Source organism: Numenius arquata, chromosome 16 (assembly GCF_964106895.1).
Source record: "Numenius arquata chromosome 16, bNumArq3.hap1.1, whole genome shotgun sequence".
Lineage (NCBI taxonomy): Eukaryota > Metazoa > Chordata > Aves > Charadriiformes > Scolopacidae > Numenius > Numenius arquata.
This window is the reverse complement of record NC_133591.1, coordinates 2,025,784-2,169,615: the sequence shown is the minus strand read 5'-3', so window position 1 is coordinate 2,169,615 and position 143,832 is coordinate 2,025,784. Positions and strand designations below refer to the sequence as shown.

At 50.1% G+C, this 143,832-nt stretch overlaps 2 protein-coding genes across 3 annotated transcripts; both read right to left on the bottom strand.

Annotated features, from left to right (window-relative positions):
* Positions 1–62,971: 62,971 nt before the first annotated feature.
* MN1 (MN1 proto-oncogene, transcriptional regulator) lies at positions 62,972–104,053 on the bottom strand. The gene is made up of 2 exons (XM_074159474.1): positions 100,609–104,053; positions 62,972–68,206 (listed from the first exon to the last, which is right to left on the bottom strand). Exons 1-2 carry the CDS (start codon positions 104,051–104,053, stop codon positions 68,022–68,024), a joined length of 3,630 nt encoding a protein of 1,209 aa, XP_074015575.1. The 3' UTR covers positions 62,972–68,021.
* A 14,701-nt stretch (positions 104,054–118,754) lies between these two features.
* PITPNB (phosphatidylinositol transfer protein beta) lies at positions 118,755–142,919 on the bottom strand. 2 transcript variants are annotated; one of them, XM_074159399.1, is made up of 11 exons: positions 142,900–142,919; positions 140,638–140,668; positions 139,888–140,033; positions 136,260–136,351; positions 135,657–135,664; positions 134,510–134,584; positions 133,272–133,355; positions 126,856–126,933; positions 126,144–126,254; positions 125,073–125,195; positions 118,755–120,647 (listed from the first exon to the last, which is right to left on the bottom strand). In XM_074159399.1, exons 1-11 carry the CDS (start codon positions 142,917–142,919, stop codon positions 120,597–120,599), a joined length of 819 nt encoding a protein of 272 aa, XP_074015500.1. In that variant the 3' UTR covers positions 118,755–120,596. The 2 variants fall into 2 exon arrangements, with proteins under 2 accessions (XP_074015500.1, XP_074015501.1); XM_074159400.1 differs by lacking the exon at positions 118,755–120,647 and adding an exon at positions 121,897–121,981.
* Positions 142,920–143,832: the final 913 nt, after the last annotated feature.

Below are 143,832 nucleotides of genomic sequence, written 5' to 3'. Positions count from 1 at the left end.
CTGGCCAAGGGGTTGATGCAGGGCTGGGGAGAAGCCTCTGCCCGGCCTTTCTTGGGGATGGATTTGCAGGACCTACACACTGGACCTTGGCAGGTCTCTGTCTTTCAGACCCCAGCCCACTATTACCCTGGAAGCTGAGCAGGAGAGGGAATGGAACCCAGGGAGACCATTGCTGCTGCTGCTGTCCCAGCTGCATCCCCTCTGTGGGTGAGAAGAAGGACTGGTCAGGATCTCCAGCCAGAGCTGAGTCCTGCCCTTCACACCCTCACTCCAGAAAACACCTTTGGGAGGTGGTCTCTGTGAAAGCAGCTGGCTGGTGACATTCATGCATTGAAGTTTGCCCTCCCAAAGTGCTATCAGCCCCCAGAAAAATACTCCCACACACCTATATACACCCCACCTCGCTCTCTCCACCAGTGTGACCATGGTGCACCTCCCTGTGGGCAAAGGCCATTTGAAACTCTTGTCCATCCTGCCTCCCGCTGGGAGCCTACCAGATCTACCGGGCATCGGGCACGGTGCTTGCTTAGGTGCAGGTCAGCGCCGCTGCCAGGGAGCCTGCCCAGTGCAGCAGCTCCGAGGGGTGGGAAGATGCCCAGCCATGCACTGAAAGGTGGTCCTTGGGGTCCAGGAGACAGTCGGCAACAAGGCTGGCATGGTGCTGCGAGGGGTCACTGTCCAAGCGGGTGTCCGTGTGGCTCTGGGACGAATCACCACCTGCAAGGGATGGAGAGCAAACGGGATTAGCAAAACTCGGCCATGGCTAGAGAAGTCCAGCTCCCAGCAGCTCCGTTGGGCTTCAGACCCAGTCCCTGCTCGGTCAGGAGAGGCTGACGTTATGGGGTGCTGGATCAGGGACGGCTGCAGCATCTTCCATGGGAAAAATATCATTTCTAGGGGCCCATGAAGGACCTTCAGGCTGTGCTGGGATCCCAAGGTGTCCATACCAACACACCAGCAGTTCAGCACAGCTCTCCTGTGGCAATCTTGAGCGCAACAGCTCCGTGCCAGCTCTGCTCCGCTACAGCACTTGGATTGCACCATAAAAATGCAACGATGCACTTGAGTTACATAAAGATCTAACCCTTGGAGGAGAAAGGGCTCTTGCTGTTTCCCTGCACCAGGCTTTTAAGGGTACTATTATGAATGCTAAAACCATGGTGGGGAAGCGCACGGGAAGGTGAACAAGCCAGACATCAGGGGCCTCCAAAACAGTGAAACTCCAACTGCCGAAAAACAGACAAGGAAATGGAAATCTGCAGTACATGCCTGCAACAAAAAGAACTCTAGAACACGTTTATATACTGTAAATGTACACTATATAGCATCCGTAATTATAATTTCACTTTCCCGCTGACACGTGTGTGGGCACACACCAAGTATAACATGTACATAAAACACTACAGAGAGATATATTTAAGTCATCTTCATGTGCACATGCAGAAAGCATCCAGGCAACAAATTTCTCAGAGTGAATTCAAAGCACTGAACCAGGAGCCACCCTTGAAAACAGCGGAGCCCTCTTTAACTCATTGTCGCTCGCACGAGAACAAGAACATCCAAATGTTTATTCTTTTCCCCTCTAAATACCAAACTCTCTCCTACCCGAGTCGTTCGCATTTGCCTCTCTGCTGCCGGGGCCTTGCTGCACCCTGTTTACGCTGTGGCACATTAAACTGCCCACAAAAGATAAAGAAGCCGGGTTACAAAGCTGTATCTGCTCTGCTCCAGATGGATTCTCCGCAGATCCCCGCTCGCAGCGTTACTCAGGCCAAGTCAATTAGAAACGTCTGAAAGTCAAAGCATCGTTCCCGCATGCGATCTCGGGAAGTCTCCCAGCGTATTCTGTGATCAGGGCTCACAAACACCATCCTTCCCTCGTGCACGGTGGTTGCTGCCTGTAACAAAGACGTTTGGGATCAAAGGAAAGGGTTAACCCCCCATGCAGTCATCGCATTGAGTCTTGGAGGTCTGAGCGCTGCCAACTCCTGAAAAATGGCCACCAGGCAAGCTGCTGAGAATAATCAGAATAAGATTGGAAGGTGTCCACATCAATCAATCACTTGTTGACAGATGACTGGAAGCCCCCACTGTGACCGTGGACAGCTGACCAACTCTCGGCTTAAGCTGAAGTCTAACATTAGCCTGTTTGTTTCGTGTGGGTGGCTTCTGCTTTATGACCTTAATAGTCAATCAATCTTGCAATGAGTAGTCTGTCTGGCAGAAACATTAATTATCCATACTATTCATGCATTGAAAAGCTTTATCTTCAAAAACTCAGCGTCACTTAGGGAGGAATAACAGAACTCGGAGCAAGAAAATAAGCCCGGTCTCAGTTCCTAAAGGCGGGGGTAACGGGACAGCAGGGACGAGCTCCTGGGGCCACTGCAGCCCCGATGGCAGCCCAGGATCGGGGGCACTCGGAGAAGGGTTTGGCCTCGCTTTTAATCCTGGTACCTCCTCAGGCAGCGCAGCCGCTGCTGCTCTTTCACCAGCAACTGCTGGAATCGGTGCCAAGAGGAAGACGAGGAGGAGAGATATAAAAGGACAACAAACACACATCAATTAAACCTTGCAAGCTGTTAGTCACACTAGTTAATAAGTTCTTTCTATCTGTAAAGTGCTCTTAGTGACAAATCCTTTAACTGGCACTCAGAACGTTATTATGGCTTTCAAGATGCCTCTGTCTTTCATGTGCAGCTTCTTGTACACATGTGAGTGCTCCCCGTAGCGCAGTCTGTTTACACTAGTTGTGAGAAGACATCATCAAAGCAAACTGAAAGCAACACTAAATGCTTGAGAAAAACAGAATTCATTCATTGCTGCCTGCTCTGAAATGGCCTTTCAGCTTGTTGAAGAGGCAGCAGGTCACAGCAGGGAGGAGCTGGGCTGGCACAGCCAAGGTTTGGCCTCTCCGGGTCAAAGCACCCGGCTCCACCAGCACTGGGCAGAAACCGGAGACCCTTCCCAATGGCTGTGACACAGTGGTCACGTCTCCAGTGACAAGGAGTGGGGAGATGCCCATCCCTTCTGCGAACGGGGATCCAGAGTGTCTGTACCAGAGCTGCGCCCGGGTGGTGGGAGCTGGAGCGATGCCCTGGGGTCACCTCCCCAGGCATCACTCCAGAGGTACCAGGCACGACAGATCCCCACCTTCCTGCTGCCATCACCTTCCACAGCCTCTTTCGTTCCTGATCATCAGCCTCCTGTCCTCCCCCATCATCGCGCATGGGCGCATTCACCCTGGCCATCCCTGCGCCAGAGGATGGTGCGGGCTTTGTTTCAAAGAGCTAAAACCAGACGGAGCTCGGAGCAAGGTGAAAGAAGAAGGAGAGGCACCATGCTTGGGCGGGATGCTCCCACCTCACAGCAACTGGAGCAGCCAGACAGCCCTGCACTCCAGCAGGACATCAGGGCCAAGGTCTGCAGAGGCAGCACAGGATGGAGTCACCGAGCCACCAGAGGATGGCACGCCTGCACAAGGCTCTGCAAGGATGTTCTTCCCCCAAAATTTCAAAATCCTCCCACTTCAGAGGGGTCCTGCTGCTCTGGGCACAGAGGTGGCTCAAGTTTATTATGGTCTTCACCCACCACTGCAGCAGAAACAGAGCAGAGATGTCTAAGGGGTGTGGGCCAGGCTCACTCTCAAGTGGCCTGGCATCAGCACGGCTGTTCCAGAGCAAGATGTCCCTATGGGGCTCCACATCAGGAGCCAGCTGGGTGCCAGGACACATCACACCCCATGTCCCTCACAGCACAGTCACGCTGCCCTTCTCCCCAGGCTTTTCCAGCACTGGTCTAGCCCCCCTCCCCAGGGGCTGGTCTAACAGAGGTGCCCATGTGTACAACACTGTGCTGTGTGTGCAGGTAGAGGGATTCCTCGTTAACCCCTTGTAGAATCATAAAATGTGTTGGGTTGGAAGAGACCTTTAAAGGTCACCTAGTCCAACCCCCCTGCAGCAAGCAGGGACATCTTTAACTAGGAGGAGTCCAAGCACAACAAAATCAACACCGTAGGCTAAAGATCTGCCCAGATGTAGGGATATGGAGACGCTACTGCATGGGTGCTCTTGCACTCAACAGCAAAGATGGCCCAGGCTCTTTGCTCCTTGCCACCACTGGGTGGACGGTACTCAGCGAACATCAGCCCCACAGGGCAGGATACAGAAGCTCCTTCGATACCATCCAGTCCTTGTTCAGGCAAGGAGCCATGAGAAGTTGGGTCCACCAGCACCCTATGTAGCACAAAACCCAACCAACATCCCGGGAGAGCCATGTGGGATGTGCGACACCGAGTAACCGCACTGGCATGGTGAGAGGCTGGGAATCCAACCCCGACTGCTGTGCCCAGGGCCAGTGGCCACACTGAGCACAGGTCCATGGGACACCCTTAGGGAAACCGTCTTCTCTTTAGTCAAAGTCAAAGCAATTAGGGCCCTGCAATGTTAGATTAAAAAAGAGACAGCTAATCGGAGACCGTCCATAATCTTTCACACCCGGGCTGCCAGAGCAGGCCACAATTCAGCAGGCCTTGTCTGGACTGATTATATTTCCTGAAAAATGAACAGTAACTCTTGTGTAGAAGCAAGTTACGTTTCTGCAAACTCTCCTCCACCCGAATTAAAGTATTAATCACCTTAATAAACATTAACGTGGAATGGTCATTCATTAAATTCAGGAAAATACACGCCCTCAAAGCAATCATGTCACGATTTCAGTACCCAGCACACTCACAACTCAACACTTGTGCCGAGGCTTATTAAGCCCAGGGAAGTGGTTGAGGCACCATCCCTGAAGGTATTTAAAAGACAAGTAGACGTAGTATTCAGAGATATGGGTTAGTGACGGTTTTTGTCAGTGTTGGGTTGATGCCTGGGCTCAATGATCTGAAACATCCCTTCCAACCTAGACAATTCTATGATTCTATGATTTTTAGTGCCATAAGGCCCCCACACCTCTGAAAGCCAGGGTTGCCAATGGGTCTCCACCAAACGCCCTCCATGGGCATGTCACCAACTCCCATTCCTCATGTCACCAACCACCCACTGACTCGGGGCAAACCCCCTGCATACCCCATGGTGCAAGGCACACACACGGTGCCCATCTCTGCTCCGTATTGAGCGGAGTTCCACCACCATGGACATACAGCGAAGGTTTCTCCAGAGAGCTCTGCCCGAGGATGAGCCATCCACAACCTCGACCCGGAGCAGGACTCTACCACGGCAGCAGAGGCTGGAGCCTCCCAAGATGCCAGAGGCCGGACTCTCATCCCACGACTCAGTGCCTCACTCGACACGGCCTCTACCTGCATGGTTCCTGCGGCAGCGTGCCCTGGGGATGGAGCGGGGTGGCAGCCCAGAAGCAGGGTGGCAGCAGTGGCATTTGGGAGGTCTCCAGGCTATCAGTTGCACACTCCAGCGTTAGATCTCCTGCCCCAGAAGGACCTCGGTGCAACCTGGCCTCCTCCGGCTGGCTCAGGGCTTCACAGAGGGTGTCAAGTGGCAACTTTCTGGATTCTGACCTTGTCGGTATTTGCTCTTGGGAGGGATGGGGGGGCGAGATACGCCAGTCCATAAAGTTCCCATTAGTGTAAAAGCAGATGTAAGCACTTTGCTGGCAGAGTTCGGCAGCGGGGAAGCCTGCAGTTGATCAGTTCTGCCTCACTGGTCACTGCAGTCAACAGGAATTACTACAGAGGATTTCTGTGCCCCCCTCTCCCAAAGCCCACCCCTCTCCAAAAAAAAAAAAAGATTTAAAGAAATCAGCCAAGCTCAGGCACCGTTCCAATATAACGCAATAAATCTGCGTGATGCACGCCGAGGGGAGCTGGCCCCATCCAGGAACAGCCGGCAGGAGAACAGTGTGAATTTGTTTATTGTATGAAACAAATCCAGCCCTGGGGACTGAATGACGCTCAGCGCCAGGACTGAGGGGCTTTGGGGCAGGACCTGGTCTTGTTGCAGGACCGAGGCGTGGGTGGGTGGCAGCTGGGACCTTTGCCTCTGGCTCCCCACTGGGACCACAGACTCCGGGCACTCCAAGATCTTCCATAGCCAGGGAGCACCACCTTCCCCTTCCCATGGGCACGGGGGACACGAGGGGATGGCCAGGTCCCTGCCGGAATGATGGCCATGCTGTGGGGTCTGTGGGCCACAGTGCCAAGCAGGAGGGAGAGGAAAAGGTGGCAGCAGGGTATGGTAAAGATGGTGCCCTGTTGTTGCTGGCCATCTGGGGCCATGGTGCTTCCCAACGGAGGCAGGGCAGGACTAGGGGTACCACAGGGTGCCAGGGGTACCACAGGGTGCCAGGGGTCCCCATGCTCCCTCCTCATTCCCAGCGCTCCCTCTCCATCACAAGAACCAGCACCACTGACCCGGTTTCAGCAAGTTTTCCTCCATGATTAACACTCTCTGGGCTCCTGCTCACTCTGTTATTCTCACCAAATTAAAGAGCAGTCCTGGATCCTCGTTAGATTTGCTCACATTTGAGCAGTGTCATGTGGTCAGTAGCCCATGGCAATACACTAAATTAAAGGCCTAATGCAGAATCCACCTACAAGCCTGACAACTAATGAATCGAGGGCTTCAGGCCCCAGAGGACCCGTGCGGGGATGAAGCCACTTCACACCGAGCCAGAGCAGAAGCGCAGTCTCTGGGCTGTCATTCAGAAATAAAGAGTTGTTTAATTTTATTCACCGCAGGACACAGAAACAACAGCATCTCTGGAACTAGCAGCCAGTTTGCCGGAGAGCCAGGCAGCGACGACCCCTCTCGGTGCCCATCCCCGAGCACAGCGGCTCCCACAAACTCCCGCTTGGTTTCCATGAACTAGGTTTGGGTCCCCGGCATGGAAAAGCAGACTTTCTCACCGACAGTCAAAATTAACACCTCTGCTGATCCCTCCAAACCAAGACGGGCTGCTCCGGAGCACACAACTCGGCTCTGCATGGTCTTTCCCCCATGCTGGTACCCTCTACTTCCCAAACGAAGGGTGACGGAGAGCACATTTCCCCTTGGCGCAGCACCCAGCCCTCATCACTGCCCACCAGCATCAGTCCACACTGAGCTGGGCTACGCGTGAGAAAAGCAGAGCTCAGCTCCCAGCTTGGGGCTTTTAGACCCCTCTCCCCATCCTCCGATGTAAACACTGGGGCCGATGCAGCGGCCATCAATTTTTCTCTGAAGCATTTCAGGTCGGAGCCGGAGTCTGGAAAGGTTCAGCCTGTTGCATCAGACAGCTCAGCCCCGCAAAGGTCAGGGCTGTTTTGGTAAGGAAATGTTTGCTGAGACCTTCCCCTCCCCCAGATCCCTGCTCCTGGGCTCCAGGCTCACGCTCTGCCCCATCCCACGGCAATGGAGAACCTACACCAGGACCTTGCTCTTCCCAGAAAACACACGTCTCCCAAAGTCACCCACGTGGCAGCAGAGCAGCACTCCCGGGGCACAGAGCAGATGGTGACATTAGGGTTCGCAGTGTGTTTTCAGTCTCTCTCATACCAAAGAGAACAATTCCCTCTCCCAGTGACCAGCCGAGCAAGCCCAGTGCAAAACCAGTGGTGAAGGACCACTCCTTCTCTGACCTGACCCTCAACCATGGCCCATCCTCTGGGAGGGGGACACCAGTGAGCAATCGCTGTGGGAAGAAGCATCTTCCTAATTGCTGATGGCCAAGGATGCAAACAAGGATGCAATTTTACAACAGCCGGCTCCTACTGAAGGTTCCTCCCTGAAAAATGCGGCTATTTATATGATACTTATAAATGTGCGCACACAATGGACTCAGGAAAGCTTTGTGCCCGAATACTGTCAACACTCTGACAACATTTTTATTATGCTAGCAAATAATTTGTTTTGTTGCTGCTTAATTGGGAATCAATACAGTGCCTATGTTTAATTACATTCCCTATTTCAGAATGGTTGGGATCAGTCAGTTCTTTTCTTTTTTCTCTCCCTACAGTGATTAGGGACTTTATATTTCGGATTCAGAGAGCACGGAGGAGAGAACAGCCCCCTTAACGAGAGGGACATAGTTAGCAGGATCATTATTAACTATAAACAACCCACAGGAAGAAAGGTCAGAAGCGCACTTATCCTTTCCCATCTGTAAACAACCCAATTATTCAGCTCATCAAACAAAATAATGCACAAGTATTTACATACGGATGGTGTTGGTGCACACACACACGTGTCTGTGATCAGGTGCATCTGGCGTCACCGGAGGAAGCCCCGTGGTGGGAAACAAAAACACAAAATCTGGGCAGCGTGACCCAGCGCAGGAGGGGCAGGAGAACCCCCCCTCAGTGGCAGAGCCCCTGTCACCCAGGGGTGGCCAGGCACCGTGCCGAGGTGGTGCTGGCTGGGATGCGCGGTGGAGCAGCGTGGGGACAGTGGGGACATAAATAACAATCTCCTGCGCTGTCTCGGAGACAGCTGTGCGGTAACTCTTGCAATTACTTGCTTGTAAATGGCAACCTTTACATGTGCTTGACTCGTGACATCTTTACGCGCTCCATCTCCGGAGAGCTCGGCTCGGCGGAGCTGCCTCCCACCGTGGTGCCACTGCTCCTCCTGCCCTACCACGGCCACCTTGGCCACGAGGTGTGACACTCGGGGGGGTCCCACCTCCCTGCTCCACCGTGGGTCTGTGCTCAACCCTCATACCCCTGCTCTCAGGGAGCCCAGGCGAGCCCCGGGAGCGGTGATCTCTGGCCACTGCCACCACCCACTGCGTGTTTCAGATGGGTGTACTCATAGTCATGGACCTCAACCTCCCTCCTCGTTGCCAAAGCACAGGCAGACCCGCGGCACAAGGAGAAAGCAACGTACTCTCCGTCTGTGGCTGGTCCAAAATGCCTCAGCGCATCCTTACAAAGAAGCGGCCACTTGAAAACCCGCCCCAGAAAGCGCCTCGCTGCAGATGCGGGACACAAACCTACAGCCTTTGGGGGACAGACGAACGCTCCCCGGTGACCTTCCAAAATGCCATAACCAGGGTGGGGGGGAAAGCTCTCCCGATGCGTGGGTCGGTCGGTCGGAGCGGGTGTGCGGTGCTGGGAGCCGCCGGTAGGAACCGGGAAGGAAGAAGGCTGGAAAACCCGGTGATGGGCTGTGTCACGGCCACCCCTCCCAGCCAGGCCCGGGTGAAAGCCCCCCTCTCCTCTCTCTCTGCTGCTCCCCGGTACGTGAGGACGGCAGGGCAAGGAGGAGCACTTCGGGCTGAGACATGTTTATTTGATGCCAGTACACAGCCTACCCGCCCCGCGTTCCTGCACCTGGACAAAGCAGGACCACTTCTCCAAAGCAATTCTTTCATCCCTAATGTGAGCGCTGCGTTTTAGCATTAATTTCTTTTTTTTTTTTTTTTTCCTAGACAGGCTTCAATCTCATTAATTTTAAGACACTCTAAGCTCTCTTTAGCAGTCTCTAACATAATTCTCCTAACTTAAGGTACACTAGATAGAAGTAGCCAATCCTGTTCATAATTGTATATATGGCCAGCAATTCAAATTCACTTCCCTTGATTTAATGTCCTATTTGTATTCTATCAATAAATGAAGTTCTCAGGACCATACTTAAATGGAAGCAGCACTATGCTCTGATAGCCAAAGCCAGCAAAAAAAAAAAAAATTTCATCACTAAACCAAAACGTCTTGTAGTATATGATTCCTTGACTTATTGTTCTCTCCTCTTCACTGCGCTTGAATATTAAATGTTGTATTAATAGCTCACTCTTAATTATCCATGAGTAATGTACTACAACCAGAAAATTAATGGAGGGAAGCACCACAAAAATGGAAAAAAAATTCTGACTATCCCCGATACATTTTCAAGCAGCCTGTTAGGGAAGGGAGACGCACGCGCTGCCTTGAACAGAGTCAGACAAAAGACCAGCGCTGGGAAGGGGTCCCCTCTTGGACCCCTGTGAAGGCGACTCCTCACCCCCTGGACGCTGCTCACCGTGGGTAGGAGGTTACGAGCAGGGGGTTGATAACGATGATAATAAATCCAGGGGTTGCCTAGAGAGGGGAGGGAGGGGGGAACCGCTGCCTCTTTCCTGAAGCCCCAGATGGAAGAGATGATGAGTGAGACCAAAGTGAGAAATTCAAGACTGTTAAGGAAGATTTTTCCATAAACATGGAATTCAGCTCTGGACCTCACCGCTGCAGGAAGGTGTTGAGATCTGAACTTGAAAAGACCGACAAAGGACTGGGTGGTTTTATGGATAATGTGGATTCTTAGAATTAAATGTTAGAGCTGACAAGCGTGGGAGGAGACGCTACATCCCTCATCTCATCACCACGGTTTAACGCACTCTCCCAAAGCACACCCGAGAGGGAGGACTCCTCATCTCTGTTGGAATGTCTTCCCCTCCCGGGGCCACAGGCCCAGCTCAGATGCTGAGCTCCATGAGGGGCAGGACAGACCCACGGCCCTCATCAGTTCCCAGGTTTCACAGGGGTTCTCATCCCATGGACAGGGGCCCACGGGCTGGATGAGATGGTCATGTTTTGACCTGGTGATGCAGCTCAGCTCTCATCCACCAAAATCCCACCCTGGGTGCCTGGCTGCTCTCAGCTTCCAGTCAACTCATCCACACTTGGAAACTGAGCCCTGTGAGATGTCACCACTGGCATACACATATGGCACAGACCATATAGATGCTCACTCTCAAGGTATTGACCTACTCCGAGTGTCTCTGTCTCTATAAGTCGAATCTACTACATGCCATGCAGGAGACAACACACCTACCCCTCTCCCACCACCAGCACCATCTCCCTTCACTGGAGCATCTCAGGTCTGTGGAAGCAGAACCGAGTTTTCTAAATCATACTCTTCGCCATGCCGCTAGCAGTGATGGACACCGCGAGGACAGACGGACAGACCCACAAGCAAGAAGCCGGCTTTATGAGTAAAACCGAGAGCCTGCTTTCTGAGCAGCAGTCTCCAGCTGGGCTGCGACGCAGCCTCACGAGAGCAGATGACAACCGGCACTGAAGAGGAAACAGGCAATAATATTCCTTTAACTCCATCGCTAGAAATACTGCCGGGGGGAGGGAAGCGCCGCAGAAGGTGTCTGTACCCTAACGCGAAGCACAGGAATGGCAGCGCTGGTACCCTGACCAGCCCTGAACTTTGTAAAGCTGATTTATTGAACTGTTCAGCACAGGGAAGGGAATTAGTTACTTTGTCTCTTACTCAATACAGGCATTAAAAAATTAACAGGCCATTACTAAGTTTTCTTTGCGTTTTCTGCCTATTACAGTGTTATTTAACGACTCAGGGCTCTGCTCCCTTGGTGCAAGGACCCTGATGCCAACCAGCCCAGGCAGGGAGGAGGCAGCCCCAAGGAACCCCCCAATTTGATAGAATGGTTTGGGTGGGAAGGGAACTTAGAGCCCCCCCAGTGCCACCCCCTGCCCTGGGCAGGGACACCTCCCACCACACCAGGTTGCTCCAAGCCCCCTCCAACCTGGCCTTGAACCCCTCCAGGGATGGGGCAGCCACAGCTTCTCTGGGCAACCTGGGCCAGGCTCTCACCACCCTCACAGCAAGGAATTTCTTCCTGAGATCTCATCTCAATCTCCCCTCTTTCAGTTTAAAACCATTCTTCCTTGTCCTTGTCTCCACTCCCTGACCGAGAGTCCCTCCCCAGCTTTCCTGAAGCCCTTTTAGGTACTGGAAGGGGCTCTGTTATCTCCCCAGAGCCTTCTCTTCTGCAGACCCTTTTGCTCTGAAACTGTGCCCACACTTGGGAGCCCGGTTCAGTACACACCGCTCCAGGGCTACTCCCTCCCTGGCTACCTGTGTGTGGGACAACCCCCGGGACATGCCACCCTGCATCATCCTGCCGGGGGGCTGGTGGCAGACAGAGCAGCCACAGCAGCACATTTTGCTTTAGCTGATGGGCACGTCGAGTTTCCTCCTGCACAGAGAGGCCAGGCATCAGCTCCTGGTGCAACGCACAGGGAGGGCACCGGTGCATGAAAACGAAGTGCAGCCTGCCCCCACAAGGTCACCTCAAGGGCAGCAGAGCTTGGGGAGAGCTGTTCTTCCATGGCAGCCTCCGCAGATCATCGCCTGATGCTGAGGGTCCTCTGAGGACAGCATAGACTGAACTGCTCCTCAGAGGGCTGTCATCCTGCACCCTGACATGGACCGTGCCACCCAGAGGGCTGTCGGACGTCCCCGGAAAGTGAAGCCATGACACAGTGCCTTTGCCACCGAGCTGGGATGCTGGGGACAGGGCCAGCAGGGCTTCTGTGAGGCGGCCTGGGGCTGCAGCAGGCAGGGCTACCGCAGCATCCACCTCCGCGGGCACAATCCCAGGGCTGCTCCAGGAGAGTGAAACGGTGAAGTGTCTAATTAAATATGTGCCTCCCATTGCCGGAGCCCTGCAGCAGCCATGAATTATGCAGCGGCTCACTTACATGTCAGCAGGATCACAATATTGATGAGTTATCCCGCGTGTAATCTGATAAAAACCAAGATAAACTCAGCAAAAATTGAGTGCAATATGATCCTTTCCTTTCAATAAACAATTTCCAGCCCAGCGTCGGGAGCGTCTCCGTGCTCCCCTCTCTCCCTGGGCTCTCTCCTCACCTCGGGCAGCCCAACCCGAGCAGCTCCTCACTATGGCCCAACACCGGCACGAAGAAGCAGCCAGGCTGGCGGCATCCACCTACGAGCTGCGAGACAGCGCTGGGTGTCTGGGAAGCGCTACCTGGGGGGATATTTCCGTGCCGTATGGAATTAGAGGCTGGTGCTCTCCCCAGCGCCGGTGCATTCCACAAGGTCTGCGTTTTGGCATTTAGATTAATGCTGGAGACAGGGAGGAAGAAGGTGCCATGTCTCACTCTGACTCCCTCCTCTCCGTCTGAGCACAATGACGGATGGCAGAGTGCGACTCCCACTCGGAAATGCTTTCCAGGGCTCGCATGGACCCGGGTCCGACTCTGGCTCCCATGACAAGCCGACTGCTTTATAACCCTGGCCCAGATGCTTTCGGTGCCCTGGGAATAGCCAGAGACACAGGATCCCACCCTCAGCCAAAACGTATCCCACAAGAAACACCACAAGGAGAGGGGAGATACTTGGTGCTTCTGGCCACGTCGGGTCACCAGGCCCACAAAGAAGGCTGAGGGCTGTTAGACAAGAATGGAGGACACTGGTCCTTGTCCCAGCACTTCCCCAGTGTGGCAGGGACACCATGGTGCTGCTCATCCTGAATTTGACAAGACCTTCAGAGGAAACCTGAGGCCCCAAGGGAAGGCAGTACCCATCCAGGGACACCATGGTGCTGCTTTTCCTGAACTCAACAAGACCTTCAGAGGGACCCTGAGCCCCCAGGTGAAGGCAGCACCCATCCACATGGCTGCTCCCTAAGGTGGGGAGAGCCGAGCCCACCCCTCTTCTGGATAGAGCTGGTGAACAGCGAGCGAAGTGACTGTCCTCACCCTGGGGACAAGCACAAGACTCTCCTCCACAGAGTCTCGGTCACAGTGCCTTCACACCACCAGCTGCAGGAACACAATGAAGCCACCACTTCGTTATCAAGAAAAAAAACAAACAAACAATGAAGTATGGACACAGAAGTCACACCAACTGCCAGGCTTGCCACCTTCAGGAGGTGGCATGGGAATGCCGCATGGCAAGCAGGAGCCACCAGCAAAGGGGACTCCTGAGCCTGCCGAGCCCACCAGGAGCTGGAAGCCCTGCATCCACCCATAAACCCCACCACCAACCCCAGTGCTGGCGGGTACTCGCAGAAGAGGGGACCATGAGTAGGCTTGGTTAACCTTCTCCTGAGGCACGTTCACTGCAGACCACAAGAGCAAAGCTTCAAAAACAGGGCACTATTTTTCTTTTAAAATAATATTTCAAATCATAACTTAACGTTAAATAACAAGAAAGACAGGAAAACAGAAAGACAGAGAAAGAATCAAACTGGTCAGGCAAGGGAAAGACAGGAGGAAGGGGATCTGCCCAAGAGAACCAAGAAACTGCAGAAAAAGAGCAGCAAACCTTAATGACTTTGACGACTGCAAAAGCCCCAGCATCTCAGCGAGCGCTGCTCTTCTCTCCAGACCTCTCTCAGCACATGAGAGGGTATGAGCAGGGTGAACCCCAGCTGAAATAGCTGCTGACAGCATTGGGGGTGACAACACCACGTGTCCAGACAACCGCAGGCGGTCCCTGGGCTCTCCATGGCCAGAAGCTCCTCTAGTTTGGTCCCAGTCATTGCATGAGGGGTCTGGATCCAGCCAGGTCCTCCTTGTCCTGAAGGCTGCTCTATCCTTGTACCCAGGGGGTCTCGGAGGCGTCAGGCTGGCCCAGTGGCCATGGAGAACCCTCTCATGGGGGTCTTCAGCCCCGCTGATAAGGGGAGGGACAGGAATGGTGCTGCCTGGAGACACTTCGTTTCACAGATGTGTCTGGGGGAGAAACTTTCACAGTTTTACTGCTTTTCAAATATTTTAATGCAAGCCATTTGGTGTCAGATTTTTTAAAAATGGATACCAGCATGAGCTACATGCGCATTAGCAAATGTCTCTATATTAGTATAAATACAAGAAGCAGAAAAGCACAGTCTGACTCCTAATCCATATGGTTATTCCAAATAGATTGCATGGTCTTAAACTTTGGCTTATTAGACTGGCTCTTACATATGGAAAGAATTAAAATGCTGGATTTACAGTGCAGGCTAATCAGAACATGTTTAACTTACGATGCCCCAGCAGACCCACAAGGTCAGAGTCTCCCAGGCACCTGGCGCGGAATCTGATTCTCCTCGCACCAGCGTAAACCTCACAAATCCCCAGCGTCAGGCGGGCTTCACCGCGGCGTAAGCCAGGGCAGGATCCCACCTCCAGCACTCTAATACCAGCAAGCTGCGAAAAGGAAATACCTCATTTCCCACCGACTAGTCCATACAAGCTGGGAGACAATAGGGCCAAGTGTAGGCTGCCGGCAGCGCTCCCATGCAGGAGGGCTGGCCGGCATTGGGGCTGCTTTGCCGTGACTCCTCATATCTGAAAAAGCCATCAGCCCGCCTGCTCCTTCACTTAGAATAAAAGGTCACTTCAGGGCTTTTAGTAAGGGGTTTTAGGTTTTTGTTGGGTTTTTTTTTTCCAAACAAAAGAATTATCTTGATTTTTTTAAAAAAAATACCTTCCCCTGAGATCACAAAAGCTGTTAAAAGCGAGGCATGATATCGCTGTTAATGAAGGCAGAACTCATGGGAAGGTGGATATACGTTATTTACTTCTGCTAATTAATTTCTGGACAAGGCTAGACTCATCTCAGGTGCTTTAATACATGCATTTCCACCACCACAGGCATAAGCACACTCAACTCCCCACCAAAGACTCTCTCCTGCAGCAGCCCAAGCCTCACCCCCTTTGTTTTTGCAGGGATTTATTCCACTGATGTTGTTTCCATGTGAGTCAGTTGCCTTTTTATTACTCCTCTAACTACAACTTTCTCCAAAGTCGCTGAATTTCTGGACTTGGAGCGATGACAAAAGAATCCACTGATTCACCCACTTTCACACCGCTCCGTCTGCTCCCGCTGTCTGACATCTCCCTACAGGGATCATTTCTGATGTTGTCTCCAGTTTGCTTGGGTTTTTTTTTTCCAGTGTTGTGTTTTTGTTTTTTTTTGTTTTTTTTTTTTTCCCCTATGAAAAACTAAATTGTTTGATTATGAGCACATTTTTTTAACTAAAAGGCTTTGGGAGAAGCATTCTGCTTTAGCTTCAGGCTGGCTCTCTTCCAAAAGCTACCTTTGCTTCATCTTTTACATGTAAGGAAATTGTTTATTACCAGCTTGAACAAGCAGGCACGCTGCTAAAAGGCTTCAGCAAGGCTGTCCTGAAACCCCGCAGTCTTCATGATGAGGTATTAACAACTGAGGGGGGAGAAAAATAAATAAAAAAAATCCATTTTAACAACCTGTCTGAGCACACACACGCATCACACGGGGGCTGAGAAAAAGCAGGGAAACTTTCAGTCCAACGGGTCGGGGTTTTCAAAGTCGGTACAAAAGCACGAAGCAGCCGGGCTTCGGGAAGAACTGCTCTGCTCGGATCAGCGGCGTCTCCGCCGCAGCGCCACGAAACTCCGGAGAAATTAGAAAAGAGAAAGTTTTCACTAAGCAACCTCTTATCCTGGCGCTCTGGAATCTGCACAAAGCTGCCGGGTCTGGGAGCATTCGGCTCTGCCACACGGGGTTATTTTCATCATCCTACTTAAAAAAAAAAAAAAAGAATAAGCTGTGATTGCTAGTGCCTGGCGGGGCTTTGCTAAAGGAAAAAATGCAGACAGTATCACCGTGGAAGTCTTAAAGCTGTGTGTTTCTTTTCCTTACTTTGACCAAATTGATGCAAAACTGACCTGCCAGACCACCTGAAAAGGAGAATTTGTTGAGAAAACCACTTTTGGTGATGGCACCCGAGTTCACAGTTCACCTGCCCCGATGGCACAGCCCCAGTCTCTGTGCTTTCGGTGCCTAGTTTTAGTTGTCACACCTGACAGTTATGAAAAACACTTGGAAACTCCATGGGCAAGGGGAAGCTCCGAGGCAGAGCCACGGCCAGCAGAGCCAGGCTGACCTTGCCCTGCCTACGCTGCAGCCAGAAAACCCCACCAAAAACCCTGCCAAAGCAGCTCCTGCCCAAACGGCAGCAGAAACCACCTGGCTTCTCCCCACAGGTCTCTGGGTGCTCGAGCAGACCATGCCTCAAGCTACTGGAGATGCCTCCTCACATGGAGGGTGGCCAGTATGAACCAGTACGAATCCAGTGAAGGAGTCATGGACCAGCCCAGCCCCAAGGGTATGAATCCTCCCGCACCCCAGCGCATCTCCAGCCCTCCTGGGTTCTCCAATCCGCCCCTCTGCTGACCCAGATGATAAATCCCAGTCCCACTGCCAGCCCCAGGGCTTGTCCCATGTTGAGTCGCATTCCTGGAGCTCAGCTCCATGTGTCGGAGACAATGTCATCCACACAAGTCTGGCTTCCTCGGCTCCATCCTGCACCCGACATCGTTAATCAACAGCGCTCCCTTTCCTGGAGGGTCACTGGAGGCTGCGCAGAGGTGGGAGGGGAGAGGGTTTTAACAGCCCCGCAGACCCATTAATGATTACATCAAGTGGGGAGTCATTTATTAGTCTCCTTAACTGCCAGAAGACATCAGCTCTGAGAGACTGGAGTGCAGCGTTTAGTGTCTCCTCATCTCTCCAGACATTGGGGATGGCTCAGGAGCAGCAGCTCGTAGGTTCCCAGGCACAGGGCATCCTCCTGGGCAAGTCCCGAGAGCACAAATGAAACCCAGAATGGTTTCCCCACATGGTCCATACTGCCAACTATGATAGAGGAGCTCCCTACCTTTGCTGAAACCATCATCAAGATGCAGCGAACCTTGGAAAGGCCACAGAATGAGTAACCACACTCAAGCCATCCACTTCGGTACCACAAGCAGCTCGGCAAAAATACACATCAGGGAACCACCCTGCACTAACTACAGCCCAACAGGCTCTTCCTCTCCCTAACTCCTCATTACTGAAGATGAGAAGATGATGAGGAGCATGTTCTCCTTTTGGTTTTTAAGGAAATGATTAAATTGGGATCAACTTTTCATCCTTCCCACAAAAAAGTGCTCTGTCATCTCCTGCCCATTCACCTACTCAAAGACAAGATGACATCTCTGGCTAAAGGCCGACAGTTCTGCACCTCCTTGTCACTTTTAACAAGAAAATAATCCTGCAGAAACACTTGAAAAACAAATTGGTGTTGACACTCCTCATCTGCTAGGTACATTTTACGAAAGGAAAGAAATACTGCATTAGCGTTTGACCTCCTCACCTTCTTGACATTGGAAGAAAATAAAGAGAGAGAGAGAGAGACTCGGAAAAGCTGATGCTGGAGTAACAAAATAATGAGAGCCGGCGGCACTGTGAAGGCAGTAGCCCACCTGCGATGTGGGGTGGCCAGGCAGGGCTAGAGCCAGCCCAGGCAGAGGGAAGCCAAGAGTGTGGAGGAACCAGAAGGGCACCGAGGGAGCTGTGAGGGATGCGCAGGAGTTCCAGGGACCGGTGCAGACCCTCACGCTCCCTGTCACCCACCACCGCCACCAGTAGCACCCTGTAACTGGTGCTAGAGGCTGGACCTGACTCAGAAGAGCGCTGGAACCAGAGAGTGAGGAATGAGGGTGGGGAGGTACCCCTGCAGGCACCGCAGCTCTGCCTGCCCAGCAGCAAGACTGGCACCCGCTCAGCTCATCCCGAAGGAGCGGTCCATGACCAAATGAGCTCGCCCCACCAAGAGATGCTTCTGCAGATGGAGGAACGAGGACTGGAGTCCCCGCCACTTAGAGAAGGATCATACAGGGCATCGCCAAAAAGCTTCTCAGTCCTGCAAAGCAGGTGGGCTGCAGTCCCTCCGTATGAGTGAGCCCACGTCCTCCCACCATGTCTCATCTTTCCCCCACAGGAGCCCTCCCCTCCTGCTCCACCCTCACATCATTACATGGCCATGCAACACTAAGGGGCTACTTGCACCCCCAAGAGAAGACTGCTCTGTCCTGCTCTAAATGCTCGTGAACCACCCAGCACATTCCCAGCTTCTGACCTCCATAGCCTGTGGGCAGGAGCACAAGGGCTTCCTCGGCTCCCAGCGCTGCCAGCTGCTGCCTTCGCTCTGGGCATGGTGGATTTCACCGAATAAGTCACGGTAACCCCATATCTCCTCTCCCCCCCCAGCAGAGGTTACCAAGAAATAAAACTGAGCTTTGTCTTCTAAACAGCCAGACGCTTCCTCCATGACCGTGCCACCGGCACGAGCGGGCTCGCCCTTCGGACACAACACTGGGATGACATCCCACGTACGCAGGCACCAGATGGTCTCGCTTCTCCCCCAGTACGGGCTGGGGATGGTTCTGCTGCTGCCTCCACAGGCACAAGTCCTTGCCTGTAGGAGGTGGGGGCACTCCGAGGAACTCGCGGAAATATTTTCCCACCGGTAGCTGTCGGCCTGAGCTAATGCAACATGACACGTATCTCGCCACGAACAATGCGCTGACATTCAGAGCCTGCTCGCCATGTTCCGGACCGCGCCATTGTCACCGCGGCGTGATGGCAGGCAGGGGGATACATTTCCCCTCCGAGCTCATTTCCAGCACCCCTTTGAGGTGCTGGTGCTGTGGAAGACTGGGCATTCCCTCCGCGAGACAGCTCTGCAGCAGGTAGCGTGGTGGTAACGTCAACGAGAAACGAGACTGTCTTTAGAGACAGCCCCAGCCCCTACCACATCTACTGTTTGCCCTGGAAAAGCTGCTGCTAACCACGGGAGCAGGAATAAGCCCTTTGTGCCAACCACCCCCAGCTTAAAGACAACCCTTCCACCAACAACAGTGCGCTCTGAGAAACAGCTCTGGTAGCTACCACTGCAACACCGCCGGGAAAGCGGAGGAGAAGTCCCTGGGACGGATCCCCTCCGGGCTGCGGGTGGAGAAAGGCAGGGAGCACGACGGAGAGCAGGGCTGGGGTGCCGAAACCCCGCCACCCGCCCCTGCCCTGCTTACACAACGGGGTTATACAAGGCGGCACTTCAGCGGATTGCATAAGGACAGACGGACACACCTCGAAACCTCGGCGCCGGCAGCGTGCTGGGACGGCGAACCCACTGCTGGTGGCCCAAAAGCACCTTACCCACCACGGTGCCTCCCCACTGGCCCTCCCGGGCATCTCCTGGGGGGGAGGCAGCCCATCACGGCACAGCCCAGCTCGCCTGAATGCCAGCAGGCAAGAGAAGGAGCTGGGAAGAGGCTGATTTGACCCCAAATCACAGGACCCGGCAGACCACCTTCTTGTTGGACAAAAAAAATAAAAAAAGTTTTCTTTAACTTTCAGGTAACTTAAAGTCATTTTTGTCAGAGACCGGCTGGAGGGACGAGCAGCAGTTTGATGCAATCCACAAATTTCAGTGACAAATCTGCAAATTTGGGTGACAAAGGCAGCATTGTGGTCACCAGCAATTCTTAACCTCTACTGCAAGAAGGAAAAGCAGTGCAAGGTGCTGCCGTGCAGCAGGTGTGAAATTCTGGTCTGATTTTCCACAAAATCCACCCAGCACCTCTGTTGTGTGGTTTCAGCTGGGATAGAGTTAACTTTTTTACTAGCCGCTGGCATAGTGCTATGGTTTGGATTTGGGATGGGAATACTTTTGATGGCTGAAACACTGGAGGTTTTAGTTGTTGCTGGGCAGGTCAAGGCCTTTTCTGCTCCCCATATCGCCCCACCAGCGAGGGCTGGGGGGGGCACAAGACATTGGGAGGGGACACAGCGAGGACAGCTGACCCCAACTGACCAAAGGGATAGTCCATGCCATAGGACATCACACTCAGTATATAAAGCTGGGGAAAGAGAAGGAAGGGGAGATGTTCAGAGTGATGCTTTTGTCTTCCCAAGTCACTGTCACACATGGAGCCCAGCTTTCCTGGGCATGGCTGAACACTTGCTTTGCTTATGAAACTGCCTTTACCTCAATCCATGAGTTTTCTCACTTTTCCTTTTCCGATTCTCTTCCCAGTCCGGGGGGGTGAGTAAGCGGCTGCGTGGTTCTAGTTGCCGGCTTGGGTTAAACCACAACATCCCAATGTGCAAAAAAAAAAACCCCCAAGCATCCACCCCACCATGCGGCACACGAAGAAGGCTGCCAGGAAGGATGAGGTTTGAGTTTCTCCCTGACTGCTAAAGTTTCCATTTTCTGCACCCGAGCGAGATGCCTGCAGCCCGCGCAAGGATTTACGACAGGGTAGGCTTCGGAGTCCCTCTGCTTCTCAAGGAAGTACCAGGAAATAAAAGGGCAATTGCATTAGTCAGTCATCAGGAGTTGAGGGTTTCTGCTCGGTTTCAGATGACAGCAGGTAAAAGAAACGGCTGGGCTGCCTGACTCCAGCCAGCAGCATCCGCACAAGGCAGGATGGAGTCCCCTTTGTGCTCCACACACCACACGCTGCTTAATACCCGAGCGGCCACGCAGGAACACGAACAGGAACATGCCTTGTTTTCTGGGAACCACCAAGTTCAGGTAATTACAAGAGGATTCTTCCTCCCCCAGCAAGGCAGGGCAGGTCCTGGCACATACCAGCGCCTCACCCTGTGCTCTGCTCCGGCGACTGTTGTCTGCGCAGGGGGTGGATGGAGCGAAACGCAACACCTGAAGGACGCAAGTGTGCCCATGGAGGTCCTCCAAAAGATGTAGTCCTTTCAGCTACATCTCTACTGAAAACTCCCACTAAGGTGAGATGTGCCTCTTCCACAGCTGCATCCCACCAGCAGCTCCCAAGTCCTGACCCTCTCACCACCCAGTGAAACCAGCCCTTCTCTCCCTGGGCTCCTCAGTCCACGTTCTCCGCTGTGGCAGAAGCACCCACCAGCAAGGCCACCTACTTCTGAGTCCCCAACATACAGCCTGCTCGTCAGGATGGCCACCCACATCTGTCAAGAACGCCTTTCAAGGTTACATTATCATCAAATTTCATAATCGAATTCCAGTTTTTCCTGCCACACAATTAACCAAACACTAGCCAGACCCGAGACTAATCCTCGAAAACCTATCATCCTCTCTTTGTCTTCTCTGTGCCACCCTCCGTACGGCTCTCGGTTGGTGACCATACAGCCAGTTTCACCCACAGTGCCATCCATCCCCACTAATTTGTTTCTTATCTCAGGTAACAACTCCTAAAAGGCCCCTGCAAACTCTTTCAACAAAAGCTGAGGTAGCCAAATCCAGCTCCTACTAGCCTCTTTCTCTCTCCTCCCCCCCAGATATAAATTTTTATACTTGAAACTACTAAAGTTGGCTGAAAATAATGATAACTGACAGATGCTGGGTTAAATAGGCCACAGTCTTTCCCTCAGGCCTAATTTAGACCAGATATCAAAATGATATAAAATATCATTGCTTGCCTTCACTCCATCAGGACATCTGCAGACAGACCGATATTAACTCTTTCCTGGGAGCGTTTTGTTTGCACTGCCACCTTGGAAGAAAAAAAGCATGTTTTATTGTCTAACCTCCTCCTGCCCCTAAAACCCAAGCTCCAAGGGAGCAAAAGGCACTGAAGTTCAAGCTCAGCTCAGCGTCAGGTGTTGGGAAAGTCACACAGGCCTGAACCTTCAAACCTATCCCAGCACCTTGCCGTGACGCTGTCAAGATGAGATGTTAAGGGTACGTAGGGCTGTCTGCCAACAAATAGCCCACAGCAGGAATAACAGACCTTGAGAGGAGCTTCAAAACGATAAAATACGAGGAAGAGGAAAACAGGGTATTTTACATCCTTTCCCAGACAGATGTTTTATCATTACACTTTTTTCAAAGTATACATCTCCATCAGGGACTCCAGAGGTAACGTGTCACTGGACTTCAGCAGGAGTGGGCACCACTTCTGGGTCGCTACCACCTTGTGCTGCTCTAACTGTTAACACCAGTACTGCACCGTGCGCTGGTTTCTAAACCATACTGGATATAAGCTGGTGCTGGACTTGGGGCAAGCTGGTGGCCTGAAGACAGAACCCAGAGCTGCTCTCATCAGTGAAGAGCTGATGCTCATATGCCTGGTGGGTTCCTCTCAATTAACTGGAATTAGACATCTAAAAGCCATCCTCGGAAATGGGTAAGTCACCTACCTCTCTGGTTGGAGTCCATACAATTGGCTTTAACCAATACCTGGCTTGGAGTTAATCAGGAAGAGGCCCCACCTATAACATCAAAATGCCAACACCATTAACCCTCTCACTGCTGATCCCAGAGGGACTGGAGAAGCAAGAGAGCCATCACACAGCAACCCACACTCTGAGTAATGTCTCATCCAGGGACTCCTGCGAGGAAGACCACCAGCACCAGGTCACACATCGTAGATGTTCCTGCTATTATTTTCAGTGTTACTCCCCACAGAGCAGGGGATATTGTGACTTCTAAACTTAAGGAAAAGCCTCTTCATTGCACTGGTAAGTCCTCAGTCTGGTTGCATCTACCAGATTCAACCAGATACAACCTGCACAAGATGCTGACGGAGCTTTAATTTATCAGCCCTGTAAATTTACCAGCTGAGGGAGACACATCAGGATAAAACCCAGCCAATGCTGATCAACACAGCTCCACGGCTATGGGCAACTAACAGCCACTGTCCACTGGGTCACCAACTGCTTTGCATGGATTAAAACTCCCCTCGTGGGCAGCGGTGAAGAGGTGCAAGCCCTCACCATCCTCAGGTACCATCCACAGGATTTCTTTCGAAGCACCGTATGAATTGGGCATCAACAGAACTCACCCCCTGTCAGCTGCCTGGAGATGCTGGGCAGAGCTCTTAACAGAGGAGCGAAGGCACCACTGAGATACCATACCCTTTTTGGGATTAAATAGTATTTAAATAGGATTAAGCAGCATATAAATTCAGTGCAGGCACTATATATTAATAGGGATCACTGTTAGTGCAAAGATGCTGTGGTGGAGAGAACGGGTGGGAAACCAGAAGTGAAAAAGCCAATATAGTTCCAATGTTTCCAGGAGATCACCAAAGCTACTTCCTCCCATTTTTGTCTGACGCGCTGTTTCTAATCAGAGAGGGATATTTTGAACAACAGCAGCAAAATCTTTTTAAAAAATCCTCTAAATCCCTTTTCTGAGCCCAAGAAAGCCCACCTGAGAACACACTGCCACATCCTAATGGTGCTTCTTGGGTGGCTGAGCCTGGGAGATACACGTGGCAAGCAACGGGGGCTCAGCTCTGCATCATCCTTGCTCTGATGAGTCCATCACTCTGCGTTCGCCCCACACAAGGACACGGGCTGGAGTGCCCCCTTTTCACCAGAGCCCAGCTGAGGCTGTGCGAAGGTCTGTCTGCAGCCTGACACACACCCCCGGCCCACATTGAGGTGGGGGCAAAGTGCCCCCACCAGCTCAACAGCACGAAAATAGCCAGAATGAAAAAAAAAAAACCCAAATCTTAAAAGCGAACATCCGTGGGTTTGGATGGATGCAAGGAGCATCTCCATCAATACGTACCAGCACGGTGACAGCGGAGGAGTAGGATCTCATCTGTGGCCATGCAAAGGCAGAGCAGAACGTGGCCACACAGCGACCACTGGGACTCGGCAGAGCTCACAGCGCGGCAGCAGCAGCTTTAATCTTAGCAGCCTCGTGGCCTCAAACCGATAACCCACCCGCAGCATCACGGAGTTTTCACTTCTGGACTTAAGGACACATGCAGCTCAGACAACTTCCGACATGTAATTAGAGACTGTATTTTAATGAATATGCACAAGGGGGCAGAGTCAGAGTTGTGCACCTGAGGTTAAGTTTTGCATATTTTAACTTTTCGACACTTAGCCGTGCAGTCTTGCTTCATTAACTTGACCTTCTGCATCTTATTTCCTAGGAGGCTTTGTTGGGTTTGTTTCTCTTAAAAGGAAAAAGAAACGCTACAGGAGATTTTTCCTTTGTTTCCATCAGGGGCTCAGGATAAGACCCACCAGGCACCCCCGGAGCCCAAACCCAGCCTTTTCCAGTCCTCGCATCCTCACCAGACCCAGCCAGGTCCCTCAGAGCATCCCTGCACTCAGCATCCTCACCCGGCACCAGCCCCTGCCAGAGGCAACAGTCCCATTCGTTAGCAAAAATTGTCTGAAACATCTAACTAGAAAGCCTCATTTTCAGCTGCTTATAAATTTGCCAAGGGTTAACTGATCAGACCCCAATTTTTCACGGCAAATGCATCAGCCAGGGGTGAATATATTGATTGGAAGATTTAATTCAGAACTACTTGGTTATTTCTGAGAAATATTTCTGAGGTGAACTCTCCATCTCTCCCACTCTCTTCGCTTTCCAGGGCAAAAGCATATTCCTGCGTTTGGAAAAAATGTTCAGGATCCAAGAGGACTAAGGATCCCTGGCAGGTTTAATACCAGCAATGGCCTTTTTCTGTCATCCCATGAAAAACTGCACAAACTTGCCCACTTAGTCTTCCAAAAACTCTTTCCCCTTCCTTGCCAGCTCACAGATTTTCGCTGCTGAACTCCCTCGAGACCGAGCCCGCTTTGAGACGCCCGAAGCGGAGGAGAAGCAGGACTCACCCCGCACTCTTGTCCCGAGTTGATGGAAGCATCAGGAGCACCAGGTCCACATCCTGATGGGCAATGGCCAGGGAAACGTGGACCAGTGCTGGTACTCAGTGGCACATCCTGCTGCCGGTGAGGGACACCAGTCAGCCCAGAATCAGCCACCACCAGGCTGACTGTCACCATCTCGACCGCTTCCAAGCACACGTTGAGGACTTTCTCAATCAGTCCATCCTGGACTCAACTGAATCTGTGGTACTGGCAGAGGTTAAAAAAATTATTTCTTCTAACTTCGGGCACATTAAGCCCTAAACGATGTGCAGTAAAACGTAGCTCCAGTCAAAATAGCATCACTACAGCCACCCCCAGTGTGCCCCACCTGCAGCTGGCTGCGTGCTCCCCGTCCTCAGAGCTCTCCAAAGGCTCAGAGCTCCCGAGCTGGCCAAGACCGACGAGAACACAGGCAGTGCCTTAAAGCGAAACCCAATTCAAAGAAAATCAGTTCATCAGTTTTAAAGTTGTAAATGTTAAACTCAGCAAGGGGACCATTTGTGCTGCCGTAGACTCATAAAAGTGTATTACACGCTAAGTACCGCGTTAGAAGGACATTATTTCTCCATTTCAAATCCAGCATTCAGAAGTTAGGAAATGCCAGAACTGGGATTGCTTTCTGCAACCTGAGCTTGACCTTCTTGTTTGTTTGGATTGCGACAGACTCGGGTCACACTGGTTTTCCTCCGAGAGGCCGGGTGCAGCCGGCGCACGGGGTGCTGGAGCAGCTCCGTGAACCAGCTGCAGATGCCAAGCGGTGGACGCTGCTGCCGTTAAAGCCCAGCTTTACCTGCTGGAGCTGGAAAGTGCATGTACGGGAGGAAAAAAAGTACGTTTTTTTTGGTTAAGGGAAGCCTACGTGCCTTCCCAGAGCACTACTTGCTGTTCTCACCACTGGCGGATCTTGTGCATGGTGCTACCCAGGCGCTGCTGCCAGGGTTCAGAGAGCCCCGTGGGGCTGGAGAGCAAGGGGCACCCCGGGGGCAAGAAGGAGGGGGGGGGGAAATGCACCCCGGGGGCAAGAAGGCAAGAAGGGAGGGGGGGAAACGCACCCCAGGGGCAAGAAGGCAAGAAGGGAGGGGGGGAAACGCACCCCAGGGGCAAGAAGGCAAGAAGGGGGGGAACGCACCTCGGGAGCAAGAGGGGGGGGGGGAACACACCCCGGGGGCAAGAAGGGGGGCGGGGACGGAACGCACCCCGGGGGCAAGAAGGGGGGGGGGGACGGAACACACCCCGGGGGCAAGAAGGGGGGGGGGGGGGGACACACGGAACGCACCCCGGGGGCAAGAAGGCAAGGGGGGGGGGGGGGGGGACGGAACGCACCCCGGGGGCAAGAAGGCAAGGGGGGGGGGGGACGGAACGCACCCCGGGGGCAAGAAGGGGGGGGGGGGGGGGGGGACACGGAACGCACCCCGGGGGCAAGAAGGCAAGGGGGGGGGGGGGGGGGGGGACGGAACGCACCCCGGGGGCAAGAAGGCAAGGGGGGGGGGGGGGGAATGGAACGCACCCCGGGGGCAAGAAGGCAAGGGGGGGGGGGGGGACGGAACGCACCCCGGGGGCAAGAAGGGGGGATGCAACAGGCTGACACCACCCAGGGGGGGAAGCGTCTTGCAGCCTGGGGGGCTTCACTGGGAGGCAGAGCACGACCTTCTGCAGACCCAGCATCTCTCCCCAGCCCCACGGCAGCTCTGCCCCAGGCTGGTGAACCCCCCCCCAGCCGCACGCGTGACCCACTTTGTGGATCCGGAGCAGGACGTGGGGCTGGGGGCCGAGGCCGGCAGGAGCGACCACGCTCCCCCGCTGACAAATGGCACACACAACCGGACACCGAACAAGGCCGACCTGTCAGCGCGGGGACTCCTAATCCGAGCCCGTGTCAGGGACGGCCGACGGCCTAAATCTAATTGCAGGGAGGCACATGGCTCATGGTCTGGCAGGGGAGACGCTGCCGCTGATCTGACGTGACGGAGCAGGGGAAGGCGGCAGCCGCCACCGGGGCTGGGCACCATGTCCTCCGACCCACCGACCCGCCGCGGTGAGAGGAGCCCCACCGCCGGCGGAGCCACCCCGTCCAGCCCCACACCATCCCACAGCCCACCCCCCCCCAACCACGGGCAGCCGGGGGCCAGGTCACAGCCCGGCAGAGCCCAAGCCCTCGCTATAATTAAGCTCTCTCTCTTTCGGAGGGCAGGGAAAGCAGGGATGCCGCAGAAAAGGGATTGCCTCAGCCCGTGGGCAGCCAAGCAGTGTTTATACCTATTTTAAAGCAGCAGCGGGGTGTGCAGTACCCGCCGCTCTGCCAGACGGAGCTCAAGGCCGCCCATGCGGAGATGTCATGTTAAAGAGCCAAAGTGTGTCAGAGCCCCCAAGAGCAGCTACAGTGGTTTTACTTGCATCATTAATAATTACGCTTCGAGATTCGGAGAAGAAAACGGCACAGCTGTTTACTGGCACCGCCGAGCCATTGCACCTTGCCCCCATGAGCGTAAGACGTACGAGAGCAGGATCGCATCCACTCTCGCAGCGAAACGCAGCCTCCCCCGAGACATGGCGTGGGAAACACCACTCAGGACCATCCGCGACGGGAGGGAGAGGCAAGAGAGCAGAGAGCAGTGCCCCGGCTTGTCCCGACTCCTGCAGACGGTCACTGGGATTCCTAATGTCCACAAGCAGCAGCGTGGTTTGCCATCTCATCCTCCAAACGAGAAAAATCGGTTTTCTTGGAAGCATGATTAACCGCAGGCAATTATTACAACGGGAAGCGCAGGGAACGGGGCGCTTGCCCCGTTTGCCCAGCCTCGCGTGGCAGGGCTGAAGGGCAAACACCAAGCTGATGAGATAGCCCACAGCCCTAGAGGGCACAGCTACCGAGCACCTTCCCAGCAGGAGAGCTCGGGGCCGGGATTTGTGCCTCCTACCTGGCGAGGCAGGGGCTCAGGCTGCACTAAAGCGCGAGGAATAAATCTCTCCTGCAAAATGAAGCACTGCGCATTGCACAGCGGGACGTGCCACCGAGCTGACACATCACCACCAGCTCGCAGACAGCACGTCCATATGGCAGGCCGGCAGCGGGCATGTTCTCTCACTTACATTTCCCTAAAGTTTTGATATTATACCAGGAACTGCAGAAAAGCAGTTTAATGCCTGGGCTGATCACGTAGCAGGATCGTGGGGAGAGGGTTTTCCCCAACAGCAGTACAAGCAGCGATGAGAGACAGCGTTAGCTGTTACCCAGGTTCTGCCAGGCTCAATCCGGAGAGAGATACCTGAGCAAAACCTCTCACCTTGCTCCAGGCTGTGCAATGAGGGGGGCACCCACACAGACCCCCACCCTGCCCCATACACACCTTGCACGCTCCCAGCAAAAGCAAACACGAGCCCGTTAGCAAAGCCACAAGCAGGGGGGTGGCCGTGGGAATGGCTACTCCCCCCTCCCCACTACCAACACCCAGGGGGGGAACAGACCCCCCAGCGTCCAGAGGGGCAGACCCAGAGTCGAGAGGGGCGCAGAGGGCAGGCTCAGGGGGCAGCCCTTTCCCTGGAAAGCTGCCCACCGGCAGCCGGGTGCATCTCGCCGCTTGCTGCCCCCTTCCACCCAGCCCAAGCCAGGCAGCCCCATCCCTGGCTCCAGCCACGCTCCGATGAGACTGAAGGGCCATCTCTTCTCCCGGGCTGAGTGGTCTCTCCTCCGTGAGCAGACAGAAGGCTGCAACAAACTATTTCATTTTTACTATTTGTATTTGACCTTTTTATATTGTTTGCTTTTTCCAGCATAATCTCTTAAGAACATGACTCCAATGATTTATAACAAAAGAATATCTCTATAGTGGGTGCCTTGCAAGACCTCTCTCCTGCTGCTTTAGAGTGATTTACTTTTGGATTAGCCTCTGATAGAGAAGGGCTCGGCTGACGATTTGCCCTCGTATATCAAAAGGGAAATCCTTAAGACATCACTATAAAACAGCAGGAAAGAGCACCTGCCTGACTCATAAACTTATATGATGTGGTTTAGTCAGATAGGCCATCTGCTTCCCTTACATACCCATATGTCCTTCGCTGTTCCCTGCTACCTCCCTGTTAACTTCAGTGATTTTCCTCTTCACTTCTGCAGAGCTAAAATAAAGAGAAATGAATCGAATGATAAACTTTCATGCAGATGCAGATGGGAACAAGTGAAGTGGCCACTGTCTCTGCCTTCCAGTTAACACAATAAATAACGACAGTGAAGTTGAGGAAACACACGTCTTCTCTTAATTAGATTCACATTATAAACTTAATGTGCCAAATCCTGCCCGAGCTTACACCCACGTAGCTCAGCCAGCGCAGGTGAAGAGAGAAAAGACCCATTCTTTAAGTGCATCCCTGCCAAACCCCGGCTGTTCACAGCAGGAGCAGGGTACATCCCTGCTGTGCCCCTGCCCCGGAGCCTCTGCCCCGCGGCCGGTGAAAGGTTCTCCAGCCGGGGTTTGCCTCAACCATGGCCCATCCCAAAGCTTCGGGGAAAAAATACAAGAAACTGGGCCCAGAAGATTGTTCCTGCTCCTTTCCCCAGAACAGGATAACACCCTCCTGCCTCATGATTACCTACTGAGGGATTGACCGAGCCAAACCATGTATCAAACCATCACCACCAGTATCCACAAACGGACTTTCGCCCCATGAACCTCACCCGTTTCCCTTTGGAATCCATTTCTGCTTTGGCTTCTACGACAATCCGTAACCATTAACTTCAGTAATTTAGTTAAACACCGTGATATAAAACGTACTTCAGTTTCAAAACTGCTGGCTAACTTCATTACGTACCCCTGGCTCTTGCGTTATAAGGCGGCAATTAATTGTTTTCTACCCACCCTCTGCCTTCCACACAGGATCCTACACGGCTGGCAGCACCCCCAGGACCATCACAACTCTCCTTTCCCAGCCGGACAGGCCTGCTCTTACTTGCACACAAGCTATTTCGTGCCACCTTCATCCTCCTCTCACCCTCTTTAGAGATTTATTCTGCTTTTTTTTGCAAGCTAGGGCTTGACTAGAACAGCACTCACTGTATGTGAAGCGCACATGCAAGATTGCTGCAGTTTCTTAACAGTATAATTAATTTTGCCTGATCCCCTACCCTCTTTGGCCACGCATGGCCATCAAACACTACAGTCCCCTTACATGTCTCATGAGGGGACGACCAACAGATCCTGACCCTGGCCACCATCCCAAAGATGCCAGCATCCTCCCCCAGTCCCGGCTGGTCTCTTACCAGCTAGACCAGCCTGGGGCTGAGAAAGGCACTGATGGAGGAGGACAGGACATCCAAGTCTTCCCCGGGACCAGCACTGGGGTTTATCTCCACAGGGGAGAGGAAGCCTTGAAGAGCACACAAGGAATGTGGATAAACACCACGGGGGCACCGACAGCCAGCCCCACACGATGACGCAGAAGTTTAGAGAAGGGCTGGAAGGGGACGGTGCCGGGGCGTGCTGCTGGGCTGACTCACGCTGCACCCTCTGCAATAATTTCAAACGATAAATGCACTCGAAGCAATCACGGTCTGCTGACGGATAATGCCTGGCCAGCAAAAGAGACAGCGTTCCCCCAAGAAGGCTGCCTGCTCTGCCTGGCCCTTTGCCGAGGCAGGACATGAGCTTTTCAGCCTGTGTCTCTGGAGGGTCTGGTGGTGGAGCATCTGCAAACGGCTCCGGGAAGTTGAAAGCGTCCTCCACGGAGGCAGCGGGAGCCATCGGTGAGCCCGGGGCAAGGCGCTCATTCTGCAAGGGGAGCATGTCTGCGTCCCCCCCCGGTCTCGGCAGGGCTGCGGTGGCTCGGGGAGAAGGGGGCTCACACAGACTGCCTCTGGGGGCATGGAGGAATCAACCCCTCCACAGCCCAGTGGGGATGAAAAGCCTCCTGTTATTTACGTTCCTTTCTAATGTTCGTCTTGCTTTTTTAATTTCCCCAAACCAAGACTCCGGGAGTTCGTTTTTTCCCCCCTCTGCAATAGGGGAAAAGCGAGCAGAGGTTTTTTTTTTCCAGCTCTCTGGAGAGCTGCCTATAGCCTACCACAGAGTGGATAAAAACCTGCATAAAAAGACCACCCAAGGGACTGGGAAAAGTGGTCCCCACAGGAAAGAAAGAGGCATTTTGTTTAGAAAGGCTGAAGCGCAGACAATTACCCAAAGCAGAAAAACAACGGCATGAAGTTTCCTGCTCGGCTTTCCCCTCCGAGAGCCCGGACCAGGAGCGATGGCCAGCACCGCGCCGTGCCACGGGTGATAGAGCCACCGGCACCAGAACGGGGACCAGGAGTGTGTGTGTGTGTGTTCATGCACACGTGTGTGCCCACCAGCGTGTGTCCTTATGGAAAAACAGGGAGCGACTCGGGCATGGGCAACACTTCCCTGCCCAAACACTTTACACTGCTTTCCCCCTCAGAGACCCTAAATTATTGCTCATTAACACCGCTGAGCAAATGACCCCGGTCAAGCAGCTTCTCGCTAAAGACACCCAGCTATTGCAACACCCAGAGCAAGCTCAGCCCTAACACGTCCTCCCTGTCTGCTCTTACACACCCAGCAACAATGATCTTGCACAACCCTGAGGGCAACAGCCTCCCCGGACACCGTGTGTCTCCCGGCCCTGCTGCTGGCCTGTCCGGCCGGTGACACGGCTACTGAGAGCCCGGTGGTCCTGCCCAGGCAGGGCGAGCCTCGGGAATGGAGCTCTCCCGCCCTGCTTTCCCCACCAGCCTCCAAGGACATCCTGGAATTCAAAGAAATTAAAAGTGGAAAAGGCACCACATTAACCTCCTTAATTTTTCATTTCTGACACAGATTGTTTTCTCCTCATTTCAAAGAATTTCAAGTTAATGTCTGGAGGGCAGAAAAAAAATCCATTTCCCAATACGCCTGCTGCAGCTTTTTCACCAATCGACTGCCCTTCCTGGTACAATCACTGGGGCATTGATTTTTTTTTTTTTCTAGAGCATCATCCGAAAATCTATCAATGCAAACAGCATCTTTGAAAAAAAACACCAGCAATCCAAGACAAGCTGCTTTCTCCACCCTTTAACCCCAGTGCTGTAGAAAACCCTCTGCCAACGTGTTCTAGCAGCGTCTCTCTCGTCCTGGCAGCACGGCCAGGACCAGAGGCAGAGCCACGAAGCACAGATACACCGAGGGACAGACTCGGCCATCACCCCAGGGCTGCTGCCTGCGATGCTGGGCTTGCCCTGAGACCGAATGCCTGCAGCCATCCTTCCCGGGGAGGGAGAGCTTCATCCTCCACCTCATCTCGGGGCAAACAGGCAGCAATGCAGGCAGGAGGCTCTTCTGCCTGTGCATCGCCCCGGATGGGGCAGAGCGTGCGGCACAAGCTGCCCAGGGTTACATATACACAGTAGAGACTGGGTTCTGGTGAGCCTGGCAGTGGCTGCCTCCTATTACTATGCTAAATAAACACTTCACTCAACAGTCTTGGCACTTATTAAGCACCTGGGAGAGAGACTGCCTCGTGTTGTCCAAAACACTCTTAATTACTGTTTAATCAAGATCTCTTCCCCTCTAGAAAAAAAAAAAAAAAAAAAAAAAAAAGAGGCAGCTAAACATTTGCATGTATTTTCCACTGCAATCACATTACACATCTCTGTGACAAGCATATTTTTGGCAGTGCTGAGGAAGAAGGCACTGCCTGTGCAGGAGCATCGCAGCGCAGCGTGCTAATCCAAATAGCCTTAGGTCTCCCCTTCTTTAGGTAAGGAAAGGAACCAGGAGGATTTCCTGGCACGTGGACTAATGCTATCAAATGCTTCTTTTATTTGTTGTTGACACATACATAACAGTTGAAGAATCACTAAATAACCTTGTAATATCTTGATTTATGGATTATTCTTCCATACGAACAGCACATGGTAAGGACAACGTGCATTCAGCTCTAGGTTGTATCTCTGCTGGTACAGGAGCGTTTGATTCCTGCTGTTAAGCACCCGCAAATCCCGGGCAGGACAGGGCTGAGCTGTGGTGCTGTTCCCATGGGATGCCCAATCCCCCGCGATCCCAGTGGGCGAACACACAAAACACCGCGTGGGCGTTCAGGCACAAATCTCTTTCCTTTCTGTAAAACCAGCTCCCGGAGCTGGATTTTCTCTGAGCGACTCCTGAGCAACTCACAGCTTTAGAAGGGTGGCCGGCAATTTCCAGCTGCATTTCTGGGGGCTGAAGACCGGATTGCTCCGTGGTACAAAGCAGGCAGAGCCAGCAGCCAGCGCAGCATCTCCATCCCCACCTCCCCAGCCAGCACACAGCCTGGAGTGCGAGGACCCGCGCAGCAGAACCTCCCTTTTCCTCCACTTTACATCCAGCCCAGCTCAGCTCTTCCTTAAGATAAAGGGGATTTGTCTCAATTGATTTAACTGGCAGCCACAGCGCCCAGGCACCTCCGGCAAAAAATGAATTTACATCTGGAGTAGCGCAAGGAAGACAAGGGCCTTTGGAAAAGCATCACTACAGCGCTTTGTACTGAGGGCCAGGTCCCAGGCGGGGCTCAGCCGGGGTTGTGCCACCACCATCTCCATCACAGCGAGAAATGCATTGAGCAGCACTAGTCTGAGAGCTCTGAAAAGCAGATGCAGCAGGAACATGTCCAGGGCGCCTGCTCCCTCCCAGCAGAGCCACCGGTGGCATCCCATGTCCCACACCTGACACCTTATGTTGACTAAGTGACAATTACCCGGGGATGTCTGCTGGTGATAGATTATCAATGGCGTATGACTTTGCATTTTAACAGCTGCTAATCTTCCTGCTAAACCCAGAATATCAGGTTAAATCACCTAACATGATCTTTTGAGTGAGGCAAAGCAGAGTTCTGTGTTGATAACACCAATTTAAACATAGCTGCTGGTAAAATCATCCAGAGAAACCCAGCTGCAATATTCTGATACAAACGTCCGTGCTTTGTGCAAAGGGGACATCTGCACTGGATAGTGGACAAACTGACTCCCCAACACCTTTCACACTGGGACTTCATTGAGAAGATCCAACACTCTTCATAATGACAGGCTTTGGGAAAAAGGCAAGAGTGTTCAGAGGAGCTGGGCACAGAGGTTTGCTTCTCTAGGATACATAAGACACACGTATAAAGATCTCGGAGTATGCATTGAACATGGATTCATTTATCTATTTTTATGAATTAATTTCTTCCATTTCTCCTCCCCATCCACGGTACAAGGATCATCCTGACACAGGCCACAGGCACATCCACGTCCGTGTGGCAGCTCTCTGACCAAGAGCCCCGTGACCGAACCCGACAGCAGATTTCAGCTCCGAAGCAGTGTTCACATACAAACTGAGCCTGTGTAAGTCCTCGTACACAAACCAAACTAGTCTAAGATTATCTCTGTTCTCAACCTGTTTACCAAATAGGTCTCGTGGTGAGCATGTGCTGACTCTTGATCTAGGGAACGCATCCAAGGAAAACAGCTGCCAGAGGCTTCGCTGCAAACGAACGCCGTGTGCTAAAGGAGCCCCTCGCCTGACACGGAGCTGGCTGGGAGGTTTAAACAGGGACAGATGAAAAACCAAAGCCCACTCCCTCCTGTGCCGTCTCTGAAGGAAGCCACAAAGAACCGGGGTAGCAGTTTGCAGCGAGCCCCAACCTAGAATGGTCCTCTGCAGTGGACCTGCCCCGCAGGACTGTCCCTGCCCCGCAAGCGCCTTCCCAGCCTCAGCTCAGAGGAAGGATGGATTGTCCTCCAGCAGCAACCAGTCCGACCGATAACCCCTCTGGCCCCTGGGGACCAGAGCTGCGACCACCCCCTGAGCATCCTCCGACACAGCCCCGTTCCCTCTCTCCAGGGGAAGGGAGGGAAGCCTGAACGAGCACTAACAAACCTACTAATTAAAAACCTCGGAAAGGCTTAAAATTAACTTTTGCAGGGAACGATTCAAAAAAAGAACACAACCTTAAATCTTTCTTTCTTAAACGGGGAGCAGAGCCAGGATATCAACATCCTGCAGCCAGGAAAACCCACCCAGGGAAGGGGCTAATTCCCTGCCCCTCTCAGTCCCCACCTGATGCTCTCCACCGCTGCGCTGCAAAGCTCTGTCACCACGGGCAGAAATACACCGAGAGAAACAGGCTGGCTGCTCCTCCGCCGTTTAAACGAGACTTATTTCCAAGTTGTGAAATTAGCATCTGACTTCATTGATTTCTCCCTCCCTCCCCCTCCAAAAAAACACTTTCTCCAAGATTTTGAGAACCTACAACAAGGAAGACGGAAAACAGTTTGGGGTACGCAAAAGAAAGGCCAGCAAGTACATCTGGATAACTTTTAAAGTTAATTACTCATTTTCATATCCTCCTTCCGTTCTTCTGGCTGGGAGCACCAGACACCATGCAAACAGCCTTTCTTGGCGTATTTTCTTGGCACACCAGGGTACCAAGGGTCTTCAGAGGAAGCTCTGAAAGCGTTCAGACCTGGGCTGTGATACCCTTGCATCTCATCAACATGCGTGTCCCACTCAAAAGCCAAAGTCTAGCGCAGAAGACGTACATACGCTTCCCGCTGAACCCACAAGAGGATTACTCCAGGCCTGTTTAGTGAAGTCCTAGCACAATAGTGTTGTAAGGCCCTTAATCACGCTGTGCTTCAGCAGCATTCCTTGGCCCAGAAGAGCACACCAGCAGTATGAGACATGAACGCCGGCCAAGCTTTGTTTCCATGTTCCTGTCTCCTGAGTCCATGAGGAACATCTGGTTGCCTTCCTTCCACTGCCGAGGGTGGGCATGGGTGGGTCTCCACTGACAGCAGCAAGGCCACAGCCAGCAGCACACCCCGAGCAGCCTATTGATCAACACAAGATGAGGCAAGACGAAGGACGTGCTTGGAGAGGTGCCTGCAAGACTTTTGCCATGCTGGCAGCAGAAGCAAGGGACGCAGAAATTCGGATCTGCCCCAATGTCAGCACCTCAAAAAAAACCACGGTAACGCGAGATAAAAGACATTTCATGACCGTGGCCTGCACAGAAAGTAGCCACCCGTTTCCTTGTCTCCACAGACTAAAGTGGGAACCACGGCACTTCACCGCAAGAGGCTTCCTGGTCCCTGCCAGGACACGAGCATCTGCTCAGGGGGACTTTGGCCACATCAGAGGGGGGGCCACAGGGAGGCATTTGGGCTTAGAGCTGATGTGAATGGGAAGGCAGGTCCATAAACCAGGAGTCAGCAACCCCGCAGCCTGTGCTTGGTCTTAGAAGGGTTCAGGAGGTCTCTTCCACAGAAGTTTCACAAAAAAAAAACCTGCCTGTGCAAAGCAGAGACCCTGTTTCTGAGGGACATTCAGCACGTGGGAGCCCTATCACCCAAGGCTTGCAAGGACACCCCTCTTTCACCCAGGACCACAGCAGCAGCCAGGGCTCTCCCTGCTTCGAGGGGACTTAAGCTCCAGGTTTATTATTCCTCCTCTTTGGGGGGTGCTCCCTAGGACAGACAGACAGCATGAGCGCACACACTTCTGTGTCTCTGGAAAAAAAAATAAATCCAAAAACTTCCAGAAAACAAAAGATCTTGGTCCTGGGTTGTTCCACAAATAATTCCTATAAAGTAACGCCATACAGCCAGCTTGTCTGATTTGAAAGCCAAGGCATAACTCAGAGAGAGGTCTGAGGGCTGTGAGATTTTGGTGGGGGACACCAAGTCCCAAAGTGTTCAGACACGTGCGTGCCCCACCGTTTTCCGCTGAGGAACTCGGGTGGTTCCCTCAACACGCGGGCTTTTGCACGCCGCATCGGCAGGGGCCCGTGGCTACTGAGCCGCTGGGACCGGGTCAGCTTCAGTGCCGAAGCCCGCCCGTGAGTTGTGCTGTGCCTGGGGCAGAGATGGAAAGGCTCTGCCTTGGCATGCCTCGTCCACCACCGTGACCGAGCAGTCTGTCCTGGGTCCTCAGGGGGGCAAAGGACCCTGCCAGCAAGTGACACGCTGGCCGCGGGCTTGGCAGCTCCACGCAGCCGAGAGTCCGGCACAGAGGGAAGCCTGGATTAGCTCCTGGCACTGTAGGAAGCGCGATAATAGCAGAAGCAGAGCAGCAGGCAGCAATTGTGGTGCCTGAGCAAAATCCCTTGTTTTCACTGGCTAGTTCTGGTTTCATGTTTCTGATCTTTTAAACATCAGGCACTCCCCGAGCCGAGCCCAGCCAACGGCTCCCTGACACAGCGCTCCACGCTGCCAGTAGCCTGACCTGTGCCAATGGGTTTCCTGCAAACTGCCAGCTCCAGGCTGGAGACGGAGCTCTAACCCCACCGAGTACGGAGTGGAGCATCCCTCAGTGGCAGCAGCATCAGCTGGGCTCAGCTCCCTGGGGGGGAAAGCAGCACCATCCCACTCTCCCCCTTTGCCTGCCAACAGGCAAAGCTGCTTTTCCCAGCCCATTTCTGCAAGCGAACCCCAAACCAAGGCAATCAAGGCACGGGAAGCACTCTGCAACGGCGAGACACAAGACCAGTATAAACCTGCCAGCCATGGGCAGTAACACGTGCTCTGCTTTCAGCCCAGCCGCTTCACCACAATGGTTTTTTCCACCAACACAGATCCGCCTGTCTCCCCTTCCCAAGGAGGAAGGGAGAAAGGGAGCTGGTGGAAAATAAAAACCACCCTCTCCAGCCTGGGAAAAGCTGAGCGTTACGAGACCGCAGGAGCAAGGAGAGGTCGAGCGGGCAGGTGAAGGGTTAACAGGTGGAAGCCAATGCCCCTCTACCAGGCAGCCAATATTTCTATCAATAAATTATGCATCAGCATCTAGTAATAATGACCTAGCAGCCAGAGCTATTTAAAACAAACCAATCAATGGTATTAACGTAATCCCCAGGAGAAAACAAGACACCGGGCACAGAGCTGGGACAGGAGCAGATCAGGCCAAGGAGAAGGGGACCTTTGGCTGGGAGAGCAGTCGGCTGCAGGGGACGGAGAGGTCCCCGGGCTGAAAAGCTGGGCCAAGAGCACAGAATAGAAACCACCTCCCGGGTCCCTGCACCGCAGCCACCGTGGCCTCGGGAAGGGCTGGCACAGAGGCCACCAGCCTGGCTGGCATGTGTGGCAGCTGCTGCAGTCCAGCTTGATGTCCCAGGCCAGACCCTCCCCGAGCACAAAGGCAAATGGCTACTGCCCAGCGCTGGCTGCTGCCCAAGGGTCTGGGCCACCCCGTGTCCCCCTACGTCAGCCACCAAGGCTTGGCCCCTCCACAAGGACACAGGGCTCCCCCCCAACACTGAGGCTGCACCCTACACTCCCCCCATCTTATTTCTCTTCCTCCAGAGCGGACAAGGGGTATCTCTGGTGATGGTCTGCGTGATGAGACGGTGACAAAGAGCAGCCCGTGTCCTGGAGACAGCGGCGGGTGAAGGACAGCAAGGCACAGACCCCGCCACGAGCAGGCAGGGGCTTGCCCTCGCCTGTCACTGCACCCCAGCCAGGCAGAGGTCGGTGCTAAGGGGCAGGGTGACAGAGGCGGCCGAGCTGGAGAGGACAAATCCAGAACCTCCCAAACATCCCTCAGGGTGGCACAAGGCAGGAAGAGGAATCACCATTTTCTCAGGTCTGCACCTGACATTTACTGCTGAACACCGAAAATCCTTTTTTCTGCATTGTCAGTGTAAGTAAAAGCAATTTGGCTGTTATTTGTTTTATCCTTTTCAGTAACCGGCAGGGATCTTTCACCTCATCTGATAAGGGCAGATACGTACCACGGGGGATTCCTTTAACCACCTGAAGGAGAAATCCTTGGATAAGGCCAGCACACGGGATCTCTTCCCAGTGCCTTGCAGCGGCGCCGGACTCTGTCCCCAGAGCGCATCCCCCCAGGGACACGGAGCCCTGCGGAGGGAGAGGCATCACCCCTGCTCACACCGGGCTTGTGCTCCTAGAAACAAGGCAAGGAGCTCGCTTGAAAACACTGAGAAGGAGGTACCTAGAAATGGATATTCCAGGATCCTGACCTACAATTCGAAAGGTGAAATAATTGGGGAAATTACATTAATTTGCACCGTTTTCTTCAGTTCTTGAAAGCTGCCAAATCTTTTGCCCTAACCGCTCAGACAGAGGACAGCTGGGCAGCGAGCCCCCTTGCTCCTTACCTATAATGAGCATCTTTACCAGCACTCTGAAGCAGAACGGTGTAGTTTTGCTGTTGTAGCCCTTTTGAATACACCCGGCTCATGAATGCAAGAACATCCTGAAGGATTTGCCAACAGCATCGAGCCAGAAAAAAAGACGACATCCATCCCACTTGGGTGGAGGTAAGTCCCAGACCACTGGCCTGAAATGTCCAGGCACAAAATTGATTCGGAGGGACACGGGAGGGCCAGGGCACTGGGTATCTCCGGTTCTCCTGATGCTCGTAACTGGTTGTGAAGTCCCTGAAGCAGTTCTGGCAAAACTTTTCTCTGAACAATAGGTTCCTTTTACCCCAGCTTAATTAAACTCCCAAGTGACCCTACAATAGTGAGACGGGGAGCACAGACGTACAGTCCTGTACAATCGGCGTGTGCAGCTCAGTGCCCAGAACACGGCACGTACCAACAAGTGGTTGGCAGCCGAGCTCCCACGGCTCACAGTGTCGGCAAACAGCAGGTCAAAACGGGGAGCGACGGGCAGAGCCCACCGGAGACCCTGTCACCAGCTCGGATCACCCTCCGGAGCAGAGGGACAGCTTCCGTCTCGCTCCTTAATAAGGCAGCACATCTCCTTCCCCCTGTGACATGCACCTCTTCCCCCTCGGGGACCAAAGGACACCCTGCCTGGGTGCACACTGAGCATCCCCAATGCCACACTGGTCCTCATGACAGGCACAATGTATTTAATCCTGCTTACCATGCAGAGACACCAGAACCCGGGGAGAAAACGGGGATGAAGGAGCCATCGTCACAGCTCAGCAGCCCCCCCCCAGCATCCTCTGCTCACCCCCACCCTCGCTGCAGCCGGGCCCCCCAGGAGCCCAGCACCCGCGCAACAACACGAGGGCTCACCAGCCCGTACATATAACACACTTCATGTGCATTCTCCATATTAATAAATGGGGAAAGAAGGAACCATAAATCTATGAACTGCCAATTTGCACAGGACTAGCTCTTTTACTGGCTACGCACTAGCACCTTTTACAGCCCATTAATTACTTTCTCTAATAAAGTTTGACAAAATGATAACTTGCCCATGAAAAGTGTTGTAATAAATACATTTTCTCTAACTTTGGACCATTCTTGCATGTCTGGCTCATAAACCCCTCCCATGGTTCAGTGACTTAGGGCCTACCTGTATTTTCCAGCCAAGGAGGGGGCCCTGGGGTGATGCCCCCGTGCATTCCAGCCAACACATCGGCACCAGTGCCGTGACCGGTGGGACTGTGACCTCCTGCAAACTGGGCAGGAGATGGCCCTGGTCTGGTGAACACCACCTCCAGCAGCCTGGGCTGAGCCATGGAGAGGTCTTCTCACGCTTCATGTGTGCTTCCACAGCACAAGGGAACCCCTGCTTGCCTGGTGGGTGCTGAGCACCCCATAAAGCCTGTGCCCAGTGCACCCCTCGCCTTCTTTCCCACTTCTCAGGTCATGGAGAAAAAGCCTCCCAGCTCCAACCCCAGCCATACCCCTGGCAGGGTTAAGCAGCTGCAGCACCAGCTCTGAGCAGAAGAGGGTCGGGGTCTCCAGAAGCCTGGAGTGCCATCACCACCTCCAGGAGACCACCAGGCACTTGGCTCCTGCATCCGTGCAGCCCCTCCGCTGCTTCTACACGCTCCTTCCCATTGCACACCACAGACCCAGCACCAAGAGGCACCACGATTCCCAGCCCAACGCTGGCAGCCTGGGGCACTCACAGTATTTCTTCGTTTACATAAAGCCACAACTGAGCTCAGCAACGGCCAAAGCTGGTCTTTCCTAACAGAGAAACAGGAAGCAATAGGTACGTTTTAGTCTTTTAATAATGTGGAATTAAAGAGACTTTCTTTTATGATGATTCAGAGGAGCACAAGGAGACACAACTCATCTCTTGACACAGAAATTCAGATCTCTTATTTTACCAAGTCAGCCCTGTGAATCTGAGCACTGGAGACTGGCTCCAGAGTGAACGGTGCACACAACTGGGCATCACTGCAGCCAGAGCACGAGCTACATCCACCTTTGGTCCCTTCACTTGCCTTTCACCCTCACCTGGTGCCGACCAGCCGTCGGCACCGCTCTCAACCCCCCAGCACTTCTCACCCCACCCCAGCAGAGACAGAGGCAGCGCTCGCAGAGCCACCACCACCTCTGCAGAGGACCAGAGCCAGTGCAGCAACTTCTAACGACGGCCTGAGTGCGATGGTGCCACGCTAGCCCAGCTCGCCCTGGCACGTGCCCGCCCTGCACGCCAGCCACACGTCCGCTGCGCGGGCTGTGCTGCACCCCAGGCAGCCGAAGGTTTCTTTCCCTGTTTAATTAGTTGAGTGACTCCGCTCTGCCCAATAAAATCATCACCCCCCTCAGCAGTGCCATGCCGTGGAAATTTATGATCATAATTTAGAGGCTGAATTACCACTGTCAGTACCTGTGCCATATGAATTACTCAGTCATATTAAATTCAACTGTTGATTTTGCAGGGTTATATGAAGCGGGAACACTTAGAGCCAATGAAATAATGGAGGAGAAAGAATTATGGTGGGGGAAGTTACATTAGCTGTTCAAAGCGTCCAGCGCAGAGCCCACCTGCCTGGCCCTGGCCGAGGTGTCTCCCCGCAGCCACACGCTGTCCCAGCAGCGCAGGGGTCCCCCGGGACCGTCCCAGAGGTGCTGGGACCTGTGGCTGGTCCTGTCCCCTCTCCAGCCTCCCCGGTGGCAGTAGACCCTGCAGCCAGGGTCCTGGCCACGCACGGCTCCACTTCCAGAGGGGAAGCGGCAGGATCCATCCTTAACAAAGAGTTAAGGAACTCCATGGGAGGTCTGTGTTGGCATGAAGAAGTCCTTCCATTTTTGAAAGCAGTGGTCCCCAGGGCCCATGCTATTATAAGACTTTTATGTCCATACATACACAGAATTTGCTGGTCTGTAAAGCCCCAGCACACAGCTCAGACACGGTCCTCTCCGCACAGCACCAGGGACCTCAACGTGATGATCTGAATTCAGCCCTGACCTTACTTCCGTAAGCAGATACTTTGGGAGAGTCGCTCAGCCCCTGGTCTACCCTACAACATGAGAACAAACTTGAATTCCAGCCACTCTAGTTACATTTGGCCCAAAACTTCACACCCCAGCAGCCTGGTCTGACAGTCCAGCTTGACTTGCGTAGGGAAGACTAACAACCTGGAGCCTTGCGATGCCACAAACTGGAAATAAGCACTAGACACAAACTAAACCCCTTTGACTTGAAAGCCTAAATATAAAGCAAGCTGATTTTGGAGTGATGACTTTAACAGTATGTCCAGCTTATGGGCAGGCAGGATTTCTAACACACAGACAAGAAAAGCAATGTGAAGTATATGAAGCGAGTGTTAAGCCACTACTGCAGAAAAAAGGTCCATTGACAAAAAAAAAAAGGGAGCATAAATGTTGTCACTTCACTCTGAGGCCGCTGAAGCTCTAACTCTGAACAATGGAGAATTAGGATGTGTTTTTCCCTGTTCTTGCCATTCCTGGTATGCCAGAGGGACGCTCCTCTCCCACCCCACCACAAGTACTTGCCCACCCCAGGCACATGAACTCAGCAATTCCCAGCATGGCACGCTCACCCTCTGCCCCACAACCCCCACCCCACCCCTGCCCCCGGAAAGCTATGGGACCTTAAAATTTTATATTTCTAGGACAAAAGGTGTGCACCTTCTGAGGATCACTGTGTGGGTCAGGGAGCTCCTGCTGCAGAGGACCTCCTCTTCCTCTCCCAGGCATGGCCCCGAGCCTGGGACGCTTCATTGTAATCCTGAGAGTCTTGGTATTGGCAAAATAATTTCCTTAAGGAAAGTAAAATCATACAGGGCTCTTCCCCCCGAGACTGCAAATTATATTTGTTACGAAGCCTCATTTTATACAGATCTCCTAATGTCCACCCAAGACCTCTAATCATGGAAAAAAGCGCATATAAAAATTCACATGCACGATTTCGATCAAGTACATTTATCTATATAGATGGTCCTTTTTTTGCCAAGATAATGTCAGAAACTACACAAATCATCACAATTTACACTCTCCTCCTCTTTAGTATAAGGCAGACTCCGCCAAATCAAGGGCTAATATATCACATTATTTCTAGTAATCCAAGGGCTGCCTCCTGCCACATGCTTTATGAAATACCTATGTCTTTGATTCATTGTATTCCTGCCTCACCTTGTGGGTAGAAAAGCTTTTCTCCTTTCTTGTACAACTTCCAGTTTAACACACTGTGTTCTGTGTTGCTCAGCCAACACCAGCCCTCTGCCCTTCGAGCCAGGATTAACCCCTCCCATGCTAATAAAGGAGCACATGTATTGTGGAAAGAGCTTGCCAAGGATATTTTTTTTTTCCTTTCTAGAAAAGAAATAGGTTTTTCCTCCTTCCAGGGGAGAGCACAAACACATTTCCCCACTGCAATCTGCTAGGCATTTGAGGGAATTGCAGAGGCAAGCACAGCAGGAGGGTGTCCCGTCACCACTGTGTCTCCTCTGCCCCAGCCCTACCCCATCCAGCTCCTCTCTTTTTGCCTCATAAGAGCATATGAACCTCAGGACAGAAATCCCTTCTGTCCTGGCCATGTTACCCTTCTGCTGTGGTAACAGCAGCTGTAACCAGAAACTCGATTTTTTATAAACCACCTTCTCTGGTTTAGACATAGGCAGTCACCGAGGTTGCCTCCATGAGCCCAAAGAAAAACACCGAACAAAAGCAACTCCCAGAGAGTCACACCGAAAACCAAGAACCAAATCCAGCCCACCTAAGCACCCAAATCCCCACTCTGGAGAATTTACAAGTAGTTCCCAAGTCCCCCAGAGCGCAAGTAGTGGTGTGGGCAGGGACCATGGTGGCAGGCTGAGCAGGTCGCTGCAGGACACCCCATTTCTGTGCACTCACCAGCCCCGTCTCCTGGGGAAGAGGATGGACAGCAGAGGGGAACCTCAGTCACTCGGCAAGTGAGCCCCAGGCCTGCCAGCCACAGGCTGAACGGTTGCACCTGAAAGCATTTGGGAACAGGATTTAAGAGCTCTCTGGCCTCTATCAGCCCATTAAGGGCTACAAAAATGATGAGGGGCTGAGAACATCTCTCTAACGAGGAAAGGCTGAGGGACTTGGGTCTTTTTAGTCTGGAGAGGACTGAGGGGGGGATCTGATCAACACCTGTAAATACTTAAAGGGAGGGTGTCAAAAGGATGGGGCCAGTCTTTTTTCAGTTGTGCCCAGTGACAGGACAAGAGGTAACGGGAACACACTTGAACATAAGAAGTTCCACCTAAACATGAGGAGGAACTTCTTTCCTGTGAGGGTGGCAGAGCCCTGGAAGAGGCTGCCCAGAGAGGTGGTGGAGTCTCCTTCTCTGGAGACATTCAAACCCCACCTGGACACGTTCCTGTGCAACCTGCTCTGGGTGGACCTGCTCTGGCAGGGGGTTGGACTAGATGATCTCCAGAGGTCCCTTCCAACCCCATAGCATTCTGTGATTCTGTGATCAGTAGGGTCTGCAGAAGTGGTGCTCACGCTGCTGTGAAGCAGGGCCTCCTGCAAGACTCAGCCATGCCTTGTGACAGAGACAACTTAGTATTCCAGCTGTGCACCTGAGCACCACGCAGTAGATCGAATATGCATCAGTAAATACCGCTTTTGGTGCCCAAGTCCACAGAGAAGTTATCAAGAGGAAAGGCAAATGTGTACAGCAAACAGTAAGTGCACTGGAGAACACAACTGCAATACAAAGCATGTCCTTCCCCTTCTGACGCCAGCTCCAGGATGACTAATTCTGCGCAAAGATGCCAGTCACCGAAAGACCTTAGACGCCCTTCTTCCACAACTCTGAAACAGAAATAAAAGTACGAGACAGGCTGTCTGTCTTGCAAATCTGATACCTGCAGACCCAGGTGCTCCTGTGTACCCCCTCTCCCCACACAAACGGACCTGTCACTGCTCTTCACACTAACTCAGCATTCGCCCACCTTCAGTACGAGCACTCATCAGCTCTCAAGAAGCCCCACTCACCATCCACTGTCACCCTCCCGGGCTGGGAACAGGCTCCCCTGTGCCCCATGTTCACAACAGCAGCAGATCTGAGCTCCTTATCCAGACAGACTGGTCCTTCCCCAGACTGCCGCTTAATCCCCAGCTTTTGGAGTGAAAATCCAGGGCCAGAGGGGGAGAGATGCTGAGATCAGTTCCTGGCCAGGTATTTTGCACACCATGCGTCTTTGTCCAAGTTACCAACAGCAGCCTAAAGCTCAGTGCATGGAGAATACGATCTAGAAGAACATCAGGGAGATACATCAAAACATAGATCAGTGATGCCTTCTAAGGAAGAGCAGGGCTTCCAAAATCAACCTGGATGGAAAGTGTCCTCAGGTGCTGTCAAGCTCCCACCCCTCCACCAGCTTTGCTCATATCTCCTAGAGATTTGCTGCCAGGAGCCCAAGAGAGGCCCTTCCCGCTGAAAAGCATGCACCACCTCATCTTCCCTCATCCCCAGTTTATCAGTGCCATGGCCCTGCTCCATGAACATCCCTCCTAGCTGTCTCCTGCCCACCAGAACCCCCCTGCCCCATGTTGGGGCTGGAGCTCAGCCCCTTGCCTGTCCCTCCACACACATCCCTATGCCCGGCCGAGATGTGGTGGTCATCCGAGGGCAGGCTTCGGGACACAGCGTGCTCCTCCACCTTGCCAAGGCTGAAACCACCACCAGCCTGATCCTCTTTCAGCCTTCCAGCTCCTCTTCCTCCACAGATCAGATTGCAAACTGGCAACGGGACTCCTGCGCTAGCAGGTAAAGAACAGACAGCACACTCAGTAGGGTTATTTCCTCAAGAAATGAGGCTAAAAAACCCTCCATGGTCTCCAAGCATCTTCAACAGCCCTCCAGCGGGACCCTCCTCGCTGTTAAGGACTTCAAGGAAAGGAAGCCAGGCCTGAGCCCACAGCCACAAAGAACCAGCTTTCCCACCTCCTGCTCTTTTACAGACGTCTCAGGTGCCTTTCAGCTAAAAATCTTTAAATGCAAGCTCCTCTCTGGTCTTCTCAAAAGGGCTGTAGGCCGTCACCTAACAGCTCGCTGCCATGCTTTTTCCTTGTGCTTTTTGATCTAAAAGCACTCTTCCCAGCGGCGGCCGTGCAGCACCCCGGGGAGCAAGGGTGGCTGCTCCCACGCTGAGCCCAACGTGAAGGCACTCTGGGGCTGGGAGAGCGCGCAAAGGACACATTTTGTCCACTTAAGTCTTTATCCAGGGCATAATTTCAGGTGTTTTTGCAGATTAGGAAAAAAAAAAAAGGGGGTGGAGGGGATTTTATTTTACAGGAAGCAAGTCCAGGGCCAAAATCTTCCCTTGCATCCCATATCCAGTAGCAAGGTCTCCTCTGTTCATTATAATCTTCACTGTAACTTCTGCTCTGCAGCTCCTTTAATCACATCAGATATGGGAACAGAAAACTGCCATTGTTCCTTGGCCACGAACAATGCCATTCGTGGAGCCATGAGAAAGCACAAGATGGGTATAAAAAAGGCGGGCTCTTGTTTCCCCATAATCTCTTCTACAAACTGACAAAAGAGGGTTTTGTATAGAGAAAATTGTCACATACAGAAACAAAACAAAAATAGAGCATGCGAGCTGGGACCACTTTTATCTGGAGAGGCACCACAGGGAGATATGCCAAATGTGATTCATTTTAACAAGTTTAGCCCTTGAGAGACAAGAGCAGAGCCCCCGGTTAAGAATGAGGAGGTTAGGCAGGAGGGTCGGGGGTGACCAGGGCCTGGCACAGCCGGGGAGGGTAAGTGACCCTGAAGGCTGCTTCCTCCCTTATTACAGGGGCAAGGAGCTCGGGCATGGGGCGAGTGGGTGGAGAAAAAGACTGGTCCAGGGTGGGGATGGGGGTGCTTAGGGTCTTTCTTTTTTTTTTTTTTTTTAATCATTGTTAATTTTGTTAGGTTAGCCCCTGCATTGGCTCGTTTACAGTGGAGTAATTAAAGTATATAAACAGATACAGAGGTTCTTGCTCTCCCATCCATAACGGGCAGCGAGCGCCGATTAACTATATAACCCTTTGGGGAGACTCTTCCCCTGCACAGGCACCTGAGCAAACACCCCGGAGCTGCTGAGCAGCTGTTTGCAAAGCACCGAGAGGCTTTGGTAAAATATCATACAGGCGCTCATCTGTATTTGGGACCGCCCCCCCCCCCCCCCGGCTCCCCAGGCTCTGCAGGTAGCAGAAAGGCTCAGATCAATACAACCGCGAGCCCCTTTGAATGAAATCAATGCAGCTGAACAAGCGTATAAGTCCTGGTGTCATCACATTATTTATTCCCCAAAGTCCCCCATCCCGCTTCAGCCGGAGGAAGCGCTCCAGTACGTCCCCTCCCTTCGCTCTGCAGCAGGCAAATAAATCAGAGGCTCAGGTTCTGCTTCCCCATCTACAAGGGGATTACGAGCTGCTGGCACCGAGCACCCTGCTAACGGCCACCGATTCGGAACGAGCGGAGGTAACAGGGGGACGGTGGCTCTGGGGCTGTCACCCAGGGAAGGTGAGGCCAGCATCCTTCCTGCAAGCAGCTCTGTGCCCTGCGCTCCTCACAGGTTCTCCTCCTCCAGCTCATCTCCCTGGGATGTCGCTCTGCCCACTGCCTCCTTTCAAGCCATTGTTAGTTTATTAAGTGCTTTTTAAGAGATGGAATTTGTGCCCCAGGAGAACGAGCTGCAGAGAAAGAGCTCCGCAGTCCTGGTGGCCTCACAGCACCAGCCAAATGTCACATCCAGGCCCAGCAGGCAGTGGCATGGAAGCAACCAGGGCTGTCCCCCCGCCGTGCCTCCAAAGAATGGGTGGGAGATGGGCACAGCCCCACCGCTGCGCTGCCTGCCCTCCGTGGAGGAACCGGAGTCCAGCTGCAGCGCCAATAAAACTGTGGGGCATGACAGCAGACAGCCATGGGGCTGGGCGGATGAGCCACCTCCAGAGCAGGAGGATTGGCCATGGAGGTACAGCATGGCCAGCCCTGGTCCCTGGGCCAGCAGGAGCTGAGCATCTCTAGCCCACCGCCTGCTCTCCCAGCCATCGGCAAGTGTCACCTGCAGGGAGAGGCCTCCCCCAGGCTCACGTGCCCACAAAGCCCATCAAGAGCAGCCACCAACTATGGCCTCTTACCCACACTGGCACACCACACAGCAAGAAGGGACCGATGGAGCTCCTCGGTGTGACCTTCTCCCCTCCACACCAGCCCTTGTCTGAGCACACCACCCAGGGACCCCCCAGGGGGGATGGAGGAGACCCCTCCAGAGCACCAGCTCCACCATCACGGATGGGGACCTCAAACGCCCCTGGCCTGGAGACACCATAGGAGACCAGAAACACCTGTGGGGTCCTGCCTTGCTCTGCTTCCACATATGTGAAAATGCAGCTTAAGTGACTCATGATATATTTGGGTTTTCCCAGGTCCAACAAGGCTGGGGAGCTGGTTCTCACCAATGGTCGTCCGCACAGTAACTCATAAGCAGACCATCACCTGAAGGCCCTTCTACCAGCAAGGCAGCAGCTCGGGGCTCACCACAGACATTTTGAAGCGAGTTGTTGGGCTGGGGCAATGCAGGAGAGCTGTGCATGCACTGCCATCCCCAAGCCCACCTCGGCCATCAGCTCTGCTCCCTGAGGACAGGGAAAGCGACCGCATCCCCAGTGCGTCATCACAGCCCTCCTTCACCCACGTCAGCTTGGACCTTCCTCGTTCACCCTCTTGGGAGCCACAAGCACCCCCAGACCTCAGACAGAGGGAAGGCCTCGGGGAAATGCCTACTTGCTGCCGAGGATCAGCAGCAGCGCAAGAAATTACCCACAACTTGCCCAATATAAATAACCATGTGTTCCGCATACTTCCACGCTGGCTTTAAACTCGTTGCCTGAGGGCTCTGAAGGTGACTCATGTCTCCGAGCCTCCCTGTACCGGCAGCACCTCACACACACTTCACACACGTTTGCTTTTTTCACGTTAATCCATATTCCCACCGATGAACAAGTGACAAGAGCCTCTCTCGCCACCTTCACCCGGTGGAGTCAGCCGAATCCCCAGCCAAAAGCCACGTCACAAATTAGGTTATTCAGGATTCCTAACCAACACTACGAGCTAAATCCCTAACACTGTTAATTATGTTTCCTATCACCAATTTACAAAGCAACTCTATCGATCTTGCCCCTACTCTGCAAATTACAAAGAAATGACCAGAATTAGAAACCAAACATCCAGGAGGGAGATTTTTCCCCCCCCAGTAGAGAGGGGGTCTGGCTAGGTCCCCACGAGCAAAGCACCAAAGACAGGTTTGTCTACACGCACCGGCTCCCATAGGGGCTGTCCCACCAGCCACCCTGGGGAACTGCCACAGGGAGCCAAGAAGGAGGCTACGCAACCAAGGCAGGGCCAGCTGAGGAAATAATTTCAAATAAAGGGACTGATTAGAAAGAACGCAGCAACTATACCTGCTCTATCAAGGCACCAGCCACATTCCCACAGCCCCCAGCCACCACCAAAACCCAGCCGAGCCACGGGTCCACAGCGTCCTCGCCTCAGCACCACACTCCCTTGTCGTAAGTGTCCCTGGAAGAAAGTCCACACGTTGCCATTTTTCCATTTGGGCAACAACGTGGAGATCTAAGGAGCAATATATTTTTTAGCTGTGGTTATAGCTTGGAATTGATGATGTTCCCACAAGCACAATGCTGACCTGAGGTAGAAGCAGGTCTTCCACCTGAGGTAGAGACATGGTTTAGTGATGTGGGTGTGTTTGGGGTTTTTTTGTTGGTGGTTTTTTGGGGTGGTGGTTTTGTTTTTGTTTTTTTTTGTTTGTTTTTTTTTCCTCCAGAGTTAGGTTGATGGTTGGACTAGATGATCTCAAAGGTCCCTTCCAGCCTTGACAATTCTATGATTCTATAAGCAGCATTATCCACTATCTTATTGAGAAAAATACCACAGAAAACATCATTTTAAGTACACAGGGCAGGCAGGTAGCCTGGGAATACCAGGGAAATCATAATGAGCTGTTCAGAGAAGTGCAAAAGTTCGATTTGAAACCGAGGGGAAGTTTCCTCATTCCTCCACTGGGCAAATCCCCACGGCAGTCCCCCCGTGACCCTCGGGGAACGCAGCCACACCGGCCCCATGGCCAAGGCCAGCACTGCCCTTGCTCCACTCCGTGACAGTCACAGCTCCACGGGGCTGAGGATCCATGAGCACCCGGCTCCCACCAACGCCTAGCCAGGAGCTGAGGGTCAGCCCTAAAATCCAACACTCGTTTTCGTGTCATTTGCTCTGGAAGGAAAAGGCGTTCTTTGTGATTAGCTCTATCAGACCCTTGTGCACCTCGACCTCATTACAGCCAGAAAGCTCATTTAGACCTTCAACAACAAGGGGAAATGAACGGTGATTCCGAGCACAGCCCACCAGCAGATCACAAATCCTCTTACTCTGAGGATACAGTTCACATTACATCCAAGCAAGAAATCTATCAAGTCCCTTTAATTAATTCCCCTCCTCTAAAACGCTCGCGTGCAGATTGGAAAGGTCACACACCTCCTGCCAGGTAGCACTGTCTGCTCGCCCGCTCCATCCCCCAGCTCACAACCTGCCACAGACACAGTGGCAAAGGACAATGAGGGTCCCCGTAGCCACACCACCAGACCATGGGGCTAACGGCATCCCCGCTGCATTAGTCAGAGCATTGCCAGCAGGTCAAGGGAGGGCAAGCACTGGCACGTGGCTCACACCAAGTCCTTGACCAGCAGCTACTGGCCACAGGGATGAGGCACGTGGCCACACTCTCGCCATGGTCTATCACTGCCTTGGCCACCGGGACCATTTTGGGCTGGTGAAGACTAAAGCAAGGCGGGGGCTCTCCCACGTCTCACACTGGAAATAGCTGCAGGAACATGCCAGGACAGGGCACGTTGCGCTGAAGAACACCCACGGAGGATCACTCCTTCCTTTTCTAGGCTGTATAGAATTTTTCCTGTATTTCCTCCACTTTTTTTTTTTTTTTTTTTTTTTTAGTATTTCCTCATCTACTTACAGCTGCAGGTAACAAAGGTTGCAACACACCAGAGGACCACTCACCCGGAGTCGAGAAAGAGGAGCCCAACCAGAACAGGGGCAAAGCAACTGGATTGACAAAGCACTGCAGAACCAACCCCATGAGAAACGCTAGCATTGCCCAGCCTCAAAAATGAGTGTGTTTGGACGCTTCACTGACAGTACAGAAAAAGAAAACCACTGGGAAAGAGAAGCCTTATGGAAACTGAAGGGATGGAAACTGTCATGGGAACACAGAGGGAGGAGCAGGCCAGGAATAAACCCAGGCTAGAGATCAGCAGGAAGCTTCTAGCAACTGGAATGAGAATGTTCCAGAACAGAATGTCATTTTTGCCCCTTCTTTCCACATAGACTTTGTGCAGTGTCAGTGGAAACTACAGACCCATGGCAGCACACGCTGGCCTTGTGTGCCTAAGGACCCTCTGAACCTGTTCGTACCCCTTCCTGAGCACATTCATCTCATGGGCATCCACTAAACACCACACTAAGACGACAGATTGGGCAGACAGAAACACCTGTGATTTCATAAAGGAGAATTTACACCGTAAATCTGTCTGCCTGGACAGACAGACTGTGTTCAGCACCATAATACCCAAACCAATTCCCAAGTGTCTCAAATTGATATCGACTGATCCCAAAAGGCTGACAAGACACTGCACAGGAGGAAGCCTGGGAGATGCTTTGCCAGATTTTAGAAACAAAACTTTCCTAAATATCATGAAGCATTAAAAAAAAAATAAATCCTTGTGGCTGCTAATGTGCTTGCCGAGCAGAAAGATGACGGCAGCCACTACACGGCTACCCTGCACACTCAGCCAGTCGGGTTTTCATTACAAGCCCATTCAGCATCTCATTACTGTCCATCACCAGGGCTCCAACACCAAGACCAGATTCGCTGAAGCAGTGTGAGCCTCGCACTGCGCTCCCTAATGCACCCGGATTAACAGGGAAAACATCTTAGAGAACATCCTCACCAACCAGAGGAAAACAGGAACATCCCCTGCCAGTTCTTAGGCAGCGACGCACGGATCCCTAAAGGGAGAGAAGTTCAAAGAATCTCGAGACCTGATGGGGCAGGGACCTCGTGAAAGACTGCTCCTGACGTGCCTTCCTCGCTGCAAAAAGATCTCACAGCTTGAGCTGCAGGAACAGGAGGTGTGTTTCCACTCTGCAGACATGATTTCACATGAAAAGAAGACGGTACAATGTCAAACTCTCAGCACTGCAGAGCGAGAACAAAAGTAAGGTGGAAAAAATACAACTGTAAAATACAAACACAAGAACTAAATTACAGTAATCCAGTATGCTAGAGATTTTTAAGAAAAGAAACCTCTGTTAGCTGAAGGACAAATATTTACTGTCATTAAAAAATAAAAGCATTCAAAATACAGCTGAAAGAGACAGACTGCTATCGTTATGTTACGATCTACCTTTATGTTTTCTCAGAGCCATGAAAAGGACTTTGGGGGCTCAAGTCAACTGTATTAACCAAAAAAGATCCGATTTTTAAAGCTGTTGTCTTGCCTCACTGGGCACCTTCTCATAAAACATGAAAAGAAATAATTAACTGTTAAAGCAGAGGATTTGGAGCCAGAGCTTCCAGCTGCTGGGCTTCTGCAAAGGCACATCAGTAAATGTCTTAGATTGCAATGGCTATTGATGGCAAGGTACGTCAAACTCACACCTTTCTGCTTCATTAGTGGCGAGAACAGCGGCAGCGGAGGGGGCAGAAGATTCGCTCCACTCCTCATTGCCATTCCCATGACGTTTGTGGGACGGTCTGGCTCTGATACAAGACACTCGTGTCCGGTTCTGGGAAACACCCAGCTCTGATCCTGCCTTTTCCCAAAGGCACTTTGCAGCTTAGAAGCAGCCCCTCTCTCCATACCTGCATTATCCTGCTTTCCCAATGGAAAATTCCCGATTCAAAACAGGCACCTCTCCTATGAGGACAGGCTGAGAGGGTTGCGGGGGGCGGGGGGGGCTCAGCCTGGAGAAGAGAAGGCTCTGGGAAGACCTTAGAGCCCCTTCCAGTCCCTAAAGGGGCTCCAGGAGAGATGGGAAGGGACTCTTGATCAGGGAGGGGAGTGACAGGATGAGGGGGGAAAGGTTTTAAACTGAAAGAGGGGAGATTGAGATGAGATCTCAGGAAGAAATTCTTTGCTGTGAGGGTGGTGAGAGCCTGGCCCAGGTTGCCCAGAGAAGCTGTGGCTGCCCCATCCCTGGAGGGGTTCAAGGCCAGGTTGGAGGGGGCTTGGAGCAACCTGGTGTGGTGGGAGGTGTCCCTGCCCAGGGCAGGGGAGTTAGAACAAGATGATCTTTAAGGTCCCTTCCAACCCAAACCATTCTGTGATTCTAAATAAAAGCAAGCAGTGAGAGGATTTCACGCCGAACTGCCTGCTTAACCTATACACGCCATAAACTTAGCCCAGTTAGACACAGCTCACTCTAAATGATCAGACTCACCAAACTTGCAGGAAAACCTTGTGGTGAGAGCAGCTACCAACAAATGTAAAGGGAAAGAAATCAGCTTTATTCACACTGGCTCTCACAATGCAGCTGAGGCCCATTATGGTAACTTCCATGGCATTAGTGGATTTTGCAGGATCTCGTTACACAAACCTTTTCCTCCTGTGCAGCGAAGCAGAACCTTTTCACTGAATTCATCAAGCTCCCTCCCAAGTGTCCTGCTCCTGGAAGGAGCAATCTCCACCGCTGCAGGAGGAGAGGTGCTGTGCCTGATGGCACCCCGAGTGAGGATCAGGCTGGGTGCTGGGTGTACCCTCGCTGCAGTTTGTCCAATGTCGGCAAGAACTGCCTCAGGGGAAGGAGAACCTGCAGCTCCAAACATACACACGGGGTGCCACAGCTCCTGGAACAGGAAGACATTGTAAAATTAAAATCTGGTTCCCTGCTTTGCCTTCTCCAAAACTAACAAATGATATTCTAAGTGTTATCCTTTATGATGGAAGAACCAGGCACTAAGGTGGCAAGTGATGGACAGGCAGCCCGTGCAGGCAGTGTAATGGCACACAGCAAGGCTGCTGCACAGAAAAGCCTTTTAGGTGAGTCACTGCGGGCTTTCGTGTGCCATTTCCTTAGATGAATGTGCAGCCTTTAGCTGTGTGCCTCCCACATTCTTCCCAGATAAGTTTCCTCTGCGTTCTTTGGACCGTCTTATCAGCCACACGATCCACCAGGTCTCCCTTGCAGGATGTGAGCCAGACTGCCTGCTGATTCCCTTCGGGGAGGAGGCATGACCCTGCCGGAGGGATGCAAAGCAGAGCAGTCAGCCCCACGCGGTGGGAGCCCACCAAATCTGCTCCAAGGGTGGCAGCTCCCAAGGTACATTTCCATAGCTTGCATTTCCATAGTGTCACGCCAGCAAAGAAAGGAGAGTGCTGGGGAAAGGCCAGCTCGGCAAGGTTGAGAAGAAGGCTTTCCCCTACCAGCCTTTCAGATACAGAGGTCGCGGGCTCGCAAGGGTCAGCAACCCCTCTTAATATTCACCAAAGTAGCAACAACAAAGGCAAGCTGGGGAAAGGGAAGCGTTCCTGTGGAGTCCCATCTTCACTCTGGATACCACTCTACAATGAAGTTATTTCAAACCGCCCATAGGTTAAGCTACGGCTTTCATCCCAATAGCGAAGTTCCCGCTGAGCTCTGCCTGCAAAGGCACATCAAGCAGAGACACTCCGATGACATCTAACCTCACCCAGCTCGCTGCAGCAGCCACCTTTCTCAGCCGGGCTGATAATTTAGATACCAGAAAAGAGTGTGTCAAATGCATAACATTTAATAAGACCAGAAAGAAGGTCAACAGCCCCGTCTGAGCAGCACTTTAAAAGCTCCCATCTGATATAAATGTTATCTTGGACATCAGCAGCACTTGGTAAATAAAAAGACAAGTTCCACCTTCCGAAGCAAATTACATGAATGCTGCTTGGTTTCGATGATGATTCCTAGGAGGCAACTCTCTATTATTTCCCCTTCATACACCTGGGCATTAACCAGAAAGCCAAGGTCACTTATTGCTTTCTCATTCAAACAATCTGGATTATGTCTCCCTGAAATCATTACCACGCTGTGACAGCAGCCGGGAAGCCCAGCGAAAGCACTTCCCTCTGCCGTGGTTCCCAGGCAGCACGCCTGGGACCCGAGTAACAGAGCGGCCACGGCCACAAGCAGCACGTCGGGACGCGGTGGCCAACGCGGCGTCTGACTATCCCAGCAAAACGATCGAATTCTCCCTCTCAGATTTGTTGCTTGCGTGGTGTTCCAAACTCTTCCAGGTCTTGACACCGTGTCACACCCGCACTTTAAAGCCTGGGTGTCAACAAACCCATAGAGAACTGGCACCCAGGAGTATTCCCTTCCCAAACCATGTTTCTCTAGAACCAAAGAGGTGGCTGTCACTAGAACAGGTCACCTACCTGGTTTCTTCCTTTGGATTGTCCACTGAGCAGTGGAGAGAGGGACATTGCCAGCCCCTCACAGCCCCAACCCCACGCCAGACCCAACGGAAAGAGGTGGCGGGGACAGTGCTCCTGTCCCTGCACCCTCTGCTCCACCACACACCACCTCACCCACACGGGCACTGCGTCAGCAGCGAGGTCTGGTCACAGCGAGCGCCTTCGCATCACCCTCATGCCTTGCCGAGGCAGGCAGAGCCGCGAGGGCACATGAGGAGTTAAGCTTTTTTCCTTACAAAATGTGTAAAGATGTGGTCTGCACACTTGGTGAGCTGCAGCATTCACGGGCCAAAACATTTTGCTGCATATTTCTGAAATTATTTGTCAGAAAAGAACGTCAATGACATAGAAAATCAGTTGCAGATGTAACCTTTTCAAGCATCAATAATAACTTAAGACATTCGAAACTAAATCTTAACTCACAAGTGACTACATCACACGGGGTAGTTTCTGAGGCAAGGGCTAGCAGATCAGATGCAGAGCTGTAACAGATCCCAGCGATGGTGCCCCCCCCCCCAGCTCTCCCACTTAGCAAAGAACAATTAAATTCTTGCATTTGCCAAAGCTGCTTCCCTTCCTGGGACCTTTTTTCTCTGATTCCCAGGCTGCTCCTGGACCCAGCAGGCACTCTTGGGTGGGAAAAGAGCCTTCCAGACCAGGTCCAATAGCCAAGTTCCCCCCTGGTGCGCTGAAACAAGGATGGCCAGAGCGCTCTCTTTGAGGTGCAACACAAAGGCAAAGGCACTTTGCAAGAAAAACTCATGTTTTATCACTTCATCATTCACCCCCACACACACACTGCCAGAGAGGCCAGTCCACACCCCAAACTCCTTGGGCTGTGCAAGAAGTGCTTCTTCAGCCACACGACGGATGAGGACCCTCACTACAACGCAGCCCAAAGATGTAGGGCTAGATGTAGGACCCTCACGCACGGATGTAGCCCAAAGAGCGATGGAAGCATCGCTGTTATGGGTCTCCTGACATGGCCAGATAGCCAGTGCTGCCACCGCACTGACTTTTCCGTAATGAATATCACCACTGTGTTCTCAGAGGCACATGCTTAAGGAATTTAACTACTTTAATACAATGGGCTCAAATTGCCAAGAATGTTTGTGCATCAGTGTGAAATCAGAAATTCGGGGAGGGGGTGCTTTATCTGTCAAAGGCCACCATCAGGGGGCTGACAGAGCAGACAGTGGGAAGCTGGATTGCATTGGACACGCATCAGCCCATCAAACACAAACAGCCTTTAAAGTGCTGAAAGGCCGAGCCGGCCCCGCTACAGGCTGTAACGGCCCCTCGGGGCTCCCACCGGGAGAGCTCCCTGCGAGCCCAGCTGGACCCGCGTGGGTCTCCTGGCCTGATCTTTGTACCATAAATCACGGAAAAAGGGATACTTCTTAACAGCTCAAATTAAGATGAAATGCCTTCATTGTCAGGCCGGCGGCTACCTGTGCCATCCCCTGGCCACGTGCTACTTCCGAGCTCCCAGGGTCCGGCCGTGGAGGGCAAGGGATGCCTTACGCAGGGATGCACCAGCCACAAGGACCCACTGTACCCAGGCTGACCTCCTGGCCAGCCGGGCCGGCAACCGGGCCAGTTACCATCAGTTAATGACTGTTCAACAACAGCCAGCTCAGGCTGGAGACCAACAACACCCCAGTCCATCCTGCAGGAACCAGTCCATGGGGGAGACCAACGCCAAACCGACATCCTGCCAAGATGAGCAGACATCAGTGGCCAGGGCAGGGGCTGGTAGCCCTCGCAGTCGTCGCCAGCACGGGCAGCTCCTGTGGCCATCACTCACGGTTGGTTCGGTGGGGGCTCGCCAGTCCTGGGGCCAGCTGGGGACCGGCGACCGCGCTCCTGCTGCCTCCCAGCCATCCCTGCTGCAGTCCGGTGCCTGAAAAGAGCTGAACTTCAATTATTCCAGGGGGAAAAAAAAAAAAAAAACAACAAACCACAAAACCCTCGCCTTCAGATTAATCCCCAGACCTCCACCCTGAAAAGATCCTTTCTGCAGCCCCCCGCTGCCGAGCCCGGCCCCGGCACCTGGGTCCTGGCCCTCCGGCACAGACTGCCCTCGGGGCTTCTCCAAGGGGCTCCGCAGCAGAGGGGAATAAATAACATAACCCCAGCATGTAAAAAGTAGGCTTTTCTTACAAAGCAAAACCTCAAATAATAAGTGAAGGAAAAGGAAGAAGGGGGGGGACACGCCTGAGCGACCCCTCCTCACCACCTCCGGTGCGGCACAGCGTCGCTCAGCCGAGCTGGGTGCACGGCAAATAATACCGGCTCTGCCGTCGCCCCCCCGCCCCGGCACCGAGACCCCCACGCACCAGGGAATGCAGGGGAACAGATGGATTTTCCATGGGAAGGAGCTGCGCCGGCTCCTTCCAGTCAAACCCGTCAGCCCCGCGGAGCCATGTGTGCAAAGCATTAAACCCCGCTCCCTTCGCTGGGACGGCGGCGCCGGGAGAGGGGATTTTGGGGGGGGGAAATTCAGAAGGAAATGCCCCTCAGCCTGCCACAAGGCGGGCGGGCGGCGAGTGGCACAGCCAGAGCCTGAGCCCACCATTTCCATCTACCCAAACAACCGCTTTTTTTTTCCCTCTTCCAGGTGCTTCTTGTCAATGAGAGGGCGCAATGGTAAAATATTAAGTGTATAATAATTGAAGTGCTGGAGCGTGTCCAGAGGAGAGCCACCAAGCTGGTGAGGGGTCTGGAGAACAAGTCATAGGAGGAGAGGCTGAGGGAACCGGGCACGTTTGGTTTGGAGAAGAGGAGGCTGAGGGGAGACCTCATTGCCCTCTACAACTCCCTGAAAGGAGGGTGTAGAGAGGTGGGTGTTGGCCTCTTCTCCCAAGGGAAGAATGACAGGAGCAGAGGAAATGGTCTTAAGTTGGGGCAGGGGAGGCTTAGATTAGATATCAGGAAGAATTACTTTACTGAAAGGGTGGTCAGGCACTGGAACAGCCTGCCCAGGGAGGTGGTGGAGTCACCATCCCTGGAGGGATTTAAGAAACGTGTAGAGGTGGCACTTCAGGGCATGCTCTAGTGCCCGAGATTGTTGGGTTGGGTGTTTTGTTTTGTGTGGGGTTTTTTTTTTGCTTTGTTTTGTTGGTTTTTTGGTTTTTTTGTGCGTATGGTTGGACTCGGTGATCTCAAAGGTCCCTTCCAACCATGAAGTTTCTGTGGTTCTGTGATTAAACTGCGTGGAGGCAGCAGTCATCTCTCAACACAATGGGCCGCCTTCACCAGGGCTTGTAAGCAAGAGCCCGGATAAGGTGTATCGAGCTCCCAAGGCAAACACGTTCAGGAGGTTATTCACCAGCGGCACAAACCGCTGGGGTTATTTCAGGCCAAATACGAGTTATTTCAGCCCATGCAGAGCGTTGTGCTCGACACGGGGAGATCTCAGAGCCAAGGTTATCGGCCCTTAATTAGGGGAAACTGGCAATTCCTAATCTCACCACATCAAGAACAAGGAACCTTGAGGGTCCACGAATTGAAATCGTTGGATTTAATTACAAATATAACACACGTGTCTCTATCTTTATTAACCTTGGAAATTTAAATAGTTTAAAACAGCCTGAAAAGCAGCCCCTGCCGCATTTGCTCACAGCGCTGCCGGGAGAGGCGGCCTCAACAGAGATGGCGGGTTTTTTTAAACTGAAAGAGGGGAGACTGAGATGAGATCTCAGGAAGAAATCCTTTGCTGTGAGGGTGGTGAGAGCCTGGCCCAGGTTGCCCAGAGAAGCTGTGGCTGCCCCATCCCTGGAGGGGTTCAAGGCCAGGTTGGACGGGGCTTGGAGCAACCTGGTGTGGTGGGAGGTGTCCCTGCCCAGGGCAGGGGGTGGCACTGGGGGGGCTTTAAGGTCCCTTCCAAACCATTCCATGATGCTATAAATGCTTTGGAGAGGTGACGGACAGGAAGAGCAGTTATGCAAAGTGGCACAGAGGGACATGGCCTGGTGCCATGCGCAGGTGATGTGGAGCATCCCACACGTGTTCCCACCTCCAAGCATCCCCGTACATCACGTAATAACCACCCCGAGCATGTCCAGCTTTGTTGTTTCAGCCATACTGTAGAGATGCCTATTTACTTGGGAATCATATGTTTTCTGCCCTGGTCCTCACTGTATTCAGAACAGTTACTTAGCTTCAATAAGCCCCTTGTTAAAGCCTTTTCCCTTCTGTAATCTCATCAAACTAACCAAAAGGAGTTTGTTCTGAAATAGAGTCCCATTTTGTAACCTGGCTTCCTATAGGAGATCTCCCCATGCCCACTCGGCCCCTCCGCCACAAAAGGGGTCTGCTTGTCCTAGCGCGCTAACAAAACACTGCCGTCTGTTTGGGTTAGCCAGCAGGGGGTTAATGAAAAGCCCGGCCCTGGGGACTCCCACCTTATCTGCAATCATGAATTTATTGAAGAATGTGTTAATGTGCTGGATTTTATTCATCAGGGGTCAGGGCTTTTCAAATTCTTCCTCCCAGCTCCCCCTCTTTCCATCCCTCCCCAGCAAGCTCACAATGCTGTTTAAACAAAGGGCTCCCAACACAAAGAGCAAATTTACACAGTAAAGTTTTCTTGCAAGCCCAGAGCAGAGTCTGGAAGAATTCCAGCTTTATAAAGAGAAAAGGGGGTGGGGGGAAAGAAAGGGGGAAGGGAGAGAGGGGCATTTTGCAGAGGATAAAAGGAAATTGAGAAAAGTTCCCACCTCCTGAAGCTGGGCACTGAATATTCTCCGCCAGTTAACCCCGGTGCATTACAAACCCTTGAGGACGGTTCAGCTGGACATGAGCCTTCCCAACACCAAACTTCTCAGCCTCCTTCCAGAAGGAGCCTGAAATTCATGTTTTAACATCAAATTTAGGGTGACGTTTCAACAGCTTCTTTGTCTGTGGCTTCACAACGTTAGCCCCTAAAAGGACACAGCAAACATTAACTAGGGCTCGGGGTTTTTCCCGTGTGCCGGTTTCCCAGGTGGTGATATCAGCAAGATATAACAGGAAATAATGAAAGCTCAGCAATGGTTCACAGGCCTTGTGGTGACAACGTGTCATGGCCAGGTGAAAACGAGAAGGAACCTCTGTTCCCACCTCCCGCATCCCATCCGTGCACCACGCACCGTCCCGGGACCGGCCGGGCCACCGGGGTCCTGCCAGGAGACAGATCCACGAACCCACCGCTCTCTGCAAGTGCTTGAAAAGACATGGTGTAATTCCGGTGGGCTCTTCTCCCCTTCCATCATTTGGGACGTTATCCCTACTCCACAGCTGGGGATTAAGGGTTGGTTGGTTGGCTGTTTTTATTTTTTTGTAACTAAGAGGTTAAGACACACACACACCCCCCCTCCGCTGCTCTGTCAATTTTAGTTGTGCTGGTCAGAGCTCCGGGAATTAGAGAACAGGGAGCAATCCAGCACTAATTAACCAAAGATGACCTAAATGATTTTCTTCAGGTCTTTGTCACCTCCACTTTCTGCACTATCATTAATAAGCTCCATCAACGTCTCAGCAAGAAGGAGAGCTCAGAACAGACTTCCCCTCTATTTCTACCTGTGCCCGGCAGGCACAGCGTTACAGAGCTCACCTGAGCGAAGAGTTTTCAGACATTTTACAAGAAAAACCTATGCGATGTTATTGGCCATCAAACTAAAAAAGCTAAAACTGCTGGGGAGACTACAAACTGGTCACCAGGCAGGAAAGTAACTGCTTCAGGCACGTAGCTTCGAGACTCTTGGAAATACGCAATTCGTATTAAAAGAAAACCATCACGATTCCATTTTCTGACAAGTTTCTCAGCCAGAAGGATGTCACTGACCCAAATTTTCATTCCTGTGTTTATTTACTTTGGTTTGCAGGGAAAGCGATGCCTTCTGCCATACCCCTGTAACCAGCTCCCGCAGACAACCTCCTGGAAAAAGGGGGTTTAAATGGCCCTGGGAGTCACATCCAGAAGCCCACAAACATAAACGCCTTCTAACGCCTAACGCCCAAACCCACCCCGGAGCTCTGCCCCGCCGAAAAGCTGAATTCAAGCTGCCCAAAGCGCCTCACGGCTGCTCCCGTTCCCGGCTTTGGGCAGGGATCTCAGCACACGGGATCCAGCTGCGCTGCCGATGGATCCCCAACTGCCGCACGTACAATCCATATTTATAGGGTCCCCTCCGTGACGGGAATGCCAAAGCCTCGTGCAGAAAATAACTCAAAGGACATAATTAAATCAGTTAAACGGCTTGGGAAAAGAGACACGGCTACGGCCAGATTTCAACTCTCGGCACAGTCTCGGGGCACAGGGAACAACAACCATAAAAGCTCTCTGACCAACTACTTGCTTCCCTTTAGTTAATAAACTATAATCCCTGCTTAACGCTGACACGGACCAGGAAGGAGCCCCTGAGCGTGGAGCAGTGAACACGAAGGCAAGGGTTGGGGGTAAGCACCGTGCCAGCATCACCAGGGGCCACCAACCTTTCCAGACGACAAGTGAAGCCAGTGCGTCCTGCGAGCACGACAGATACGGAAGGGTGCTCCTTCAGGTCAAAAAACGACGTGTTTGAACATTGCCTGGGCTATTGAGCTTTTTTTTTCTTTCCTTTGGAAAACACCCGACGACATTTCTCCTGAAGGACTCCTTGGAAAACTCGCAGGAATGGGAAAGGATGAAGAGTTTGAAATTTGAAAAACAGAGATGAAGGGATTTTCGGGAATCTCTGCAATAGCTCTAGCCTGTTTACCATTTATGCAGATTTCAGCTCAAAAATCTTGCCAGAAGAAGTGCTGTGGAGGATCCAGCACCTCGGCTTACAATAACCTTCTCTCCTACCAGGGATCCTCTGGACCCAGGGAGGAGCCTCCTCAAAATCCAGCGGCTCCTGGGAAGGTTTACCTTTCCTCGTTGAGCCGGGGAAGCCGGTTGTTAGGGAGGATTTCCCCAGAAAAATGGCAAAATTTGTCCTGATCATCACAAGGCTCAGGGTTTACCTGTATATGAAGAACGACGCTTCATTTCTTCACATCTTATGGGAAAAGGGACTTGCCACAAAAATGGCACACCACAAAGCTGGTATGAAATATACAATAGCCACCATTAACATCATATTTATTGTTATTTAGTTGCTCAGTAAAACATATACAGATATGTACAATATGCATGAATACAGAAGACTGCACTTTACATATTTAAAAAAAACAAACAAAAAAAAAACAAACAAAAAAAGAAAAATAACACTCAATTTCATGAGCTATTGTCACAGTCTTCCAACCAAGCATTTAAGAAATGAATTTAACAAGAATCAAAAAAAAAAAAAAAAAAAAAAAAAAAAAAAAAGAAAAAAAAGATTACAGGATTGCCTAACACACAGCAGAGTCAAGTTTTCATATTTTACATGTGCAATAACATTTTTCAGAAGAGTTTGCTATGCAGTACGGATTACCAGTGTTTTGAATTTTTTCTTTTTTTTTTTTTTTTTTTTTTTTTTCTTTTCCATGAACCAAATTTAGTACAAAGAAATAACATCCTTTTGCTTAAGGCTGTTTTAAAGCTGTAATATTCTCGGGTAGTGAATAGTGATAAAGTTATAACTGCTGGAAATCACAGCCTGCAGTTTCATCAGTCAGAATCTATGAGCGGATGGACTCAAACCAACAATTTTAATAGAGAATTTCTAAGACAAAATTAGACTATTTCCTCCATTAGCCTTAAGCAATAAAGGAGAAACAATTCTATAAAAATGGGTTATGCTCTTATACACCATCCATTGAACAGCTGTGAATCTAGTAGTTGAGAAAACCTTACACTGCAGCTTAACAAAAATAATCAAAATTTACCAGTTTTTGTTCCTGTCTGCGTTTCCCCCCCGTCCCCCGCCCACGGTGCGTTTCGCTGACCCCGTGCTCTCCTCTCCCTCCTTACCAAAGGTGGGACCGTTTTGCCTTACTGGTGGTGACTGGGAGCTTGGTGTGGGAAGGGAAGGCAGCCCCGGAATGACCACGGAGACAGAAAATATCCGCAACCGGTCCCTAAATGACCCAGATGACATAATTTCGACGCTCATTCCCTTCCACCCTTAACCACACAACAAAATCCTTCCCCGTTTGATGAGAGTCACCGTAACTAAATAAAAATGACCCTAACCCCTCTCTCACTGAAGAACAGAATAGCAGAGAACTAGTAACACTAGGAAAAAAAAATGATCTGGAGAAAATTCACAAGAGTAATTTAAATAAATAAGGCCTATTCTTTCCTTTTTTTTTGGCAAAGAGATATTTTATCACTCCTCCCAATTGAAATGCAAGATTTTGCTCGGTTTGCTGCTACATTTTACCTTCAAGACCAAGTGCAGAGTTTCATTTAACAAATACCAAAGGAGTCAGGAGGTCGGTGATGCCCAGGCTCCCCCGTACCCAGCGCCTGGGGCAGGGGGGGCTGCGTGGGAGAACCGAAAACACCAGGCGAGGCAGGGAAAAGGCTCCAAAAAGCCACATTTTTAGCTGTCGTTCCCAATACATAGAAAAATTCGTGCATATCTTAATGGCACACCTACCACCCATCTTTGACTTCTTGGTACTTTCCCCCCCCTGCCTGGAAGCCCTTTAGGAAGAGTAGGTGTGAGATTAAGTTATTCTGGGTTTATGCAGTTTCCCTTTCCACAAAAAAAGCACAACTTACCTCTGGCACAACAGGCTTTTACCTACAGCTCTCAAACACCCTTCACTTGGAAGCATTATTGTCCACAAAATTAAATCATTTCAATCCTTACCATGTAGGGCTATGCTGATATTGTAGATATGTTAAAAAAAAAAAATATTAAAAAATCAGTGCATTCACCATCAAATTAATGGAGAAAACGAGTAAAATGAAATCACTGCAGCCAACACGAGCTTTGTGACAAAGCTCTCGCCTTCTGCGTATGCTGTCAGTACCAAATACACCAGGCTGCGAGCACAAAGCGATGCTTGTCCTGGTCAGTCGTATGTACCGTTTCTGTTCTCATCTTTGGCAAAAAACAAAGAAACCATAAAAACGCAGGTCGGTCCCGGCATCACTCACAGCTGCCCCGAGTAGTTTGAATCCTCTCCTTCTGCTCAGTTGATAATGTCACTTAATTTAAGCAAGATCGAATGGATTAGGGGGGTTATAGCAAAAGGATTGCATGTGACCATATTATTCACCAAGACTACCTGGACAATAAGGCCCAGAAGACGGTCAATCACTGATTTTAACTCCTCACTACCTAAAGATCCCATCCTCCCACCGCATCCACCCCACGTGCCCAGTAATACCAGTGCTGTGGGAGCAGAGCCAGCGGTGCCCCAGTTCCCGCAGTCCCGCGCTCGGCAGCTTCAGAACAGCCCGTCCCCTCCATTTCATAGGATTTAAAAACTGTCAGAATTCCATGGGTTTTTAAGGAATCGCTTCCACTTTGTATTTTTAGGAGCAAGTGGAAAAGTCAGTCCCCAGTGGACTCCAGGGGAGAAGCACAAGCTGCAGAGAGCAAACCAGAGATAAAAAAGGGTTGGGTGAGAAAACCGAGTCACTGCCTTTCTGCTTAGAGGAGGATTTCTCTTTAAAAGCCATCTGAAATGTTCAGGGCAGCGTTTCACCGAGAGGTCTCTTCCCCGGAAGCACAGGGTGTGCATCCCTGACCTCAGGAAGCCTGAAAAACCTGTTCTTTTGAATGCAGCAGGAAAAACTAAAAACAAAGAAGTAAGCCATGGGCTGCACTCGGGTACAGGAATGCCACCAGACCACCAACTCTTCCTAAATTTTCAGCTGCAAGCACTGGAACGCGGTACCTTGCGTCTAGGCACGTGTTTCACTGGGGTTACTCCCAGACCCACCTGGCTGGAAACGGTGGGAGCTGCAGAGAGAACACACCGAGGCATCGCTCAGCAGCCCCCAAGAGCTTTGCTAGACAGGATTTAAAGTTAAACACGTATTTGGGTGAACTGGAACTCAAAAAAACACAGGTGAAGAGGCAGCTTCCCGAGCGGAGGCTGAAAATGATTATTCTACCAGGAGGTATTTTTCTGGGGACAGTGATGTTTTATTACAGGGGAGGTCTCCGAGCGCTCGGCAGGACACACACCCCCCCTACGGAAGGTAGGAAACATCCCATCTTTTTGTTTCAAACCAAGAAGGCGTGAAGCAGCTCCACAGCCAATTGCTCCAGGATGGGCAAAAGAAATCCTCATCCTCGTGGCAGCTCCAGCTTCAACACAAAGTAAAACAATATTGAAAATCAAGGTTCGAAGCTCCCCAATTTATCCAAAGTCAAGTCACTGACCAGACCGGTAAGAGGAAATCAATCCATGCATGGGTAATAAGAGCACATTCAACTAACATTTCCAAACACTGTGGATCTCTCTGAAGCCACATACGACCGAGAGAGAGGATTTCGCACCACCCCGTGCCATCGGCATTTTAGGCAGAATTCCCTCTCCGTTGGTGCCTACTGAGAACATTACTTCAAAATAATCAAAGGCCCAGCACAATCATCCAAGATAAAACACAAAGCAGTCTTCAAACTCCATCCCTTGAGGAGGGACACGTTTTGTGAATTCATGACAGAAGTAATAAATAACCCTAGAGAGGCCGACCTTTATTTCACAGCTAAAAACCTCCATCTCCAGAGATGTCACGGAGCTCCAGGGAGCAGCGGAAAGCGAGGTGGCCCACGCGGGGCGGGACGCTCCCCCTCCCCGGACACGGAGGATACACAAATAATGGGACGGTTATGTAAAACCACAGGAGTGTGGGATCATGGTGTCAGCCGTGGTTTTATCTGGTTTGCTTCCAACTTTCTCCTCGAATGAGTATTATCTCTTACGAGCAGGAAAGTATGGTTTTCCTTTTATTGTCTGCATCTAAATAACGCTGTTCTTCACTGCATGGCAAAAATGGGGCCTCAAATAAGTTTGGGGGGGGTGGTGGTCTAACGGGAGGGTCTCCCTGCCCAGGCATCTTAAGAAATGCTGACTGTGGGCATACAGCCCCCCACATTCCCCCATTCGGGCCGTCCCCTTACCTCTGCCACTGCACCAGTACAGCCGTGGTGGGAGCTAGGGGTGCCCCACGGATACATGCACAGGATGCTGCATTCTGTTTCCATCCGCAGCACCTTCCTTCAGCTAAAAATGGGTGAAAAATGGGCAAAAATGGGCATGGACAGCGCATGCAGGAGGCACATGGTGGCTCCGGGGGATTTTTTTCCTTCTGCAGTTACAAAGTGGGAACTGTGGGAGCATCACCGGGACCAGGAGGCCGTGGCCGCACCGGGGAGCACCCCCTGCTCCTCCTGGCAACAGAGAGGGAGCTTGGCTGTTCGGTGGAGGAGAGAACGACTCTTAATTATTAAGTAAACTTCCTGTTAGACTTATTTAGAAAAACACCTCTTCTATACCTTCCCCAGCTGTGTCTGAACCAGCCCGTGCCTAACAGAGCTCTGTCTCTGGGCTTCACCAGGGTAAACACAGCATCCTTGCAGAGGGAGGCGGAGAGCAAACCAGGCTGAACGTTATTACAGAACATCATTTTCTCAGGAAAGGGCAGGCTCGTTGCCTGAATATTCAGTAGAGCATTAACTGTTTGGTTTGTATGTGACTGGCAAAAGCTGGGTGTCAATATAATATATACTATAATGATGACCATTTCGCTTTAACCGGCGTTTATTCCTGAACTGCTGTTCTTCAGGATCACCATTGTAATAAGCACTGAACAAAGCAAAACAAGAGGAAAAAAAAACAAAACAAAACAAAAAAAAAAGAAAAACAAAAACAAAGCAAATGAGGAAGAAGAGGAGGAGGAGGATCTTTGTCTTATTATGACATACGTGACTTGGACATACGCTGAGATGAAAAAGGAAAAGGCCTCATCTATAAATGTATGCCAAGGTTACAGAATAATGGGAAAAAGTGGTCTAGCAGGAAAATCTTAAGCAAAAGTGTGCTAACTGCAGAAGGGTTAACACTGGTAACATACTGTGGCAGAAGATTAAAAAAAAGTTGAGGTTTACTTTAAATTAACCCTTTCCAGTCCATATGCCACTAAGCAGGTACCAACCTAGAAAAATAGTCCACCTAGCAGTAGCGGCCCTTTGAAATTAAAAAGAGGAAAAAAAAATAATAATTTCTTTTTGTTCAAGTCAGGGCGGCCACAAAAGTCCCAAATCTGTTGGAGATGTCCGAGTGCAGGGACCTCCACGTCGGCACCGCAGTCCGGCCCTTCGCCTCGCCCACGTCGTCCGTGCAGTGGACCGAGAGGCACTGCAGGTGGCTGCCGGTCTGCGCCGTGGCCGAGGTCTTGCTCGGGGGAAGGTCGTGGGCTGGAAAGGGTTCACAGAGAGAGCGTTAGGAGAACCGTTGACACGCAACCCCATCCACATCTCCGCACCCGTGTCTCTGCCCCGCCAGCCCGCGCCCCGGCTCCGGCACCCGCCGTGTCCCCCGGCACGGGGACGTGGCATCGGCGTCACCGGTACAGCTCCCTCCTCCCGCCCCACAGCGAGCTTCTCCGGCTGGTATTTCACCCTGCCAGAAAAACACCGAAAATATTCTCCTTCACACGCGCAGGGGATGTGGACACGACCGGTTCTGTGCGTCCTGGATTGCAGCACAATCGGGAGTTTTCACTCCCCACGCACCCTCCACTGTTTGGAATCGATGCTGAAACCCCCCCAAGCAGGAAACCAGCCCCAAAGGCCCCCAGTCCTCCAGGTCATTCCCATCGTCGGTCTCAACTGGCACAGGTCTCCCCATTCACCTCTTGGAATGGAGCACCATGATAACATTTTTCTTAAAATTCCCTCACTTTAGGACTTTGAATTATCTTTAGCCACTATTAGTTTCTGTTAACCACAGAAATTAAGGAGTTTAAGTTAAACATCCTACATGATGTCCCAGGCCTTTTTCCTCTGGATTTCACAAAGAGTAGCTGGAATTATTCCTTCCAAAGTATACTACCATGTACTCATGACTCATTCTCACTGTTACTCCATTATTTTTCCTCCCTTCCATTCTTAATACTTTCAGGCAATCTTCTCTGACGTAAATATATTTCTCTCATCTTCAAAATTTGCCCTGGTGCACGTGCCCTCTCCCTGCCCAGTGCATCCAGGGCCATCCTTCCTTCATCAGCTTCTTCCTCGCTGAAATCAATCACTTTTTTAGCTTTTCTCCACTGCTCATAGTCAAATCGACAAAAAAAAACAAACCCCGAAGACAAAACCTCCCAAACTTCCTCCCTCACCCTGTAACTCCTCACGTCCTCAACAGCCCCTGCACGGGGTCCTTCCCAAGACCCTCGGAAATGGCAAGGCAGCGGCTGTTCCCCACCCTGACTGGGGCTGGGCAGCCCGGTGGCCAGTGCAGGATGGGGCTGGTTGCCCTCTCCCCAGGAGGAACCAGCCCAGGAACTCAGAAAACCCTCTCAAAGCCACCACACCCTGGGGAACACACTGGGGAGGATGCCCCAGGCGATGCAGATAGCCCCCCCAGCTCTGGAAGGAAGGCTTTGTGTGAGATAAAACCGGTGAGTAAATAGAGGAACAGTGCAAGGCAAGACAAAAAAAAAAAAAAAAAAGCCGACAGCATCTTGACACCCTCCTGTGCTTCCTCCCATCCACCATTTCGTTCCCGTTCACCCAGAGCACAAGCGCTAAGAGCGGACCCGCTGCAGCGCTCGATAACACAGGGACCCTGATTTCTCCGATAGACCCTCGTGCAGGACGGAGGGTGACGCCGGAGCGTGCCAAACAGCCCAGAGAATGGCTGTGAATGGTTTAACCTCCTTAAGACCTTTCCTCACATCATTCTTTCTCCTGCTCCACAAAGCCGAGTGGCGCGGGTTTCCCACACTTCATGGAGCAAGTTGCATTTGTTTCACTTAACCGGCCGCTACACCGGGTACAAACTGGAACTGAACAGCTTGTTACACAATCACGACGAGATTAAAAAATAAATCTTAAAGTAATCTGGAAGTCCCTGATTTAAACTGGAAAATTGTTCTAGGGCTTGATTATAGGACGGCAGAGATGCTCAAAAAGAGTATCGTAACACCATACAGAGGAAGTAATTAGAACCAGGCGACAGGATGCTGTCAGCGACAGGAGAAGGAGCGCGGCTCTGGAGCAGTGCTGCCGCCCGCTCAGCCGTGCCCTGCGTTAGTGCAACCACGTGCAAAACCAACAGGAAGCTCCGTTGCACACCTCAGCCCAGCCCGGCCGCGCTCCGGGACTGCATTTCTGCCGGACACCCTCACTCCCTGCTCCAACAACGAATCCAACATCAGCAGGTCAAGGATGCTCACATCCTCTAAACTCCAACGTGGATTACAGTCTCCCTGTAATGGGCACTGGGTTTTTTTAGTCAGTTTTGATAAATAAAGTGGCTCTGAGCTGAAGCACAGAGCGGAGTTTGCTGTGAAATACCCAAATGCACGGTTTCAGCGGAATTAGCAATTAACATACTTTGCCTTGGCTCCAACCCCGGGAACTCTTACTCTTCCTCCCTGCTACCTCTCAGCCTCATCACCCCCCAGACCCCGCATGCTCTGCAGCTCCCTCTGAAGAATAATGAGCGTTTTTACCTCCCTGGGGGAGCATTTCCACCTCAACCCTTAACAGGAGGGACCCATGGGTGCCGCCGAGCTGGGGCACCGGCAGCACTCTGGGGGCACGGCGTACACTATGGTATTTCCACTTCAGGAAAATCACAAGGCAAAAAAAAAAGACTCCCTAAATAAATGCTACTGAACAAAGTGTTCAATTTAAACTTACTATCCTAGATGTAAATATACCTGAATAACTTTTTATTTATAAAATGTTTAAAACTCAAATGGGATTGCAGAGAATTGAGAAAGGGAAATGCTGTTGGTTTTTTTTCATTTGTATTTGTTCATATCCCTTACACTGCTCACAGTACCCAATATTTTCATTCTTAGGTCTCCCTGACTGTACAGGACATGCTGGTCTGGGCACAGGAAAAGCCAGCGCCTTGAGATTAGTCCCTGTGACAGCAGTTTCTTCCTCTGCCGCAGAGAAAGAGGAAAGAGTCCCAGCACCGAACTGCTGTCACGAGGGGCCCAGGCACCTCGGCGGTGGCTCTGCAAGGAGCATTTACTGACGGGCTCCCGCAGACCGGCCTCTCGGCTGAGGAGACGGGGACACCCACAGAAGTGGTAGAGACAGCACATTCCCAGCGCAGGACCCAGCATCCAGCCGGGATCAGAGCCGGAAGCGATGTCTGCACCGGCACCCGCAACGGATCGGGTCCTCAGCCAACGATTCAGCGAGGAAGTTCATATGCCAGAAGCATCTAAAGAATAAATTAGGCTTATTTACTTTTAAATCAGTAAATCATTCCTAAAACGTTTCCTGTGGATAAAATTCATCAGCAAACTCCTGGTAAAGGAATCAATGCAAAATTGATCCTGTGGTGATGAGCAGGATTTGAGGAAAACCCCAGTGATGGAGGTGAGCAGGACCTGACCCTAAGTTTGCCAAGTTAATACTGATTGCCAGCCTCCACGTGATGCTTAACTCCACACCACTGCGTGGGAGCTCAAGCTCTCTTGGTCTCTTGTTAACGAGCACAGAAAATGACGCATTCAAATCCGAAACAAAAGAGGAGGAGAGCCTGCAGTAAGGCTTGCATTGGCGCAAGGGTTCTCAAAGCCAATCTGGAGGGAAATAGTCAGTGCAATTTACTTTTTTTCCAACATTTCTGCCTTGGCAAAGCCATGATGCTTTTCTGAAAAAAACCCACCACCTTTGTATTAAAAAATTAAAGTCGCACCGATCCACCTGATGAGAATTATGTTCTTAAGCAGGAGACGCTGCCCGATGCCTGTCCAAACCAGTGATGCTCTCCCGGCGGACGTGTTTCGCCAGCCTTCCTCGCTGCCTCTCTGCCTCCTTCCAACCAGCACCCGCCTCCCGCGGCGCAGGCAGTCCTGAGGGGTGTTGTTAGCAGAGACTGACGGGACTCAGCAGGTTAAAATTAGTTGGGTAATGCAAGATGGTGTCACCACGTCACTGCCTCGCAGTTGCCAGGTTTCAGCTAAATCCCTGTCAGTCATGAAGTACACCTAATTGAAGGCAAGGAATTTTCGAAGAAATTATGTTTCAGTTGCACAACTGCCTTCGATTAGCAACTACCGCAAGGAAGTTGTGTTATTAATAAAAGCGATACCCTTGTGAGAAGAGCCGTGCTCCATACCCAGGATCTCGAGATGGTCTGGGTGGAGACTTCCTCTCCAAACCGAAGGACGTGACACAACAGAACCTGGGAGAAGTAAAACCACCCAGTTCGCAGGATAGTGGGTGCAAATGCTGAAGGAGAGATAAGTGATAAAAAGCTGTATGCAAGCACACAACATGTTCACATTGAAGGCATGAAACTCCAAGCAATAAAGTGACTGAAGACCAAAAGGAGTTTGGAAACGGCTCAACCGTGATGATACCCTCACCCCAAAAAGCTCTGATCAGTGGTGGTCCCAAAAGCCAGCTATTGTACGGATCAAGCTTAAATTTCTAGCACTGGAAACCATTTCTTCCTTTTACCTTGATTACAATGGGCCATCCGACCATTATCCTGCCCGGGGCAGCAACCCACACTCGGTATTTCAGGAGACGATAAAGAGGATGAAAGCCCACCAGCGTCTGTCCCAGCCCACTGCACTAAATTGCTCACAGCAGAGAAAATTCCTGCAATAATCGCTGAGTGCCCTGGAAGTTAACAGGAGGTTTGATTAATATTATTAGCTCAGCTTGGGCACAGGCACTTCCAAGAGCCAGCTACAACATCTGGAAGAGCGGGGTGGCTACGGCAAAGAAACATTTGCCAACATTCATTGGGACATGTTTGTGTTCAGCCAACATTCCAGCAAGTTTGTTTATTGCAGTTTAAACTGTATGTTTTCAGTAAATATTTTGACCTATTCCCTGAATAGTTTGGTAACTTTCATCAGTTACAACAACATACAAAAGCAATTTGTAAGAATTGTATCAGTTTGGACAAAAACAGGGGGCAGCTCTCCTTTACAGAGGCAGATGCGCACACAGTCAGCTTCCCATCCCAAAAGACTAAAAAAGCTTTTTTTTTTTTTAAAAAAAATCAAATAAATAAATTAAAGTTTGCTTTGTTTGCTTTTGGCTAAAAGCTCCACGTTACGCTTTTGAACAGGCTTTACCCACATGAGCACATTTCAATCCTTAAGTCCCAAACAAGCCAAGAGAGAGAAAAGCAGGGCCCGTGGAAGACTCTCCCGTGCCCCGCATCCTCTGCTCTGACCTCGCACACTTAGGAACCTGCTCTTTCCTTCTGCTCTACTTTGCAAAGTCACTGATGCCTTCAGAAAATAAAAGGTTCTGTTTGTTTGTTTGCACAGCCCAAGTGGCAGCATCCTAAGGAAGGCAGGAACCCAGCCATCCATCCGCAGCTGGGACACCGGGAGGGGACCAGGAGTTCTGCTCCACCAAAAAATTCCATATACACATTACAGGCTGCCCAGGAAAACCACATTTCTCTCTAGTGAGATTAGAGCCTGACACCCTCCTCACTCCCGAAGACACACTTTCATTCCGTCCACCTTCCTTCTCACTCCTCCTTTTTCCTTAACCCACATTAATCTGCTATATAAAGCTTCTTCCCTCCTGTAGCATCTCCTTATGCATTTCTTAAAAAATAAATGCGTTCTCTTAGCTGTGATGACCCCGCCGAGCACTATGCACACCCAGATGTGCCCCGATTTTTAGGGAAGCTGATCCCATTAAAAAGGAGTCCACCTGCCACGCGTTACATGCATTGTCTCATGAGAGAGAGGAGATTAATTGAGGGAGGGATGGTGTGTAGTCAAGGCAACCGTGGATGCTACACAGAGGCACCGGGAGTTTATGCTGCTCTTCAGGTGCAGCTCGTTTGCCATTCCTCGCATTTTTCCCAAAATCACTGCCAACAAAAGGAACGGGAGGCAGAGACAAGCAGGAGGGAGGGCGCAGTCACAGTCTGGCAGGGGTCTGGTCGGGAATGGGTTCCACTCCACATTTCAGCCTTCCCGCGAGATTGAAGTGACAAACAGGAGGTGAAGATCCCTGGAACGGCTCCTTGCCCCAGGGCTCGTCCCTTACACTTCTTCACCGGCTCTGACAAAGCTCCAGCCGCCCGCGCTGCCCAGGGTCCGGCCGCCCGGCACAGCATGGCCCCACCGCCGCCGCCCTCGATGGCCAGCCGAGCGTGAAGCCCCTGCATTGCTACTCATCTTGTTAAGGCCAGAGCAGAGGATTTGGCCAAAACCACTATATTCCCTGGTCAGAGATCAGTTTCCCCTCCACCATCTGATAACCGCTCTTAAAGGATGCGTTAATAGGCTCCTGTTCACTCTGCGCCCGTTAAGCAGAGGCCGAGCTACCATAAGAGGGAATAGATTTGAGTAATGATCTCTTATGAGGCAGCAAACCTACATATAGTGTTTAAAATTATTCCCTTAGGACAAGATGTTTTTCACCAAATCTCCCACATGACAGTTTGACATATTGGTTCAGGCACGTAGCTCTGCATTTGTACACACTACAGAGCCATCTTCTTCAGTTTTCAAGAAAAATAAGGTCTGAAAACATTGCATGTTTCCCTGCACGCTGGACCTAGTCTCCACAGATTAATTTACTCCTAAATTTTTATTTTTAAACACAACTAGTTCCTTTGTGTCGATAAACAAATGAGGCATCTCCTCCCTCACCGAGGCACCACTGACAAAATCCTGGACAAAGGCATTTTCTTGACCCTGCAGCACAAGGAAGCAAAGGTTTTGCCTTTGTTTATAAACACAGACATGGTACCTGCCACCTGCTTTCTCCTTAAAACTTGCACCACTTTGAGTTTTCTTCACCTCTGGCAACCCGTACCCCGCTTTGGGCTGGATCTGTCTCTTCTACTTTAAATGCCGTGGAGCGACGGCTGCCTCTGGCTTTGGACTCCAGGGACTCTGGAGCAGCTTTGGAGCACCAGGAACTCTGCTGGTCCTCAGGGAAAAGCCCCCTCTGCTCCATTACTAAGACCTTCTCCTTATGCTGATTTTATTTCATTTATTTGGTGTAACTCATGCAATTTTTAAAGCCTATAAAATGCTTAAAGATGCTGCCCTCCTCAATATGAACACAATTAAAGGAAAAGTCAGAATTGTCTGTGGTTATGAACTGCTGGCACAAGGACCCCTAATGATGAGCACAGTTGAAAGGGGGACCAGGCGAATTCTCCTCTTTGCTGACCAGGAGTGCTGTGCAGAGACACCCCAAAACTCTAGGGTATCGGCCACGTCTCACTCATTAACATTTCAAGAAGTCATTTGCCTTGGTCAGCTCATGGATTTATTGCCAAGACCCATCCAGCTGAGGTGCATCATGAAATCCTTTCTCACCGAGAAGGGAAGGCCCTTTAGTCGAAAGCGTGCGCACAGCACCGAGCACTGCCCCACACCACTAATACATCCCAAAAACCAGGATTAAAGCTGTGCACAGACAAGACACAGCCCACCTGAAGGCAGGGGCAAGGCATGGCCATCCCTGCTCCCTCGGGCTGGGAACTCAGCCCCTTTACCCTTAACGCTGAGCGGTGCCCACCCCTCCATCAGGTCTGGCAACGTCCTCTGATCCTCAAAGCCTCTTCCTGCACAGACAGGATGATTAATTGGAGGTGCCTGCGACTCTAAAGGGAGCATGTATCAGGCCGTGCTGCAAAGATGTTTATTTTGCTTTCCGTGGTCTCAGAGCTGGCGTGGAGCTCCGCCGGCGCTCACTGCTCACACAGAATTTAGATAACAGGAGACACAGGGTGCTTGCTGCGAATACATATTTTTCTCTTTCCTCCCTTTGACCTCTTTTCGTGCTCCTGTTTTCACCAGGAGCAATGGAAGGATGTGCACGCCACGACAGGGAGGCTGCCCGGACCCATGGCAGCGTTAGGGGTTCGTTGTTAGGGCTGTAGGGCTACAGTCAGACTGCAGTGTCCTACCCTACAGCTCCGGCACCAAGCGGGGGCGGACATCGCTCGAGGACAAACTCAGACTGTGAGCCACATGCCGGTGTCTGGAGAAACTGGTGGAAACACCGTTAAGCAGAAAAAACGCTAACCCTACCAGTGGAAAAGGCAGCAAGTCATCTTAAGCGTAGCACGACCTTGAAGATGCAGAATGAACGACGTGTGGATGAGGAGAAAGACACTGCTATTTTAAAAAAGGTGTTCCCTCCACCCTGCCGGGGGAAGACGAGAAAGGGGGAACACGCAGTTCCCCACTTTGCTGCCCACTGCCCAGCAGGAGAGCAACACGCGTCCGTGGTTTTACGGAAAAGCGTGAAACTGCCTGCACCTATTTATTTCTCTGGAAGCTACTCTTAAATTACTGCTTTCCAATTCCACAGCTCTCTGAGAAGAAACATAAGCCCTGTGTCTGAGGGGGAAGCCAGAAGCTCCGTTTCTTGGGACAGCACCCACTCCTGTGCCCTGCAAGACGGCCACGGGGACAACGGACTGTTTTTAACTCATATCCTTCCTCTCTTTTGGCTCCCTCCAGTTCCTCTTTTCAGTTTAACACATTTATTCTCAGGCTGGCTTTGCTGCAAAATAAGCAAACCGCAGAGGGGAGTTCTGCCTGCCCCCCTCGCGAGGAGGCTGATGTTGGTTGGGGTTTTGGTTCTCACATACTAAAAGCCCATTCTTGGAAACCGGGTCCCATCACAACTCCAGCGCTGCTGCTTTCTGCTGCTCTGGTCCTGCCTTCTCCCACCCAGAGACATCATGGCTGGTGTGTAACAGCCACTGAGAGCCAAACTTTCAACCCTGGTTTAAGCCAACCCAACCCAACCCAACCCAAGCACACAGGCTCCCCAGTGCCACCACCAACACCGTGCTCTCCTAAGCTCTGCAGGGTGTGAGAAGCTACGACCCTGCCCAAGTGAGGAAAACTGGCTTTAAAAAATCAAACCAAACCAACTGCCACCAACAGTTAAACCATTTCTGGGTGCTTCCAAGAGAAAAGAAACAGGAGTCCAGCAACTACAACCCATCCCAGCGCAGCCAACTGAATGCTCCTGATGTTCATACACTGCCATCCAGGACTAGTGGATCCTCTGGGAGCTTTGGGTTATTTGTCAGTGCCTGTCCTCCCCTCACAAAAAAAACCCCTGAGCACTTCTGCTCATCTCACAAAGGAGTTAACTGCCTAAATCCTGCCTGCCAGCTCCCATTAGATTTGCACCCGGACCCAGCATTGGGACAAACAGCTTCTCCTGACCCTCCCTCCAAAGGACCGCGGAGGTCTCAGCCGTGTCCCCACCTCTGCATCCAGCACATAATGTGAAAAGGAGAACTCCACAGTAGGAGTGAATATTGGCTGACTGATCCCGTGTTTTCTCTGCTGTTGGCGTACATCACTCACTTGCACTAACTAAAGGCTTTGAGCCTATTTTCACCGATGGTAACAACCCACACATCCCTGATGAGTAAGGAAATGCTGGGGTTTGCACCCAATACTTTCAAATTTATTTCATGTGCACGCAAGCGATCCCACAGCAGCTTTACGCACAACTCCAGCCCGTGTGAAATCCATCTCTCGACAGGCAGAACACGCGAGCAAATAAAAGGGTTTTCATAAAATGCAAAGTGGAATTTTCTGCCTGCGCAGAAGTCGTATGAAATCGTTCAACCTGCCCTCATTTAACTGAAACCAGTTGCTGGACGCTGTCTAGTATTATTTCAGGACAGGCCCAAAATTGAAAAAAGACGCTATTTAAATGTTCTGCATTAAATTGCCACCTTGACATTTAACAAGGAGCTAAGCCGATTAACGGTGACTGATGCCCGCGACGTCCCTGCGCGGGCTGGCCTCACAGACCTGCCCTTGCCCGCAGGCATCGCTCAAGTGGCCACCACTGGTCCATGCTCCCAGGAGCTCATTATCAGCCTCCAACAGCATCAGACCTCCTTCAGACGGTGTCCTGGGCCACCAGGTTTATCAATCAGAACCTTTTAATGTGTGTTAAATACTGAAAAAATGGCTTGAGCTGGCCTGAGCTTGGCCACCATCACCACCAGCTTGATTCTTCGCTAGGAGATGGTGCCCAAAAGAGCAATATTTACTTCACCCATCAATTCACTCTATATCCCGTCGTATCACTTTAGTAAATTTTGCTGCCACTCGTTTCTTCTTGAGGACACACAGGTCAAAAGTACCAGTATTACCCTCAGCTGAGTGCGAGTTTCAATGCACAGAGCAGGCCTCCAAAATAGCCTGAAAATGCCCACTCACACTGGCAAGGGAAGTGGGTGTATTAATGGAGTTTGTAAAGGCAATGAATAGCTGGTGATTATGCACAGAGCGCAACAGAGGAGGAAACATATAAATTCCAGCTCTCTCTCTCGTCAGATTTGTGCAAGAGCTTCTCCATAATTGCTGGGGAAAAAATAGAAATGACAACAATAAGTAGGATATTTAAGCCCTGCATATTATACATGGAAATCTCTATTTTCCTTAAATGAAGTGAAAACAGAATGAAAGAAGAAGATTCTCTTCAAAGAACTTTGTTTGCGGTCGCTTAGTTTCAGGATGCAAATTAAATGAGCACTCGTTAGCCAAGTGTAAAAAAGGGAATTTGCCTCTGAAATATTATCAGGCTCTTGTGAGGCGAAGGCTTAGATACAGCTGGGCAAAGACTTTTATGTGTTTAGTCGCCTTGTTCCCACAGAAAACAACAGGAGCCGTGTCCTCACATCCCAAAGCTGGATCTGCACCCAGCCTGGGTGGCCAGGGCTGGGGATGGAGGGTCCTCCGGCCGCCCATCCCTCCCATCTCCTCCCCAGCTCTGCCTGCAGCTCCTGGAGGTGCCTCTCCCCTATCTATAACTCACAATTACGAGGGACCGTAATGCAAAACTGCCACAGGCAAAGTCAATCTCTCCCAGGGGCCTCACACATCTGAGGCTCTTGCACACCAAGAAATGGTGATCATGTGCATTAACGCTCCGGGTTAAACCACACGAGTTCAAGGATATTCGTGAAAATACAACTGGCGTTTCCCAACGGCTAACAGTAAGTGAGAAGGAACAGCACCCAGCATCTTTAGCTCTTTTATCCCATTTATTTATAGCATTAGCTCGAAATACATCCCATTCCTCTTTAGGATACCTCCAACTGCAGTTTGGTGTCTTGGAAGTCGCGGCTTGTATGAGGGGACCTTGGGAAACAGCCTCCCTGAAATCAAAAGGAGCTCAAACAATTTCACCACTCGCAGAGTAAGAGAAAAGGGAAAGCCGAGATTCCAGAACAAAGCTGGGTCTCACCAAGGCACCTCCAGGGACGGGGCTCAGGGATGGACACCCCTCGGCCCGCTCTGTGCCGAAGAACACACAAGGCAGAGCTGTGACACTCCAGAAACAACAGCTTTCAAATCACGGTTTCAAGTCCCTGGTAATTCATGGACAATCTCTAAAGAGTCTACGGAAAGTAACTTAAAAAAGCAGAATTATCAGGAAGCCTGAGTTTGTTAAAGAAGGGTCAAAATCTCTGCTGGAAAACATTGAAATGTTTGCAAATCAGACTGATACCTGATGCTATCAACTCAAAATGCACTTTCTGGGTAAATTCTTGCTAAATCTTTTCTGCTACAGAAAAATCTCAAATTCTGGTACACCCCATATTTTGGCTACAGAAAGAGATGGAAATGTTGTTGCCGTATAATGGATTTGGCACATTGAGAAACATCCCACAAAGCAGCAGAAAGGTGTGGTGATTCAGCTGGGGGTCATAAATCTGATGGAGGACCAGGGTTTGTTTGAACAGCATGTTTTAAAAATAACATATCTGAAGGAAAAGCAAAATAATCATCAGATAGAATATGCAGCCATGTGAAGGAGGAATGGCAGCAAGGGAAATTCACCTTAAAAAAAAAAGCCACACAAAGAAACCTGCCTTTCTTAGGTACGTCTGTAAGTGCCACTATTAGGATAAGAAAAATATAAGCTCATCTTTTTCTTCCAATTGTCACATCACTGAGGAGAGTCTTCACGAAATTCTCAGAATAGCAACGAATCGGGAGCAAACAGCTCTTCAAGCAAGAAAAGTCACGGGGAGACAGACTTTCACTCCTTCCACGAAAAATTAACTCTAAAGTTTCACAGGCCAGTAAATCAACACAATGGGCCAGCACAACACAGGGGGGGCAGTTTCATCGTCAGCCCCAAAGCTGAAATACGGGCCTGTGTTCCCTTCCTACCTCTATGCTCATGGGATTTAGCACCCATAACAATTTCAATATCCCCGGAAAATGAAAAAATGGCAGGCAATTAGCTCACCCCACTACGCTGGCAGTTGCGTGGGCTCTGCCCTACGGCACTCAGGGAAGGGATGCCCAGACAACTTCCCCTGGCAAGGGCACGGGAGCAGCAGGGAGAGGGCACGGGGCTGAGCAGCACCGGAGAACCAAAGTGCCGGCAGATGGGAACACATCCCACGAGAGACTGGAGTTCATTCCTGTCCCAAGCCCAACTATAGCTCCATGTGGACCTGTTGAAGCGGGGCTAGAAGATGCCACGGAGATGCTGAGAGGGCTGGAGCCCCTCTGCTGTGAGGACAGGCTGAGAGAGTTGGGGGGGTTCAGCCTGGAGAAGAGAAGGCTCCGGGGAGACCTTAGAGCCCCTTCCGGACCCTAAAGGGGCTCCAGGAAAGCTGGGGAGGGACTCTGGATCAGGGAGGGGAGTGACAGGATGAGGGGGAATGGTTTTAAACTGAAAGAGAGGAGATTTACATTAGAGATTAGGAAGAAATTCGTTCCTTTGAGGGTGGTGAGAGCCTGGCCCAGGTTGCCCAGAGAAGCTGTGGCTGCTTCCCTGGAGGGGTTCAAGGTCAGGTTGGAGGGGGCTTGGAGCAACCTGGTCTGGTGGGAGGTGTCCCTGCCCAGGGCAGGGGGTGGCACTGGATGGTCTTTAAGGTCCCCTCCAACCCAAACCATTCTGTGATTCTATGATTCTGTACAGCTGTTTGTGACAACTGCTCTTAACTTGGTTAAGATTCAGTCAGTGCAGAAGCACAGAGCATCCCACTAGAAGGGCAGGTCCCTTTGATCACCTGGTTCCGAGGAGAAAGGTCTCCAGAGACCGATGCTCTCTCCTGCTGCACCACTTTCCATGAGCCAAGTTAACAGGGAGTGGTGGAGGAAGGTGAGTTTAAAGCAAACACAGCATGTACACAGCACTAAGTGATGCACAGAGAAAGCCGGGGGTTCCTCACCTCCCCCCAGCCCCGGTCCCGTGGGGCACAGCTCGAGGGGTGACAGCACACTCATCCCCCTGCCCCGACACACTCTCAATGTGGCAGGACTCGTTGGAGGGGAACATTGCCCCAAATGGCCTCATCCACCGGACACAGACACCACCATTCCTTACCCCACGTGAGTTACAAGGCGGTTGTGTTGCACGGAACAGTGTTGTGGGGGTGAGCGATGGGGCAACAGCTAAATAACCTTTCCATGCACGTGTATCTGCAGGACCTCTAACGCTTACGGACACATCCATAAAATCAAAAACAAAGCAGCAAGACCAAGACCCCTTTGTGAAATGACTTTCAAACATAACCCTGGCACTCACGGGGATGACTGTCACCTCGTGCCCCCCACCCATCCCGCCCCTTCAGAGACACCCGTTAGCTCAATGTGTCCAAGTTCCACACAAACACCTCACTACCGAAATAAAGCCAAGTGGGAAGAAGCCACCATGTGACAGCACAAGGACTGCCTTGTAATCGCCACCCGCAACCGTCCCAAGCAGGGCACTGCTCGAACCTTCAGCTCTGTCAAACTAAGCAAGACTTGGCTCTTCAGCGCCCGCTTCGCTGCCGTGACACAAATGCAAAGAAGGCACCAAACAAACAAAATCCTCCACCCCACGGCTGAATCATCCCTTTCATTCGCCCAGGCGGGATGAGATGCAGGTAGCACAGCTTGAGTCACACAACCAAAACACTCACCGGACCCCAGCTACCCCTTCGGCACCAGCCAGGGCTGCTGTTGCACAAGTAAACCACCACACTATACCATTTTCAAGGCTGTGAGACACCAAGTCAACTGGCCCAACATCAAAACTGGTTATTCTGAAGGCAAGGGCATTCACAGAATCACAGAATGATATGGGGTTGGAAAGGACCTCTGGAGATCATCTAGCCCAACCCCACTGCCAAAGCAGGTCCACCTAGAGCAGTGGATTGGTCTTTAGGTGTCCTCTGAGCAGAAAACCCCAAGTCATGCTCAAAAACATGTCTTCAAAGAGCAGCATCGCGCCCTTTGTGGATGAATGCTTTGTTTACTGGAAAATGCACTGAGAAATACAGGTATCCATGAGAGCATCGCAACAAATCACGCTATCCCTCCCTCCTCGGAGGTCTGGATCCATGCAGCCTCATCCTCCGGCTGCACAGTTGCCAAGGCAGATGAAATGTTGGGTCTGCTGGGCTTAGATAAGAGGGTGAGTGAAATAACAGAATATATTGAATATATGAATTGAAACTTGAATATAAGAAGTTCCACCTAAACATGAGGAGGAACTTCTTTGAGGGTGGCAGAGCCCTGGAACAGGCTGCCCACGGAGGTGGTAGAGTCTCCTTCTCTGGAGACATTCAAAACCCACCTGGACACGTTCCTGTGCAACCTGCTCTGGGTGGACCTGCTTTGGCAGGGGGTTGGACTACATGATCTCCAGAGGTCCCTTCCAACCCCATAGCATTCGGTGATTCTGTGACAGCGGTAGCACCCATCACCATCAGGACTGCAAGGACATATGCGTGAATAGAGTGAACTCAGTCAGTGAACGTACCCACCTTGCCCCTGGTCCTCCAGGTCTCCTCGTGCTGAAGGAGTTAATCTCGCCTGGAACAAACATGTCTCCGGTTTCTCAGAAAGCCAAAGGCTGGAGCAGAGCTGGGCTGCCTGCTCCCTGCCTGCCCTGCCTGCAGCCTGACCCCTGACATTTCCACTCTGCTTCTCCCTGCCATGGAAAACTTCACCGTACACAAACAAACAGGTTGGGAGAACAGATAAATGGAAGACGGAGGAGGAGAAAGGGAAGATTTCTCAGATTTCTTGTAATAGCCCTGATTAAATAATAGCTGCCACCACCAGCCGTGGGTGAGGGGCTGGCGTTTATCAGTAAACGCTGAAGTCTACAGGAAGACATCTCTGTTTAATTAATCCTGAAAGGGTCCCTTCCCCCTTCTACTTCCCAGGGAGGTTTTCAGGATCCGCAAGTTTAAAGACACAGCGAGTCCTTTTCAGCTCTTTTCCTTAAACAAGGGCAGAAAGAGCCTGTTTAAAACCACAGCCAGGATTTACAAATTCTGTGGCAAAGACCTCCATCACGTGAAGCCACACAGGCAAACCCCACCGAGAGGGTATCTTTGATTCGGTCGTACTTAACCCTCTGAAGCAATTATACCCCTCCAGTAATGCAGTTTTACAACAGCCCGCTGGAAGCGTGCACACACGTAATGGTAACCAGATACAAGCTGCAGATTTTACCTGGGCTTGGGGTCATTCCTACAGAATACCCATTTTCCAGGGGATAAAGCTGTTCAGAGCCTGCTGCAGTTCTACTGTCCCTCATCGTCATCCAACTTTCCCATCATGCTGGTGGCATCAAGATCACTCAGCGATGGAAGAGATTGCACGTACACAAGGAACAAGACAACTGACAACACTTTTGTCCCTGGGCTTGGCTTGGGAGGACCTTCCAAGGCACCTTCCATTTCAGAAGGTCCCCTGCCCTTTGATCCAAGGTGAACATCATACCAGTGCAGAGCACAATTTAAGCCATCAACCACGAACAGCCACAAAGCTGGCACATCTCTCCACACCAATCCCAGTGGGAGAGGAGCTCTGCTTCCAGGGCACTTTCATCCCACCACCGTGCTCGGAGAACTGCAACATGCCAATGAGCACCTATCACAGTAGAGATGGAAACTCTTGTCCCTGGAAAGTGGGCAGACAACCTGGTACACGCTGTTTAATCCAGAAAATGGTTTCTAATGGAAGTGGCCTCAGTGAGAGCTTGCCAAGGCTTTGAACCAGTCTTCAAAGGAGCACAGGGCAGTGAAGGTCTGGCAGAAGAGTGCTCAGTCCTCGAGGTCAGACAGCCACCTTAAAAACCAGCAAACCAACCACCCACCCAACCAACCAACTGACCCGACCTCCAACCACCCAACCAACTAACCGACCAACCTCCAGCCACACACCCAACCAACCGACCCGACGTCCAACCACCCACCCAACCGACCCGACGTCCAACCACCCACCCAACCGACTGACTGACTGACTTCCAACCACCCACCCAAACCAACTGACCCACCTCCAACCACTCACCCACCCAACTGACTGACCTTCACCCTGCTGGAAGGGCGTGCTGGTCCCCTCTGCTCCCACACAGTCACCTCCTTGGCCAGGAGCCCAGATGCTGAGCAGCAGAGCCGGTCAACAGAACAGCACCACTAACACAGCACCAGATTACTCATCTTTACAAATGGCTTTTATTTTTCACATATATTTTTTAAAAGTTGGCCACAAGAGTTCATCCTATCCTCTCTTCCTTTTCCTCAGTAACCATAAAAATGAGTGTTAATGCTTATTTAATCACTTATCTCCCCCCATTTTCTTTTCTAACATTTCTTTTCTAAAGCTTTCTCAGCTTCAGAGAATAGCAACACACAAAATGGAAAAATCTAGTTTTTCACACTCTTCTTTTTGGTAAAAGAATAAGTATTATTTAATTTTCTAAACCCTCTTTTCCATTATCTTTTTTCTTTTTTTTCCCCAAACTTGTCTAAAGTTGAATAAACTGGTGGTTGAATTACAGAGATTTATTCTTTTTTTGTGGTGTAAGTTGCAAAAACAGTTACTGAAAAAGTGGAAGAAAATCTCTGAAATAATAATTTCTGGTGCAGTCAAAAGCAGAAAGAATGGGGGGGAAAGGGAAATTTTGAAAGTCTAAGTTCAAATTGTAAGAGAAATCTCTATTTGACATCAGATTTATAAAATTCCCAGGAAAATAAAAAGTCAAAACCAGTTATTTTCTTGAAGATCTATATTCTTAAATACCTGTTTTCAACAAAGTCTCTTTTTTAAAGCAGTACTGGGATGGGGGATGAACTGTGATGAACTGAAAAATGTCTCTGTCTACCAAAAAAAAAAATTCATTATGCAATGACAAGAGACAATCCAGTATATAATCAAAGACAGAATCCTGACATGTTCAAAGAGAAAATTATTGTAACAGCAGTGACTTTGAAGATGAGAAGGTGGGTTTTTCTGATGGAAACAATGGCCATCAAGATTTTCACTGTAGCAACCAATGCTTAAACGCACAACTCGGCATGCAGCATGCCTGCCGGGTATGCTTAGCACCAACAGCAAGAAAATAAAATAATTAACAAATAAAACAGTGACGCATAAGAAATTCATACCTGGAGTGGAATCGAGCAGCACTCTCTGAGCGATTAACCATTCACACGCTCCTGATGACAGGCGTGAAGCAGCCACGGGAGAAGCCTGAGAGCAGCCCACAATTTGGCTGCTTATATTGCCTTTTCCTTCTCAGACACCAAATTTTAAATTTCCTAAGGATAAATGTCTGCACGAGACATGGGCACCCAGGTTTAGCGGTATCTTTCCACCTGAAGAGAGACAGTTCTGCTCGGTGATGCGTCCTGCCTGGCGGGTGACAATCGAGACCTCTGTGCCCACCTATGGTTGTGCCCTGCGGGGACCTCGGCGTTCGTCGGGGTGGCAGAGCCCTTCTGGGTCATAATAAAACCGAGCATTCGGTGTAACATCATACACGACACCGCACATCTTCAACTGCCACAACTGAGAAAGCAGCCTCTAACTATTCAGAAACGTTTCCCTTCCAGAGTTACCTTGAGCAATCGTTTTTGAGGGCTTTTTTATAATTTCCTTTTACACAACAACTCAAGAACCAACGTCCCGTTAATACAAAACTTGCACGTTACACAGAACTACACTGAAATATTTACATTTTCAACATTTCCTTCCAGGGAAATGCATATTTGGCTGGAAAAGTCGTGATTTGCAATCTTCGCTGAACTACTGTGATTCACAAAAAGTGAATCACAAAAGGGAAATTTGGTGACTGCATAAATAGTCATTATGTAACCCATCTAATGAGGAGTATTTTTCCGTTCTTCGATTGGGAGACTATCGGAAGACGACTGTAAGTAGTCAAAGCCTCACTGACTATAAAACCCCTTTCAAAACCAGAATTTGGATTAAGCTCAGTGTTCGTTGGGAGGAAGAGTGAGGAAGAAAGCAAAGGGATGCCAAGTCTCTCCAGTAAGGTACCAGCCCAAAACGTGCACGAACTCAGCGCTATTTGCTGAGGGAGCCTGAGAACACATTTTGAATAATGAATGGTAGAACTTTGTGATCCATTTCCCATTAATTTGCAATGGGTGGGGAGGGGGAATCCACCAAAGCCTTGGTTTTTGTTCAGTTGGATCCTTGCAAACCAAGGAACCAGGGACCTGGGAAGAGCCCGACTCGGTGTGTGCCCACCCTCCGCTGGCACCGAGCCCGAGGCTGCCAGGCTACCTGCCGAGGGCTCTCCTTGCCCCGCAGCACACGTAGAGCTCCTACTTATTGAGATTGACAAAAGACGTGGTTTTGAATGGATCGCCACTGTCCTCCCAAAAGGAAAAGGTCTGTTGGAACACAAGCTACCTCTGCCCTGGCCCAAACCTCCCTTGTCCTGCCCATCACGGGTGGCATCAGGCACCTTCGACTTGTCTGAGCATTAAATCACCCCGATGACCAGTGCCCCAGGTGACTTCTCAAGCTGCTCCTCAACCTTCCAAACCAACTAAGAGATGTGGACTATCACAAACGTCGTCTCCTCCTGCATCCGATCTTGCCCACGTTAAGGCACCACCAGCAACACTTTCCCTGGCCACGGGTACGCAGCGGGGCAGGACAGACCCTTTGAACACAGGCAGGGAAGCCACAGCTGTGTACAAAAAAACCCAGCCATTTCAACCTCAATGCAGGACACCTGCAATAGGCCAGCCAGATTTTGGGTTCAATCAAGGTCTCCAAAAAATACATTTTCAGACAGAATTATGGAGACAGGTTCCAGGGTGCTGTGAGAGGCATCAGACCGGCTTTGACAAAGTAAGGCCTTACGTTTTTCCTGCATTTCACATTTTGGGGGATAAGCCAAGCACAGAGTTCCTCGAAGAGTAGTTTATCACAAAAATGATGCAAAAGGCTGCTCAGCACTGCTGCCATAGGAGATTTTCATTTTAAACATTGAAACTTCTGAGTTGGATCAACTCCTATCCATGACTTCATTGTTACAAGTATTGCTTGTACGTGGGAACCATTTTACTAATACTATGAAAAGACCAAACAATTTATTTAATAAAAGCATTATCCCCACTGCAACTCAGCAATGAATAGCTGCTTAAAGCAGGAATCTTTCTATTAGCTATACTCCTACGGTAGAGTTTTGTTCTCACCTTTATATTAAACCTCTTTTATTAAAAAGGAAACTGTTAAAAAGCATGGATATGTATTTTGGCTTTCTGTTGCCTGGGACTGGCTGTTTATGACTATGGCACCCTGCCTGGAGAGGACGGGCTGTGATAACCCTCATACACTCATGTGGCTCCTGAAGGACCAGCATTGCTGCTGCCGGAGCCACTCCTGCTCCACAGGGACACGCTGCCGGGAGGAAGGAAAAACACCTTGGCTCTCACACACACCAGCCAACAACCCGCAGCCACATAGAGCCACCCTTGGCCACCACCGGGCCACCCCACCATGGCTTCCCAGGGGCATCTCCACTTCGGCTCCACTACCACCACAGAGGATTCCTCCTCCTTTTTTTTTTTTTCATTAGACATCGATTTAGTTTCTAGAGAAAAGGGACGTATTAAAAGGAATGTCAGTGTGTTTTTGCACACCACGCTCAGGCTCACCACCTCCGCTCCAGATGTGCCACCACGAACCTATGCCAGCGCCACACAGCAAAGGCCACGACGGGCTTGACCACTTTCCCTTTCGGAGTATTTCTGGCAAAAATGACCTGGTAAGTGGCATCTTCCCGTTTCCATTGCGTGGTGGGCACAGGATGAGTACCAGAGCCAGCGAGAGCACAGCTGGAGTGCACACCACACCCCACCCCATCAGAAATCCAGATGTGGAGCCACACGGATAAGAAGTGCCTCCTGCAAAGGGATGGAGACCCAAATCGTGACACTGATCTTCAAACCCAACATCTATGTTCCATAAAGTACTCAGACCACAGTAGTCAGTCCAGTGAGGTTTAACTAAAGGGAGGGAAGCACCGAGGATGAAGACAGATCAATTTTGCTTAAAAATTTTAAATTAAACACTCCTGTTTTGGAAAGAATTTCATTAAGGTGAAAATATAATAGAGAAGTACCCATTTAGGAAGAATGTGCTATTAATTCTTAGCGGTGTATGTGGAAGGGAAAATTGCATTTTTATCTAAATGGTTTTTTCTGCATAACCCATTTACAGTGTTCCTTTACAGCTCAGTAATGGGAACTTTTCACATTTCTATCTGGGCCAGACCACTGTGGAAGGCAGGAGCAGCCTTCAGGAACATTTCAAATACAACCCCTTAAAGCAGACACCAAGAGAAGCTCCACAAAAAGAAGGAGAAAGGCAAGCACAGCACATCTTAAAAGATGGTAGGAAAAGGAAAGGAAGGAAAAAAACCTCCATCTCAATGATGTAAGCCAAATTTTTGAGGGGGAGAGGAAAAGGCATGTTGTTTAGGGTTTTTTTTTCCCCTAAGGGACAAGAAAAGGTTTGCTCTTCATCCTCCTCTTCCTCACGTGAAGCAGAAACAGGTCCTCTTTGGTGTAGTTCTCCTGAACACATCCAAGGGGGAAAACACTGCCGCATTCACACTTTGAAAAACCGCACCGGGACGGTCTCAGCTGTACCAGTTACCATTACATACAATGAAAAAAAATGTAGGCTATGAAAAACTATTTTTATCATCATAAACAAACGCTGGTTTCCTGCCACGAATAGTTTCGTACCATTTGAAACGGAATATAACCTAAACAATGATTTCAAACAATTGACACGACGGTCGGAGCTGGCCTGATATACTGCCATCGGGCAACACGAATAAAGTCGAGGAAAAGCAAAAGCCGAGTGGGAACTGACTGCGCCATGTCTTACCAGGTCTGCTGAACCCAGTACAGCAAAAGCAAAGAAATTCAAAGTTTTAAAATTCTAAATTTCATCATCAAGTATCTCAAACTCAAGTAAACACAAAGCAAAATGGCTTTGTGTTTGATAAACAAATCAACTGATTCTCTAAATAACGTAGCAGGGCTCACAAAAGAAGTTAAAGCTGTATATTCTCTACACATTGTTCATTTTACATTCTTCACCTCTTTTTTTTTTTTTTTTTTCCCTCCTGTGTTGGCTTTTACTAGCTTACTTCTGAAAATTAGTATAACACAAAAATTTATTCTTTCAAAACAGACGTTTAGAAGCGTGGCAGTTCTGGAAATACAACTGGACAATGAATAGTTTTTACTCCCTTTACCTAGCCCTACTCCTCACTGCAAAGCAGTAATTACAGGAACCTACTTCGGGTTTAAGCTTTACAGTAAGCTCTTTCCAAATTTAAGGCCAGGAACCAACCCTTCATTATGCTTAATAGGTAGACATAAAAACGTAATTGTATCACAGTCTCTCCAACTGCTTGTTTCTCCAGCTCCTGAAGCTCACACTTGTCTGATGCAAGGAAGAGATTTTTTTATTCTATTCTTTTCTGTAACTGAACTATTTCAGCACCATTGGCATAAACCACTCTAGAAAAAAAAAAAAAAACCAAAAAAACCCACACAACCAAAAAAACCCTATGCAAAATATACGAGGGTTTGGATAATTATTTGGAGTAAAACTTCATTGCTTTGTTAAAAACCTCACGTTTCCAAAGCAACGCGTGTCAGCCCGTGGCAAGCGGAACCCCCCCAGCAGCACCAGGTGGCCAGTGGGAGGTTGGGAAGAGCCTGGACCACGGCAATGAGAGCCCGGGGCCACCAGGAGCCCTGCGGGAGCCCCCAGGAGCCCAGGTCACCCACGGGCCCTGTGGGAGCCCCCGGGAACCAGCAGCAAACTCATCTCTCCAGTTCCCATAAGCACCTCAGCTGAAGTAAGTAAAACTCAGGACGCGGCATATTAACTTGATTCGCCTACAAGACAAATCACTTTATCATGTAGTACATACTACTGCTTCGCACGCACAAAGTTTAAATACTTTTAAGATTAAGATACTCCCCCCCCCAGGAGCTCCCTGCAGCTTTCCCTGCCCCAGGCCCCCAGCAGAGTTCTAGAGCCACCTCACTTCATACCCGTTTTACAGGCAGCTACAACGAATTAACAATGGTATGAAACTTCCCATTGATGGCAAATAATTATAATAATAATTAAAAAAAAAACCAACCCAACAACAGAAGGAAGAAAACTTTTGCTATTCTGCCTTTTTTTTTTTTTTTTTGGGTGATCTGCCTATCTCAAAATAGCTAGTATGAGATTTTAATTACACTTGAAAGAGTCCTATTTTCTCCTCTGCCTCTAGAACGCCAGCGTGGTAAAGAGAGCACAGGGAGTTGGGATGCTCGCTGCTTCTCCCAGCATAAAAAGAACAGCATGTGCCTATATTTAGAGGTAGAGAAGGGAACTACAGCATCCAGCAAAAAAAAAAAAAAAAAAAGAAAAAAAAAATCATACTGATTTTATCTTCGAAAAAGCACTTGTGTTTTTGGTTTGTTTAAATCAAGAACGTGTTGCAAGTGTTTGACCCTATATCCAGCAACAATAAAATCTGTTCCACCATAAAATACCAGCTGCTTTGCACTTTGAATGATAATACTATTTTTAAAGTCTTTCAGAATTATTGTCTCATAGATTGTGGTAATTTTTATTACGATTACTGGGGAATTCCTTTTTTTTTCCTTTTTTATTTGGAATACAATAGGCATGCTTAATATTTTCTTGCTTATAAAGCTGTATTTGGGGTGAAATTTGGGCTACTCTTCAGACCAGGCAAAAAAAGTTTTTTTTTCAGCGTAACATTTTGGCAGTAATAAAAATTAACACAACAAACGAGCCGGATCAGAAATACCTGTAGTATTAGACATAAGAAGTTATCTGACTGCGTTACATGTCTAGAAATACCCTGTTTTCTAGCAGTATTACACCAGGACCACTCCTGGTTTAGGTCATAGCAGAGTGCTGTGATGTAGAGATTGCTCAGACCTCGGGGTCAGGTCCTGGTGGGGGGGGATGATCCTCCTTCTCCCCTCGCCCGGAGGAGAGAGAGGAGAAGCCCACCCCGTGGCGACGCTTCCATCCCCCAGGCGCCTGGAGGAGGTGAAAGCCCACCTCGCGTCGAACTACTTCCACACCATTTCGGTTTCTTTTCCTGTCGCTCAGGCTGAGAAATTCATTCCGAAATTGGCTCACGCACTGGATCAGAAGTGCCGTAACTGGGTGGGTTTTTGGTTGGGTTTTTTGTTGGGTTTTTTTTTTTTTTTTCCAGGAGAGGAGAAACGCTGCGCCAGGGAGGGCCGTACGGAGACCATCCCCACCAAAGCCACCGGAGGAAGAAGCACCCAAGGTAGAAATGAGATTGTAAAGTTGGACAAGACGCTCTTGGCTCTTCATTCCCCCTAATTAGGTGCTTCCTAACCACCGCAGCCAGACCCCGCCTCCCACGCTCCATCCCCAGTCTTTGTTGGGTACCCAAGTGCCCAGACTTGTCCCCGGGGTCCCTACCAGCGCTGGACCTCACCATGAGCCCCACCAGCATCCTCTGCCACTCGTTCCCAGGGTTCCTACCAGTGCTGGACCCCACCACCAGCATCCTCTGCCAAAGCATCACCGTGGTCGTTCGGCCACGCGGCCGCCGGCGTACCGGGGACCGGCGAGCCTCCTAAGGAGGCTCGCCGGTCCCCGGTACGCCGGCGGCCGCGTGGCCGAACATCTGTTTTATGTCATTTGGACTGTAAATCTTTAGCAGTGGGAACATCTCGTCGATTTACGGCACGATAAATATGATCTGAAAATACTAAAAATCGTAATAAGAGTGAGACCCGACTCTGGACTCCGCCGCAATCTAAACCCAAGTCTCCATAAGCACAATGGTAATGACTTGACCGACTGTGCCATCTAGCCAGGAGACGGGAACAGTCGCGCAGAGGCTCCTTCCTCCGCCTGTTTTCACCCGGCAGACAATCGGAGCATCACCTCCAGCAGTGGATGGGAGGGAACTCTCCGGTCCTGGGTCCCCGGGGGAGCTGGCCCTGCTTGCAATGCATTTGCATCCGTATCTCCGAGACATCCTTCATCTCCCGCATCCCCTGCTTCCCGCAACTGCTCTTACCCACCACAAAAAGGCTTGAAAATTAGACGTTACAGAGGAAGATTATACCACCCTTTCCCTTCCCCCCAAATTAGTAGATTTTTCTAGAAAAGAGATCCTAAAATTCTGACCCACTAATAACCCCCATCCAGCCTTCATTTCCTATGTTAATAGATCAATTTACATCTCTCTAGCAAAACCGTTTCAGGCTACATTTAAAAAAAAAAAAAAGAAAAAGTCATGCCTTTCTTCTTAAACTGCATTTTGGGAGAAGATTAAGAGCAGGAAGGAAGGATATGACTGTTTTTCAGGGGGTTTTTTTAGTGTATTTGCTTCGCACAGCGAATTAATATTCTCAATTTTAAATCGAGTATATTCTTAATTAGGGTATGAAATGTTTTAAAATTTTCTTCACTTTACAAACGGCTGCTTTTTCAATTAACTGTGCTTCCCCAGCCTCAGGATGATCTTTCTATTAGCAATACAAATGCCTTCTAATATTTTGTGAATACTAATTCACAAAATTAATTAAATGCAGACTTAACTTTGAAAACATATATTTTATCACAAAAAAAACCCGCTGCCTCCCAACTGCCGACTGATGACAGGCTTTTCTGTGAACAAGAGTATCGAGTCCTAAAGGCCCAGCGGTCAGAACTGAAGGTAAGAGAGTTAAAAGAAAAAAAGGCAGCAACTCAGCTTCCTTATCACCCTTTTTAAAATGCGCGGAACAGAGGGAGAGAAGGGGAAAGGAAAAAAAAATAAATAAGATAAATATCCAAAAGTTGAAGCAAACTGGCTGCAGCGCCGTCCCCAGCACAGCACTCTCCGATGGAGAACCAGCAAAGCTCTTTAGAGCTCACACTCGTGGTGTTTGTGTTTAGACTCAAATAAACTGTATTTATTTTAATGCAAAAAAAAAAAAAAAATTAAAAAATTCTACCAAAGCAGCACTTAAACGTAAACAGATTTCTGCTTACCATACCAAAAATGGCTTCTTTAGACAAATCTTAAAAGCTAATAAAAATTTAGGCAGCGCAGTGTCGTGCACTGCATTTTTTACATTAAAAATACTAAACAGACACAAATAGATTTCCTAAAATTGAAACCAAACAGACATAAATTGCACAACTAATGCCTCCCAGCAGAAGTTAAACACGCAGATGAGAAACGCTTCGTTCTCAGGAGCTTCCCGTGACTGATACAGATGTGCATCTTGGGGAGGGAACCCGTAGGAGGTGATAAAACACTTATTGTCCAACAGGGGCGAGACAAAACTTGGAAAAAACTTTGTTTAAAAATGGCCAGCGTGGACCAGAGCCGGTCCCCTGGGGAAGGGATGCACTTCGAGGTGTCTCCAAAGGGCACAAGCCCAGAACACACAGCTCCTGAACACAAACACTCCTGTGATAATGCTGGTTCTGTTATAAAAAATAACTCAAGTACAGGGGAGAAGACTGCTAGAAAAGCAATAACCACTATATTTTTTTTCCGTCACTATGTAGATAAAAAGTGCAACCCTAAGAGCATACGTATCTGCATCATCGAGTCTTACAACTTATTATATCAACTAAGGAAAATACATTCCTTGCATACATCTTGTCACTTGGTAGGAGATGAGGGGAACGTGAAGATGCAGCAGAGAGGGCTTTGGGGGGAGAGGGGAAGAAGGGGTGCCGAGGAGGGGAGCAGCACAGCAACAGCATCTCAGATGGTCTCTTTGAAGTATTAAGAAAGTCAGCTTGTAAAAATTAATGGATTAGACCTCCAGCTGTTCAATTCGCAGCTTTAAATTTAAAAGGTATTTGGCTTTGGAACATTGGCACATAATCCATAAAATATATTTAAATTTGTAAAAAAAAAAATTATTTTTTTACATTAAAAAAGGTCACTAGAAATTTGTAATGTTTTAACTGCACCGACATAAAAGCAAATTTGGCAAAGAAAAAGCAACCAACTACAAATACCAGTATTTTTACATCAGCTAGTCACGTTACCACGACATGCAAACTGGTTCTATCTACAGACGAGCAAAAATTCTGATTTACATTTTAAAAGTTGAGAAACCTAACCAAGAGCAGGAAAGTCAGGGCGGACCTTGAATTTCCTGGAAGACTCCACAGTTTCACCTCTTCAGTTTCCACAGGGTCCTGCCCTGTGTCCTTTACCCAAGAACTGATGCTGAGGAAGTGCACAAGCAAGCCACCTTCTAAATATATCTCATTAACGGAAGCTCTTTCTTTTAAAAATGCCCTTTAAAAATTGAAAGGAGAGTAATTCTGTATTTAAAAAAAAAAAGAAAAAAAAAATAATCTTAAAAACATCCTGCAAACTATAAGTGTGTATTTATAGGTGTAAACTTTGTTCTTTTCAAGGGCTTAGATTTTTCAATGGAAAAAAAAAAAACCAACCCAGAATATGAGCAGGAAGGTGGGTGCTGGCGGGAGCAGCGGCCGCGATGGGCAGGCAGGTACCCGGCGCCTGACGCGGGTCTCTCCATCCCTTCCGCATACGCAGCGCTCCAGCCCCAAACACGTTAAGGACCATCTATTTTCTGCTGGTGACAAAACAGGGAAGGATTCCGCTAACCACAATTCGACTGGGCTCTTCTGATATTCTCAGTGCTCGGTGTGCTCTGGGAACTACGTAATTAAACTGCTTACGGTATTTCAGTAAATTCAGCATTAAAAAAGCATGTGTTAGGCCACCTGAAGATTCATTTTAGAGCTGGCTTTACACTTTCTGTGGATACTCTACTCACGCTTGTATTTAATAGGAATACACAAGAAACCACAGACTAAAAATGTACTGTAATTTGTCTCGTACTAAAATTTTATATGGCCACATAAAGGCATTTTGCTGTACCAAACCCTCTCCCTGGTACAGAGCACTGCAGAAGCTGGGAGCCAGCTGTTACAAATAAAAGCTGCCTATATTTATACTTTTAGGTTAGACTGTTGTTTAATGCCTTAATCTTTGCTCTATGCAAGTAACAACAAACTCTTATCTGTAGGAATTGCCGATTAATAACTTTTTTTTTTTTTTTTAGCAAAAAAATTATTTGCAGTTTTATGGCCGAGCATTCCACCAGGTCATTGGTAAAAAAAACCAACAGGTATTGCACATTAAAAATTAAGAGCAGACATGGTGTAAGACATCACAGAACAGAATAAATCTCTGCTCTCATCTAAGCTCACATATAAATATTAAGTTGAATTCATTTCCTTTTAGATCATACGTAAAGATCTGAAGCACGTTCACACACCAACTTCAAGAAATATATTCCCCCAAAGTCTGCCTCCTGCACTCTCCCACCCCAGCGTGTACAAAACATCCCAGTTAAAACTGACCTCACAACCCAACGTGCCCTTATAAAATACCAGACTTTGGTAAAAGAAAGCACCGTGACGCAAACCAAATTGGTGATCTGCACCGATTCAAATCCAGCTACACTGTCCACTAACATGGGGGGAACAGGTAAATTTAAAGAGCAAGAATTAATAAACGGATGGATGGGTGTGAAGGCAAACAGTGGTCACGGTAGTTACTGAAACGCCAATAAATTCACACACTTTCTGCATTAACTATCCTAACTGCATCCCAGCAGCACTGGCAAATAATATTGAAAACTCTGCCCCTTTCCTTCTCTAATATTTGCCACAAAGGTCTACAAACACGCTGCTGCAGACTGTTTATAAAACAAAGGAAAACATTTCCAACAGGACCATTTTCCAGTAGAAAATATTAAAAATGACAGTCGGTCAAAGTAAACAATGGAGTATCACTGCCAGTCACACCAAGCCAAGCCAAGCAGGGGCAACCTCCCGATTTTTTTTTTTTTAATAGGTCAGGAGAGTTTAAAAGATCACATTAAACCCAAACCCAATGCACACTGAACTCTCTCCTATGATATGCAACGGGAGTATTCTCTCCCCGTAAATCTGTACCCTAATCCAGATCATTTATTAAAGAGGTGGATTCCCTATCTTTGGAGTACATCACGGAACTTCTTGGCAAAGGTAACAGCTTTTTTTTTTTTTTTTCTTTTCTCCTGTAACTGTTAAAATTCTTTGTATAAGTTTAAACAGCCCTTTCGAGCAAACAAAGCAGCATCGGGAAACACAGATCCATCGCTGCAAAGTGCGCTGAGCTCCGGCCGCGAACTCATTTCCAACAACCCCGACCACAACACGAGCCCCTTCCCAATCACATCTTGCTTTCAGCAGTATTTAAGCCCTGGAAATAGCTCACCAGAGCTCTGACAAACTCGCTCCCAGTAAACAAGCCCGGTCCCTTGGTAAAGCCTCCAAAAGAATTTAGCAGTATTTAAAATAAAAGCACACAGCAGAACACACTTGGAAGAGAGAGAAAACAAAGGCTCCCGGCTGCATCTGGACCAAATTTGACCTTTGTTAATATATTTGGTGGTAATTTACGTGCAGCTTCGTGGAGAGTTCTGGCCTGCTGGCTCCATCAAATGATAGGTTCGGTCTTACGATGAAATATTAACAAAAACTCAGAGATGAAAACTAGCTGTGCTGCGCTGCACGTGCCCATCAGCTCGGACAGACGAGCCCAACGGCCAAAGGAATATATTCTCATTTTTTCCCCATACACACCTGCGTGGTTCTAGGTTACGGACTGATGCCCTCACCTGGCATCTGCAGTATGGGACCTTCGGGATTTCAATTAAAAAGTAAAAACAAAAGCCCACCAGAACTTAATTACTGGGTTTCTAGAGAATACTAATCAACATTTCACTGAAAGGGAAATTGTTCCGGTTCAGTCAAACCGGGCAAAGCAAAAACCCATTAAACCGGCCCTGGGATTTTAAGTGAATTTGATCTGGTTATTCTTTGTTAGCTGGAGCTGCGGTGCTGGAAGTCAACACGACCCCTCCAGACTCTATTATTTTATCTCACTCCCAGCTCTAGCTGCACGGCAGAGGAAAACATGAAATTCTCAAAAGGATTTTTTGGGGAAAAAAAAAAAACAAAAAACGAACTATCAGCCACTTCAGGTAAAACATGTCAGTACAAGAAACGATGTATCAGAGAAAACTCCTTACGAAAAAAAAACATATTTCAGCGAAGAGCAATGTCCAGCCAGCATTAATAACGTTAAACTCGGAAACAAAAGGTGAGCACATGCACGGAACTCGCCAGAGGCTTCTCCCTGAGGGGTGTAGGTGTGTACGTGTTACACGGGCACCCGCGGCACAGGTGTCTGGAACAACCGTATCCGCTCCCGTCTACCTTTACAACTCCCAGCTCACGCAGATGGCTACAGATTAGCAAAGCATTTTAACGCCGCGGTGAGAAAAAAAAACAAACAGAGATGAGCTATAAGGAATCTGACCAGCCATTAAAACAACTCAAACAAGTTGTTTCCCCCAGTAATTTGGGCATTAAGGGACAATTTGGACAATTCCCGGTTCTCCTGCGTTTCAGGGAGCCCATCCATCCCAAAGCTGCCCCTCCACGGCCGGCAGAGAAGCCGGAGCCTCCGGTCCCTGGCTCCGGGAGAGCAGTGGGAACCCCGGGCTCCGCCGAGTCGGGGGGGGACCTGTCCCCCTGTCCCCCCCGTCCCTTCTGCGGCCGGGGCCACAATAGGAATAAATCACCCAACGCCTTCTCTCCCATCACGGCAGGTGTAATTAAGCAGCCCACCACCAACGCCTACGTGTGGGCGAGGGAACTCGGGTCTGACGACTAATCTCGCCCCTAATAATATCCCAGGTTAGTAGGAAACGGTGAGCGCTCCCCCCGCGCAGCGTGAAGCACCTTCTCGGAACTGCTGGAAATTGGGAAGGGTGCTGCCCGAAGCCTGCGCGTATCCACCGGGGAGCTGCCGCAGCAAACACCGCGGATGCAAATCCCAGCCGGCTAAAAAGGTTTAAAAAAAACCCCATCGCCGGATAAATAAAGCCTTTTCATACACGCAGTTTCTAACACTCGGGGGTACGGCAGTGTAAATAAAGTTAAATTATTTCTACTAACCGAGGAGAAGCGCCTGTTTTGTCTCACCTATTGTATCTTTATCACTTCCAACAACAGTTAAAGTAAATTCTCCGCTGGTCTATATGAATTTCCTCATCCGAAGAACCAGCCCATTCAAATCCTTCAAGTGACTAAAGTGTGAAACAAAACGAGCGCCTCTATGCATTGTTGTGAAACTGGTTTGCTATTTTATGCTAAGCCTCTGAAACACTAAAACATATCCTTATATAGGAACACTGATTAAATGGTTTTCCTTCCAAGTGATGAACTGTTTTAACAGCAACATTGTGGTTATCGCGACCAGAAAGCAAGGACTTATTTCACTAGATGTTACTAAGAATAGCCGGGATCAAAATGAACGTAGGAGTGCTGTTAAAGATGTTCAAGAAAGCAGCGCTCCACATGACACACACACACACAAAATATACATAATTTTAAGCCAAATTACACTTTTAATAAATGTGCTCTCAGGCTTAAATCACCGCTCAGGAATTTTTTTATTTTTTTTTTTTTTCAATCCACAAAATTAAGCTCCATGGAACGAGGGAACGAGTTACTCTTTTAAAATCTGTTTCTAAATACAGCCCGGAGTGTAGATCCGCATAGCTGTGTGTGCGTGTGTGAGAGTGCACACGTAACGGGGGGGTGTGGGGTGTGCGTGTGTGTGTGTGTTGTGAGAGAACGTATATATGTGTTCGGGTCTGCCAAGGTAGAAGTGACAGGAACCGTGATTTGTGCTAACTAGCTATTGATCCAGTCAGATCTAGATGTTGTGTACAAGAAACAATAAAAGAGAAGGGGCCAGGAAGGATGCTGTGTGCAACTCCATTTAAAAATGGAAAAGAAGGGCCCCAAACAAACCAATTTATGTCCTTGCCTGGGTGAAGCATGGAGAATGCTGATGGGCTTCCTAGAGTCTGCTGTGCATGCTAAACACTCCCGCCTGGAATGAGAGTCTCCTGCGCTGGGCATTAAACATGAACAAAGAGACAAACCGTGGGGGCTAGGATTCACGCTTCAGAAAGCCAAAGCTGGAAAGCCAACCAGAACCGGGGGTAGGAAATTGCCCGGTTTTCCAAGCAGCTCCCTTCTGATTTTCCCAACACCCTTCTTAGCGAAATTACTAAACGCGGGGGACTGTAAAAAGTCAGTCTGCACAACCAGCGGCAATAAAAACAATTTCAAACTGCGCTAGCAGTACCAAAACATCAACTTTCCTAGAATAACGAGTTTATGTTGCTTAAATTATGCACGTGTACTTACAGCACATCAAAAAATTGCCTGCGTGCATTCATAGAGCAGATACACGCACGTGCACCTATTGTAATACTCACACACACGGTCAGGAGGCTTGGAAAATGTGGCTTTGATAAGATAAAATGGAAACCAATCAAATCTATAATCATCTTTATCTTAAACAGCTTTTGTAATAGAGGGCTCTCCATTAAAATATTTTTTTTTCCCTGGGCTTGGGGAATTATGATGCCCTCTGGACACAGGGAAGGATCAAAAATGACAACTAATGTCGAAATTAAACATCTGTCAACTAAGCAAGTTTTACACCGGCAGACCCAGAGCCTTGTTTTAAATTGCCTTCCTATTAAAGAAAAAAAAATAAGTGTTAAGAGCCTTTCCATTCGGTATCACGCTGCTGGCAGGCTCTTAGTGCAGGCGGGGAAATACCTGGAAGCGGAGAGGCAGCACCACTAACAAATTCTTGTTTTTCATGGTTTGGGAAGATCCCTGTAACAGTTTGGGGGAAATGGCTGGAAGGCTCGGCCGGCACCGGGCTCTGAGGGAGCCCCCTCCTCAGCACCCCATCCCCGGCAGGGCTCTGCGGGAGCCCCCTCCTCGGCACCCCACGCCTGCAGCCCCCCTCCGCGGTACCCCAGGCCCGGGAGCATGGCCGGGGCTCCACCGGGAGCCCCTCTGCTCAGCACCCCCGGCAGCCCTGCGCCAGCCAAGGCTGACACAGCCCTCAGCGGCTGCTCCCCAGGAGGCACGATGGGGACGGGGCTGGTGACAGAGACGGCCGTCACCTGAGGACAGCCATGCACCAGGTGCTTCATCCCTGCCACCGGCCACCCTGGCAGGGCCACCTAGCATCCCACAGCAGGAAGGTGCCCGGCACCCACCGTGGTCCCTGCCAGGAGTGGAGTAGATCTGGGAACGACGTGTGCCCAATGTCCTGGGGCTGAAGCCCCGCCACCTCCCCTTCCCCACGCAACCCACCGTCCCCACCATGGGCCACCACCCGCGTGGGACAACCGATACCTTCTTTGCTGGGGTTCGTGGGCTTGGGCTTCTCCCAGGGCGCCATGGGCTTGTCCTCCTCCTGCCCCTCCATCAGGGCCTTCTCACCAGGCAGGTACCAGGTGGAGTTGTGCTCCGCCATCAGGGAGTCCAGGTCGATGGTGCTCATGGCGCCCTTGACGCCCTCTGAGCAGCAGCTGCCCAGGTCACTGTCCCCGTTCTGCCCCGCGCACTCCCCCTTCTTGCTCTTCAGCCCCAAGGGCTGGTCTTCCGAGATGCTGAACTGCTGCCGCTGGAGCTGGATCTGCGCCTGCAGGATCTCCAGGGGGTGGATCTCGTCCTGGGCCGAGGTGCTCGTGGGGGTCCGCACCTGCTCCATGCCCGGCGTGCCAGGGTGGGCGCCCGCCGTGGTGCTGAGCCCGTAGCTGTCGGGGGTCGAGGTAGACGTACTGAGGAGGCCAAGGGCCAGGGGCTTCTGTCCATTGAGAAGTGCGTGCTCCCCGCGGGGCAGCTTGGGCGAGCCGCCCAGCAGCGGGCTGCGGGTGGGCTTGGAGGCGGCGTTGTCGGAGCTGGAGGACACCTCATCCTCATTGCCATAGCTGGTGCTGACCTCGTCGGGAAAGTCCACGTGCGGGGAGCTGCCGTCCGACTTGGTCACGCTCTGGATGCCGCTGTCCAGGGAGGACATCAGGTCAGGCTGCTCCCCCAGCAGCAGCTCGCCACCCTTGCCCCAGGAGGGCGAGGTCAGGGGCTTGTCGTGGGGGGTACCCCCGCCGCGCTCCGTGCCCGCGCTCCCCGGTGGACCCCCCGCCGCCGCCGGCACCGCCGGCTGCCCTGGGCTGACGCCAGCCCCTCCGCCCTCCGTGGCCGAGAACTTCTCGAAGAAGGTGCCGGGGCTGACGTGCCCGCTGTCCCGTTTCCGACGGCCCCGCCCCCGCCCGCCACCCGCCTTCCCCTCGCCGCCGGCCGCCGGCTCCAGCGCGTAGCCGGGCGAGAGGCTGCTCTCGGCGGGCAACAGCGGGGCAGTGCCCGCCGCCTTGCCCGCGCCACCCCCGCCCGCCGGCGGCCCCGCCGGGAAATAGTCCGGGGCGGCGGGTGGCGGCGGGTCGGGCTCGGCCTGGCTGAGCTTGCGCTTGGCCTCAGCCGGGCTCTTCTTGTTGAAGGTGACGTTGAGGTTGGGGGCGCCCAGGCTGGCGATCATGTTCTGGCAGGCGGTGGAGAGGGCGGCCAGGCAGCTCTGCCCAAAGACGTTGTCCTTGCTGGCCGGCTTGCTGAAGGAGCCCAAGGAGAGGGCGCCCAGCTTGCTGGCGGTGGGACGTGGCGGCGGCGGCGGGGGGAACTCGGGTGGGGGCGGTGGGTAGGCGCCCGGCGAGGCGCTGAGGGTGGGCGCAGCCCCGTGGGCCGCCGGTTGCCGTGCCGCGGCTGCGAAGGGGAAGCCGGGCTGGGCGGCGAAGTCGGCGGGGCCGCGGCGCTCGGCAGGGGCACTGGGCATGGCCACGCCGCCGCCCGGCGACTGCAGCTGCGAGAGGCCGCCCATGGCGGGCGCGAAGGGCGGGTGGACGCCGGGCGAGGGCAAGGCCTGCGCGGGCCCATCGCCCGCCATCCGCAGCGGCTCCTGCAGCCCCAGCCCGCCGGCGCCCGGCCGGAAGAGCACGGCGGCGCCGCCCGGCTGCAGGCCCAGCTCATGAGGGGCCGCCTCGGCCGGCAGCCCCGGAGCCGCCATGCGTCGCGGCAGCAGCTCCCCGGGCGGCGGCGGCCCCGCGAACCAGGCGCTGTCGGGGGCCATGTGCGGCGCCGGCGGGTCGAAGCCGCGGCCGCCGCTGCCGGCTTCCCGCTCGAAGGCGGGCGGGGGCAGGCCGCCGGGCGGGCCCACCTCGCCGTGGTGCCCCAGCTGCTGCAGGCTGGGCGGCCGCAGGCGCTGCTGGCTGCGGGAGGCCATCTGCTTCATCACCAGGGCCGCGTTCTGGCGCTGGGCCAGCGCCGGGTGCTCGGGGCCGCCGTGCGGCAGCGGCCCCCCGAAGGCCTCGGGCGCCGGCGGGGTGAACTCGCCCGGCAGGCCGGGGTAGGCCGTCGGGGAGAGGTGGCTCTCCATGGCGGGGCCGTGCATGCCGCTGCCCCAGGAGGCGCAGCGCTCGACGCCGGGGTTGCCGGGGAAGTCGAACCGCGGCCTTTTGGCGACGCTCACGTAGGGGGCATCGAAGTGCTGCAGTCTTTGATTTGGTGGCTGTTGCGGAGGAGGGTGCTGCATATTAAACACGGGGTCGGTGTAGGGATGCATATTCCTGTTCTCCAGTCTGTGAATAGGGTATTCAAACTGTGCATGCTGGTTCTGCATTATGGGCCCATTGTCCTGCAGGTTGGGGTTGGGAGCGTTGGCTTCTGTTTGCTGTTGCCTAGGGATGGCTGGCGGGCAGGAGTTCTGTCTGGCCAGCAAGCCCGGCGGCGGCGGCTGCTGCTGCGGCGGCTGCGGCGGCTGCTGCTGCTGCATCAGCGGGTGCCTGGCGCTGGCCCCCGGCTCCAGGCTGGCCGACATCTTCCGCGCCCCCCCGAAGCGCTCGAAGAAGACGCCGTGCTGCTGCGGCGGGTGCGCCTTGGCCACGGCCATGCCCGGTGCCCGGGGCAGGGCGGGCGCCCCCGCGAAGCCGCCGCCCGCCGGCACCTGCCGCCCGCCGCCGTAGTGCGGCAGCTGCCCCTCGGGCTCCGACGGGGAGAAGACGGGCAGCTCGAAGTGGCCGGCGGGGCCGTCGCCGGGGTAATTGTATTCCAGCGAGTCCACGCCGCCCTGCGCGGGGAGCCGCCGCTGCTCCAGGCCGTGGGGCTCGGAGGAGCCGGCCGCCGGCAGCCCGTGGAAGGAGGCGGCGCGGTTGGGGGACTGGTCGAGGGGCAGGCAGGGCGCCGGCACGGCGTGGCTGGAGGCGCCGGCGCTGTGGTGCTGGAAGTCGGGCAGGTTCCCGGGGCGCTGCTGCCCGAAGCCCTCGCCGCCCTGGCTCTCGGCCATGTGCTCGTAGCCGTCGGCGAACGCCGTCTGCCCGCCCAGCGCGCCGCTGTAGCCCAGGAGCCGGCCGCCGTGCACGCAGGAGGCGCCGGGGTCGGGCCCGAAGTTGCCGCCGAAGTGCGGGGGGTGCTGGTGGGGGGGGTGGTGGGCGCCGCCGTGGCCGCCGTGCGGCTGCTGCCCGCCGAAGAAGCCGTGCACCGGCGGCTGCATGCCGCCGCCGTGCAGCTCGGCGGGGCCGCGGCCCGGGAAGCCGTACGCGTCCCCGGCCAGGCTCATGTTCATGCCCAGGAGGGGCGGCTCGCCCAGCGCGCCCAGGGCCGGGTCCACCGCCGCCGCCGCCGGGCCGCCGCCGGGGAAGGCCGGCGCCTTGAAGTGCGCGCTCATGCTCAGTCCGGGCTGGCCGAAGCCCCGCTCCGCCTGCCCGCCGCTCCGGCTGCCGCTCTGCGGCTCGAACTGCTCCAGCCCGAACATCCTGCGCGGCGGCGGCGGCTCCTCAGAAGGGCATGGCCGCTCCGCTCCTCCGCGCCGCTCCGCCGTCCCCGCTCCCCGCCGCTCCGGCCGCCCCGCTCACATCCTGCCGCGCCGCCGGCACCGGCCGCCCGCCCGCGCTCACCCCGGCGGCTCCCCGCCCGCTGCCGCCCGCCGCCGGCCGCGCTGCGCTGCCCGAGAGCCGACGGGGCGGCGCGCCGCCGCTCATAGGCTCCGGCGCCCGGGAGCTGAGCGCCGCATCGCCGGCCCGCCGTGCGCTGCCCGCCGTTCGCAGGGCTCCGGCGGCGGCGGCGGCGGCGGCGGCGGGGCCGGTGCGGGCGGCGGGGCCGGCGCTGCGTGCGGGCGCTGGGAGGGCTGCGCCGCGCTCCCCTGCGCGCTCCCTCGCTCTCACCCGGCGCTGGCGGAGCAGCAACAAGTTTTGCATTTCAGCGATGAATTTCAGCCATCGGGGCTGCGCCAATGAGCGCCGCGCCGCCCGGGGCGGGGCTCGCCGTTAAGGTGGCTCCGCCGCGCCGCCCGGCCCCGCGCCCCGCCCGCCCCGCTCCGCTCCCCGCGCACCGGACCGTCGCCCGCCGCTCCCCGCAACCGGCGGGCACCGCTGCTCCCGGAGCCGCGCCGAGCCCTGCGGGCACCGGGGCCGGAACCGACCGGCGGGACCCGGCGCGGCCGGTCCCGCGCTCCCTTCCCGGGCGAAACCCGCTCGACGGCGGCGGGGCGGGAGAAGGAGCGGCTCGGCGGCCCCGCCGTCCCGGGCCGCGCGGGCGAACCCCGAGCCGGTCCCCCGAACGGCGCTCCCCGTCGGGGCCGCCCGGTCCGGCAGCCGGAGCCGCGCAAGGGAAGCGGGGGGCGGGGGGGGCAGCGCCCCGCTTGCAGCCAGGCGTTATAGCCGGAGCGGGGATGTCAGAGCCCGGCCCCTCCGGAGGGAAAACCATCCATCAGGTCCATGGCGCGGGGGGAGTAGGGGGGGATTAAGAGCAGCCGGCAGGATAAGGTACTTCGGGTGTCCACGGCTCCTACGTGTCGATAGTTTTAAAAAAAAAATAAAAATAAAAATTACTCCCACCAAAAAAGAAAAAAAAAAGAAAGGGATCTATAAATAAGCGGCCGAGAAGTATTTGTATATGGCAGGAGAGTTTTAAAGGGATTTTTTTCTGCAGGATCAGGATGCTGCGCCGTGATTAAATATTGATTTTGTGTAATTAGTTTTCATGTGAACTATCCTCCTTGCTGATGGCTTGGAGATTTCAGAACTAGAGAAGAAATGGAATTGGACATGGAAATTATTACTTAGCAAAGTGACAAGGTGGGGGGGCGCAGAGCCCGGGGTGCGGGGCTGGCACCGGGGCAGAACACGAAGTAAACGCGGCCCGACGGCGGCACAAAGAAATGAAGGGAAAGGCTCGCTCCTTCCCTGCGGGAACGGCGGCCACGGCGGGGGGAGAGAAGGAAGGAAGGAAGGAAGGAAGGAAGCAGGAAAGGAGGGAGGGAGCCGCCGGTCCCTGCGCCCGTGTCCCGGCAGAACGGCAGCGCCCCGGACCGACGGCTGCCCGCCCGTAGGGACGGCCCCGGTGCTCCCCGCCGAGGCTGCGGGGCAGGGACGGCTCCCGGGGCTCCCCCGCCGCCGCGCTCCCTCTGCGCCTGCGTGCGCGCCGTCGGAGCCGGCTCTTCCGAACGGGCACAGCGCCCCCTGGCGCCCGCCGCGGCCGGGCCGCCCCGACGGCGGGCAGCCGGGCCCGGTGGGGCGGGCAGAGGGCCGCGTCCAGCCCCCGCCGCGGAAGGACGGGGCCGGGTGCCCGGGGGAGGCGCCGGGAGCGGCTGCCCGGTACCGTGCCGGGGCCCGCCCGGCGCCGCGACTCCCCTCCGCGGGGACCCTCCCCGGCCCCGGGGGGACACCCCAGCGCCCCGCCGAGCTCCCTTGGCCGGGGGCGGCTCTGGGGGAGCCCGGGCAGGAGGTCCCCGAGCCAGGCCTGGGGACAGTGCCACCAGGGTGCCCTCCCGCTCCTCCTGCTGCCCGGGTGCGAACACCTTTACCTCGGGGCTGCACGCATCAGGAGAGGACGGTGATTAACATCATTAACATAATTAACACCACCCATCAGCTGGGTCCCGCTCACCCCCGAGCACCAGCCTCTCGCAGCTCCCCCAGAACCGCTCTTTCCACACTCAACCAACTTCTGTTGACTTTCATTTCTGGCCAAAATGGCACCCGATTTAAAACTGGGTTATTTAAAAAATAAAATAAAATAAAAAGGAAAAAAGCTGGATGAATTTGAAGGGTGCCAATCAAAAGGGTAAGCGCAACAGAACGAGTAAGAGCATTGTAAACCAGAACAATATTGGCGTTTAATGCCCACCCTGCCAGCAGGGGATCACACGACAGGGCTGAGGCTCTGGCTGGTGACTCTTTACCGTGGGCAAGGAACGTGACCAGCCCTCGCTGGGACAGATTGCCCAGCGAAGCACCCACCTGGGACAAGCGCCACCGCCTCTGTCTCAGCTGGAATCCATGTTTTGGTGGTGCGTCCACTCTAGGGTGGCCTAAAAAGATACCTTCTGTTTAAGATACCACATGCCAGTTGGACAATCTGTCTGTCAGGCGTATTATTGGAGGTCATTAGTTGCTGTTGCAATCAGGTGGGTTTCATTTGGAATCGCCCCTTTTTGTCACAGCTCCATTGTCACGTTTATGTACAGGCACTTCTCTGGGGAAATGGTCTCTTCTCTCTGCACGGTGAAAGTTGTCCCACAAGTGGTGTGGGAGGAGGTGAGATTTCTGCTGAGAAGAATTATTTTTGCTGATGTAAAAGGACCTTGGGCCTCCCTGAAATTGCAGCTGTTTTCTAAAGCGGGGAATCGTGCCTTTCACGGGTACATCCTCTAACGCTGGCTTCCATGGAAGAGACCAAATGCTTCAGAAAAGAGAGTTTTACTGATTTAGATGATTTACCTTGCATTTCCTGGAATATTCAGGATCCATTTGTTCCTCAATCGGAGCAAGCACTGTCTCTCTGGAGGAGCAGAATGGTGCTGTGAAGGAGAATACAATTAGAGGGATGGAGACTTTCTTGGTCCACGGACTGACCATCTCAAACACATGTGGGCAAGTGTTCATCCTCCTCTCTCCTCCTTTCTGGTGGAGCCAGAAAGGGCTTCTGCCATGGCCAGTGGTGAGACATGCCGCTGTATTCCCTGGAGGGGTTCAAGGCCAGGTTGGACGGGGCTTGGAGTAACCTGGTCTGGTGGGAGGTGTCCCTGCCCAGGGCAGGGGGTGGCACTGGATGATTTTCAAGGTCCCTTCCAACCCGAACCATCCTGTGATCCTATGATGCTGCAAGCAGTGGCTAGCCCTAGCCACTTCTGGCTGGTCCTTCCCTGGACTGCTTCTCCAGAGGGCTTTCCTGCTCCTCCGCTGCTGGCCTAGACATAACTACCTGCCAGGAGCAAGTTTTAGGACTCAATATTTCAGCACGGTAACTCGCCGGCAGCGCTGCCCGGCTGGGGCTCGGGAGCAGTATATAACTGCCCGATGACAAATATGGAAATAATATCAGCCTAAATATTTTGACAGCGAAACCAGTGAGCTGATGGGAGCGGGAAGGTGCTGTACCAGCTGCAGCGTTCTACAGCCGCGTGGTGTAAACCTCCGCTGTTAAACGTCGGGAGACGCCTCAACCCTGGTTTCTGACACGGAACGTGCTCCGGGCTGAACCCACCAACACCCGTGGGCCCTCCCGGCTCTCGGTGTGGTGCCGGGGAGCGCTGGAGATGGGGTGTCCCTGGGCCGGGACTTGGGTCGCAAAGGGTCCCAGTGGCCCTGCCAAGTGGAAGGAAGCCTCTCTCAAATTGTATCGAGTAGTGAAAAGTCTCTTTTACGAACATATTTTTACTTTCAATCTCTGGGTTTTGGTCATCTTGGGGGAAGCAGGGAAAGGCATTATTTAAATAGTTGTAGCTGCAGGGGATTATTTTCTAAATTAACAATAGTAATTGCTCCTGCCAAATCCAAAGTCGAGGGGATTCATTTGTTTCGACTCTCAAGACAATAGCACAATTTTGGGTTTCGTATTGCAAGCTCTCAAAACCAAATGGTGGGGTGGATGGTTTTTTTTAAAAAAAAAAATAAAAAAAAAATCAAACACCATCAATTCATCAGACTTGAATTCAGCCCTTTCCCCTCTGCCAGTTCAACTTGCACTGAGAAAAGTTGCTGCTCAGCAAAAAAAAAAAAAAAAAATTCCTTTTTAACAAAATGAATGCATCATACATAAAACATCACGAACCATACAATTAGTAAGCAAATGTAAGAGTTCAGCTCAGTTCATAATTATTCAGCAAACCTATTCAGAAAGATTTTTTTTTTTTTTTCTTTTTTTCCTCCCTGCAGCAATCAACTGTGTGGGCTCATTACCACTGAGAATCTAATGAAGAAACCACCACATAAACTGTACAAAACAAGCCCATATGCTAGAAAAACTCCAGCCCCACTAGCCCTTAGCGAGAAGCCTTTCAACCCTTCCACCCAGCAAAACCACATCGTACTTTTCCATGGCGTTTATACCCCCCCCAGCTCTACAAAGATGCCATTTCATTAATACGTCAGGCTTCAGGTAGATAAATTTTAGCTACTAAATAAGCTCTGCAGCCTTTGCTAGCCCCGCCGTCTGGAACAATGCAAAGAAGCATTTGGTTGCCGCTCCACGTCGTGTACCAGCCAAAGCCATGGGTCCTGTCCTTAGAGCGCCGGCTCCCAACGGTTACTTTGCACAAAAAAAAAAAAAAAAAAAAGCTGATCGGTGTTTCTTGGCAGCAATTTCTGCTCCTAGCAGGGATATTCGGCAAAAGGAATGTGAATATTTTTGAAGGACAGGTCTCCAAAGCCTGTTGGCTGACACTGTCGGGAAGGTTTTTAACTTTTCTGCCTTTCCCCCAACTAGGAAACCATTGTGTCTCCTCCCGCTCAAAACTATAGCGAACATATATATATATATATTCCCTTCCCACTCGGAAGGGAAATATGTAAAATCCTTAGACAAGCTCAACAGTGCGGTGACTGCGGAGCAGGATCACGAGGGAAGGAATTCCTCCAGGGGAGACGCTGTTTACTGGTGTGCACCTGCTTTAGTTCCCAAGAACGGTAGGGAGTTTTGGGTACACAAAGGCTCTTTTCTGGCTCCCTGGACCCCACAGCAGCCAGACCAGCTGCGGGCGAAGGGCTGTGTCACACGGGGGTCTGGTGGTCTCCCGAGGAGTTTGCTCCGGGGATGGTCACACCACTGAAAGGCAGCGTGTGAAGATGTCCTGGGATCCCACCTCTTCTGTCCCCTCTTGTCCTGCCCTACCTGAACCTCTGGAGGTGACTACTTTTGTCACTGAGACTAACGACAATTTCACCCCTACAACCCGATCTGCATTCAGTTTCTGGAAAGTTCAACTTCCCCATGTAAATATTTCAGGCTTAGTTTTGCCAACAATGTTGTTTTCCGGAAAGCTTGAACCAAATTCCTTCAGACACTTGACTGCTTCCCATTTAAAAAAAAAATGCATAACTGAATAATAAGAGTGAGGGGAGTAAAACTCTTCCAGTCATTTCCAGATGAGATCGGCAGCGATTTCAGAACTCGGCGTCTCTCAAGGATTTTCCCATTTGTTTCTTCTGCCAGGTCAGTGGGTTGGTCGGTGGGTTGGTCGGTCGAGCTTCTCTACGTTCTCTGCAACCTTAAGCTGTGTATTTTTCCTCTTTGGTTTTTCAGGTACCTCGGTGTGGATCACGATATTTTCACAATACTGGTATGTTTTTCCATTGCTGCAGACAACTTTTGGGCATCAATTAAGTATGTATTGGGTCCCATTTATGTCAGTTGGGTGAAAACCTTTACAGCACATGGGACACTTAGGTGTACACGTTCAACACATTTACATTTTTCTAATTTAGATCACTAAAAAAGCAGGAGAGTGCTAAAATAATACAACATTGAGATTGTATGGTTAGTCTTAGAAATGCTAAAGCCAATTTTCCAGTCTATTATAATTGTACTAAAGGACACCTCGTGGGCTTTTTGCTTTTTTTCATTCAAATTCCCATCTCCAAAACACACATCGTAGGGTTACACGTTTGATTGGAGAGGGGGAAAGAAAAAATAAATTAGCTCATACTAACAGCACAAAAGAAGTAGTTTGGCTGCAGGAACTGTAAAAGTTTTACATTTCCTAAAATAACTCAGAGAAACATAAATAAAAAATAGCCCCTCTCTATGCGGATAATCAGTATTTAACCCTCCTCGGGATTTTATGTCGGAGTTTGTGAGATTGACTTTGTTCTGTTGTTTTCTTAAACTTGAACCAGGTGGGAATTGATGTGAGGTCGGTGGAGCAGGAAGGAGCATCTCTGAGCATCTGGAAAGCCGGGCTCGCTATGGGTGATGCCAGCAAACCACTGGAGTTAATTCATTTTTCATCATCTTATAAATTGAACTACTGTGAAAGGAGAGAACCAGAGGCTATTTTGTAAAGTCCTGATGACTTAATTTTCCCTAATTTTCTTCACAAGAGCGTTCACCTTAGTGCTTCCCTCTTACAGCCTGAAATCCCGGGACATTTTCCGCCCTGCCTTCACAAGCCCTTCCCTTCCGCCTCTCGCAGGACAGTGTCCTTCTGCCCAGGGGGAGCGGGATGAGCAGGGGGAGCTGCTGGATGCGGTTTTAGATGTCACCGTTTCGCAGGAACTCACCCATCGTGGACCAGACTGGTCTCTCCTGGAGAACCTCCCATGGGACCACGCGCCTCAGCACTTTTCACTCTCCTCCTGCGCCCGGTGAACGCTGCCAGCCTGTTCCCAGCGCCAGCACTCGGGAGCTTTGGTAACGCTCTTGCTCCTGGCGCTCCGGCAATCCCAACCCCCTGGTCTCGGCTGCAGAGGAAGCTGCACGTCCCTGTGGGCGAGAGGAACGCTTGAGAATGCGGTGCCCAGAATTGAAAGCCACTCAGCAAATAAAGATACTCCTGTATTTATTATTTATCACATTACCTTGCAAGATTTTACAGAATAACTCACGTTTCTGAGCCACTGGCGAACCTCGGCTCCTGGTCCTGATTTGTCCAGTTTAAAAATAAGAAGTGCCTCTTCCCACAAGAACCGAAGAGCCGTCGGAGCAGCAGCGGGTGCTCGGTCCGGCAGCAGGACGTGGTGGCACCGGGACCCCCGCAGCCACCCCCATCAGGCTGGGCAGGGCTGGGAGCTCAGCAGAGGGGGGCTGGGGCTGTGGGGAGCTGCCCGTACACCCCCCGGGCCCAGGGGGCCTGGGTCTTCACACGGGGCTGGATTCCACCCACTCCACACAGGGCATTATCCGCCGTATCACCAGGAATCGCTCGGGTGCACCAGAGACTGGTGCCCACGGCCCTGGCTACCCCAGCGCAGCGCCGGCCACCATCTCCCCTGCAAACCCCCGCACACACACACACACCCCCCCTCGGGCACAAAGGGTTAAAATAAATCTCCTGCCATCCATAACCATGGCTTCTCCCGCATCACATGGCCCCTCAGCATCTCCCCACAAAAGGCCTGATTTAATCCCGGCTGCAGACGACTCACATTGTACAGGCGGACTCGGGGCGATGTCAGGCGATCGGGTTTCCCACTAATACCCCCGGCACAGCCCCAGCACAGGGCAGGAACAAAGGCTGCTTTGTTACTTGGGGGGGGGAACAATCCCCTGAAGATCTTAGCAGTGCAGTAGGGTTCAAACTGTTAAATGATTCAGATATTACTTAATGAATACGTTCGAAATGAGGTCTCACAACCCAGAACGCTTTTTAGATCATCATTTACCAAAGAGCCCGCCTCTTCGTTTATTTCTTTATGAAGTCGTTGCTTTCAGGTTTTAATTATGGCTGTTTTGCTTCCAGGCTTTTTCAGGGGCTTCACTTGTTGGTGTCGCTTGGTTCTTTCTCTGACACGGTTTTAGCTGGGGGCTGCTGGAGCTTTCAGAAGTCCTTATAATCACCTCGCCTTAATTTACCTTGGACTGCATTTCTGTGGCCCTAAGAAACAAGGGAGACAGAGAAGCCCAGTGCAAAAGGAGCAACAGCATGAGGTACTTCTAGAGGGTGCTAAAAACAAGCTTTGAAAATTGGGAGATTTGTTAAATTAGTGTATCGAGATTTTAACTGGGATTGGAGAAGCGCTGCAAACTTCAAATTCAACGAATACCTTGAATTTCTTGTTCAAGTCTTGAGTATGCTGTCCTAAGCCATATAATCTTAGAGAGAAAAATTAAAGAAACACGGTAGATGGGGGTTCTAGAAAGAAACACGTCTCCGACCTGAGGACATAAAGTTTTAAAATTAAACTAGAGTTTACTGGGCTTATAGCAATGAGAAACCCACGGCTGCTCTGAAGCGCGGGAGGCAGATTTCTGACCGGGGGGAGGACACCAGCGCGTCCAGGACTGTGCGGCCGCGCGCTGAGATTGGCGTCTCGAAAAAAACCCACAGCATATCTAGGAAAAACGGGGAGGGGGGAAAGAGCGACAAAGCAGAATAAGTGCAAGAACAAGCAGAAGAACGAGTACCAGAAAATAATGCATCAAGAGCAGAACTGCTTCCAGGTTCTGTCAGCAGAGTGCATCGCAAAGCAAGATGTGAAATAACCTACCCTTGCACCAGCAAATCCCTCTTGTCCCCGTTGCCCGGGGGGGTTGTGCACATTAAAGTGGCCATTTCGGGTGCATCTCTGTGGAGGAAAGGGGAGGAACATCGTAACCGTAACCCAGGATTCAATCAGAGGCAGCGGCGGTGACACAGGACCCTGCCCAAACCTCAACTATGGGAATTTCACTCAAGTCAAACTAAGGGTCTGCCTTGTCCTCGTGTAGGCAACGCCTCAGGTGGGAGCGACTGAAAATACGCCTCCGAAAGCTGGGTTTGACATATTGTCCTTTTAAATTAATCCAAGTGCCAGAACTCTGGTCTTGGTACAGTTTGCACACAGAATTCTGCCTACAGCGGGTACGAGGAAGGCGAGGAGGGTCTCGAGAGTGGATAAATGCCCTGGTGACGGGCACCGCAGTCACTGTCCCCTGGATAATCTCCATTCCATTTCCCACCCTCCTCACAGCTCAGAGACACCCTCTTCTCCTCCTGGGAAGAGACGCTTTCCTTACTTCAGAAACCTTCTTTAAAATGGCTAATTTCCAGCCCAAGTGTGAATAAGGCTGAGTCAAACCTTGCAGGGCCGCGCTACGCTCTTGCCAATTAGTTGCTGTTGATTAAAATTCATTTTCCCTATAAATTCAAGCAAGTAGAAAGCCTTTCATAAAGAGAGTTACAAAACTACAAAGAAAATATTTTTCTGATGTCTCTATTGAGACATAATTCAATAGAGAAGAGCTTTGAACTGCACCCACTGAATGAGAAATCACAGTCACAGCCCCGAGTTTCAGACTTTTGCCATAAAAACCACGGCACTGTCCCAGGCGCGGGCATTCCCTAAAGGAAACCCATGGGAAGATTAATTAACGATAGAGGCATAAGTAGTGGATTTGCATGGTACCCACATGCTCTCAGTTTTACAGTAGCGATCCGTAAGCCCTGCCTGGGGCCAGGGAGTGGAGCTGCAGGGGGGTCCCTGGGCAGGGGGTGGGAAACGGGCCGAGAGGGAGAGGAGCATCTCCGAGAGCCTTCATCCGCCCAGCAGCACTGAGCTTAAGCCACCTTTGCAGAAACCCATTCATTTTCTCCAGCAAACCTAATTTTTGAAAAAATCTTAAAAAAAAAAAAAAATTCATTTCTTTCTCAGGTTAGTATAACAGCGCTGAGAGCAGCCACCGATTTTTTTTTTTTTGCAGTGGTCAATGAAAGGGTAGCAACCACTGCCACTGGGGGGGGGGGGGGGGTATTGAAAAAAAAATTGTTAAAATAAAAAATGTGAAAATGGAAAAAGTTTCTCAAATAATTCTAGTACAGTTCCGAAGAGACAAGACCCTTGGGAAAAATGTTACGGCTACAAAATGTGAGCGTATAGAAAATGACAGATTTCTACGCCGGAAGAAACAAAGATATGCCATGAAACTACCCATTGCCTCTCCATACGTCACGTCAGCCCAACCACCAAAATCCATACGTTCTCCCCCCACCCTCCACATGAGTGACCCACGGCGACGTGGGGCATCTTGGTGGACATCCCGGTACCTGCTGGGAGGCTCAGAGGCAGAGCCGGGCTCTTCCCAGGCTCTTCCTGGCTGGAAAGGGGATGGTCCTTCACTCGGGGGACTCTCTTCGAGCAGAGGTGACCCCAGGACGTCGGGGCTGGGGTAGAAACGCTGTAAAAAGGAGCGGGACGGCTCGAACTTTCGCAATACATCATCATTTGCTAAAGCTAATGTTAACTTTGGGAGACACCACTATCTGCAAATTAATGGAAAGTAAAAATAAGTGTCTGCTTTAGCTAATTGCCCAACACAAATACTGCATAATAGAGGAAAAGGCGCTAGAGATAAGGCTTTATTGGAATTTGGAGACTGCGCAACAAACAAACAGTTATTTTTCCTCATTGAGCAGAAGCCACAGAATTACAGCCCGTATTTCATCGTGTCAGCCCTGACTATTTGGAAACGCTGGAGTCTGTCCCCATGAGATACTTGTTCCTAAAACCTACGTCTGAAAGGGGTTTTAAATGTTTTCGAGCAATTAGAAATGTATTATGTGCAGGGAGCTACTATTTCCTGGTTACAGTTTAAATGCTCTCGAGATAAGAAGATGCTCTAATTGACTGAATACTATTTATATTTCTTTCCATTGTGCTAAAAGTTGGCGGTGCAGCCTCAAAATTGGAAGAGCCTGACTTCTGCATGCTCTGACTTCTGCTGCAAACCCACGCCCAGAGGGAAAGTTACAGCAAAAAACTGATGTCAGCTGCTGTTTGTACATCTACCAGCCCAAAACACAGGGAGGCGGGTCAGAAAAATGGTGAGTAACTTCACTGAGTGGTACAGAAATATATATATATATACACACACCCGTATTTTCATAATTCTCCATCAACAAATACATTTAACCCGATTTCATCAGTTTCTTCTAAAAAAAAAAAAAAAAAAAAAAAACACCAACAAAAGCACGTTTACTCTTTCAGGAAAGAATGTTAATGGAAATTCAGAAAAAAAAATAGATAATACTTGTTTATTTGTACGAAATACAGTGTGAGACACTCAAAAGTATCTGTCACATATGACGGTTTCAGCAGGAACTTGTGTGATGCTCACCTTTGAATCTTACCTCTTTAATCCGCGGGAAGCTCAGGAATATATCGGGTTTGTTCCCACCTCAAATGGAGCAACAGAAATAATATTTTTTTACATAAAAAGAATAACATAAATTGGAAAAAATCTTGTAAATATTGATTATGCTACCAAGATTAGATTAATCTTCAGATTAAAGGCCGTCAGCATAGGGAGGAGGCGCTGGCCCTTCTCCTGGCTCGGCCTTCGCTCGATGTGGCCACCGAGGTGTCCCCTCCAGCCGCGCGGGGAGCCCTGCGCAGCGCGACCTCGAAAGCAGCCAAACCCCCCCGTCCCAGGGAAAGGTGTTAATACTCGTACACTACAGATTTGATGCAATCCAACAAAACACAGTTTTGCCATCACTGGGGGCAAACCCTCCCTCGCCTCTGGCAGGGGCGAGCACCGAGGTGCTGCTCCTCGCTGGAACCGACACGGGCACTTCATGTTTAACGTCCATTCACTTCCCACCGAGCAATCAGGATTTAGCGATACATGGAAATGTCAACGGCTCGAACCACAGATCAGCCACGAGTTCTTCCTCTCGGCCAAAAATACGCTGAGAAACAGCGGCCCCGGGGACAAGGGCTCCGGCCACAAGGGATATTTCCACTCTGGGGGCTCGGGTGATGCTGGGGTCGGGAATCCATGGGAAGGGCGGAGGACCCGGCTGTGCTCACCCCTGCCGGCGAAGTGTGACACAGAGGAGCAAGAGCATCTCCAAGTACGTGATGTAGCTCCTAAATACGGCTCAATCAACTGGGTTTGGGGAAATTCACGGGAAGTTGTCTGATCGGAGACGTTTTCAGACGGCTCAGAGAGCACTCAAAAGGCGTTCGGGGTGGAAAAACCCAACACATCCACAATCCCAACACACACACACATCTCCGCAGATTTTTTTTCTGACATTTCCCAGTCCGGACATGAAGGCAAAAAATGGAAAACATTCTCCTTTCTTTTCAATGACTAAAAAAAGCCTCTAGAAGAAAAAAATACATAATTCCATACAAGTCCCTTTTAGGGGGACACTTATGTGCAGCCAAGTGATGGATTTAAAAGGTTACTGCCGGAATATGGTTCACAGCAGTCTATCGCAGTGAATAAATATCACGTTTACATATCCATTATAACAAAACTATGTTGCACTTCCATTACTTCCTGTTGGTTTGCCATCTGGAAGCTAAACAAGCTGTGTAGTAAAGGGAAAAAAAAAAATATAAAAGAATCCAATTTTGCATTTACCAAAAGGAGCCACGTGAGTTTCAATTTATAGCGGGCGATTACCAACCTGGGCAGGCAGAAATCTGCCCGCGGGCAGCCGGAGCCGTGCCCAGGCAGGAGGGCAGCTCACACAGCCACGAGGGGCTCGGAGAACCCATTTCACACCCCGAGAGAACCCATTTCACACCAGAGCATCGATCGGTCCAGAGACCAGCCTGGAAATCCACTCGTGGGAAACTCTTCCCGCTGGCCACGGCACAGGTCAGCGGCACCACTCAGTTCATACTGTTATATATTCCAAAGCACCCTGAGGAATTGGTGTTTCCTTGCTCTGAGCCTTCAACCATGAAAACACCCTGTGCGACCAACGCTGCCCATCACCACCCGTCTGCCCTGAAGGCAGCGGTCAGGGTGTCACCAAGGCAGGGTGACCCAGGCAGGGTCCTCCCGAGGCTCAGTCCCCAAGCCTCCTGCCGCCCTCGGTACCACCCAGACGGGCACCAACACCCCCCTTTATAGTTCCTGCTCCCCAGACACCGAGTAGCGGCTGTGAATAACCCAGATCGAGAGGGTCTCCACGCTCCATCTCCTGCTCTGGTGCCACCCTCCAGGAGCTTCATCCAGTGCCGCTGCAGGTTTCCAACCCCAGGTCAGGGACAGAGGAGCATGCGTCCTCCTTCCTATGCGCTATGCAGCTCTTTGGCTTTTGTTTGGATAAAATAAGGATCCTTCCTGCTGAAAGCCAAAAAATCAACTCTGTTCTTCCCCGGAGCTGCGGTGCCGGACCCTCTGCCCTCACTCCCACCACTGTCTCTGCGGTACCCTCCCTGGACCAGAGCATCCCTGGAAATGGCTTCCAGCATCCCGTAACACACATCCAGCGCACGTCCCAGTGCTCAGAGGCGACGAAGGCTCCTACTCCAGCTGCCCCCGCTGCGCTCCAAGCCCCTCGGCAGCCTCTGCTCCGGGGCAAACCCCGGGGGTACCCAGGCAGCGGGGACAGGCAGCGGACCCAGCGCCAGCCACCTCGGCAGCGACTCACCGGTGACAAGTGCTGAGAAGAGGGGGGAAAAAAATACAGGAGTAAAGCCTTATTGCAGACAATTCCAAGCAGCAACACAGATGCCTGTTCAATTCCATCTTTCGTCAGGAAATGCTGAAAATCAGGACCCAAGATGGAAAGTCACACTATCGTAAGAACCGCAAAGGTACCTGGCAATAAGCAGCCGTTACCCTCAAGCCTTTCTGTAATTTATCCATTTTAGGACCAAACCGAGTACTTTTCCTGCCACAATTCTGATCACCTCTTCCTTGCTCCAGCAGTTATTAGGTTATTTTTAAATACTTGAAATAAACACTAGGTTGTGACTGGGACTCCTTTCAGGGAGTTGTAGAGAGCGAGAAGGTCTCCCCTCAGCCTCCTTGTCTCCAGGCTGAACACCCCCAGCTCCCTCAGCCGCTCCTCATGGGACTTGTTCTCCAGACCCCTCACCAGCTCCGTTGCTCTTCTCCAGCTCCACCCGCTCCAGCCCCTCAATGTCTTTCCCGTCGTGAGGGGCCCAAAACTGGACACAAACCTAAAAGGTTCCTCAGAGATCCTTGCCAAGAGCCCCACAGATCTACGTGCCACATCCCCAGGTGCTCGGCGGGAGCGGTTGTTCACCCTTTCGGTCTGGAGGATCCAAGCTGTTGGAAACCAGCCTTGGCTCCACTCGAGGGGATGCCCATGGCTCCAACCCAGCCACCTCCTTCCTCCACCCCTGCTCTCCCACAGCAGGGCCATCTCCAGCCTTTCCCTGCCTTTTTCCTTCAATTAGCAGCAGCTGTAACGCATGGAAACAGCCACAGCTGCTGCGGAACAAGAGCATCAAACACAAGTGTTCACAAAACTCAGCCGGGCAGGTTAAGGTGGGCAGTCAGAACACACCACAAGAGCAAAACATCTTCTACCTACTCTACATTATTCCCGTGAAGTTTGTGCTGCTCGGCCTGAAATCCTGAAACACCACAAAAATCCAACAAGCCCTTCCCTCCCCCCCACTCAGGACTAACATTCAAAGCCAGGTTTGAGCTCACAACCGCTGCAGCGTGTCCTCAGAGGGCTTCCAGCCTCCTCACCCAGCTCAAGAAAGGCCAGCTCGTTAGCAAACTGCAAAAACTAATACCTAAGAAAAGAGACAGAGCATTTTATGATCAAATTTATTTAATTAAATTTCATCGACTGTTTTACTGTAGGTCACACCAGAGACTGCCAAAGTAAACTAAACATTTTACATTCACTACAAGATTCTCTCCGATTATTCACAACTAATCCAAAACCCTGGAAATTCTGGGTCCCTTTCCCTCAGTTTGTGTCCCACGGGACTCGTGTCCCAGCACCGAAGAGGACGGAGCCCTGGGGGGAAGGGGTGCAGCCCCCCCTCGGCTTCCAAAATCCTACCTGCATATGCGTGTGTGTGTGTGTGTGTGTGTGCACGTCCCTCTGTATATTTACAAATCCAACCCCCTGATGGTACAGAGGACAAATAACTGTTTAACTGCAAATCAATAAAGGAAAAACAAAATTTAAAAAATGAATTTTGCAGCACAGGGTGCAATTCCAGAGCAGGGGGGGTGGAATCCCCACACCCGGCCCACCCTGCAAGCTTTGGGAAATTCTGTCACTGCCTCTAATGAAAATCACATCCCTCCATTTGTCAGCAAGGCAGGTCCCAAATCATTCCAAAATACCTGGATTTAGGTGAAATTAAGAAGACAGAAGCTTAAAAGCAGGGCTTGTCCCACGGAGGTGTCTGGCGATGCTGGGAGGAAACCAGGCGTTAACAGAACTTTATCTAACTAGTGTTTTTAAAATAATTTGTTTCTGATCTAGCAAGGATTTTGGTAATATACATCTATGATATGCTCTGAATATTTCCTTAAAAAATGCTGAAGACATTTTCCCTATTTGAGAGGTATCTACAGGAGGTCTTTATTACACCATCTTTACTTTTATGTGTCTACTCCTAACAAATATCAAGAGAAATACGTCAGATGCTACAATTTAAACTTTCATCATATCTGAAAGTATACATCTTTTTTTAAAGTGTATTTTCAACATGAAAAGAGCTAAAAAAATCACCATTATATTCCATTGCGTAACGGGTGTGAAATCAAGACCATTTGCATAGCTTCCAAAGCCAAACTCTGGAAAAATCGCCATTTCATCAACAGAAGAATTACTTTAGGGAAGGGCTGTCCCCCCCTTCACTCCCACTGCCCGCCCTGAGATACACTCAAAATATTCTACAAGTATCGTCAGTAGCTTTGTCGATAAAATCAGCTTCTGGAAAATTTCAAGTTGCAATTATTTTTATAAATCACAAGCCATTTTTCCTTAATCTTGCCAATTTTAATGAAGAAAAACCATTAGCATTTCAATGTACAAAAGTCCAATAAAACATGTTTTTTTTTTCCCTTTTAAATCAGTGAATGGATAAAGTTTGAGTTAAACTTACTCAACAGTAAAAGTCTTCCAATTTCCACTAATAGAAATTTTTTTTTTTGCTGATTTGACTATAGGATAATGACAATCCAGAAATAAATAGCTATAAATACATTCATTGTTCCTATTCCAAAAATAATCACATAGGGAAGACACAAAACTGAAATGAACTTATTTGAATCCGTTTCTTTACAGTGAGATACGGGCAAGTTATAGCAGAGTGACTCGAGACGGGGGGGGTGGGAAAGAAACCAAGGAGGGAATAAATTGGTCCAATATTGACATTCATGAAACATACCAGTTAGGATAATTCTGCAGTTAATTCGTCCTTTAAATGACACTACTCAGTTGATTTTTTTTATTTGCTTCAAGTTTACAGAATGAAAGCAGTTTCCTTTGAATCGTTGCTGAGGACAGGTAGAGTACCCTGGAGACACTGTAACAACCCCTTCAGTATGCATGTGCGTATATATAATTATATACAAATAATCATGCATCCACACACACATTTGTATATCAACACTGCATGTGACGGTTAAATCCATCATCATTCATCATTGGCAGCACTTGTTCCTCTGACTTGGCCTTGATAACGTAACTGCGGAGAAAGAAAATACACAATGAAGGGTTAATAGCGTCCTCAAACGTTAAGTTTTAAAGAGGCAGTTTTATTATCTCCAAGAGAGACAGGGCAGGGTGGTCAAAACGTCACCAGGACCCAGCAAATCGTACCAAAGCAATGCAAGACTCGGCAGGGAATCTTAACTTGGGAATCTTAGTTTGCCCTCGCTGGTGGGCAGCGGCTCCCGCCTCCGAGGAGCCTCACACTTCATCACCAGGATTTTGGACCTGCTTTGGCCGGGGATCCCACCCGGGGGGTTAAACCAGTCACAGCGGGAAACACCACCATTAAAGTATTGGGCATAAACACTCAAAACCTTGTAACTCTCAGACAACCTGTTTCCCCCAGTAAGAGTTTTAACACAATTTAATACTTATAAATGTCTGTGTGGAACTGGACTTCAAGAACTTAACATGCCTTGAAGATGACAGTCCACAGTTCCCCTTTGCTGCTGAGTGTGCAGCAAAATGATGCTCACTAACTTCTCTGATTTGGGCCCAAAAGGCTACTTCGCAGGTTCAGAGTCACCCACTTTGGGTTTCTGTACTAGCTAAGCACAAGGAACCGGGCTACGTGGCCAATGCCTCAAGCATTCTGCCACCTGCCCAGCCTTTACAGCGTCCATCTGTGCAGAAGGTCTCGTATGTACCCTGGAGATGACACCAAGGGTCATCTGCAACCGTTTGATCACCAAGAAGTTATCAAACAGGAGGGAGGGAAGGCCCAGAAGCGTTATCTGGATATACTTCCATTCAGGCTGGGAGAGTTGGGGTTGTTCAGCCTGGAGAAGAGAAGTCTCCAGGGAGACCTTATCGGGGCCTTTCAGTATCTGAAAGGGGCTTCTAAGATGGGGACAAACTTTATAGGAGGACCTGTTGTGACAGGACAAGGGGGAATGGTTTTAAACTAAAAGAGGGTAAATTTAGACTAGATATAAGGAAGAAACTGTTTACAATGAGGGTGGTGAAACCCTGGCCCAGGTTGCCCAGAATGGTGGTAGGTGTCCCATCCCTGGAAACATTCAAGGCTAGGTTGGACGGGGCTTTGAGCAACCTGGTCTAGCTGTAGATGTCCCTGCTCATGGCAGGGGGGCATTGGACTAGATGGCCTTTAAAGGTCCCTTCCAACCCAAACTACTCTATGGTTGTAGATGATTCCTGCCAGCAATTCCCATCCATCAGAACATTAATCCCTTTTCTCCTTTGCCATCCAGCAGTTGACTTACACAGCTTGATTTGCCTCAGAACCTACAGAGAACTCCTCTAGGCGTCAGCAGCCAAAGTGCCTCGAACGGAACCCTTCTTACGCATCTAAACGTAAAATAAAACTGTGAGCTACCACACACAGAACCTATCGCGCTGTTGGTTAGTAAGAGAGAAGTAACGATCTACATGACCAGGACCTGCCTTTCCCTGGCCAGGACCAGCCTCAGCTACAGCTGAGGTTTTTTGGAGATGGGGTATTTGGTATTTGTTTGGTGAGGAAGCCTAGGAACCGTACAGCAGCTGGAAACGATGCTGCTTAAATTTAAGGGCCCACGATGCTTCAGCATGGAGCCACGCTGCTCGAAATACCCAACGTGGCATTTCTGCCCTCAGGAAGACCTGAGGGAGGTCGGTCACAGTGCTCTGGCAGGGTCAGCTGCTTTTCTACTCCGCACTGATTAACTGACATGGATTTAATGAAGCAAAGGTGCTTCTCAGCTCCAGAAGTGAGATGCATGAAGCACTAAGTGAAAGATAAACAGTGAGAAAAGGATGAGCTGGGACAGAGAAACTCTGAAGAACACTGATGAGGACTCAGAGAGTAACAAAAAAGTAACAGAAACAGAGATCGAAAACATAAAAATGGTCTTAAGACGAAGAAGGGGACCAAGGAAAACTGAAATGTGCAGAGGATCCAAGGAGAAAGATTAGTCCAAGCCAGAAAGAAGAAAAGGTGTTAGTGAGACAGGGACAGCAGCAGGAATGGGTGTGTGTAAGAAAATGGGGTGCTGCCGGTGTCGCTGGGCATGTTTTCTGCACTGGTTTGGTTTTATGCATCACAGAACTGCAGGGACCAACACCACCAAAAACCCGACTGCCGCTCTGCGGGGACGGGAGCGGGAAGATACTCTTCTTGTATCACTAAGCACTCACTTCCCAGAGCTCCTGGCCGTGAAACAAAGGATTTGGGGTATCCTTGGGATTTAATGGAAGTTATTGTTTAGCACAATGGGTGAAGCAGTTGAATATGAAACATAAAACCAAATTATTTGGGATAAAATGATCATTCCTGTTTTATTTGGCACTGATATTTTTGTCTTTAGGTTATTCTCCAATAATGTACTTCACCACAAAAACCTTGAAAATGCATCATTTATAGGTTTTTGTAGATACCCCTATTAAAACAGTTGAGAAAAACCAACATATTTTAACAGTAGGTCCCCACTCCTCTCACATTTCACAATACACATAGAAAAGCTGGGTTAGTGTAACTAACCAATACATTTCTCTTGTGAAAAACTGACTTTTTCAACAATACACTTAAGTTCCTGATGCTTACATCTTACACAACAAAAATGGTAAACGGTACCATTACCAAAACGGTAAATAAATATGTTTGATATTTAAAAACGAGGATAAATGTTATACCCAGGAAGATGTGATCTGGGTTTGGGTTAAAGTAAGAACTAAAAAGCAGCAAATATTTGGCAAAAAGTATTTAAAAGAAGTTACTTACCAGTGCAAAACGTGAAACAGAACTTTCTCTACAGGAAGACAAACATCCACAGAGACACAAAAGGGAGTTTCTCTCACACACAGATGTGTCAAGTGCTGCTCAGTCTCTCCAACACACTCCTTGTGCGCTCTCCTCACGCTCCCACTACCCTTTCTCAGAGAAACTGGATGAAATCTGTTTCATTCCAAATAAATAACTATGGGCGTGTGAAAGAGAACCCTTCTGACAAACATCAGCTACAGAGAGGGAAGCAGTTGCTCTGCCTCCTTCACAGACACCCAGGAACAGGTGGCTCTAGGAATGGGTTCTGGAATAAAGTGGAATTAAAGAAGAAATCCATGTGATTTGAGAGAACACCTGCCATAATCAAAAATATCCAAATGCCGATGAGAGAGCAGAGTGTTTGCAAGAGCGAGTGAACATCACTCTTACCCAAAGCACATCCTGGGCTCTGCTGCCAACGCAGACAAACCTCTCAGCTTGTCTGAAAAGAAAGTTTGGTTCTACCAGCTCAGAACATCGACCTACTCACACACGGAAGAGTGAAGAAACGCTTCTTCCAAACCCGAAAAACATCTCTAGGCAACGCAGGATGGCTCCACACAGTTCCTAAAGCCCAAACCCGGAGAGCACAAGTGGGGATGGAGGAGCTACGGCTGATTTTGAAACTAAAATAAAAGATGTGCGAGGCTCAAACCACAAAACGCACTTCAGAACCAGGGTCAACAGTAGGAGTAAAGCACCAGGCAACCTGACTAAAGATGTCTGGCAGCTGAAATGAGTTAAACCATGCCAAAAAAGCAAGTTATAGTTAAAGACACATCATGTCTTGAAAGAACCAAGACAATGGAAGGGAAGCGATGAGCTGAGTGGGTTTGGGGAATGAAGGGAAAAATGGGAGGAAACAGAACTGCAAATCCAAAGGCTGCAAAGAACTTCATAAACCTGCAGGATTTTAAATGAGAAAGGTTCATGCCAAAGGTCACGCTCTGGAAAGATGCTACAGAAGAAGGCTTCCTGCCTAATCTGTGATGTTCCTCTGCCTCTTCAAGGAAAGAGCAGAGAAAGAGAGAGTTTCCTTCTAGATATCGGTGCAAAGCCAGATCAGGCTGTGTGTATCTGGTCCTCACAGCCACTAACGCATGAAAACTGACGCTGTCTGAAGCCTATGAATTTTACTGACTTCCTTTTTGCAAGTGAATTTCTCCATTTTGGTGTGCTAATCGGGAGGAGCCGTCGTGTGACACACACAAGCTTGCCTGAAGACACGTTTGAAGAGAAAAAGTAATCAGATCTGATGAGGATTAGAAATGAAACAAAGCAAGACACATGATGGAAAAGCAAGATGACAGCTCCGAGTTCTAAGTAGCAAGTGGTAAAAAGGCACTGAATGGGACTCGGTGCGAGTGTGCTGTGAATGGGACACCATAAATAAAGAGGTGGTTGGGGCAGACGCTCTGGATTTAGTGAATTTACCTTCCAGCCCGACACAAGACAGAACGCAGCAGCTTGAAGAGCAGGGTCTGCCCAGGAGAAGTGCTAAAGGGCTGTAACATCATCAGCAACTGCCCAAACACACACAAGGGGATGGACACCACCTGACTTTCGTCAGTTCCTGACCAGAGAAATCTACAGGTTGATAGTACACAAATATCAACCTGAAAAAACCATCGTTCTTACCGCTTCCAGCTCCTTTTGGGTTTCATCCTCCATTCTCCTAATGTCTTCCATAGTCAGATCAATCCACTTGTCAATCCAACAGAACAACTGGCGGTGAAAGTTGGTAAATATCCTTTTTTCTTGCTTTAAGAAGATAAATAAACATTAGATAATAACGGCCTACATTTTGCCAAAGTCTGGTGAAGTGATGCAGCCATTCAGCTCAAAAAGTGATGATCTTTAGGTGCACGCTGTGTCAGGTTCAGCCTCCTCACTTTCCTGGAGCCAATTTAAAGTCACCTCATTTCTCAAGTGCTTTAAGACAGGTTTTGCATCGCCCAAGGTACTGACTGTCCTCAAACACAACGCTGAGCAAATCTAACACATGGTTACTTGAAAAAGGCTGAAGAATCCTTTTAAAATCTGTTCTAGCTCCAAGGTAGCACGAAACAGAATAAACGTAGCCTCACAACGGCTAGTTCCTTTCAAAACTACCACCGCACTAGAGACAGTCTCCAGTGTCTACTTGCCCTTACTTTGTACTGTGGTCATCATAAACTACCTTCTCCACCTCATTTTTAATTACTATTGCTTGAAGTTTTTCTCTTTTGCTACCATATTTATTGAAATTCATACACACTGAATGCAGTTAGCTGTGTGGTCCGCTCTGAGCTAAGAGTCCTGGTTACCACAATGAAAAAGGTCTGAAAACACATGAACAGATTAATAAAAAAACCATAACATACTGGAGAAACACCAGCACATGTTGTATGCAACTTTCAGCTTATGAGGAAATGAAAAAGAGTCAAAGAACTCTCTTCCTGTCAAGTGTTGTTGCTTACAAAACTGAGTGTTAAACCTACATGACACAGACTCTTTGCTTTTTTAACTGCGAAAGTCATTTCTTGCCACCAATGAAATGCCACCGCTGGTAGATCAAGACACAAATGGTAGTAATTGCTGAAGAAACAAACAGAAATAGCAACCGATAGGAAACTTCACCACTGTTCCTCCTCAAAAAACCCCCAGAGCAACACAGAACCACCCTACCTGCCCCCCAGCAACACCCCACAGCAAGGAACCAGCACTTACCTTCTGTATAAAGTTTTCAACTTTGTTCTGCAGTCCCCACCATTTAAATTTGATAGTCACCAACTTGTAAGCGCACATTTTAGGACACTCTTCATCAGTTGCTAGCTCTTTCTGTTTATGGAGAAGAAAAAGGAATTTTTAATTATTTTTTTTTAAATTTACTTGTCACTTTAATTTATTATAATTATTAGGAAGTATAATTCTAAGTATTATAATTATAAATTACATTATAAATTTTTAGTAAACTAAATTAAAAATTTTATTATAATTATAAATATTATTAAGAATTCTAAGTATTAGTAAATACTCAGCACTGTACTCTGACCGTAGGGTAACAGGAATTAACAATCAAGGTAAATCTGTAAGACAATTCCACCCACGTTGCAAACATATACTATAAATCTTAGTCTTAACATGGATTTCATTTTCATGATTTCCACTGTAATACACTTTCTGACACTTTGAAAGGACAATGCAGCTCGATTACAATAACAAGCACCAGAGTAGTTTTTACTTTTGGGTCTACTGTGAAAAGGCAAATTACCTTCGCTTATTAACGCATTTGGAATTTTAACTGAATACAAAAAAGACAAGTAGTACTGAATTTCTGCCCCCTGTTTTAAGACTACCATTGCTGGTCTCTAAGGAACGGTGAAGTATTTTTTTTCTGCTGATAAAGACTTCCTAAGGTTGTAACATCAGTTCTTAGTACCTTCCAGTTTGGCCCCAGAGGTCCTCTCTTCGTCTTAACCGACTGGAATAACGCAGGGTCTTCATCAGCTTTGTAGTCCTGGAATATAAAAAAAAACCCTGAGAGTCAGAAAAAACCCAACCAGATTCAACATCAGCATTAAGCTTCTGTTCAAGACTATGGAATTGATTCTCCTGAGCAGTCTGGAGCAGGGTAGGTGGAGTCGGTCTGTGTTGAATGGACCGTTGGTGGAACACTGGAACAGGTTGCCCAGGGAGGTGGTTGAGGCCCCTTCCCTTGAGATATTCAAGGTGAAGCTCGATGAGGCCCTGGGCAACCTCGTCTAGTTGGGGGTGTCCCTGCTGACTGCGGGGAGGTCGGACTAGATGACCTTTGGAGGTCCCTTCCGGCCTGGACCAATCTATGAATCTATGAATACTCCATCACACCCGCTCGTGATCTGTTTACACCACGAGAGCACACCAGGGCTCCCTTCTCCCTCAGAACTCCCTTGTGCTGCGTACGATGCGACATAAGCTCTATCCTACTGGTTTTGTAAACTTTTGAGGGGAAGAGAAAGCACTAACACAGAAACTAGTGTGCTAACATGTTCCAAGCTGCATCATATGAGATCATCATCCTGAGAAGGCAGAAGAGAAAGGGAAGAAGGCATAAGTGAGATAACCGGCAAAATGGGAAACGGCATAATCTCAGCCTTTGAGCCATCCCCAGGCTGAGCACAGACTGAGAGGCACAGATTTACACCAGACATCGCTGCTTACCGAGTCATATACCATGGGGAAAAAAGGCTAATATAAATAGAGTTGAATAATATATTTTATTATTTATATACTTATTATTTTACATGATATTATATAAATCTATTTATTATTTCTATATCATAACTGTATGTTTTATTATTCGTCATGTCTTCTGGTTCCAATTAGACAACACTGGCTGTAATTGCTGCCTAACGGGCCCTTCCTGCACCAGTTCCACTTGGGAATAAGCAGAGAGCGGAGGTTTTCACCTTCCTCATTGTTGATCACTACTGAGAAAAGTACGTTGTTCTGGTGCGATCTGAAAATGTCGATGTCAGTAAGAAAAATCCCCAGGAGACTGGACGGATCACTCCGCGTAAGATTATAAAGTGCACCTATTTTGAGGAGGTGACATTACTCGTAACTAGACTGTACCTTTGCACTAGCTTATAAGGCCTAGGACAAAATCAGTTTCAAAGACCAAAACCCCACTGTAAACTTGTCAAAGTAATTCCCATCACTTTTTACAGTCCTGTAGTATCCAGTAACTGGAAAGGACAGGAAGAATCAACATACTCCGAGAGGCTTACACGGGACTAACGGATGCCTCACGGCATGAGCAAGATACCCAGGGTTAGACACACACCAAAGATGAAACGCCTCAACTCACTACGAGTTGCCATAAGGCACTGTCAAAAATCTGCAGTAAAACAGCTCCAAGCTTCCTTATAAATACAGAAATGTAACTGATCTACTTTCCTTTGTAAGCACTACAATGTAAAATCTACATAAAATATTAATTAAAACCCCCAGAACTTAAGAAGTCAGCATCCTTGCTCGAAGAAAGCTAAACAACCTTCAGAAAGCAAGGCTTTTTCTCCAGCAGAAAGACAGCTTCCACATTCCATATAATGCACAAGTATAAATGGTTTCGCCACATGATTAAAGTGAAATATACTCAGTGATTTCTACATTTGCATTGCAACCTCCTTCCTGAAAAAAAATAAAGAGAGAAACAAAGCAAAAATATCCACAAACTTCACTATTTCCACGTAACAGCCGGTTCATTCAAAATCCTCCAAAGCTTCAATATTAAAAACCGCATTCGCTAACCAAACCTGTGGTATCTCATACCGTAGGCACTTCATACCTGTATGTTGTATTATACAGAAACTTTGAACCAAGACCTTTCAGGACTCGGTTAAACCAACTCCTGTTAAGGACAATGAAAAAAACCAACCCATCTCTGTCTAGATTAACGTCTAGATGGACAAGAGAGCATTGTAGGAACTCTTCCCGACACACAAACCCTACCAGCATGCAAGGAAAAAGACTGGACTAGAGCCAAAGCACAAATAAACAGCAGTTCTTTGCAGAGTTTAAGGAAAATATCTTTGCAGCAAGAGCTTAACTCCTGACAGCAACAAGTCCTTCTTAGGAAGAAAAACAGGCGGCTGCTGGAACAAATATTACAGCTAAAAACCCCTGAAGCCCTCTTGAAAGCTCGACAGGCAAAACATCATTATGCAGCAGCATAACAACATAGAGGAGCTAAAAACCATTTCAAAGAAATACACAAATAGCGTTTCATAGGCAGTTTCTGCTCAAAATCTCAATATAATATGCATGAACGCAACAAACTATTATAAAGAATTATTTAGAGAGACTGTGAACCACATACAATAAAGTAGTAATTGCAACAACCCCAGAATCCGGGTGCTTCTTTACAATTCCCATTCTCATTTATAAGACCTGCTAAAAGCAACAACAGCCCTGCTGATAGCTCATACTTCACTCTACCAAGCAGTATAAAACCCGAAAGCAAATATAAAGGGACAGAATGATTTGAAGAAAACTTTCAGAACCTAACATAAAAATGATACAGGTCTGACGTCTTATCTGCAAATTCATGGCAAAAACCTCCTGAGCACAGAGCGGCGTAAGACTAACTAGGCAGGTGGACACAATTTCTGGCTTTTCAACTCAATATGGCATTAGTATTTTTTAAAGAGGAGAACACACAACTGTGTGCTGTCGAGCAGAAAAGGCGCAGAAAGCTGACTGCGGAAGGAAGCACATACGAGCGCTTCGCTCCAACGTGGTCCATAGCTCTGTGAATACTCCATCACAGCACAATCACACATCAAAGTATGTCACACCCCCAACTCCCATAGCTGAAACAACCACCAGCACCACTTAACTGATAGGCACGTCCAGCATTGGCTTATTTTGGGTAGGTCCAGCTAAATGGCTTTTAATAACATGTTTTAGAGTTATCCTCGTCTCCTGAAGAGCCCTGTAGCTACAGGACAGTTATCAAGTGAGCTGTTCCCTGAAATCACTTTTGAAAGAAAGCCAAGGTTCAAACAAAAAATAAACCAAAATAAAATAATAAACTTCAGCCATTTAAATCAGCACAGACACACACTACAGTGTGGTGCCACGCGCTAGAAGTTAAAGGTCTTATAAGGCTGTCCAGAAGATACGACAATTTATAAGCACCCAGGACAGTATGAAAAAAGCCTTGGTCAGGGGATAGAAACCAGAACGATGCTACTGAGCTTCTGGACTAGTAATACGGACTTCTTAGATGCCTGCCACCTGATAAATTAAGTCCAATGGGGGAGATCCAACTATCAGAAAAACAGCTCTTTTACTCATGAATCTTTAAACACTCTTACAGACTAGGAAAGAGCATTTCCTATATTCCACTGTATCTCTTCAAACTGAAGAAGAAGGGATTGTACTCACTGCCCAGCACAGAGAAATCCTGTACCTCTAGTACTTCATGCATGTGTTAATTAATTTGACTGATGTCTATAAAGTTGTATTTTTAAACTTTGTTTCAAGTAATATAATGAAGATCCACTACCATCTAAAGTTGACTTTTAATTTCTTCATTGGACAAAAATAGCTATAAACCTGATTTCAATTTCTTTGTTTGCACTCCACTCTACTTTCTTACAAATTGTTTCCAAAAACGGAGCCTCTTCTGATGTTAATTGAGTATTCACTTCTGCTTACTCTTCAAAAAGTTTTACTCTCCTGGGAAGTGATTTTTATACACAAATCATATAAAGCTACATAGATTGTATGCTGGAGATGATTAGGAGAGGGCAGGGTTAAATTTCTATCTAAAGAAAGCCACAGATGTCAGCCAAATTATTTCTATACATACTTAAACGAGCATGAGTTCGCATGTGCATGCCATTAGTATCTCAAAGAAATTTACTATTTTTAGATTTATGCTGATTGTAGTTCTGAACCTGAAGTAACCGCCACACTGCAATGGGTTGGACAAGGTTCCTTCACTGAACACATGGATAAATTTTGAATATATCAAGACTTTTATCAAAATTGCTGGATCTTATAGAGGTAGTTCCATTCTTTCAGACCTACTTTTATCCAAGACAGTACAATCAGGTTGCTTTTCCAGGCAAAACTATGACTGAGAAAATAAATGGACAAATAAAACTTCCCTTTAGCAACACCGACTATTCCTTTTCCCTAAAAAATTAACACACCAAAAAAACCCACCCAGCCTCCAAGAATGAGAACTGCCAGAGAACGAGCATTAAAAAAAAAAAAGCCATACAACGCACGCGATTCCAGAAACTGCCCGACAGAGCAAACCAGTGACTGCTCCGACATCACCGAACAACGACGACAGAACGGCAGGAAAAGAACCTCTGGACAAACAGATCCCACGGAAAACAGCTCATGCTTTCATGGGGGACATTCACTTCCCAAAACCAACAGCCTTCCCTGAAGGCATAAAGTGATCCCATAGACCAGGGCAATTTTGTTACTACGATGTAGCTGAACTTAAAAAAAAAACAAAAATAAATATTCCTCAAGTTCCATTACCTAAACTTCATAAAGACATTAGTGTAAATGGAAAATCTTTCTAACGGAGTCATAAGCAGTAAAGAAGGAGAAAACAGGCCAGAAACTGCATATTTTCATAACAGAAGAGACTAAAAGTGTGGGTCACAGAAAATTTCTGCTAATTAATCTGTAACTGTCTAGTAAAGGGGGCAAACAAGTGGGAAGGGTGACAGCCTGCAGATAACTGAGTTATCAACGTTCGCATGGAAGTGTGAGTACAAAGTCAGGCTGTTTCATAAAGTCAGGACTCCGCAAAACCGAATTTCTGGGAGACGAAACAAAAATCTGAATCACACACTGAAAATTACTTCCAGGTACTCCTGCACAATGATGGGCTACACTGAGAGCCTGAATTTGAAAATATTTGCTCAAAATATCTGCTAAAAAATAGTAGAGTGGTGTTAGAAGTTACCAAAAAAAAAAAAAAAAGGAATATAGAAACATCAGAAGAGACTTAAGACTGTGGATTAAACCACTCTGCACTCATAGTTTTGAGACTCTGTAGGTCAAATACACAAAAGAAAGAAAAAAAAGAGGATAATGTACTGAAAACAGTTCCGAGGACTTCCACATATAAAATGGCTTTCACACAAAGATGGACTTAAAGATAAACACTTTACAGAATTCATGATGCCTTAAAGGTCAAAAGTGTAAGTGGGTTCAAAACTGGCTTAGATGTGCTCCTGGGCATGTCAGTGGCTAATGAACACGGCAGGGCACACACAGCCACTGCCTCTGCAGGTCCTTTAAATCCAGATTGATCTTTCGGGGACAAGTATCTCTCAGTTTCCAGTATTCCATCCTTCCCCAGCTTTCTTATCCTTCCCCAAGTATCTGCTACCCACTAACAGGATACTGGTTTAGATGAATCTTTGAGCCAAACCCACAATTTCTCGTAGCGTAACACCCTTTGTCAGCCTTGGGTGCAAAGGAGACAGGCAATATCAAAGGCAGGGTGTGAATTTAATAGTGCAAGAGGACACACAGCAAAGCCTGAGAGTCCTTCAAACAGAGTAAACACTGATATTCAACACACGTTAATAAGCACAACCCTTTGTTTACATGTCCTGTGATCAAACAAGCGCTCTGACAGATCTGGAATTGTCTGCCACAATTCCAGGCACGGAAGAGGGAATGCACGTTTACCTGCCGGCTCAGCTCTAAGGTCATACGGAATGTCTGAAAGAACAAGGGGCAGCAAAACCATTCCTCGCTGCATTAAAATAGAATCATAGAATCATAGAATCATAGAATGGCTAGAGTTGGAAAGGACCTTAAAGATCATCTAGTTCCAACCCCCCTGCCATGGGCAGGGACACCTCTCACTAGAGCAGGTTGCTCAAAGCCCCATCCAGCCTGGCCTTGAACACTTCCACTTCAAAATAGGCCAGACACGTTTGATTTGGTTTACACGGAGGTTCTCCAAAGTATTTTCACACGTGTAAATCCACAGATCACCTGTTAAACATCAGTTCAGCAACAGCACAGGTTATACACCGACACCGAGAAGGCAAATGGGAATTTATGAAGCAGAAACCTTTGCCCTTCACACACCTTTGCCAAAAGCCCGTGCCCTTCATGTCCCAGTTGTGCCACTAGAAGTCAAATTCAGTAGACTGATGCTGTAAATGCATTTACTAAGTTTGGAACTTTAGAATGAATGATTCTATTCAAGACAATTTCCATTTATTGGTTGGTAAAATCCCATTTTAGTTTATTCCCCATCAACACCAAGCATCAATGGAATCAGCCGCGTGCTACACCCGTACCCCAACAGCATTTACTTACTCCTGGTTCTACTTGAGTCCTATCTGCAATGTCAATATGAACAACTTCAACACTCTTCCATGTGTTTGGATCTAAATTGTGCACCTGCAGAAAGAGAAAAAGGAATGATTCCCATGCTGTCACCTTGCACAGCGATGTACCTTACGCAGAATGTACCCGTGCCATGGATTTTTTTCTGGACTTCATAAAGACAGTGTCCTCAAACCCCACCCTTTCCTCCTCTGCCTTTCTAAAAGGGAATAATCTCCACAGGTACATTTTAATTCCCTCACTAACCAATTCCAAACCAGCCCAAAGCCTTCAGTTCTTGTGCATTCAGGAAACCTGGATTTAAGACTCAGCTGTATTCTTCTGTCACACTCATCAGCGCTAACGAAATCAACCTCTAATTAGGAACATTACCCATTCCATAATCTGCAGGAGCTTTTTGGCCGTGCAAATATGGCAGGTTTCAGTAACTTGACTACATCTAGTAGGTTCCCTAAGTCATAGGGCTGCCTTTAATATGGACCAGACGGAGTGTCTGAGGTGTGAAGGTATACAAAGATTATGTAAATCAGCTTCACACCTGATGTCTGCTCACTGTACCCAAACTTACACTTGGAGCAAGCAGAGCTGCCCAAGAAATACTCTCCTCCTCTGCAGCACGTCCAGCACAACAGCTCCTGCACGCACTGAAAACATACTGACAACTATTCCTCTGTGGATGGTTTATAAATACATTTGTCAGTATAGTTAAAAATCTCCTGAAGAGACCCAGGAACCAAATCAACTGTCTGGGGAGGAAAGCGAGAGTATCGTCAGCCTGGAAAATTCACAGAAGCAGCTTCAATACGTAACTCTACAGAAGTGAGCACAGATAAGGTCCAAAAGCCTTGTGAAACCTGTTTTCAAACTTGTTAGCCCAAGTAGCAGTAGCGTGTCTAAGGTAGAAGAACATGAAATTAAAAAGAACTTACTAAAAATCTATTTAAATATTTGAGTGAGAATCAAGCATCTGCGTTGACCTCAACGTAAAAAATAAAAACCTTTTCTAGTTCTTGCACCTCATTCCATCAGACAGCTTGATCACCTTCGGAAGATTTGAGTACGGCTTTTCTTGTTTTACATTAATCACTGGCAAAGCTTCGACTTTATGCAGTAATTATCCGCCAACACCAGGTACGGAATAAATGGATATTCTGGATAAATGTGTGTTGAAAACCTTACTAATGCTCGATATCCAAATCCCAACTCACGTTCTCTGATGTTCCCAGATCTGGTTTATGCCAGGTCTCAATTTTTATGAAGAAGTCATCTTTCATGTATTCATTCTGCAAGAAGACAAATCAAACAGCATGAGTTTGATTACACCTCTCTGCTAAGAGTTTAGATAAATGGTATTTACATATAAGTCATTACTAAGCCTTGACTAACAACATACTCTATATAAATTACAAAAGAAACAGCCCCCAAACTACACACAGAAATAGGTATGATGAAATCACTGGCATCGAAATCTTAAGTATCAGCTACAGCAGCAAGAAAGAAATCAACTCTAACCCTGTGCGTACAAATAGAAATAACAGTGTCATTTACCAGCCTTCTTCCTCAACCCTGAAATTCTTTACCTCTATTTTGAAATAATTTTCAAATTATTAATACTGCAGTTAAGACAAAACAACTAAAATACATCTGTGTGTACGTGTGTCAGGGTGTGTACGTGTACCACGGTGAGACAAACTAAACAGTTCACAAACTCATTTGTTACTCCTTCTGTTGCACCCACCTAGTGACAACCTAAATGAGTTTTTAAGTGAGCAGATAAAGCGATTTAACACGGAGCTTACAAGCTTCCTCAAACAGGTGACCAAAATATATACATGGGGAAATAAAGTCTTAATGATCTCTTTCCCACACATCTTGAATAAAAAACAAAACACCCCAACCCACCAGCTCCGATGATTTAGATTCCCAGTTAACCCACTTTAACTGAGGCAGGATTTCACTTGACAGAAATGGCATTTCAGACTGATTTTATTTCATCACTCTTCCTGCGTTCAAGAGTGCAGAAACCTCTGATTTGGCTTTTGATTTATTTTTTTTTTCCCCTTTTTAGCAATATGTCCTACCAGGATAGACATTATGCAGCTGTAATGGTAAGTAAAGGCATAAAAGGAGATGTAAAAAAATGAAAGCATTTCTCTGACAAATTACAGTTCTTTCTAATTATAGCCAAGTTCAGACAAATAAAGTAACAAGGAGCTCTATGCCAGCAACCCTGGCAGGGCATATATGAAAGGCTGGAGCTACTTTGCTAGAGTCAGAGTCAATTGTAGCAGTAATAACAGATAAAATATACTTCAAAAAACCCAAGATAGGACTGAAAATAATTCAAATACTCACTGTCACAACTGGTCATTGGAAACACACGCAATGAAAATGAAAAGGAAACACAAAGTGTTATTAGATACAATTGTTTATGAAAAATCTCCCATATAATTATTGCTTCACAGTAGAAGAAACATTGAAAATGAGTCTAACAGGGTTTGTGTGCGAGTCAGAGACTTCAGCAGACTCTGACTTGCTGGCCTTAACCTTAGGAGTTTGTTATAAGATACTTCAAACTATTCAACAGAAACACGAAAGAAATAACGCCTACTCCTAAAAACGCATGCAATTAAAAGTATTAAAATAAAGCAGTCACTCTATTCTAACAGAGTATGAAGAATTAAATTCTTTTCAAACAGGCTTTCTTCTAGACCTCAAGAGAATCACCTCTTCAGCCTTACCCCAGGGACACTGGATACCAAGACCCTGTAGGAACCAGCGAACTGGTCCATTGAGGCTGCTCTGCAGAAACTCTCCTTTTCAGAGGAGATCTCACAAACACAACATTAAAATCTGAAATATATTTTTTCCACTTGATGGCACCCTCTTTTTTCCTAAGCCACTTACGACTGTTCCTTGACTGAACACCGACAACAAAACACACAACGCTAGACCTACTTGTTCTACAGTAGGGATACGCGTTCCAAGCCTTCTCGTGGAAGACCAGGGAGCCTTCTGGAGCAAACATCCTTACGAAACCAGGAACTTTACTGTGAGAAACAAACAGCGACAACATTTTTTAGATTTTTGCCAGTTGAAATTCCTCATTGTTTTTACCCACTCTAATAAAAAAGGCACAATCTATCCAAGCACATTAAAGGTTACGATGTACAAGGCGACATCCAGCTATTTCAGCCATGCCTGAAGAGGGAACGTAAGCAGTAGTGTTACTATCCCCAGTAACATCTGCCCCCTGGTCCAATAGAGTGCCCGTGACAGCTGCCAAAAATCAGATGGTTGGGAAAAAAAAAACGTAAAAAAAAATCTGATACAAGAGAAATGATACAAGAGCTTCCTCCTAGCTCCCATGTTGATGGCCCACAAGTTAGTGACCAAGGTGACAAAGTCCCTCCCACTGTAAGTGAAGACATTGTAGGTGATCAACTGAGGAACCTGAAGATATACAAGTCCATGGGACCTGATGAAATACACCCCAGAGTCCTGAAGGAACTGGCTGATGTAGTTGCCAAGCCACTTTCCATGATATTTGAAAAGTCGTGGCGGTCAGGTGAAGTCCCTGCAGACTGGAAGAGAGGAAACATCACACCCATTTTTAAAAAGGGTAGAAAGGAAGACCCTGGGAACTACTGACCTGTCAGCCTCCCCTCCGTGCCTGGGAAGATCATGGAACAGATCCTTCTAGATGCCATGCTTGGGCACATGGAGGACACGGAGATGATTCAAGATAGCCAGCATGGCTTTACTAGGGGCAGGCCCTGCCTGACTAACCTAGTGGCCTTCTATGATAGAGTGACTAGGTCAGTAGATAAGGGACGACCTATGGACGTGATCTATCTGGACTTCAGTAAGGCCTTTGACACGGTCCCTCACAACATCCTGCTTGCCAAATTGGAGGGATACGGATTTGATGGGTGGACTGTTCAGTGGATAAGGAATTGGCTGGATGGTCGCATCCAGAGGGTGGTACTCAATGGCTTTAAGTCCAGATGGAGAGCAGTGACAAGTGGTGTCCCTCAAGGGTCCGTGCCGAGACCGGTACTGTCTAACATTTTTATCAACGACATAGACAGAGGGATTGAGAGCACCATCAGCAAGTTTGCAGATGACACCAAGCTGTATGGTGTTGTCGATACACCAGAGGGACAGGATGTCATTCAGAGGGACCTGGACAGGCTGGAGAGGTGCGCTCAGATGAACCTCATGAGGTTCAACAAAAGCAAGTGCAGGGTCCTGCACCTGGGCCAAAACAATCCTCGGTATAAATACAGACTGGGAGATGAGGTATTAGAAAGCAGCCCTGAGGGAAGGGACTTGGGGGTGCTGACGGACGAGAAGCTGGACACGAGCAGGCAGTGTGCACTTGCAGCCCAGAAGGCCAATCGCATCCTGGGCTGCATCAAAAGAAGTGTTGCCAGCAGATCCAAAGAGGGGATCCTCCGCTCTGGTGAGACCTCACCTGGAGTACTGTGTGCAGGTCTGGAGCCCTCAATACAGGAAGGACATGGACCTGATAGAGAGGGTCCAGAGGAGGGCCACTAAAATGATCAGGGGGTTGGAGCACCTCTCCTATGAGGACAGGCTGAGGGAGCTGGGGTTGTTCAGCCTGGAGAAGAGAAGGCTCCGGGGAGACCTCATAGCGGCCTTCCAGTCCCTGAGGGGGGGCTACAGGAAGGCTGGGGAGGGTCTGTTTACAAAGGCCTGCAGTGACAGAACAAGGGGCAATGGTTTTAAGTTGGAGAAGGGGAGATTTAGATTGGATATTAGGAAAAAGTTCTTTACTCTGAGGGTGGTGGAACAGGTTGCCCAGGGAGGTGGTTGAGGCCCCTTCCCTTGAGATATTCAAGGTGAAGCTCGACGAGGCCCTGGGCAACCTCGTCTAGTTGGGGGTGTCCCTGCTGACTGCGGGGAGGTCGGACTAGATGACCTTTGGAGGTCCCTTCCGGCCTGGACCAATCTATGAATCTATGAAATTTGGTATTACCTAGGAGAATACTTGAGGCTGGTGCCCTTAAGTAGGCGAGCTTAAACAAACTACATGTACACATGTGTGTATGGACAGACAGAGTTCCATCTACGTAAGTGTTCCATCCTCAGTCTTTCTTTAAAAAAGGTAAGTTTCTGTCCTTTTTTTCTTTTAGATTCAAAAAAAACCCAAACAGCTGATGATTCCTTTTTCACATTCCTTATGTCCCACTCACCTGGGACTTTTCTTCTAGAATAAGCAACCACGATTCTTTCAGCTCTGCCACACGAGTCGTGCTGCCCACACTTCCCTCTGGTTTCTCTCTAGTTTGTGCCCACTGCCAACCAAAAGGAACTACAACCTGCAACAACCCTACGTAACACAGCCCTGAAGACAATTTCCCTTCATGTTTACTTCCACACAGCTGAGACACTAAACATCCAGACGCTTTTGAACACTCCTGCTCTACACCATTTATTCCCCACATCGTCTCTGTTCCGCCCCACAAGTACCCAACTGTAAATGTATTCAGTTCTTCAACTTTTTAGATCTTTTTTTCCCCAACTATAAATGTTTCGAATACTAATCCTCACAACTTGACAACACATTACAGATTCTAACACCACGGCTGCCCTTACGGTGCTGCAGCCCTCTGGAGTTACATCGCCTGTTAATCCCTGGAGGTTCAGACCCCATTTGGGGCAGTTTTTGAAATAACCCAGGTTTTACCCATTCTGAAACGCATCTAACTTCTGAAAATATTCTTTACCTTACTCACTCTCTCTTTGAAAAACATTACCCTACCACACCACAAGAACTTGTCTGATGCCTTACAGAGTGTTTTTAGAATCACAGAATTGTCCAGGTTGGAAGGGACCTTTCAGATCATCCAGTCCAACCATCAACCCAACTTTGATAAAAACCATCACTAAACCATGTCTCTAAGCTCTGTGTCAACCCGGCTTTTAAATCCCTCCAGGGATGGTGCCTCAACCACTGCCCTGGGCAGCCCATTCCAAGGCTTAAGAACCCTTTCAGTGTCTACATTTTTCCTAATATCCAATCTGAACCTCCCCTGGCGCAACTTGAGGCCATTTCCTCTTGTCCCATCCCCTGTGACTTGGGAGAAGAGACCGACCCCCACCTCTCTATAACCTCCAACAGCATTCAGGCAATAAGAACTCTTTCTTAAATACCAGATCATATAAAAATATTCTTCCTTTATAACGCAATAACCATTCTCCTTTTCCCTATCAATCTATATCAACACCCCTTACCTTTGGGTTATCCTACAAAGCACCTGTGATACCAACCTATCACTTCAGCTATTATACTAAGAATTAATATTATGCCTACTTAGAGATTCTTTTGCCTAGTTACAGGTGGGACATTTTGCATGGTTCTCTCTATCCACATATTTAAAATCCACTGTATTTCACATGTTTTTCCACTCACCAGAGCATTCACGCACAATTCAGCAAATTAGAGTGGCAGAAAATCCCAAGTAGCCCAGAACAGTAAACAATGGAAGGCTGCCCTCACTTTCAAACATTCCTCGCTCAACACCCAGGAGACCATAGTACGTATCAATGTTTTTCTCACCTCTTTAAGTGATAGATTTTGTGAGTATATTGTCCCTTCTCGCCATCCTTTTCGTAAGGCTCGTTTTTTAAGACTTGAATTCCTTCGCCACCTCCTGTTTCATTTTTGCTAGCTTCTGCCACAGAATAAAGTTGCCCAACTTGATACTAAAGAGTTAAGAGAAGAAAAATTTCAATATTAAAGTTAGCCAAAACTTTTAATGCATAAAAAAATTCAGCTGTTTCCAGTGAAAATTTGTTAGTACAAACAAAATGATCAGGAAAGTAAAATACATCATATAAAAATACTTAGTAAAATATGACAATCCACTGGCAAAATGTATCTGTAGCTGCCAAGCATATATAATCAGCTTGTTTCACGTTAATGCATTACAGAACACCAAATATGTGTCTCGGTCCCATCTAAATTGCAGGCTTCACACCTTGGAAGATGACTCCTACCTTTCCCTTTAGGAAAAGGCCCGGAGCCACTCAATGCCTCGATCAGCAGGAAAATTCTGCTCTAGTTCAGAATTGCACAACTTTCTTGCTCGTAAGCCCAGAACGGCTCAGAAATAAGGTTCTTTGCCTGCTTTGAAATTCACTGATCTGCAAGAGGTTTAACTCCGCTCCACTGGTGGCTTACACACGCGTGGCAGACCGGCGGGCACACAGCACGGGCAACGATTGCATCCAGGCTCACCAGCTTTAGATACAACACCAACCTCCTCCCACCCATCACTCCAAAAAAGCAGGTAGGATGAGGACGTACCTCTTGCACTGAGCAAGGTAAAACCACTCGGCTGAAAAAGAGCAAATTCAATAAAAAGAAAAATTAGGCTTCATCTGCAGATGACAGGTATAAACTGTAACAAAGACATTCAAGAAAGGTCAAAATGAGTTAACTCGCGTTTTCTTTTTAGAAATGCTCTGTGACAGTAAGGCTGCATGGGTATAGTCCAAGAAACCCAAGTAAAATTTAATGACAGATACATTACAAAAGGGGAAAAGGGGGCTAAGGAACATCACAAGCTGCAGAAAAGAGCCAAGAAATCAAGGCCCTGCCTCCCGCCCTGCCATAACTTCGTATTGGGCCGAATCTGTTCAGGCTTTGAGGAGCGAGCTCAGCAGCCCTGTCTCTACAATTTAAAAGTACAAATGCACAGGCCCTCACAGCCTAAAGATGAATTTTGGTAATTGCAGCAGTTACGAATCATTCAAAAAGCAAGCACAGCTCCTATCCCCTTTAGGTGGCAGAAGCAAGTGTGTTTTAGGCAAAGGGTTTAGTTCTAATACAAACCACTGGACAGTTAACAGCGACAGCAGGGGATGCAGAGGGGGATTTCTCACAACCCTGCACTGCACACACAGTATTTTCCCGTTTCACCTCACACAATAAAATGGACAAAGACAATGCAAATCATTATTGTTGCAAAACAACATCACAGAAAAACTGCATTGTTCCTTGGGCTTTTAAGTGATGTCACCTCCTTTCCTGACAATGGTAGGGCCCTTCAGATTCAATGCAATGCAATGTTCCTGAAAGCAGGAACATAAATTAAGCCTGTCCACTGCTGGAGAGAGGAGGAAAGTTACAGTTCACCGATTCAACTCTTGCTACCCCCTGCTGTGTCCGGCACTTTGTGAACAGTGAGTTTGATGTTTTTCTTTAGGTACTACATGAAAATGACTCCAGCAGCTTGACTGCCCTGCGCCCCCCCTGCACGGCAGAAAACGCAACCTTGAGAAGACAGAAACGATCATCCCCACAATCAAATCCAGTCTTCAATTTCCCCACAACTTCTCCTTTATCCCTTACTGGATAAAATTTTTTCTATTTTAGTCTACTATGTGCCTCACTGAAATAGTTTTATTTAAACTGTGAAATCTTCAGAGAGAAGCTTTGAAAAAACAAGAAAGAGCAGGACACTTGGTTCTGTGTGCCACGCTGCCAGATATGGCACTGGTACCTCCGTCCCATCAGTGTGCACCTCCCCTCTGAAGTTCAGGTAAATCTTTGAAGCATCCTTAGAAGACTGTTTGGTACCTAACAAACACATTTACTACTATTATTTTGAACTCACACATCACCTTTACTACCACAGCAGAGCTTATCTATTACTAGACTTTCAGGCAATTTAAAGCTAAAGCGGTGGGAGGGAGGAACGAACCAGCTGGTGGTTTGCTGGCAGAAGGGGGGAGATCTTAAGGGGAAGATCTACCCAACGACATGGAGCTCCCAGCACCACCGGAGCAGATAACTCCGGAGCGATGAAGGACACTGACGCCGCTCCAGGACTGTCACCACTGCCACTCCAGTTCCTTTCTAAGCAGGAGGGGGGGTCCCGACTCAAAAGAACAGGAGATGCCACAAAATCTCCCAGCTCGGCAGGGGGAACACACCGACATGGCCACCTTGGGGAAACATTAGCCCCGAGGGAACGGGTCTGAGAAACTCATTGTGCGGGTACACAAGTCACTCGCTCCGGGGCAGGGATCAGGCGCCAGGCTCACCCCGACCGCGGACACGCTCCGACGTGCGGGTGAAGCCCATGTCACGGTCTGGTGCCAAGCGACTACTTAAGGCCGAGGCAGGGGACATGGCAGCCGGCACCACCGCACGGAGAGGGCAGAGAAGCACAAAGCAGACCCGCGCCCCGGGCCGCCAGCGCTCCCGGCCCCCGCCGAGCCGCTCCGTGAGCCCCGCGGCGGGGAGGCGGCGGCGGCCCGGCCCGGATGGGTGCGGCGGCCCGGGGCGCGCCCGCCGCCCCCGCTCAGCCGCCGGACACCGCGGTCCCTTGAGGCCCCACCAGCAAGAAGGGAGCGGCCGAGGCGGCGCGGCCCCGCGGCTGGGCCGAGGCGGCGGCCCGGGCGCTACCGGGGGAGGCCCAGCGGGGCGCGGGCCGGGGCAAGCCCTGCCCCACAGCGGCGGCGCCCGGGCCCGGCATAGAGGAGCACGAGAGGCGCCCGCCGCATCGGTACGGGCCCCGGGCTCGCGCCGTCTCCCGCCCCGCCGCCGCCACCCCCGACTCACAATTCCTTGATCAGCACCATCTTCCCCTCGCAGGCCCGCACTGCGCAGGCGCCACCGGCGCCGCCTGCCCATGCTGCACCGCGCGCTTCCGGGGGAGGCTCCGCCCCCACCGGCCGGCTCGCCCAATCCCGCCGCGCCGTGCGTCCCCGCGCCCGCTCCTGACCCCAGCGCACCACGACGCGCCTGCGCCGGCCGCCGCCAATCCGAGGGCGCGCAGCTCCCGCGAGCGCCCCACCTCACCCTTGGGCAGCCAATCAGGACGCGCCGCCAGACCGGCTCCCGCCCGGTGCCGCTTCCGGTGCCGCGGGGGGGGGGACCAGCGCCGGCCCAGCCGCACCGCGGCACCCCTCGGCGTCGGGGCCCGGCGGGGTGGCCCTCGCACGGAGCACGGGGGCCGCGGCACCCGCCGTGGGGCCGGCCGCGGGCTCCCGCCATAGGCCGCCCAGGCTGCGCGCTGCCGGTGTACGGGCTGGAGCGGCCTAACGGGGCGCCGCGCCGCTGGGAAGGCGCTTAAACCTCCTGCGGTCCCAGAAAACAATGACGCTGGTAATTAAGATCCCGTTTTGGTCACGCTTAGTGAGGCTGGCATTTGACAGCAGCGAGGGCAAGCGGCTGTGCGCGGCCCAGCCAGCGCCGAGAGGTGGCTCGTTAAAATAAAAACACTTAAGTTCCTGGTGCTAAAAAATACTCATTTGCCGAATTCCTTGCAATAAAGTGTAATTGCATTCACTGTTCTCTCCGAGTCGGCTCGCCGACGGAAACCGCTGCCCAGGGCGGCGGCTCCAGCGGAGCAGCCCAGCGGCGGGGGAGGGAGGAGCCGAGATCCGCCCCCAGCGGAAACACCGGAGAAGGGGGGGCCCCGGTGACCGACCCCGTCCCACACGCGCTGCTCACTCTCGGTGCCATGTGCCCCCCTCTCTTGCAGCACCGCCA

What these genes read in the sequence shown, in the direction of transcription:
- MN1 (XM_074159474.1), bottom strand. Translation starts at nt 104,053, where the DNA reads ATGTTCGGGCTGGAGCAGTTCGAGCCGCAGAGCGGCAGCCGGAGCGGC. An exon ending in CACGAACCCCAGCAAAGAAG is followed by an intron (nt 68,207 to 100,608) that starts GTATCGGTTGTC and finishes AACCCTTTCCAG; the next exon opens with CCCACGACCTTCCCCCGAGC.
- PITPNB (XM_074159399.1), bottom strand. Translation starts at nt 142,919, where the DNA reads ATGGTGCTGATCAAGGAATT. An exon ending in TACCTTGCTCAGTGCAAGAG is followed by an intron (nt 140,034 to 140,637) that starts GTACGTCCTCAT and finishes TTAACTCTTTAG; the next exon opens with TATCAAGTTGGGCAACTTTA. An exon ending in AAAATCTATCACTTAAAGAG is followed by an intron (nt 136,352 to 139,887) that starts GTGAGAAAAACA and finishes TGTTTCTCACAG; the next exon opens with TAAAGTTCCTGGTTTCGTAA.